Source organism: Nymphalis io, chromosome 13 (genome assembly GCF_905147045.1).
Source record: "Nymphalis io chromosome 13, ilAglIoxx1.1, whole genome shotgun sequence".
Classification (NCBI taxonomy): Eukaryota; Metazoa; Arthropoda; class Insecta; order Lepidoptera; family Nymphalidae; genus Nymphalis; species Nymphalis io.
Window position 1 is genome coordinate 12,977,601 of NC_065900.1, and position 112,230 is coordinate 13,089,830.

The window sequence follows — 112,230 nt, forward strand, 5'->3', positions numbered from 1 at the left end:
TGACAAGGAACGAGATAGACTTTATCATTTCGAATAAAAGGCACATATTTAGAGATGTTTCAGTGATCAACAGGTTTAATACCGGAAGTGATCACCGCTTGGTTCGAGGCACTCTAAATATCAACTTAAAAGCCGAAAGATCGAGAATGATGAGGTCTACTCTCCGACCTACCATGCTCCAAGCCGTTCAAGGCTCCGAAAAGTTCCAAATGGAACTTCAAAATCAATTCACCGCGTTGGAAACCATAAGCAGCATTGATGAGAGAACCGACACGCTGGTCAAAATACTGCAAAACACATCCCGCAAGTGTTTTCCGCCACAGAGAAGAGACAACGCACCAAAACTCTCTGCTGAGACACTCGAGCTCATGAGAAAACGACGAGAACTACCATCGTTTTTGTCAGATAAGGCCTTAAACCGAACAATAAAAACGCTGACGCGACGCGATCTCCGACGCTCCAATACCCGTGCCATCAAGGCTGCGATTGAGCAAAATCGGGGATCGAAAGTGTTCGCTCGCAAGTTTGGGAGGCCGCGTCTGACAAAACTTAAAACTGAAAATGGTGGGGTCGTTACCTCTAGGCCTGAGATTATCGGAGAAGTAGAGAGGTTTTATGGGCAGTTGTTCTCTTCAAGATCGGATAAACCCGTGGGAATCAGTATTGATGACCAGCGCGCCCCTCTTATGCGCCATTACTCCGAGGAACTCCCGGTCGTTGACCAAGGAGAGATTAGGGCGGCTCTAGAACAGCTTAAAAACAACAAAGCTCCGGGAGATGACGGAATCACAACAGAGTTGCTTAAGGCAGGCGGGACCCCGGTCCTGAAAGAGCTAGCAAGCCTCTTTAATTCCGTCATCCAACATGGCAAGACCCCGGAAACGTGGAGCGGGAGTGAGGTGGTACTGTTTTTCAAGAAAGGTGATAAAACCCTCTTGAAAAACTACAGACCAATCTCCCTCCTGAGTCACGTGTATAAGCTGTTCTCAAGAGTCGTCACGAACCGTCTCGCCAGACGACTTGACGAGTTCCAGCCCCCAGAGCAAGCCGGCTTTCGATCAGGCTACAGCACCGTGGACCACATCCATACTGTTCGGCAGATTGTGCAGAAGACCGAAGAGTACAATCAGCCGCTGTGTATGGCATTTGTGGACTACGAGAAAGCCTTCGACTCCATCGAAACCTGGGCAGTGCTCGACTCATTGCAGAGATGTCATATCGATTGGAGATATATCGAGGTACTGAGATGTCTGTACAACGCCGCTACAATGACTGTCCACATCCAGGACTGTAAGACGAAGGCGATCCAACTGCGCAGAGGGGTGAGACAGGGGGATGTAATATCCCCGAAACTGTTCACCAACGCGTTGGAAGACGTTTTCAAAACGCTGGATTGGACTAGGTATGGAGTCAATGTAAACGGCGAGTACATCTCACACCTTCGATTTGCCGACGATATCGTCATCATAGCAGAGTCGCTGGAACAACTCACCGAAATGCTGCGTAGCCTAGGCGAGTCTTCCCGGTGTGTCGGTCTCGGTATGAACTTGGACAAGACCAAGGTCATGTTCAATAGGCATGTCGTGCCGGGACCGATATACGTCGAGGGCAAACCTCTCGAAGTTGTTAGTGAATATACCTACCTAGGACAGATAATACAAGTCGGTAGGAACAACTTCGAGAAGGAAGCCGATCGAAGAATTCGCTTGGGATGGGCAGCATTTGGCAACCTTCGTCAAGTCCTCAAGTCGTCTGTACCGCAATGTTTGAAGACGAAAGTCTTCAACCAATGCGTCTTACCTGCCATGACATACGGTGCCGAAACGTGGACACTAACTGCGGGACTAGTCCACAAATTCAAAGTCGCTCAGCGTGCTATGGAGCGAGCTATGCTCGGAGTATCTTTGAAGGATAAGATCAGAAATGAGATTATCCGGAAAAGAACCGGAGTCACCGACATAGCTTGCAAAATTAGCAGGCTGAAGTGGCAGTGGGCTGGTCACGTATGTCGTAGGACCGATGGCCGTTGGAGCAGACGAGTCCTAGAGTGGAGACCGCAAATCGGCAAGCGCAGCGTAGGGCGCCCTCCAGCCAGGTGGACCGACGACCTTAAGAAGGTGGCGGGCACCAACTGGATGCGGAAGGCGGAGGACAGGGAGCTTTGGCGCACCTTGGGAGAGGCCTATGTTCAGCAGTGGACAACGATTGGCTGTTGATTGATACATACCTATACTGTGTCTCGTCTCTTTAGAGCAATTTCGGTGTTATGATCAAACTTATAATCACAGTTTTAAAAAAATTGGAAAAACTAACAACAACCTTAGTTTAAACAAAGTTGAAGCTAATTTCGCCGTTAGAGTTTCGCAGATAAATACATTTTAGTATTCCTACAGAGAATATTTCTCCTATATAGATTATGTTAGAAGAAAAAAATAATTGAAAAAAGCCAATATGTCGTCTTCCAGGCTTAAATTCTAGATCTATTTTTTCTACTTCTACTAAATGCTTTAATAATAAGATGTGGATGTGCAGATTTATTTTCTGATAGGGCATTGTATCAGCCCGATTGGGTAGTTACCAAACCAGTAATATACCATAAAAACCAGCGTTACATCTTAGTTTCTATGATTGACGATTGACATTTCTTTTCTTAATCATATGGATATTCCTAATATTATTTTAGAAAAAATCTAGTTTCAGGTATCTTCAATGACAGTTGGTACACACAAATAATAATATGAAGTGCAGAAGTAAGAAAACCACAAACGATAACACGAGTAAGTGCACTAAGGACATTTGCAGAATGACAGCAATTTTAACTAAATAACAACAAAACCTATTATTCAAAGCACAAGCTTCCGTGCTATTCTGTAAGAACAAACTCGAAACTCACCGCAGAAAACGGTCTTGAAATTTCAGTGAGATGCTATGAGGACCATCATAATTATAACATTTCAAGAATACACGCATCAAAATAGTGTATAACCATAAGTCGGTTATCAACATTTCACGGACGGGTATTGAAGTGTGTTCTTACAGAATAGCACTGCTGGATTAAAGACACATTAAACATATTGGCTATGTTCAACATCTAACATTGTAGCTTTAACTAAAAAAATAAGTTGGTAGGGTTAATGGAATTTATTTTGTTAGAGTATTCGACCATTAAGGGGTTGCATGTATAACATAGTAAATACTTGTTCTTGCTTTTGTAAGCGATTAATGAATCATCCTAGTCTACATCCAAGCAAACACTTATAAATTACAAGTTTCCGCCCACGGCTTTGTCCTACGAATATGCTACTACTAAGACGTACAGTGAGAGTTACGCTGCTTACAGTGAGAGATTATTAGTGCCTGTACAATATAACTCCATCGTTTTCAGGGACGCTCTCTGTGCTAATAGCAATTGGGTTCATATTACTCGTCATACCAGCAGTCTCGGTGTTTTTGGACCCTCAATACCTAATCATTGTTTTCGTGAGCATTTTCATTTTATTTATTTTCAAAATATATTTATATAATATGTTTAAATAGAGGCATATGGCATATATCAGCCACGTACACATCAGATTTTATTACTTCAGGTTACGAGAATAGCAGTGGGATCTAATTTCTATGAAATCTTAGCACGCGAAAATGCGGGTACCTTCGTAAAAGTCTACGTGTTCAATGTCACCAACGCCGAAGCGTTCCACTCCGGCGAGGACCACAAGCTACGGCTCGAGGAAGTTGGACCTTTTACTTACCAGTGGGTTAATGCTTAAACACATAATAAACACTGAATTTTATATTCTGCTCTTGGTCAAATATTGACCGCAGCTATTCTCAACGATTATTATTCAACTGTGAAAAATATGGTACACGAAGTTCGCGAACATGTTTTACTACGTCTGAGATGAAACTGAATATTTCATCCCATCATCTAATCGAACACGTTCAGAATACTTATAGTAACAGTTGCTATCTTAAAGAATACTTTCAGCATCTGACAGTCGTTATTACTGGTGGTAGAGCTTTGTTCACTGGTGGTAGAGCTTTCGTCTGGGTAGGTACCACCTATTCATCAGATATTCTACCGCAAAACAGCAATACTTGGTATTATTGTGGTCCGGTTTGAAGGGTCAGTGAACCAGTAATTACAGGCAAAAGGGGACATAACATCTCAGTTCCCAAGGTTGGTGGCGCATTGGTGATGTAAGCGATGGTTAACATTTCTTACAATGCCAATGTCTATGGGCGTTGGTGACCACTTACCATCAGGTGGCCCACATGCTCGTCCGCCTTCCTATTCTATAAAAAAACCTGTATAGTTGAAACAAATGAATACAAAGTCCTAATCTGTAGAATATTGGCTATAGCACAGACACGGCGAATCATTACATTCATTTATTTCCACAAACTTTTGCCCATCTATCCTTTAGTTTCGATCATTTATTACAGAGAATACCGAAAGAATGATAAATTAGAGGTCGACGAAGAAACTGAAGTGATGAGGTACATACCGCGCATCAGGACAGAGTTCCGACGTGAACAATCTATTGATGACCCAGAACGAGTTAATATCACAGTTCCGAACGCTGCAATGTTGGTAAGGAGTTATTTTTCTTTTTTCAATTATTAGATCTCTCTTTCCTATTTAAGATAATTCGTAACGAGATCGACTGTACTTACTTACTTGAAAAGATATACTATCGTATTCCAAGGCGCAATGTTCGTAGTTTTCTGGGCACTTTTGATGTCAGAATATCAAAAACGAAATTAGGATGTAATGCACCAATGCCTAGATCATCACGGTTGTACAATGGTTTTTGTCAAGATCTAGATATTTTCAATGACTCTGCCATGATTTATCGTAAACGGGCGCTAGAATTGTTGAGAGATGCAAATAAATAATAAATAAATAATAAATAATGTTATCTTAATTTTATTTTGTATTAATTAGTATATTTTTAGTAATTTTTTTTGTAACGTAAACTTTGCATGAATTTAATGAATTATTTAATTTTAATTTGTACCTATATCAATTTCAAACTATTTGTGTTATTAATTTTAATTTTATTAAGTGCATGTTTATTTTTTTATGATCTTTAATTTGTACCAATTTGGACTTTTTTTTTTTTTTTTTTTAATCTTTCTACTCATGTTGCTATAATTATGTGTTAATGTATTTTTAAAACAAATATTGTAATTGTTGTGGCTACTTTAAAAAGCTTCACATGTTAGCTATTTTCACTAAATTGTTTTACATTTGTCATTAAAACATGTAGTAGCTACTAGTGGTCCTTAACATAAATAAATAAATAAATAAATAAAGGAGATTCTTATTGAACAATGAAAAAATGACTACGTTCCACCATGGTAACCCTTAATACCATTTCATGCTAAGACAGGTTAATTTGACAATATGTTTCTTATTTCAGGCAGTATCATCGATGTTCAGCTCATACCCCTTCTGGACCAAGGCCGGGTTCACTATGCTGGCGGACCGTCTGCACTCAAAACCCATTATAAACATCAATGTCCACGACCTCCTCTGGGGCTACGATGAGCCTTTGATAGCCCTATCTAATACTCTGATGCCCGGCTGGATTACTTTTAGCAAAATGGGCATTTTGGATCGCGTAAGATATCGTTTGCTTTTATACCTTTAGTGTTTTAGTTGTGAGTAGGTCGGTTAGATTAGAAAAACTATCTCAATTATTCTATTTTATAATGGTACTTTTGAATATTTGTTATTGTTATTTATACACCTATATATACTATTAACGTATTACTTGTCACTGAGTTGACTAACATATTCCTAACAGAATCTTATAATTTTTCATCTTTTTAATTACAGAGTCAATCAAATACTATTTAACTAATACATATCCTGCTTGTAATCCATAGATACTAACTCCACGCACTAACTACTTTTTATTATTGACCATTTCTGCTATTGTAAGTACAAGGGACACGACATATTCTGTGATTTGTTTCGTAGCACACTGACAAATATAGAGGGTTTGTTATTCGTAACAACGCCTCTGACGAAATTGACTACTTATCATTAAATTGCGCAATGTTTTCTCTATATTGCTACCGCGTAATAAAATAATTTTTATATAAAAATAGTACATTTTTTTTCTAGTTGTATGATCAATCGTCTTTACCTGTGTTAGAGGTGAGCACAGCTGGTTATGACAAATTTAAAGTAAAAAAAATAGACGGTTATCCTGGGTTAAAGGTGTGGGAACACGGCGACGTAAGAAAGCGGTAAATATAAGAATGTATTTAGAATTTACTTTACTTGCCACTAAGCAACTAGCAACTTAAATAACGGAAAACCAACATATTTCATAGATTCGTATAGATCTGACACGTGTAAATATTACCAGGATACGGTGCAACACGTTCGTTGATACGTACGAAGGGTACGCGTTTACACCAGGACTTACCCGCGACGCCTCGCTCAGACTGTATCGGAACACTTTCTGCAGGATGTTAGACCTTAGCTACGTCGGCACCACGGCCACGGATGTCACATCCGAGGCCTTCGTCTATCAGATCAGCAATAAAAGTTATTCTATCGATCCTAGTACTGAGTGTCTTTGTGGAGAAATAAATGAATGCATTGATGGAATTTCCGACATATCTCCGTGTCTGTTCGGTAAGATTCTAACAGATTGACAAAAATAAAATTATGGTGTTTCGATATTACATCGTATTTCTATTTTTTATTTACAGGTCTCAATATTGCTTTATCTAATGGCCACTTTTTGTATGCTAATCCCAAAGTGTATGAGCGTATTGAGGGCATGCGTCCTGATGAGAAGGAACATGGAAGTGAATTTGTAATAGAATCGGTGAGTTGAACCCCTTAATCAATACCATTGACAATAATAATAATAATATTATTTATACTCACCTCATACGCTGACCTTCCCATCTTCAATAATCGCCCAATACATTTATAACATTTACATTTATATAATTATTGTGCTTTTTAATTGTGCGGTACAATGCGGCGAAATGTATACTACTATAAGAAATAAATATTATAAATCAAACAATAAGTAGATCACTTTAGGATAATTATTATTAGTTATTGATGAAAGAGTTAGATCTTTATGATTGATTATAACATGATTGTGTTAAAACCGGTTAGTAATGACTTTTAATCTAGGATAATCATATTTACGTCCATTGCTCTCATTGGTCTGACATCTGGGGACCAAAATCACCAAATTTCGCTTTATCGCAATCGAATCGAAACGTAATTGCTGCCGGTTAACCGTTTTCCTATTCCACAAACGACACTGGCCAGTTGTAGTTCGATTGAAGTTGGATCGGAATAGAATCGGGGACGTATCGTAACAGGTATAAATTGGTAAAATTGGTCCCTAGTTATATTATAAACCATCACATATACTCGTATAACCGGTTCGTTGGTTAAGTAACTAGCTTACAAGGCTGTAGATTCCACGAGTGCAAATCCCCGGTGCGACTAACATTAAGTTATAGGGTTTTTCTGTCCAAAAATTATCTTTGTGAAAAATGATTTAAAAAATTTCTACTATTACAATAGTAAATAACAATAGAAGTAAATGATAATTTGAGATTAATTAATGTCTTATTCATGTATAATATTTTGGTCTTAATACATATTTTTAAATATAATTCTGTTGTTTACAGAAATCGGGAGCAGTTCTTGGTGCAAGGTTGACTTTGCAAGCAAACGTAAACGTTAAGGATGTCAATTTCTACTCTCGAGTCAGACCATTTTCTAAGATGGTCGTACCTCTCGCTTACTTTAAAATTGTAAGATTAACTGCTTAAGCTGTGTTCGAAAAGTAATAATAGTTACATCGTATCATTTTAATTTGTTATTAGTGCATAATTATATCGCCTGATGGTATTTAAGGGTGTCAATAATGGGGTCTGATGTCAAAAATAATTATAAATAATGACAATCTTTCAGTTTTTTATCCTATATTGTACTGTTAATTGCCTTGATAAAAATATCGGTTTCAGGTACAACCTGAGTTAGCAGAGGAAGATAAGAGATATATAAGACAGTCCACGTATTTGTTACCATATATCGTTCATGGTGTAGAAGTGGTGGTATTCATAACAGGCTTGACAATTTTGGCATACGCTCTCCATCAGATGTATCTGCAGTGTCTTTGTTCTGGTAGTCACAAAAATAATGAGGAACGTAGTGGTAATCTTCAGGTGACAACGCCGCTGATTCATGAGAAACTTCCAACTTTCGACACAAAGTCAGCTGGAAATATTTAGTTAAGTAACAATTCCTTTAAAGAGGGTAACTTTCCAATGTGGTTCTGGCCAGAACCTTCATTATATTACAATGGTTACGAACCCAATTAAAATAGATCATATTAAGTTTTGGATTTGTAAGAATATATTTGTTTTCCAAGTTATTTATTAGAGTAGTAAACGCCAAGTCATGGTGAAAATCCGATTTATTAGTAAATTGAAAACTGAGTAAACCCTGAACGCTCATTGGTCGCCTATTACGTCATCAGCTGTGTTAGACCAATGACCGTTCAGATAAATTTTTAATTAGTTATTGTAAGTTTACCAGCGTTTTAGAAACTAGATATTAGTGTTTTAGTAATTACTATAGTTTAATAATGCAATATATTTAACTTTCATTAAATTGTTAAAAAAAATATTAAATTGAAGAGCTTTAAGGCGTTTAAATTAGTTTTATACGAGGTGGTAACTAAAGTAACTTTAGATGTAGAAAGCCCGCCTATTGTACTTCATGTTCAAACAAGAAGAATAGTAATATAATTTTGAAATGTAAATGCAACTTATCTAAGGTATCTAATCTCAAAGTCTATATTTTATAAGTGGTTAAGATAATATTATTAATATGTATATACATATAATATATTGATTGAACATTAAAATAACAACGCATTTTAAAAATAAACTATAAATTTGTATTGACAGTTTATTGATCTTTATATCAGGTGTTTCAAATGTAACTTTAATTGCGTCACTTAATACGTGTATAAAAATACGTCCTGGTCCCTCCCATATTTACCTTCATCCTTAGAATATGAAAACCACTTGTGGGTTAATCATTTCATCTTCATCTATCTAGCAATCAACAGTTGGACTGTTTAAAATCTTTCTTTTTATGGTTACAGTAAGGCCGAGTTACAAGTAGGTACATATGGGCGCTCGACCGTGCTGCCATCTGGTTTCAATGTAACAAATCAAATCAATTTATCTGCAAAGCGCTATCTATCAGCTAATTCGGAACTTAAATAATACTTTTGCCACAGCATCGATTCCTGCTACTTTGGAACCGAATGGTTTATGCAGAGATGATGGCAAAAGACCCGATGGAGCGACATTAGTGCCATGGTCGATGGGACGTGTTCTTGTGTGGGATACAACTTGCGTAGATACGCTGGCAGTATCTCATATCAAGAATACGTCTCGTAAGGCCAGTGTAGCCGCTGAAGCTGCTCAAATACTCAAGCGCCGCAAATATTCACTTTTATACAACGAATATGAATTTACGGGGCTGGGTTTTGAAACATTGGGTCCATGGTCGTCCGATACAAAAATAATCATAAAAGATATTTCTAAGAAACTGGTCCACACTTCTGGTGATCCAAGAGCCGGCGCTTATTTAGCCCAAAGGCCAAGTCTAGCTGTGCAGAGAGGCAACAGTGCCAGTGTCTTGGGTACAATGCCACAGGACAATCTTTTAGACGGCGTGTTTCTGCTTTAAATTTGTAATGTGTATTTTGTTCTTTTTGTTGTAATTTTGTATTTTATAAAAATGTCTGTATATAACAAAACCAAATCTATAAATATTTATAATTAAACATTAATTTATTATAAAAAAAAATTTAAAATATAAATACGATTTATTTTTGCCACAAAAACTTGATATTCCCGGTGCGTTTTTTTATGGTTAGTAATAAAATTATATCATAAATTATACTAATTAAGACATATTTCGACTTAATTAGGATTAAAAATTATTTTATATTGTTTTTTTATAATTAGAAACCGGTTATATTAATTATGTTTGTAAAAAAGTACTAAATATAATATTTTTATTGATAAAAACATATGTCGTCTTTTAGTTAGTTGCAAAGTAAGGCATTCCTTTCGATGATTGTTGTACAGTGAAGTTGTTTAAAAATATAAATAATTCGTTTCTGTTGAGTGTCTTATTTTTTACCATGGATCCAGGGTAGAACTCTGGTGAGTCGCCAACATACACTTACCTGATTGTAAGTGGTCATCACCGCCCATAGATTTTGGCATTGCATCAAATACTAATAATCCTTTATATCGGTAATACGCTACCTACCTTGGGAACTAAGGTATGTATCTAATCCCAAGGTATGTTATGTCCCTTGTGTCTGTAGTTAAACTGGCTCACTCACCCATCAAACCGGAACACGACAATACTAGGTATTGCTGTTCGACAGTTGAGTAAGTGTAAGGTCTTCTTAACGAACTACTTCAAAAAGATCTTCATTGCTGATCTTCTTTTGATTTCTGAACTGCGAAGACTTATGAATATAAATTCTTAACTAATAAGAATCGGAACTACTTGAATCCGTGTATTCTTCAAAGGATTCGGATGAATATTCGCCTGGGATCAGAATGGCGACTGGCGGTGAACCAATAACTGGAGGTAATGGTACTGGCATGGCATAAATCAAATTTGAACCACTTGGCATAGGATCGGGTGTATCTTTAGCACTTTTACATCTGCATTTCAAATGGCACAGAGAGCAGTATGAGAAAAATGCTGGAGTACATGACGGCAAACACACACAAGGTGGGCAGGGTGGACTCCTGAGTGTGGTCGAGGTTAATTTTTTCTGAGATGGTACCATTACGGGTATTGGAGCTGGTACCAGGAAATAAGGCATTGGAAACATCGCATATTGTAAACTGACTTGTTTACACATTTCAGTAACGAACATGGTCAGCAACCAAATATTTTTTACGTTCTGAAACAATATCGAAAGAATGAATTAACTGAATAATTCGATAGTTTGACAGTTAACACATAAGAAAATGCTTTATTATTATAAAATTAAGAGATACTTGATCTAACAATCAGAAAAAGAAGACATAATTAACTCACGCGTGACATTGCCGCTCGGACGTATATTATCGTAATGTGTATCGATATTCCCTTATTTACATTATAATTATTTATTACAAAATTTCAGTAAAGTCACAGATGGAAATAACAAGTTACCCGTTTCATGGCTAATGCAATATTTTATCAATTTATTCACATGTTTATGGATCGCCTCGACGCTTGTGTATAAAATACCAATTTCAATATAAAAATACCATAAAATGTTACTCACCATACATAAAATACACCATATACCATAACATAAAGTATTACTACGGTATTGACTAATATTTATTGACCGAAATAGTTACTTACCTATGATTAGTTTTAAATAATAAAAAATATACCTTCGTGTACAAATTTAAATAAAATTATTGGAAGATACATTATTAAATGTGTACAGTGTGGACAAATCAATAAATATAATAACTTTAAAATTGTTTCAAAAATTGTTTCTCAATACATAATGTTTTGTTTCGAATCTTTTTTTTAGTTTTTTTTTTTATTTTATATTTTTATTATTCGTTATTTTAATTTTCATTACTATTTATTTACAGTTTACATTTTGTTTTGTAATATATACCTAAATCATATTTGCAAAGCTTAGTCTTAATTCAACCATTGTTTACCTTTTAAAGTTTTTATTAAGTGTTTATTTATTGAGTACCACTAAGTTACGTTTCTTTTTATAATTTCATAATTTCTGTTTAGTCATTATTTATGTGCTTGCTGTGGTCTCCTTTAACTGAAGGAGCACACATATTTTAAAACATTATTCCACGTTGTAATGCACTCGTAAGTGTGTATCCTTTGTTGGAGATCCTTAATAAATAAATAATTAAATAAACTTTATTGGTAAAGTTAGTGCCTTATGAAAAATAAAGGCAATATAACATACTAACATATAATCACTTTTGCTAATATTTTAATTTGTTCAAAAAAAATTAACACCCTGTTAAAAAGACATAGCGGAGCGGTCTCCTCGCGTTTTATTGAGAGGGTTTGGAGCTACTTCCCCCACGCTGCTCCAATGTGGATAGCCAGTTTTTCGAAACATGCAAGTTTCGTCACGATGTTTTCCTTCACTGCCGAGCACGAAATGAATTAAAAATAACCTAAAAAATTAAGCACATACCATAGATCTATGTCCGACCCGAAACTACTAAAATAATATAAAGATTCGTATCAGTCGGATGACGTGGCCACTTACCATGAGGCAGTTCATGCCCGCCTGCAAATTATTAAACTATTACATATAAAAATAAACAATTACAACGTGCAGTGGAAAAACTTACCATAGAAATGTTTTTTGATAAACTGATTTCATTCAACTATATTTTTGGTGTGTAAACATCTTAGTGCTCGGTACTTTGAGGCTAACTGTGAGTTCGAGCATCGGTCACGTCGCAATGACATCAGCGTGAGATTTATTATTGTAAGTACATTAATATGTGCGTGAGATAGGCTCGGTATCAGATACATCAGCTCACATGTTTTTGGAACTCAGCCCTATTATTTTACCTATATTTGCATCTAATTTCAAAGCCAAATTATGAACTCATTATCATCACCAAATCTAAACACTGAACATACGATGCAATGTATATTGATAGGCTGATAATTTTTATACCTGGCTTTCGGTACTGAGTTATTATTTAGAACTTATTAACCTTGCGCTAATGCACAAGGCTTCAAAAATATATTTAGACTCATTTGAGTGTTCCCCTCCACGGAAATCTTTAGTAAAAGGCGAAAGATTTATACGTTTTGAAGGGAAACCAGAGTAACGACTGCTGAGAACGGCGGGGACGTCATTCGATTCTCGAACATCTAGCCATCGCGATGTAGAAACGCGTCGTTGTGAATCAGCGCCATCTAGTAACGTATTCTGTAATTGTTTTCCTGACTACGCATAGGATGGAGATAGGAGCCAATTAAAAACTTTATAATAACATAATCAATAATAATAAATAAATAAAAAATATATAAATTGGGGAAACTTTTTTCGTTTGTCCACGGCTCCAGGGTTAAATCTTATAAAAAAGCCAACGACACGCGGTGTTCCGGTCACCCATCCAAGTACTGAACGCGCCCGATATTGCTTAACTTCGGTGATCGGACTAGAACCAGTATATTCAACATGGTATGGACGTTGGCTAACCGAACTGAACATATAAAAGTAATTACACGATCCGCCCCACGATGAATGAACCGTGGAATGATTGGAATATCAGTTTCACATACGATATTGACACTTGTAATGCGATAGTTTTAAACATTGCAAGGCGAAGACCTTTTGATGATTTTAATTTTATTTTATGTATGTGATAAATATTATTTATTATAATTTCTTTTTACTATTAATTTAACGATAATGATAAAGCTTCGTATTAATAAATCAAATGACATCCATCCATTATATTCAATATATATATTATAGTCAAAATATATATCCAAATCCCTTCGCCACCGTGTGAGGGGGAGGTGTTACCCTATGTCCTCTTCTATATATATACTATGCAAAATTCATAATGATTAGTTGAATTGTTAGCACACACATTCGAAAGCTTAAGAAAGAAAATCACTTTCGCATAAGTCTATAATATTTACAAATATTCATTGATGTCTGTATTTATATTTTAAAATGATTAATCAATCAATCAATCAACAGTCAATCATTGTCCACTGCTAAACATAGGCCTCTCCCAAGGTGCGCCAAAGCTCCCTGTCCTCCGCCTTCCGCATCCAGTTGGTGCCCGCCACCTTTTTAAGGTCATCGGTCCACCTGGCTGGAGGGCGCCCTACGCTGCGCTTGCCGATTCGCGGTCTCCACTCTAGGACTCGTCTGTTCCAACGGCCATCGGTCCTACGACATACGTGACCAGCCCACTGCCTCTTCAGCCTGCTAATTTTGCAAGCTATGTCGGTGACTCCGGTTCTTTTTTTTTATAGAATAGGAAGGTGGACGAGCATATGGGCCACCTGATGGTAAGTGGTCACCAAACGCCCTTAGACATTGGCATTGTAAGAAATGTCAACCATCGCTTATAGCCAATGCGCCACCAACCTTGGGAACTAAGATTTTATGTCCCTTGTGCCTGTAATTACACTGGCTCAATCACCCTTCAAACCGGAACACAACAATATCAAGTATTGCTGTTTTGCGGTAGAATATCTGATGAGTGGGTGGTACCTACCCAGACGAGCTTGCACAAAGCCCTACCACCAGTAATTCTTTTCCGGATAATCTCATTTCTGATCTTATCCTTCAAAGATACTCTCGCTCCATAGCACGCTGAGCGACTTTGAATTTGTGGACTAGTCCCGCAATTAGTGTCCACGTTTCGGCACCGTATGTCATGGCAGGTAAGACGCATTGGTTGAAGACTTTTGTTTTCAAACATTGCGGTATATATGACTTGATGCCAAATGCTGCCCATCCCAAGCGAATTCTTCGATCGGCTTCCTTCTCGAAGTTGTTCCTACCAACTTGTATTATCTGTCCTAGGTAGGTATATTCACTAAAAACTTCGAGAGGTTTCCCCTCGACGTATATCGGTCCCGGCACGACATGCCTATTGAACATGACCTTGGTCTTGTCCAAGTTTATACCGAGACCGATACACCGGGAAGACTCGCCTAGGCTACGCAGCATTTCGGTGAGTTGTTCCAGCGACTCTGCAATGATAACGATATCGTCGGGAAATCGAAGGTGTGAGATGTACTCGCCGTTTACATTGACTACCATACCCAGTTCAATCCAGCGTCTTGAAAACGTCTTCCAACGCGTTGGTGAACAGTTAAAATGATTAAAACAATATTTAAAATTATAAAATCTTATTTAATTGAATTCGCATAATAATCTGTTTGGAAATCATAGCGTTAACATCATAAGTACAAAAAATGTTAGTGACTTGCTTGATTCAATCTGCATACCAAAATGATTTTAAATAAAAAAAATAACCTCAATATTATCTTAAATTGATTGATTATGAATTGCAATTTGTTATTCTACATTTGACTTACTTTATAGCAAAAAGTGTTCATAATATTTCCTGTATTATTTAAGTTCCGAATTAGCTGATAGATAGCGCTTTGCAGATAAATAGATTTGATTTGTTACATTGAAACCAGATGGCAGCACGGTCGAGCGCCCATATGTACCTACTTGTAACTCTGCCTTACTGTAGCCATAAAAAGAAAGATTTTAAACAGTCCAACTGTTGATTGCTAGATAGATGAAGATGAAATGATTAACCCACAAGTGGTTTTCATATTCTAAGGATGAAGGTAAATATGGGAGGGACCAGGACGTATTTTTATACACGTATTAAGTGACGCAATTAAAGTTACATTTGAAACACCTGATATAAAGATCAATAAACTGTCAATACAAATTTATAGTTTATTTTTTTTTTTATTTTTTTTTTATATTCGCCGGGAGGGCAAATGACTCTACTCCACCTGATGGTAAGTGGTAGTAGAGTCCAAACGCGACGACGGCCAGTACAGATGGGAAAAACGTTCTGCACTAGCCGCCTTCGCCTTGCCGGCCCGCAAGATGCCTCTTCACGTCTCGTTTGAAGGAACCCGGGTTGTAAGAGGAGGGGAACACGTGAGCTGGTAAGGAATTTCATTTTTTGGAAGTGCGACAAAGAAAGGAGTTGCCATATTTCTTTGTTCGCGATGGAATTGATGTCACAGTTAGGCGGTGACATCGAGAACCAGCTCGCGTGGACTTAAGAAGGAAGGGGGAAGCGGGAATTAGAGAGAATAATTCCTCAGAGCACTCGCCGTGATACAGTCGATAGAAAGCGCTCAGTGCTGCTATCTCACGACGCAATTGTAAAGGTTCAAGGGTGTTTGTGACCTTTACGTCGCCAATAATGCGTACGGCACGTCGCTGCAACCGGTCCAAGGCCTCAAGTAGGTACTTAGCGGAGCCATCCCAAAGGTGCGAGCAATATTCCACGCAAGACCGTACCTGTGTTTTGTACAGCAAGCACAGTTGTTGTGGCGTGAAAAATCGCCGCACCTTGTTCAGAACTCCGAGTTTCCGTGAAGCTGTTTTTATAACAGCCTCGATGTAATCCCTTGGACTAAGGTCGCAGCGAACGTCAATCCCCAGCATGGCGATTTTGCTTTGCATCACCAGCGGAGTACCACAGAGGGAGGGAAGAGGGGAAAATGTTGACTTTTTCGCCGTGAGAGCGCATACCTGTGTTTTCTTGGCATTAAACTCAACAAGATTGTCAGAGCCCCATTTGGCGATGAGCTCTAACGTCCTATCGAGTTCAATGACAAGATTCTCCCGCCTCTCCTCAGTTTCCGCCCGCCCAGCCACTGCGCGTCCGTGGTATCCACCATGCACTGTACTATCGTCTGCATAGCAATGTATGTTCCCAAGGGAGAGCATATCATTGATATGCAAAAGAAAGAGTGTGGGAGATAGCACAGATCCCTGGGGGACCCCAGCATTCACTACATAGAATTGTGAAGCGCAACCATCTACTAAAACACGAAGGCTACGCTTGTGTAGGAAGCTGGCAATCCAGGTGCATAGCTGAGCAGGCAGACCATATGCCGGTAGCTTGGAGAGAAGACTTCTGTGCCAGACCCTGTCGAAAGCCTTGGAGATATCGAGGCTGACAGCCAACGATTCTCCATGCTTGTCGATAGCTTCACCCCAGAGGTGTGTTACGTACGCTAGAAGATCACCTGTGGACCGTTTTGGTCGAAACCCGTACTGACGATCATTAATTAGACAGTGATCTTCTAGGTAATGGATCAGTTGGTTGTTTAAAATCCGTTCCATCACCTTACAAAGTACTGAGGTGATAGCTATTGGCCGATAATTTGCCGGGTCAGACCGATCCCCTTTTTTGGGAACCGCTTGCACATTAGCTCTTCTCCAAGCCTCCGGCACACTTCCCGAAGAGAGAGAAAGTTGGAACAGGCGCGTTAACACAGGAGACAGCTCCGCTGCACACTTCTTCAGCACTATGGCTGGTATTCCATCGGGACCGCTAGCTTTCCGTACATCAAGTGATTGCAGCTCCGCACGCACATCATGTTGCCTGATTTTGATGTCAGGCATCGTATGGCCACATGCAGGTATTGTAGGTGGCAGTGCACTACAATCATCGATGACGGAATTGTCGGCAAAGAGTTTAGCCAGGAGATCAGCTTGCTCTTGCGGACTGTGAGCTAGCGATCCGTCCGAATTTCTGAGCGGTGGCAGCAAAGGTTGGCAGAAATTGTTTTGCACAGACTTGGTCAGACGCCAGAAGCTACGGGAGCCCCTAGGATGCGACACAAGGTCATGACCAATCTGTACAATGCGCTGTGCATCCGCTCTCGTGTATGCCTTTCTACAGGACTTGGAATTTTTATTATAGTTTGCTTTCAGTGAGTCAATGTTAGATGCCCCGCTAATACAGCCGTTGATCCACTTGCGATATGCCGCCTGCTTAGATGATACAGCATCGGCACATTCACGAGTGAACCAACGGTTACGCGTACTCCTACTGACGAGATCTGAGCTAGGAATGTAGTATTCCATTCCCAGCATGATCTCGCCAGCAACAGCAGCGGCACTAGCTGACGGGTCATTCCCACTGAAGCAACTTGCCTTCAAGGGACCGACGCATAGTAATCGTGCATACCGTCCCAATCCGCCGACTTATAGTGCCAAACGCGACGTTTGCATACCGCTAGTGGCGGCAGCTTGGCCTGTGGCACTCTGGTAGAAATAAGGCTGTGATCCGAAGAGCCAAGAGGAGCCTGAACCACAACCTGATATTCCACCGGGTGAGAAGTCAGCAGAAGGTCCAGTAGAGAAGGTGCTTGCCCATCAATGTCTGGGATCCTGGTGGGCTGATCAACCAGTTGGGTCAAGTCATGTGTGAGAGCAAAAGCATGAGCAGTCCTTCCAGCATGGTCAGTTTTGAGGGATTTCAACCAGGATTCGTGGTGAGCATTAAAATCCCCCAAAAACACCAATTCCGCGTTAGGAAATTGCTCTTGCCCAGCATCTGCCACCCGACTAAGATGGTCAAATAATCGGCTTGTCTCCAAGTCACCATTGTGGGATCTGTAGAGGCACACGTAGACTCGGCTCTGACAAACCAGGTCTACACGTACCACCAACATGGAGAAGGAGGGGTCCTCCAAGCAGCGCAGTCGGTGACAGCAAACATCCGTCCTGACGAACAAGCATACTCCGGCTTTCGCTTTGAAGGATTCTTCAAGCGTGTAGCCGGGATAATTAAGGTAGCTGGTATCGGCAGGACGGAGTATTTGTGTCTCCGTGAGAAACAACATTGCTGGCCGTGCTGTCTCGAGATGGTGGTGGACAGCGTTGAGGTTAGCGTGGAGTCCTCGGATGTTAGAGAACTCGACCTCAAACAGCGTGGGTATGGTGGGGGTGTGCACCGCTGAACGACCGTTATTTCTTATTTGCGCTACCATTGGAAAAATTAGGAAAAGAGACGTGAGGCGAGCGACGTATTGCCACGATAGGGATGGGCAAAGTATGGAGGCGTGTTTTCCCAAATGTTTGCCAAAAAGGAAAATATACTGATCCGCCGGACGGCAGGGCCCCCGAACCCCCCCGGAAGTGGCCGCCGGGACCCCACCTTCCGGTCACCAACCGGCACGACGGTCCACCCCGAGATTAAGCGTGGCCTGGTGGGGCAGCTTCGAGAGCTGGTTAGGCACGCTCGGGCCCCTGTACTATGCCACGGGCGGCCAGCGGAACAGCCGTTTCTTCGGGTCTCCCTGTCCGGCAGGTCAATACAGTTTCCCCCGGCATTGGTTCAACAGCCGTCTCCACTGGAACAACACCCATCGCGGCAATACTCGCTCAGGCACTGGCTGTACGCTGGCTGACCTCGAAACGCGGCTGCAAGTCACTTCACGAGTTTTTCACCATGCGTACGGTGGTAACAAGCCAGGCGGATGTTAGCATCCTACCACCAGATGAGCAGATGGTCGCTCAGATATCCCTTAGTCGCCTCTTACGACACCCATGGGAAAGAGAGGGGCAGTGAAATGTATTCTTTCTCCGTCACTGCACGGATAGAATACATTTCACTGCCCCTCTCTTTTAATAAAGAGAATAGAATTTTTAAAATGCGTTGTTATTTTAATGTTCAATCAATATATTATATGTATATACATATTAATAATATTATCTTAACCACTTATAAAATATAGACTTTGAGATTAGATACCTTAGATAAGTTGCATTTACATTTCAAAATTATATTACTATTCTTCTTGTTTGAACATGAAGTACAATAGGCGGGCTTTCTACATCTAAAGTTACTTTAGTTACCACCTCGTATAAAACTAATTTAAACGCCTTAAAGCTCTTCAATTTAATATTTTTTTTAACAATTTAATGAAAGTTAAATATATTGCATTATTAAACTATAGTAATTACTAAAACACTAATATCTAGTTTCTAAAACGCTGGTAAACTTACAATAACTAATTAAAAATTTATCTGAACGGTCATTGGTCGAACACAGCTGATGACGTAATAGGCGACCAATGAGCGTTCAGGGTTTACTCAGTTTTCAATTTACTAATAAATCGGACTTTCACCATGACTTGGCGTTTACTACTCTAATAAATAACTTGGAAAACAAATATATTCTTACAAATCCAAAACTTAATATGATCTATTTTAATTGGGTTCGTAACCATTGTAATATAATGAAGGTTCTGGCCAGAACCACATTGGAAAGTTACCCTCTTTAAAGGAATTGTTACTTAACTAAATATTTCCAGCTGACTTTGTGTCGAAAGTTGGAAGTTTCTCATGAATCAGCGGCGTTGTCACCTGAAGATTACCACTACGTTCCTCATTATTTTTGTGACTACCAGAACAAAGACACTGCAGATACATCTGATGGAGAGCGTATGCCAAAATTGTCAAGCCTGTTATGAATACCACCACTTCTACACCATGAACGATATATGGTAACAAATACGTGGACTGTCTTATATATCTCTTATCTTCCTCTGCTAACTCAGGTTGTACCTGAAACCGATATTTTTATCAAGGCAATTAACAGTACAATATAGTATAAAAAACTGAAAGATTGTTATTATTTATAATTATTTTTGACATCAGACCCCATTATGGACACCCTTAAATACCATCAGGCGATATAATTATGCACTAATAACAAATTAAAATGATACGAGGTAACTATTATTACTTTTCGAACACAGCTTAAGCAGTTAATCTTACAATTTTAAAGTAAGCGAGAGGTACGACCATCTTAGAAAATGGTCTGACTCGAGAGTAGAAATTGACATCCTTAACGTTTACGTTTGCTTGCAAAGTCAACTTTGCACCAAGAACTGCTCCCGATTTCTGTAAACAACAGAATTATATTTAAAAATATGTATTAAGACCAAAACGTTATATATCAATAAGACATTAATTAATCTCAAATTATCATTTACTTCTATTGTTACGTACTATAGTAATAGTAGAAATTTTTTAAATCATTTTTCACAAAGATAATTTTTGGACAGAAAAACCCTATAACTTAATGTTAGTCGCACCGGGGATTTGCACTCGTGGAATCTACAGCCTTGTAAGCTAGTTACTTAACCAACGAACCGGTTATACGATTATATGTGATGGCTTATAATATAACTAGGGACCAATTTTACCAATTTATACCTGTTACGATACGTCCCCGATTCTATTCCGATCCAACTTCAATCGAACTACAACTGGCCAGTGTCGTTTGTGGAATAGGAAAACGGTTAACCGGCAGCAATTACGTTTCGATTCGATTGCGATAAAGCGAAATTTGGTGATTTTGGTCCCCAGATGTCAGACCAATGAGAGCAATGGACGTAAATATGATTATCCTAGATTAAAAGTCATTACTAACCGGTTCTAACACAATCATGTTATAATCAATCATAAAGATCTAACTCTTTCATCAATAACTAATAATAATTATCCTAAAGTGATCTACTTATTGTTTGATTTATAATATTTATTTCTTATAGTAGTATATATTTCGCCGCATTGAATGTCCATACTTAGATTACAGGTTTCTAACCGACGGCTTCTTTTAATAAATTTAAATAATTAAAAAGCACAATAATTATATAAATGTAAATGTTATAAATGTATTGGGCGATTATTGAAGATGGGAAGGTCAGCGTATGAGGTGAGTATAAATAATATTATTATTATTATTGTCAATGGTATTGATTAAGGGGTTCAACTCACCGATTCTATTACAAATTCACTTCCATGTTCCTTCTCATCAGGACGCATGCCCTCAATACGCTCATACACTTTGGGATTAGCATACAAAAAGTGGCCATTAGATAAAGCAATATTGAGACCTGTAAATAAAAAATAGAAATACGATGTAATATCGAAACACCATAATTTTATTTATGTCAATCTGTTAGAATCTTACCGAACAGACACGGAGATATGTCGGAAATTCCATCAATGCATTCATTTATTTCTCCACAAAGACACTCAGTACTAGGATCGATAGAATAACTTTTATTGCTGATCTGATAGACGAAGGCCTCGGATGTGACATCCGTGGCCGTGGTGCCGACGTAGCTAAGGTCTAACATCCTGCAGAAAGTGTTCCGATACAGTCTGAGCGAGGCGTCGCGGGTAAGTCCTGGTGTAAACGCGTACCCTTCGTACGTATCAACGAACGTGTTGCACCGTATCCTGGTAATATTTACACGTGTCAGAACTATACGAATCTATGAAATATATTGGTTTTCCGTTATTTAAGTTGCTAGTTGCTTAGTGGCAAGTAAATTCTAAATACATTCTTATATTTACCGCTTTCTTACGTCGCCGTGTTCCCACACCTTTAACCCAGGATAACCGTCTATTTTTTTTACTTTAAATTTGTCATAACCAGCTGTGCTCACCTCTAACACAGGTAAAGACGATTGATCATACAACTAGAAAAAAAATGCACTATTTTTATATAAAAATTATTTTATTACGCGGTAGCAATATAGAGAAAACATTGCGCAATTTAATGATAAGTAGTCAATTTCGTCAGAGGCGTTGTTACGAATAACAAACCCTCTATATTTGTCAGTGTGCTGCGAAACAAATCACAGAATATGTCGTGTCCCTTGTACTTACAATAGCAGTAATGGTCAAAAATAAAAAGTAGTTAGTGCGTGGAGTTAGTATCTATGGATTACAAGCAGGATATGTATTAGTTAAATAGTATTTGATCGACTCTGCAATTAAAAAGCTGAAAAATTATAAGATTCTGTTAGGAATATGTTAGTCAACTCAGTGACAAGTAATACGTTAATAGTATATATAGGTGTATAAATAACAATAACAAATATTCAAAAGTACCATTATAAAATAGAATAATTGAGATAGTTTTTCTAATCTAACCGACCTACTCACAACTAAAACACTAAAGGTATTAAAGCAAACGATATCTTACGCGATCCAAAATGCCCATTTTGCTAAAAGTAATCCAGCCGGGCATCAGAGTATTAGATAGGGCTATCAAAGGCTCATCGTAGCCCCAGAGGAGGTCGTGGACATTGATGTTTATAATGGGTTTTGAGTGCAGACGGTCCGCCAGCATAGTGAACCCGGCCTTGGTCCAGAAGGGGTATGAGCTGAACATCGATGATACTGCCTGAAATAAGAAACATATTGTCAAATTAACCTGTCTTAGCATGAAATGGTATTAAGGGTTACCATGGTGGAACGTAGTCATTTTTTCATTGTTCAATAAGAATCTCCTTACCAACATTGCAGCGTTCGGAACTGTGATATTAACTCGTTCTGGGTCATCAATAGATTGTTCACGTCGGAACTCTGTCCTGATGCGCGGTATGTACCTCATCACTTCAGTTTCTTCGTCGACCTCGAATTTATCATTCTTTCGGTATTCTCTGTAATAAATGATCGAAACTAAAGGATAGATGGGCAAAAGTTTGTGGAAATAAATGAATGTAATGATTCGCCGTGTCTGTGCTATAGCCAATATTCTACAGATTAGGACTTTGTATTCATTTGTTTCAACTATACAGGTTTTTTATAGAATAGGAAGGCGGACGAGCATGTGGGCCACCTGATGGTAAGTGGTCACCAACGCCCATAGACATTGGCATTGTAAGAAATGTTAACCATCGCTTACATCACCAATGCGCCACCAACCTTGGGAACTGAGATGTTATGTCCCCTTTTGCCTGTAATTACTGGTTCACTGACCCTTCAAACCGGACCACAACAATACCAAGTACTGCTGTTTTGCGGTAGAATATCTGATGAATAGGTGGTACCTACCCAGACGAGCTTGCACAAAGCTCTACCACCAGTGAACAAAGCTCTACCACCAGTAATAACGACTGTCAGATGCTGAAAGTATTCTTTAAGATAGCAACTGTTACTATAAGTATTCTTAACGTGTTCGATTAGATGATGGGATGAAATATTCAGTTTCATCTCAGACGTAGTAAAACATGTTCGCGAACTTCGTGTACCATATTTTTCACAGTTGAATAATAATCGTTGAGAATAGCTGCGGTCAATATTTGACCAAGAGCAGAATATAAAATTCAGTGTTTATTATGTGTTTAAGCATTAACCCACTGGTAAGTAAAAGGTCCAACTTCCTCGAGCCGTAGCTTGTGGTCCTCGCCGGAGTGGAACGCTTCGGCGTTGGTGACATTGAACACGTAGACTTTTACGAAGGTACCCGCATTTTCGCGTGCTAAGATTTCATAGAAATTAGATCCCACTGCTATTCTCGTAACCTGAAGTAATAAAATCTGATGTGTACGTGGCTGATATATGCCATATGCCTCTATTTAAACATATTATATAAATATATTTTGAAAATAAATAAAATGAAAATGCTCACGAAAACAATGATTAGGTATTGAGGGTCCAAAAACACCGAGACTGCTGGTATGACGAGTAATATGAACCCAATTGCTATTAGCACAGAGAGCGTCCCTGAAAACGATGGAGTTATATTGTACAGGCACTAATAATCTCTCACTGTAAGCATCGTAGCTCTCACTGTACGTCTTAGTAGTAGCATATTCGTAGGACAAAGCCGTGGGCGGAAACTTGTAATTTATAAGTGTTTGCTTGGATGTAGACTAGGATGATTCATTAATCGCTTACAAAAGCAAGAACAAGTATTTACTATGTTATACATGCACCCCTTTATGGTCGAATACTCTAACAAAATAAATTCCATTAACCCTACCAACTTATTTTTTTAGTTAAAGCTACAATGTTAGATGTTGAACATAGCCAATATGTTTAATGTGTTTTTAATTCAGCAGTGCTATTCTGTAAGAATACACTTCAATACCCGCCCGTGAAATGTTGATAACCGACTTATGGTTATACAATATTTTGATGCGTGTATTCTTGAAATGTTATAATTATGATGGTCCTCATAGCATCTCACTGAAATTTCAAGACCGTTTTCTGCGGTGAGTTTCGAGTTTGTTCTTACAGAATAGCACGGAAGCTTGTGCTTTGAATAATAGGTTTTGTTGTTATTTAGTTAAAATTGCTGTCATTCTGCAAATGTCCTTAGTGCACTTACTCGTGTTATCGTTTGTGGTTTTCTTACTTCTGCACTTCATATTATTATTTGTGTGTACCAACTGTCATTGAAGATACCTGAAACTAGATTTTTTCTAAAATAATATTAGGAATATCCATATGATTAAGAAAAGAAATGTCAATCGTCAATCATAGAAACTAAGATGTAACGCTGGTTTTTATGGTATATTACTGGTTTGGTAACTACCCAATCGGGCTGATACAATGCCCTATCAGAAAATAAATCTGCACATTCACATCTTATTATTAAAGCATTTAGTAGATGTAGAAAAAATAGATCTAGAATTTAAACATGGAAGACCACATATTGGCTTTTTTCAATTATTTTTTTCTTCTAACATAATCTATTTAAGAGAAATATTCTCTGTAGGAATACTAAAATGTATCTATCTGCGAAACTCTAGCGGCGAAATTAGCTTCAACTTTATTTAAACTAAAGTTGTTGTTAGTTTTTCCAATTTTTATAAAACTGTGACTACAAGTTTGATCATAACACCGAAATTGCTCTAAAGAGACGAGACACAGTATACGTATGTATACTGAAACAGTACTAGAGAGTACAGAGAAACTAACTGGATAGGCGGGAATCTTCGGAGGATACACGGCTGTCATATGAAGACGCAATGTAAATAAAAAATATATATATATATATATAAGTATGTATATGTATATTACAGTGTATTCGAAATTTCGCAATAAACAAAGCGAAAGAAAACTACAAAGCCCGAAAATGGAACTATGCAAGTCCTTGGAGATTAATACAACAGTTTATAAATAAAAGGTTAATCTTAGAGCATTGTTTAGAGAATTAGTTGGACCATTAGATCCCATTTTGTTACCAAGAAATATCGTTTTGGTACATTATTACTAAAAGTCAATTTCAAAGTCAAATTTTTTGTACACTTATTCACAATAAGTGACGTTTACGAGAAAATAAATAACTTAAAAATTAGTTATATAATTTAAAGTTTACTGCTTCGATGGTATATAGGCTAACTTATAAGGCCGCATACCCCGAGGTCCTGGGTTCGAACCCTGAGTTGGGCATATATAAGCTTATTGGATTTTTCAGCTACCCGTCGTCAGAAAGTTAGCAGTGCTTACAGTGCACCGTGCATCGGAAAGCACGTTAAACAATTGGTAATTTCGGTCGTCTCAGATTTGCCATCCCTTTACAATAAAGGGTGCGCCTGTGTTATATATCCTCACTTATGCCTGCGATTTCACTGGCTCACTCATATATATAATATTGTTGTTCATTAGAAGAATAATAATTAGCGAGTTGGAAAAGATAGATTTTCAGAACGGTTTTTCGTTAAGCTTATTATTTATTATATTATTAAAAAATAATTAAAGAGTATGTAAGCATTATCTTTGAAATTGAGTTGTTTTTTTTAGAAATACCAAAACAAATAAATAAATATTAATAAATAAAAATAAAAACTTCTTACCAATTTCTTTGTCGATAAACAATAACAATTTAATTGTATACTGATTATTTCTAAGTTTAATAAAATAAATACTTTAACAAACGTACGCGCGCTTGATTTGACTGTTCACAAATGAAAAGTAACTTATTAAAGAATCAGGCGCACGCGCTTAAATATAAAACTGAGTTATATATAGTAAATATAATGTGTATGAGTCCTATGTAGCCCACTCCGTGTAAGAAATAATTTGTACTTGTCAATAGGTGCTTGAATTAGTGAGACTAAAAAAAAACAAATTATTATGTCGTGAGGTACTTTTATACGCAAATGCATAAGATATGATTGCTACCAACTAAACGATGCCTGTAAGGCATTTTGAAGACAAATCAAGGACGTCATTAATTTTAGATTATACTAATTACTTTAGCAAGCAATAAGGTAGTTTATAGACGTTTGGAGAAACGCATTTACCCATTTCCACCACATTACGCGGGGTATGTGAGACTCACCGCTGAGTGCGCCGAAATACCCCCTAAAAACTGTTCGGGCCCGACAGTCGGCTCGCCGTAAGGTTCAGTGAGGTCTTGTGGTACACAAAATTAAATAAGTGTTGTTTTAACTGTCTTTTACACTTTACTAACCTATAACTACCATATTAAGAATTTGATCGTTACTTACGTCAACGCCGGTGTTTTTTGAAAGTGTGTTCTACAATCCTCGAATTAATTCCTCGGTTTCAATTTTTTTTGTGAAGATTCTTAATTTTTTTTTATCTTATTTAGCTATAAAAAACTATATTTTGCTAAATGTTTCCAGTCTTTATGTGCATATGTGTATAGAAACTGTTAAATAAGTAATACTTACATACTATATCGTTTATTTTAAAATCTAGGTTATATATAAGTACATATGAATTCTAAGCGAAAAAAGTTTTGTCGAGACAAACAAAGTATTTTATTTTTTGTTAGCGATTGATTAAAGCTTGATTAATTGATCGGGCAAGCATCACTGAATTTTCATGTGTTTCATTTGTATTATAATTCACTCGTGCTTGACGGTGAAGGATCGTGAGAAAACCTGCATGTGTCTTAATTCACTGCAATTCTGTCACATATTTATTCTACCAACCCGCATTGGAGCAGCGTGGTGGAATAAAATCTAAAAACCTTCTCCAAAAAAAAAGGAGATGCCTTAGCCCAGGCGTGGGACATTCACAGGCTGTTACTGATTGATTAAATATATTTGTTTGATGCAACTTAAAATAGTTTACTAGTGTTAAAGAAAAACTATTACAATCTAATACCAGACTAAAAGACGTTAATGTATACAAAATATATATTTATTGTTGGTTATACAACAAACAGACAACAAATCCATATTAATTAATATTTCCTCAAACGGTAATACGTACGATACAAAAACACCCGACTTAGCGATACCTAACTAGTTTACAGTTTAACAAGTTTCAAATTTTGTGATTTTGTCCTTGTGGAAACGGAAGATAGTAAAGATAATTTTAAGAGTTTATCCGATTTTAATTAATCGAAACAGTTGGTACTGTTTGATTTTAAAAGATACCTCTAATGATTATTAAAAAAACTGTAGTATATTTCTGTGCAATAATTTATGACCATATTATTTATTAAAAAATATCACCAACTTCTTATTTACAGAGCCGGGTAGTAACGTTATGTTCTACTTAGTACTATATATTAGATAACGACTACATAGCAACGTGATTCTGCATGATATTTCATCTAAAAATGTATTCTATGTTAAATTTAAGAATTACCTTCATAAACTATTCGTGTCATATTAACAAAACGGGTGGACGAATCTACTAAAAAATGAACACAATCTAAAATATGAATATTTTGAACACATAAAACAAAAAGCGTCCAAGCAAACAAGCAAGCACGAAAAGCACAACGTAAACAGTAATCACGTAAAAAAAGTTAAATACAATATAAGTTAGAAAAAAATATTTATATATATATATATATATATATATATATATATTTATATGTACTTTTTCTAAAATTTCCATCACAAGTTATACGCATACTACTTATAGATAACTTTTAAACCTTTAATATTTGATAAGATAGTATAGTCATAAATTAAAAGAAATAAATGAGTAAGTTAATTGTATTCTGTTATAGTAAGTAGTACATAAATACATTAACCTATAAATAGCGGCCGTGATATTGATGTCTTCCTGACCGATCGGTCACGGCGCCCAATCTCAAGAGATATCAGCCAACTGCACAGGACATATTATATTGCACAAATGTTGCACTTTCTATTCTCGCACTCTCATAATCCGATGTGACGGCGATCCGACACGAGAGAGAGTTCACGAGGCGAGCTGCTACTGAGAATTTTCGAAAGAAAAACCTAATAATCATAATGAAATATTTACTATAACACAAATAGTTTTACATAGATAACAATGAAGATTTAAATGATTTAATATAAATGTATAGTTATTGAATTTGTATAGCAATTATTTCCAAAACTTAGATGCCGTATTGTTCAAGCTTATAAGACTTTCATGCACTATGATCAGAGGATTTAGACAAATCAGAACAAAACCGTCTAGGTAGGTACCAACCATTCGTCAATAGTTCTACCAATACTTAGTACTATTGTGTTCCGGTATAAATGGTGAGTGAGCCAGTGTAACAACAGGTTTAAGTGGCATATCAACTTATGTTCCCAAGGTTGGTGTCGTAAGTAATGTTTAATATTGCTCACAGAGCCAATGACGATGAAACAGTTGTATAATTACGTGGTTTTTAATTTTTTTTGTTAACCGTCTTATACTTGTATGGATATTAAATAAGCAAAGAATGACCAGTAACCAGACAGCAAAAGTGATATTATATGATATTTCTTTCGACAAGTTTTACAGCTTAAATATCCGCAATGCATTATATAATAAACGTGTGTTCCAAATTTCAGCTCTCTAAACATAATAATTTTGACTGGGCATTTATTAGTTGAGAGATTAAGCCGAGATGGCCTAGAGATTAGAACACGTGAATCTTAACCGATGATCGTGGGTTCAAACCCAGGCAAGCACCACTGAATTTACATGTGCTTAATTTGTGATTATAACTCACCTCGTGCTTGAGGGTGAACCAAACACATCGTGAAGAAACCTGCATGTGTCTAATTTCATTGAAATTATGCCACATGTGTATTCTACCAACCTGCATTGGAGCAGCGTGGTGGAATAAGCTTTAAACCTTCTCCTCAAAAAGGGAGAGGAGGCCTTAGCCCAGCAGTGAAACATTAGCAGGCTGTTACTGTAGTTTAGAGAAACGATAGTATGTGCCTATATATAGATGAATGATACAATAAATAACATGTGTCGTACATCCTATGTAGCATTAGTTTCCTTTTATATTAAAACTTAATTAGATTTGATACTTACTAGTTTTCAGACGTATATTTATCTGAAGTATAACCTTAACCGGAGAACTAGAGATAGGATTAGTATAACTGTCTTAGATAACATACGTACATAAATATAATTAATAAAACAAAGTATATTAATAAGGCTAGTAATCGTGGGGTTGGCATTGTTAACGATTTATTGCCTTGTTTTTTTAAACTGATATTGAGCCAATGTTCTAGCGTTAACATCCCAGACGGCTGAGACAAGCTTATGTACTTTAAAAGTATACAATCACATTATTTATAAATACTTACGTGGTTGGCCGACTTCAATAAATAATATATCATTTTTAAACAGTTTAATCAAGCGAGCGTACGTGATGCAGTATTTTTTTTTTTGTTTAATTTATGTTTAGAAGCTCAAATAATAATACATGTGTAATTATAGCAGTTATACCTAGTGTAATTGTTTTTTGAAGATTAAATTTGGTAAGTCTTATATTCTTTTTAATAATAATAATTTTAATTATATTTATCACAACTTATTTTTTTATATATTAGGAAGGCGGATGAGTATATTGGCCACCTGGGGGTAAGTGGTCACCAACGCCCATAGACATTGGCATTGTAAGAAATATTAACCATCGCTTACATCACCAATGCGCCACCAACCTTGGGAACTGAGATGTTATGTCTCTTTTGCCTGTAATTACACTGGCTCACTCACCCTTCAAACCGGAACACAACAATACCAAGTACTGCTGTTTTGCGGTAGAATATCTGATGAGTGGGTGGTACCTACCCAGACGAGCTTGCACAAAACTCTACCACCAGTAGTTAATATATTTTATAATATTCACATGGTAATAATCATATTTATCATTCATATATAAATCATATTACATTAAATTAACTAAATATAATATTTTAAGCTTGCACTTGGCGCTTTATTTATTTTTTTATTAGTAGCGGCGCCCAGTTCACTATTCTTGTATACCCCTCCATTGGTCCATCCTCTCGATTCTATAAACCGCGATGATGCCAGACGTTTTCTTAACGGCAGAGCCACCTGCCCTTAGGTGCCCTAGTCCCTATGTCCTTTTCTGTATTCCTGAGAACGTGTATGTAAAATTTAATGTTAATCTGTTGAGTATTTAAGGCGTGAAATCGTAAGATAATAAGTAAATAAAGAAACTCATTATCGCATTTATAATACCAGTAAGGTTATTATAGTCCTGAATTATGATTTATTATTATTTACTCGCGAGATACCTACGACTGTTTTATTGAGCGTCTTTTTAAGGATGTTCCACACATATAACTTTTAACATAATACACCCGTATCCTATTATACTCCAGGTGTTTTTCTTTATCTAACTCATTCATTCATATATACTAATCTATCAATTTTCTCGTTTCAAGTAACTTCAAGGGTAGTGTTGTGTTACCAACGTACTAAAGATGAAGTGCAAGAGCAAGGACACCACAATACGTAACACGAGTAAGTGATTGTATGGTTGATATCGGCCTTCATATTCATAGTAACAGAATTCATTAAAATATATAAACTCAACGTCTCGTCTCGAGAGCGAGCGTTAGAACATATGTATAAGTTTAAATATATGTTTTTAGTTAAGCTAACATTAATTTTTTTTTTAATATTTAATAAGCAGGTAGTAAGTATTACAAGTAATTTGTGTCAAGTTAGACAGTGAGTTGTCCTGTCAGTGTAGTGCATATCTGTGATTGGTACATATATCAGATAAATATTAGTTAATTGTTTTGAATTCACAAGTATTGAATACATGTGCCTTTTTAAATAAATAAATGAAATCGTCCACGCAACTTTGAGTGCGTTCGCCGAGGTGCGGATAAATGCGCAGTGTCGAACAACTGTGGTCTTTCTCGAACTTCTGCGCGCCTAATGTTGCCGAGTGTGCATCGCGTGCATTCCCTATTCCCAAAATATTGGTGACCAAATTTTTCTTCAATCAAAATCAAAAATCTTGATTCAAATTCATAAGTCATAGTTCCACAAATTCTACCAACTTTATTTATTTATTTATTTTTTTATAGAATAGGAAGGCGGACGAGCATATGGGCCACCTGATGGTAAGTGGTCACCAAACGCCCTTAGACATTGGCATTGTAAGAAATGTTAACCATCGCTTACATCACCAATGCGCCACCAACCTTGGGAACTAAGATGTTATGTCCCTTGTGCCTGTAATTACACTGGCTCACTCACCCTTCAAACCGGAACACAACAATACCAAGTATTGCTGTTTTGCGGTAGAATATCTGATGAGTGGGTGGTACCTACCCAGACGAGTTTGCACAAAGCCCTACCACTAGTAAGTTTATGTATGTGTGGTATGCGATATAAAAAATAAATATAACATTATTTATCGTTTTCAGAAACGCTGGTTCTGTTGTTAGCAGTTGGGGTCATATTACTCGTCATACCGATAGTATCGATGTTTTTGGATCCCCAATACCAAATCATGATATATGTAAGCATTCCAATTTAATTATCTGATGGTGATGATTTCCTGGCCTATTTTAGGACAAATTATAATGCACAAGTGTGAGCAATCAAAACGAAGTATATTAGTAATCGTGATGTTAGCATTGTTAACGATTCATCACCTGAGGTCTTGGTAAAGGTAGGAACCAAGACAGTATCAGCAGCATAGCAATTGGGACAACGGAGTCGCGTCCGTGCCTCGGAAAGCACGTAAAACCGTTGGTCCTGCTTTCTAGTCGTGCTGGATAAGCCGTCATAAAAAATGAGAGTGAGGTACTAGAGAGTGGTTTTATGTCCTACGGAGTTGGCTAATCGACTCTTGAGAACAGCCGCCATGGTCGAAATATAGCATACCATAGCCGATTTTATTGTAATCATATTAATAATATTTTCAATGTACAAAGTAGCCAAAATTACTATTCTCTTATATGAATAATTTAGTAATATTTTTTAATTACGTATTTTTAATTACTAACCCGTAACGGGTAATTTTAAATGTTTTCTTATATATGTATGATATGTCTATGATATATAATTAAGAATGATTTATATACAAATATTATAACAGGGTTCGATACAAGCGATCTAACCGTGTGTATTGTAATTATCATCGCATCTCTGTGTTTGGCGTTTCATTTAAATATATTTATAATCGTTAGTTGTTTGAATTGCAAAGTTTAAGGCCATTTTTTATTTACAGAAAATTCCGATAAGCTTAAGTGTGACATATACATCGATAAACAGTTAACCTTCATTTTATTCCATGTTCCCTTTATAATATTAAAATAATTTCTTTTAACAATAATTAATTATTGTTAAAAGAAAATTGTCGTTTATTTTGAAGTAGTAGCTATATTCTAAATTTGCTATTCTTTTAATATTATATCTATTAATGCGTTATATATAAAACGTTTTCTATTTCTAATACGTTCTAAAAATATACAGTTTTTTAAATTTTTATAAACAGATGTAATACAGAAAGTCGAATAAAATAAAGTATATTCATTACCATAATATCTTGACACATACATATACTATATATTTGATTGATTGTAATTATAATTCATCTCGTGTTTTACGGTGAAGGAAAACATCGTGAGAGAACCTGCATGTATCTAATTTCACTGAAATTCTGCCACATGTGTATTCCACCAACCCGCATAGGAGCGCGTGGTGGAAAAAGCTCCTTGCCTTCTCCTCAAAAAGGGAGAGAGAGCCTTAGCCCAGCAATGGGACATTCACAGGCTGTTACGGAAACATATACTCTGTATCATTACTCTAATAAGTGACGACGAAAAGATTCGTCACGAACTCAATACACATATGTAAACGTATGAGTACATTTCGTGAAAGTACAGCCAAGTTTTATCATAATATCGAGGCAAAGAAACATTAAATAGTTTCTGGTTCTAAGATGCTTATGAAAAACAATCTATTTGGTAGTTGTGTGAGGTGATTTTGATCACCGACAGCTCAGCCGATGAAGCTGGAGTGTTTAGAATGCATCCGATGACACGGTATTCTAACATGACCAGAAAAAATTACATTCAGGACCAACGATACTAACAACTTATAAACATTAGGGTTACTATTAATTTAATAACTGAAAAGATCAATAACTTTGCCATAGCCCGACCCAATGCGGAAATCGTCTTTCACTGTTTATTTACAACCCTAAATAGCAAAGGATTATTATTATAATTTAATTATCACTTCAGATGACGAGAATAGCAGTGGGATCTAAGTTCTACAAAATCTTCGCACGTGAAAATGTGGCTACCTTGGTACAAGTCTACGTGTTTAACGTCACCAACGCCGAAGCGTTCCTGTCCGGGGAGGACCACAAGCTACGGATTGAGGAAGTTGGCCCTTTTACTTACCAGTGAGTTTTACAATTTTTATAATTGATAAGTCATCTGAATCGAATTTTATCCAAGCGGCCATTTCAATGGCGAGTTCAATACCTATTGGATTGTATACTTAATAATGCACAAGTGCGTGTGCAAATACAGTTTATTTCTATCTCCTCACTTTTATAGACCCATGGAATTTTAAAGATGAACAAACGATGGACTGACTTTCTGAGTTACAATAGTAGAATGTCGCGAAATTTAACTCTAGCTCCGAACTGATATTGAAAAACATATAACATATTTTAAAGACCAACATATTGATCTATAGTAACAAAAACTAGCAAACCACACAGTTGATTAAACAGATACCGAATTGTGCTAATTAAAATCGTAAATTTTATGTTGTACGCATCGGCTTCACATTTATACTATATGTAGTAAAGACATACCAATCTATACTATTGAATTCCAAAAAAATTCTCATCAATCTCGCGTCAGTTTAACCTTATGAAATTTATTACAGAGAATACCAAAAGAATGATAATTTCGAGGTCGACGAAGAAGCTGGTGTGATGAGGTATAAACCACTCGTTAGGACAGAGTTTCGACGAGATCTATCCATTGATGACCCAGAACTCGTTAATATCACCGTCCCTAACGCTGCAATGTTGGTAGGAAGGTTCTTCTAATTAAAACGCTTAATTTATATAAGTTAGTGGCGTTTTGACCATGTAAGGAATGGTTAATATCTCTTGCAGGGCCAATTTCTATGGGCGATGGTAACCGCTTACGATCAGGTTGCCCATTTATCAGTCGACCTACCAATTTAAAGTATCTTGTAATGTCTCTGAAACTACGTGACCAATTTATAAATCATAAATGAATGTACAAAACATATTATTTCAGGCCATATCCTCAATGCTCAGCTCTTACTCTTACTGGACGAAAGCTGGATTTACACTTCTGGCGGATCGTCTACAATCAAAGCCAATTATCGATGCTGATGTCCACAGCTACCTCTGGGGCTACGATGAGCCGTTGATAGCCTTATCAAATACTTTGATGCCGGGCTGGATTACTTTCAGCAAAATGGGAATTTTGGATCGAGTAAAATACCATTTATATTCTTACATATATTGTTTTACCCAACAATAGTATATTATTCATAAAGATTACGGACACATAAATTGCTCGCAACAATTAAGTAAAGCAAATTTTGTTTCTTAATCCGAAGATTGCGGTTTTGCAGGTTTGAAAGTTCACGTCTTTAATTTGTATTTATAATTCATCTTGAGTTCGTTGATGAAGGAAAACATCGAGAGGAAACTTGCATATATCGGATAAAAATCTACCACATATTTGTATCTGTTTGGTGTGGCGTGGTAGAATAAGTTTCAGAAACTCGTCAAGAGAAAAACAGACCTTAGCCTTACAATTAGACATTACTACTGAGACCTGAAAAATACACATTAGATCGCTTTGTAGGGAGTTGGAAGTGGCGAAAAGTTTATACGACACCGTCGTTTAACAACAATCGTTTTACAAATTTTTCTACTTAATATTTTTATTATGTAATAAGAAAAATATTTTATTACAGCTATATGATCAATCATTTATACCCGTGTTGGAGGTGAGCACCGCTTCTCTGGATAAGTTCCAGGTAAAGAAAATCGATGGCAGCTCTGGTTTAAAAATTTGGGGCTACGATAATCCAAGCAAGCGGTATAGTACTCAAACATAATTAATTTCAATCGCCGTCAAATAATGTGCATGTCTTTAAACCCAACAGTTCTATTTTTATATTTACTATTTTAATATTTTCAGGACGCGTTGCAACACATTAGTAGATACGTATGAAGGGTACGCATATGCGCCAAGATTAACCCGCAAGGATTCCATCAGACTGTATCGGAGTTCTTTCTGCAGGATGTTAGACCTTAGCTACGTCGGCACCACGACCACGGATGTCACATCCGAGGCCTTCGTCTATCAGATCAGTAATAAAAGTTATTCTATCGATCCTAGTACTGAGTGTCTTTGTGGAGAAATAAATGAATGCATTGATGGAATTTCCGACATATCTCCGTGTCTGTTCGGTAAGATTCTAACAGATTGACATAAATAAAATTATAGTGTTTCGATATTACATCGTATTTCTATTTTTTATTTACAGGTCTCAATATTGCTTTATCTAATGGCCACTTTTTGTATGCTAATCCCAAAGTGTATGAGCGTATTGAGGGCATGCGTCCTGATGAGAAGGAACATGGAAGTGAATTTGTAATAGAACCGGTGAGTTGAACCCCTTAATCAATACCATTGACAATAATAATAATAATATTATTTATACTCACCTCATACGCTGACCTCCTCATCTTCAATAATCGCCCAATACATTTATAACATTTACATTTATATAATATTTGTGCTTTTTAATTATTTAAATTTATTAAAAGAAGCCGTTGGTTAGAAAACTGTAATCTAAGTATGGACATTCAATGCGGAGAAATGTATACTACTATAAGAAATAAATATTATAAATCAAACAATAAGTAGATCACTTTAGGATAATTATTATTAGTTATTGATGAAAGAGTTAGATCTTTATGATTGATTATAACATGATTGTGTTTGTTTTCAGAAAGTGGGAGCAGTACTTGGTGGACGATTTACTTTACAAGTAAATGTAATTATTAAGGACGTCAAATTCTACTCTCGAGTTCGACCATTCTCAGGAATGGTCGTACCTCTCGTCTACTTTAAAATTGTAAGAATATACTTATGAGTAACTGTTAGTTAAATAATAATTATTTAACTTTTGGGATTAACTCTATTCTCATACCGAAACAAAGCGAAATAAACATTGCTTTTTGACGCTAGTAAAATCAATCGGAATAACTCCTACCCAGATATCACTTTACATCACTTAATACCTTACGCTAAGTTTCGACATACTTTAAAAAATACATAGTTACCGTTTACCGTTTTAGAGTTTATTTATTAATAAATAAAGGACAACAGTAATTTAAACACCTAAAAAATTTACAGCGGCTGTATATGGACATTCTAAGCTGCTCTTCTATACATAGTGTTGAATATAATTGTTATATTACGTTTGCTCATTGTTATTCTACATTCGAAATAACTTTCATAATTAATCGGTTTCAGGTTCAGCCCCAGTTAGGAGAAGAAGATAAGAACGATATAAAAATGTCCAACTATGTTCTACCCTATATCGTTCATGGCGTGGAAGTGGTAGTACTCATAACAGGCTTGACAATTTTAGTATACGCTCTCCGTCAGATGTATTTAAAATGGCTTTGGTCTGATAGTCACAAAAATAATGATAAACATAACGGTAATCTTTAGGATTCAAGAGTCTCCAAGTCTGACAAGAAGTTCTGACAAGAGCCCCTTACATAACAGTTGCAATGTTCGTGTATAAGATTAAATTATATTCATGTGATAGAGAGTACCAAAGAGGTGAAGATTTTGTACAAAAGCACGTCCGTTAGTATTTTAAATAACATCATATTAAGTCTTTATAAGAATATATTTTCATTCAAGTACTTTATTTGTGATAAAACATGCAAAGATATTGGTATAAATCACAATACTGATTGCGTCGTTTTAGATCTTCGTTATGAGTTATTTTTGACATTTTACTTTTCTTTAATAAGGGGTCACAAAAATATAAAATCTCTTAGTTATATTATGGACTCATTTTAAGTCAACATCGACAAGAATTAGTCGTTCACACAATTTAAATACTTAACATTCCAATTGAATCAATTGAAGTTATTCTAATAGAAGAATCTCCCACCTATTATTTATATATTTTACGATGAAACAATTTGAGGAATTACACTTTTTTTAGTTACTGTATTTATAAATATTAGACATATATTAAATAAGCTTTAAAATGTTTGCTGAATATGTAAATATGTGTAAAATATCAAATTCTGTTTGAATACGTTCTGAAACTGATGAAGTGTATCCTGTAATTGACAACGTAATAATAATGAACATTTATTATCTAACGGCATTCACATATAATCGTTGTTGAACGGGTGATTAGTTAAACAATGCTGTCTTCTTCTTTCTAATACCAAATCAATTATGATAGAAAGAGCAAAGTGCTTAACTAAAAATCCGCTAAGCAACGTTTATAAGTGAGGCCGTTCCGTAATCCGTAACAGCCTGTGAATGTCCCACTGCTGGGCTAAAGGCCTCCTCTCCTCTTTTTGAGGAGAAGGTTTGGAGCTTATTCCACCACGCTGCTCCAATGCTTGGTAGAATTCACATGTGGCAGAATTTCAGTGAAATTAGACATATGCAGGTTTCCTCACGATGTTTTCCTTCACCGTCAAGCACGAGATGAATTATAATCACAAATTAAGCACATGAAAATTCAGTGGTGCTTGCCCGGGTTTGAACCCACTATCATCGGTTAAGATTCACGCGTTCTTACCACAGGGCCGTTAGAAGGCCATTAATGTGCTGTGTAATGTGTTTGTTTTAAATATATATATATTTTTTTATATATAAGCATTAAAATGTATAACAAATTTAATGTCTTATTTAAATAAATAAAACGTTTCGATATTATTACATAGATTGATTTTAATTATTTAACAAAAATATAAATAAAAGTTATCAGTGAGTTTGTATCAGTTATATAATATAATCGAAGCTGCTAATAATACGCTTCGTAGTCCGAGTCGGATGTGTCTGTGTTTGTGTTTGTGTCTGTGTCTGTATCAGTATCCGTATCAGTATCACTGGAAGAAAATTCTTCATAAGTTTCGTATTTATTCCACCTCTTAGTGTCGGTCTTTATCAATTTCTTTAATATATTTACTGGTGGGTGTTCGTGAGCAACGGGTTCAAAGAACGTTAGAGCTGGAACTGCTATTGGTGGCTGCATATACAGTGGAGGATACAAATTTGTAACGTTGGAACCTGAAACAAGATATTTTGAGGACATTTAAATAATAACGAGGACAATAAATTATTTAATTTTAAAGGATCATAACTAACCTTTTAAAATGTCCCACATAGGAAATCCCTCATTTGCTTGATAGCTGTCCATTTTCATAATAAAAAGTGACAACCATAAGACCCGAAACATTTCTTAAAAGTAATAAAACCCGACTTTTATTTCGTTTATATGATTCTAGGAAGTCATTGTGTTCTGATAAATGAAAATGTTGCATAAGAATTTACAGGCAATTAATCTCACATCGATTGGAATACTTCAGGTGTTGTTTATGTAACGCGTGTATAATAAAAAAATATAAAAGGCATTAATGTCTCATGGGCTGTTATAATGTCTTCTGGGCAAAAAGTAATTCTTATTTTTGACACGCTGCTCAAGAGCGGTTTCATCTCACATCTGATACACATACTTATTCAGATTCAACAACACAAAAATACAATTAAAATATCATTTAGAAACAACGTAAATTAATTAAACATAGCCATTAGATATAACATTAATAAGTTACTGAAAATACTGCCTCAGTGGAATGCGTGTTTGAAATTTATGGTGTAGTTATCAGGCAAGTACCTATGTGACATCACAAGCCGACTGCGAAAGTGTGCTTATTAAAAAAGAAATTATAAGATTATTCTCACCAAACTTTTTATATTAGGAAGGGGAATATAAACAGATTAGATTGCTATTTATCATCATAAATAAGGCCCAGAAATCCAATTCAATTACGTTCAGTTTCCTTGTACTACATACATACATAAACATGTATCGACTTCTCATTCACAAGTACAACCAATTTTACTTTCTTACATACAAATTTTAGTTTTTATTATTTAAACACTGTACTATTTACATTTAACCGGTTATTAGTACATTAGTTTTGTGTAAATAATCTAATACTGTATCTGTTTTCTTTAAATATAAAATAACAAATGAGGTATAATTAGCAGACAATATTATATGATGATATTAATGTGTATGAGAAAAAGAAAAGGCTCAAGTATTGATCCTTGAGGGAACCCCATACCATTTGAGACCCAATGAGATATTTTTTTTTTACGTTGACCCACTGAATTCTATTTTTATACTAAGAAACCAAAAGGTCGAGCGTAATTTATCTAATTTCATAGTGATCATAATTTTCTTTTTTTTACTATTAATAGGCCAGCGTTTGACCGTTGACTTGCCTGATGTTAAGCATCGACACGGTGTAAGATGTAGCACGCTTGCTTATAAGAAACCTGTTTACTCTGGATTTGAAGACACCAACATTGTACCTATCGGGAAATACGGACTCAGGCAAAGCATTCCAAAGTTTCGCAGTGCGAATGATGAATGTAGACTCAAAGCGCTTCGAATTTCCACTGTGTACCTATGGCGCCTTGGTCGCGTTTGCCTGGCCGTTCTATAGTAAAAAGTAAAGTTTTCTGACCATATTGAGTAAATACATAGGCCTTGATTAAGTCACTAATAGTCCTAAAGGATCCTGTGTCCAGGACCACCAAAATTTCATAGATATTTTAAGAATCATATGTGTCTGTTAACGTAACATTATTAATATACATGTATGTATTCTATGTAGCTTAGCAATGCTTTGTTGGTCTAATAGTATTTTTTTCTCAGGATAATGTAAGTTTCAAAAATAAAACCCTTTAATATTATGAAATTATTATTAATACTTATCAAAAATATTATATATAAAAAAAATTATGTTGTACGGTGTTATTTCGAAGCCCCTTATGAAATCCACCGGAACAAGTTATTACATACAAATTATTGTTACATATTCAATGCATTTTTTTTGTAAAAAAATATCTATTTATTAGCTACGAACAGTTTTGACGACAGAAAGTGACATGCCGACACATTTCTTTATAGTTATTTATGAATGGGTGAACATGATATCTAGAAAATTCATCGATTTTTTTTTATAATGTCACACATATACATATGTAAGCGATACATAAATCACGTTTCTTAGCTTATTTGAAACGACACTGACAGATTGCTGATCTTCTTATTATCAGGTGGTCTAAATATTAATTCTTTCTTTCCATCACTTAACACGTGGTTTGATACACCACCCTTCAGAAACACCTTTTTATGGCGATCTGATCCACTCCTACGCGCTTCTTTTTCATTTGATAATACGACCACTTGTGGCTTATTCGTTTCATCGGTATTAGTCAACACTTGCACTGTTTCATGTCTTCTCTTTGATTTATCTTTTCCACGAAGTAATTCGGCAACGTCATCATTGCTAATCTTAGTTTCGAATTTAACATCACCGTTTTCTGCTACGTAACTCAGCATTGGTTTTAATAACTCGTTATCACTTTCTGAACTTCGAAGACTTCTCCTATAAATATTTTGTCGTTTACGTTTTCTGAGCTTCCTTCTTGGACGGTTATACTCACAACTACTGGAATCCGTTGATTGCTGTGAGGAAGATGAACAAATAGTTACTAATTTCTTTTTCGGTCTGCGTCGTGGAGGATTCACGTACACAGGTCGAGGTTGTGGATATGGTACTATCACGACTGATTGTGGAGCTATAATTGGAAGTAGTGATTGCGAAGGACGTGGTGTTGTTTTTTTGGTCCTAGATGATGGTCCTCGACATATAATCGGTGGAACAGCTGGAAACGCCATTGGTTGAGGCATTGGTAAAGGAAACGCCACGTGTACTTTTCTTTTTGTTTTCTTCGTTGTTGATGATGTTGTTGTTTCTGCTGTTGTTGTACTACTACTTTCTTCTGACGAGGATGAAGAACCTGAAGGTGATACCCGCATGGGCATTGGAGCTGGTACTGGGTACATAGGCATTGGAAACATCGGTGGCCCGAACATTGACATCGCATATTGTAGATTGACTTGTTTAAGTATTTCAGTAAAGAACATTGACAGAATCCAAATGTTTTTAACGTTCTGTAAAAACAACAAACAAAATGTGAATTGTTTTAAAGTCTCTCAGTTTATATACTATTATAGTCAAAAGATTTATTTAAATGAAGCTAGAGATTTAAATAACTCACGCATGACATTCTCGCTAGACTGTTTATTATCGCAATGTTTCTGCGATCGAAATTTGCTTTTATGCATTCTACATTCTTACACAATCTCAGCTTATTGTAGCTGCCACAGATGGGAAAAGAGAAAAACATGGAAAAAGATTACGCAAGGAATTTTCAATTTATACCACATTTATGTGTCTAGATTAGAAAATGAAATGCGAGTAGTTGATTTATATTGTTTTTAAACTACACATACCGACGACATTGTTCGCCTGTATTTTTGATTTCGATTAAGTAATAATTGTTAAATATTATTAAGTATAATAATTAAATATATATGTATATATAGCTAGTTTGAATGAAGAATATAAAGAAGAAACGGTGCGACATGTCTAAGTAACGTTAATTTTAATGAAAAATTAATAAATTAATCGTATAACAAAAATTGGCTGCCCGTGGCAATAATGCTTTAAGAATGTCATTAACAAACATACGAGTACACATAAAACTGTGAACTGTATTTTAATATATGAATATAATAACCTGCAGTTTGAACATAGTTTAAAAGATATCCTTCATACGGCTAGTTACCACGGCTGCAATGCTCAACAAAGATACTCGATGCGCCTGCGTTCAAAGAGGGATAGGGTTCTACTGTCCTATGGGTACGGAAATATAATACTGCCAACTTATTAACTCTGGGTTGCTATATGGGAGGTATTGAGACCCAATTTATGACTATCAGCTGTAAGCTATTTTGTACATAATAAAATATATGCTATGTATATATGTTTACACGGAATATAAGAGATCCATGTAGTGTTTGTCATGGAAAACTAAACTAGATGTCCTTTTAAATAAATATATGATATCATATCATCTATATTGATTCTTAGTGGTGTGTTCGTGATGAAAGTTAAAGTGAAACTTTACGTGATAAGATTTAGCTTTTTAGTGTTGTCATTGGTATTAAGTTCACGTGTTTCAATATTAATTAATATGAAATTTATAATGTATAATATTTAATTTTAAAAGAAACAACAACAGCCTAATATGAAGGTCTCAACTCTTATAATATATAAGAAGTAAAACATATTAAAACATTACCATAACTTTCGTGTATTGGTGGATTGGATTGATACTATAAAAAAATATAAAATTGGGAAAAAGTTATGAATTTTGATGATTTATACAAATGATTTTATTCAGAAAAATATAATTATGAAATTATTGCGCCTTGATGGCGTTTTCTGGTATATTGTTCTTGACGTACATTTAAATGTATATAGATTACAAACGCTATATATTTCACTCTGCTTTCTATAATATCAATTGACAAATACTTAGTTATACGGGCATTGTATCGTTCACCGACACACAATATTCTGTATAAACCTATTTAAGTATATTTAAATGTACTTTAGGTGATTGTTTGTACTTAAAACCATTATCCGTAAATAATAAAATTGTAAAATAAAATGATATACTATTATTATTTAACATTTCTGTTTATTAAAACTATAAATAAATTTAGATTATAAAAATATAAAATCTTTAAAAATGGCTTGATTTATTCTGCTTCATGTTTCTTTGGAGGCTTACGTTTTGGAACTTTCTTCTGATGAAATTGAGGATTACCTTGAATTTTTACTTCAATATTATCTTCCTCTCTTTTTAATATTTTTGTACCGCCATTATCATCTCTGGATTCTCTAGAATCTTGGTTGTCATCATTTTTGGGCTGTCTGCTTTGCTTATTACTATCTACCTTTTTATTCCCTAACCAATTCTTAGCTTCGTCTTTAGATATCTGTTTTTCAAATATGACGTATCCATCTTTTGTCACATATTGCAGTACAGGCGTAAGTAGGTCTTTATTCTGGTGTTTCTTTTTTTTAGACCTCCGGCGGTTTGACCGTCTACCATTTCTTGATATTTTCCTGCGACCAAATTCTGTGGATGTATCTGAGGAATCGTCTGAAGACGTATCATCGTCCGTGCTATCTTCATCAGAATGATAATAATGCTTAGGTCTTCTTTTAAAACCAAGTCTGTGTTTTTTATGCCGTAGTCTAAACGAGTGTATACCTTGTGAGTTTTTACTTTCTGGAGAATACATTGGCATAACAACAACTGGAAGCTTATGTGCTGGTGGTTGTGGCATCATTGGCATTGGTCCTGGCATCATGCCTTGCATTGGCCCGGGTAGGGCACCAGGAAAACCTGGCATACGAAAATATTCCATCGATTTACCTGATATTGGAGGAGAAGTAACTGGCATTCGACAATGCATAGGAAGATTTTGAGGAAAAAATTGTATGTTGGTAGGACATAATGGCAGCTCAGGTTCCTTAGCTTCTAATGTTACTAAACATAACAAGAGCAATATAACCGCTTGAAGTCTATACCGCATATTGTCTGAAAACATTTTTGTACAATTACAAAATTTGTAATTATTATTTAATTATTGTAAGTGATGTAAAGTATTTAAGAACTTACCTTCTTTAACGTCCTCAGACGAACCTTTTTCAGTCACTTTCTATTATCGAAATGACTAAATAGTGCCGTAGCTCCCCCTTTTGTTACGTTTGACGAACTGATGGGGTAAAAATAATACAATAAGAAGCACATGGATCGCTAACCAAGGCTACATAACCCTTAAACAATGTATGCGATTGTTTATCGGAACTAGGCTGTTATATAAAGTGGTGATAAGTGTAGACGTAACAATTCTCAATATGTTCTTGTTTTCTTTTCTTCCTGGATATTTTCGATTCATTGACATTTCTAGTACTTTGATATAAAATTAGGATTGTTGTCATTGTTTATAAATGTATTCATTTCGTTTTAGACTTATTGCTTCAAATAGCTTTATAGTTTTTATCGTCCACGATATTTTCAGTTTCAATTAAGGTCAATTCGTGTTGTCAAAATCAAACACTTACATAAAATTGAAAAGCTATTGTTGCGGAACTGTATTTAAAGCGAATTTAATGATAAAAACCCCAGAGTTCTCTTCAACAATGAGTGGCGCAGGGTTTGCGTAAGGTGTGTTAAATAAAAAAACCTATTTTTACTATGAAACATATATTTCATATTTTTATTAAACGTATATTATTTGCAGATGAATTCACCAGGTTCATTTAAAGCAATATTAATTTTACACATGTCGTTGGGGATTGTTTCGCAATACCCACCTTCACCATTTATGCAACCGATGCCGGGAGCCATGCAAGGTCCCATGGGTCCAGTAGGAGCCCCCATGATGATGCCTCCAATGCAAATACCGCAAGCCTTTTCTCAGCGACGCTTACCGGTTATGATGATGCCATACCATTCAAGGGCATCCGATAAAAAATACATGAAGCGCAGGAAACGAAGACCAAAGAAGTATTATGAAGAATCAGAATCAATCGATAGTGACAGTCGTTCCAGCAGTGAGTATTTAAGAAGTCGAAAACATGGAGATAGGAAGAAGAAACGCCAAGTTCTGACGCCAGTTATTTCCTACGTAACCAGAAATGGTAGAGTAGTTTACCAGAAAAAAATTAAAAAAGAGAATGCCGGTGATTGGTTAGAGATGGGAGGGAAAAAAATTACATCGAAATTGTTTGATGACATGGATGGTGATAATGCGTTTAAATAATAAACCTTATTTTTTTACAACAGTAACGAAAAAAAATCCTTAATAAATATGATATTTTTTTTATGTAAGTTTTTCAATTTATTTCTTACATACGATAATATTTATGTTTCATTTCTTGAATCGATCAATTCATTTCTAACACTTCCTGAACTAACTACGTTTTATAAGGCGTGAGATATTAGATAGATAGAGATATAGATATAGACAGACACTGTTTATGACACAAGGTTTAGGTTGTGTTTGTGAAACATACTATAACGAAATGTATCTGGCAATATTTTAAACACACAAAATCTTTATCCTTTTACTGGCATGGTATGTCGTAAGTCAATTTTTTTTATTTATATAGGTATTATATTATTTTGGAATGAATAATATTGATTTTACAAACACAACTCTCTGTAATCTATCATAGAGAGAGAGAGAGAAAGGGTACGAAATTAAATGTTATTGTGTAAAGATCTATTATACATATATAGTCGTTTATCATCTCCAAAACCTGAAAAAGTTGAAAAAAAATATACGAAAAATATTACTCATGTTCAGTTGAAATAACACATAAGCTTGAGGTGAAATTCGATACAGAGTGCTTATTCGTGTTTTTATAAAATATAAGATATAAAGACGAATTACATTTTAGTAGGTACTTATATATTGCAATCAATTTTAAATTTGCATTTATAAGTTCTCTTTTCTGCTGAAATTTGCAATATTTAAACAATCATTCCCTAAACAATGAAATTAAAAAAAAACAATAAAAGTTATTTAAATATTATATTTTTCAGATGTGGCAACTGTACAAGATGTTAATTCTGGTGCTGCTATCAAATGTTACCACAACCCAATATTTATATTTACAACAACAGCAAATACCTTTTACCGTATATAAAAATCATGATTATATTAATTCCATTGCAATGAACCTACAATTTAAACCAAAATATTACTGGCCATGGTTACCAGCCTATCATTTTGATTATAAGAGTCGAGTTCATCCACTTGGACACGTATATGGAAAAAAGTAATTAGCTAATATTATTGACAATATAGAGTAATGTAACTACTCGTACTATGCATGCATGAACTCGTACTAGTACCGTATATCATTCTAACTAAACATAAAATATTTAAAGGGATTAAATAATAAAACAGCCTTCTATTAAATCAGTTATTACGTCTTATCCTTAAAAGAATAATAAATATACATTCTGACACGAAATTTTCTGCATACAATAAAATTTACTTAAAAATACCATAAACAACGTTTTGTCTGAAATGCCACATGTTAAAACTATACAATTAATACGTTTTACGTACTTATGTATAAGTTAATGTTATTTAGTTTGCTACTATACAAATTACATCCTTCCTAGATTATTGTATGATTCCATAATATTAATTTACATTCTATAAATTTAAAACGCATGTTAAAAAGGCCTTATTATACTGTAAAGCCAAATCAACTTTTTGCGTTTGTTGATCAGTAAGCAGTTATCAGATAAATAAAAATCAAACACACACTTATAATTTATATTTTTAAATATGATACATATGACACGTTTTTTTATAACGAATTTTTTTAACTTCAGACATATCGTGGTGACCCTTATCCTCACTTTCATATAAGTAATTTATGTTACTGATAATATTTGTTCTGATAGTGTATCTAAAGCCTTATTTTAACACCACTAGCATCATACTACGCTAGCTCATAAGGAGGCAGATTTCGAACGGATAACTCTTCATCGGCTGGAACTGCCAAAAAATTTTTAGTAGCCGTCAATACTCCCGCCATTGGCATGATCTTGGTAGCCTGATCTCATTTTTCTTGTGTCTGAGGTTTCATTGATTCACTCTTTTCCAACTGGAACATAACAATACTAAGTATTGCTACTCAGCGGTAGAATATGTGATGAGTGTATGGTACCTACATCGTCGTTTTCCTTCCCATCGCACCATCTCACGCGCACTATAACTATCGTGGCTATCGTTTTAAGAAACCACGGTTTTATATCAAACAAGACAAGAGGTCACGGATCTAATTAAAAAATAATAATAATAAAATTGTACTGATCGAAATACATTGATTGAATAACAATATTTATATCAAAACATATGAAGGAAAACACCATATCGTTAAATTTATAAAATTAATTTTAATCATTTTCATACATATTTAAAGTGTGAGCGAGCAGAAAAAAAAATCAACAAAGTGTAAACAACAACTTGTAAATTTTTAAACATTTGCTTATTAGGTCGTAAAAAACTTGTATCCAGAGCTGTTAAATTAATGAAATATATTTATACATATAGGTAGGTATATCATAATTTTTATCTATTATCCAGTTTGACGTTTATCATTCATTGATGAGGTGGTGTTTATTTTAAAAAGTCCTGATTTGCCGGTTAATAATTGAAAGTGTGAGCAATTAATTATGTTACAGTGTTTTGAATAATGCTTCGGTATTAAGGTACTAAAAAAAGCCAGGTGTAATGATCCAAGCTTAAATGTAAAGTTCGTGTAATATAAAACATGTAAAGTGACGCGGGAACTTTGTACCCATTTAGTTTCGTATATAAGTGAAATGGATTTGGAAGAGAAAGACTGGAAAAAGAAATTGGGATTCCCAATTAATTATGATTCAGGGCAGAGCTCAGAGGAGGATACGTGAGTTTCTTCACATTTGTATTTGTTTATATAATCGCAGAGGTTAACTCTTGGACCTCTTTTCAATGAAGGTCAAGGATTTTGTTTGTTTTGTAAAATTTTATAACTGTTAAAGTCTTATTGGAATGGACATATACTACTGATTAAAGTATTACGTTTAAGTTTTTAATTACTGTGAAAAAGAAATATAGGTAATATAAGATATTATTTTACAAAACAATTTAGACTGCATTAAAAAAGGAAGATCACACAAGACAAGATCCTTGACAATCCTTGCTTGATCATTTGTTTAATTATTTAATGCAATCCATCATATCTTATATATCCTGACCGCTGTGCTATTATCTTATTAATGAACAAATAAAGACAATGTTCAATCTGAGAATGGCAAATTTATGTTTGCAACTTTTAGACATTTACCTAAGTCCAAATAAACTCTTAAGCTTAATATGTAAAGTAATAAATAATTTATCATCATAAGTAAAAATAGGTTTTATTATTAAATGAATATGTTTCTTAATCAAAAAAACTGATGATCATGTACCATTTATGGTAAAATAATTTAAACAACCATAAATGATTAAAGATTTCATAGTTAGACCGAACTCTTGAGAAGTTTTAGAAGTTATTTCACCGCTTTGCTCTTATGGAGTTACACAAGTGTCCCTCCTTTTCAGAAGAAGGTTAGATTTTAACATGCTGCGCTCCAATGAGAGTGAATACACATGTGATAGATATTCACCTAACTCATGCAGTCTTCCTCACATTCATTATCTTCAACCGAGCATGAGATTAATTATAAACTTAACCATATAAAAACTCAGTGGTTCTCATTGGGATTTAAATCCTAAAGCTTATTTATAATCCAAATATCTTTTGTACATGTACACTTATAATGCTTGTTACCAGCTTAAGAGATTATAACTAATAGCAAATTATTAATAGCAGATGACTATTAATCTATAAGGAAAGTTTTGGTGCATCTATAAAGTCCAAATGGTGTTATTGATTCAAAAGCTTAAAATACAACAATAACATACAAACAAATGTCAGACCTTCTGGTTGGATAAGCTATACGTCTTGCCATTTCTTGTTCACTATATCTTTTATAAATAATTCTTCTGTGTGTGTCTATGTCATTTATCTCCTAAACGGTTGAAAGATTTTGATAAATTGCTTTTTTCGTGAGTTTGAGTTAATTGTAATGGCTTAGATTGAACCTAATAGGTGATGCAGTGATCGAGAAGTAAATAAAATTATTATTTGAGCCGTACAAAGATGGGATAACATAGGGCAGTTAGTATAATATAAATTACATTGTATATAATGTATGAAGGCCTAAATTTGATCAGTGTCTGAATGTTTCAGTTATGAAGTACAAATCAAAATACTATAATCAAGTTTTTTTTACATTATCATTTAAATATCATTACATTGTTATAAGTATTGCCTCCCACATGTTTAATTGTGTAGTAATCAGACATTATAGTAATGGCAGGATCATGCGATAAAGATATAGGGCACACCAGTTGAGTGTTTGTATTACATTAGGCGGCCATATAATGTTAGTCAGGCTATCTGCGCAATCTATCTTATCTCTTGCAAACAAATAATGTATCAAACTAAATGCATGATTGTAATTGGTGATTGCCACTAACAATAAATGCAGTTTTTTAAGCATCAATAAATATTAATTGTATTTTGTTTTTAATAATATTGATGAGTTACAATTGTAAAAATTGTTTGTATAAAAAAAAAATAATGATGTGTTCCTAAAACAAAACTAGCCTATTTAATGGTGACTCAAGGGAAAAACAATAGCGTAAGTTGAATATTCATCTAATTTTGTTAATTGTATTTCCAGACAATTTATAATCAGAATTTAGTACTTACATTATTCAATACAACAAGGTAAAGGCCCTACAAACGTAGTAAAATAAATTTACAGACGCAATTTAATAGGCTAATTGACACTTCACCGAATAAGTTAATTATTTACTTAATAAACAAATTGAGTAAATCAAACTTACAAATTTTTTAAAGTTTTAGGCATACTATATACTACACTCGGTAAATCATAATTTTGTTTTATAAATACTAGGGTCGCACATTGGTTGAAATTCGACTGGTATAGCTAATGAAAATGAGATTTAACATCATAAAAGTATAAATTGTTTTCAATAAGTCAATTTAAATGTAATTGATTTTTGGTAAAATATAAAATTCGAAAACAGTTTAAAGATTACCTGTTACGAAGCTTATATGGCCTTATAATTATTTTTGTTTGTGATATTTTCCAGTTATTTGAAAAATAAGAAATGACTGCCTCGTTGGTCTAGTAGTTAGATATAAGGCAGCGGACCCGAAGTTTCGGGGTTCAATTACCAGGTCGGGCCAATAAAAAGTTATTGGATTTTTCGGTCAAAAAATTCTCAGTAGCAGGCCAGGGTCTGGAAGTTGGTAGTGTGTACACTTCCGTGCCTCGGAAAGCACGTAAAGTCTTTAATCCTGCGCCTGAACTCTTTCCGGTCAGTTCGGATTGCCGTCCCGTCGGATTATGAAAACTAGAGAATAGAGAGTGCAGTGCACCTGTTTTTTCGCACACACTTGTGCACTATAATATGTCCTGCGCAGTTGGCTAATCTCTCTTGAGATTAGACGCCGTGGCGGAAATCGGTCTGGAGGACCTTTAATGTTATACAATAAAAAATCCATTATTAAGTTTGATATGAGAATTTACGAATGATTTGAATTTAAATACAAATTTTACTTTTTACACTACTTCTTCATATAAGCTTTAATTATGACAAATCTCGAAAAAAAGCGTCCGTTCTCTCCAACTACATACTTTTCCAAAACATTTTTAATATTTGAAAACCTTACAAATATTAAAATTACTTATAAAAATCATTTTTAAATAAGTTATTTAAGTTGCATATAAATAATCGATTTTAAAACAATCACTTTGACTACATAGGATGGTATATGGATTTATCAATTAACAACATTGTGACGAATGTTTGTCAGTTGTTATATATAATAATAGGTTTTACACATAAGTATTTTTTAACGTCATGTCCAATTTAATAAATAGTGTAAACATGCTCGCTCAATATACCTGCCGTATAGCACCAAGGTTGAATTAATAACCAGTAAGTGTTTAACAAAAGATACATTGTTCGACTACACTCTGGCTTCGATGTACCAACACTAAATATGTACGCTTATATTTAAAAATAATATCTTATTGTTGGTAATATTGGATATACCATAATTAATGATACGTTTGTGTTGTTTATTTATTGTCATGAATACGTTTGATTTTGTAGCTTTTTTTTTTAAATAAGTAGGCAGAATGGAATATGGCAATCCTTTAGGTGGTGGTCACCACCGCCCATAGACTCTGTAAGTGATATTAATCATCTCTTACATCGCTAATGCGCCACCAACTTTGAAACAAAAAACTTGTCACTTGTGCCAGTAGTCACTGACCCTTCAAACGGAAACAACAATCTAAAGTATTGCTGCTTGGTGGTAGAATATGTAATGAGTGGGAAGTAACTCTTCCTTACCCAGACGAACTTGTACAAATCCCTACCACCATGTAAAGCTAGCTTGTAAGGCCAAATCTTTGACTTATAAGTCGAATCCCGGTTTGTTCCAGTAAATTGTGAAGGAATTCTCAGTTAGGAGCTGACAGTTATTTGTTCAATTTGAGCTAAATATCGATATAATTAATGCCGATTAAATTTAATGCAATATACTTAGTTTCATGATACTGTGGCTTTGATGTTTTCGACATTGTTTGTCAGCTGATATATCCTTTCATTGCTAATGTTATACTCCCGTGTCTAAAATAAAGTCGTTGGTCTTGCGCCCTCTCTCAGGTTGTGTCGGATTCCCCATCGAATTATTTTAGCGAACGAATAGAAAATACACCTATGTTTGTATTTATCACACGCATAGATGCCTAGTATTTGTGACTGGCTGCGGTAGCCGAAATTCGGTCATGAGGCTAAATTACATACAGACCGACTAATGTAACACTTTCTACAATCATCTTTCCGTATCTGATGAATCGTAAGGACATGACAACGTTTATAGCGGAACTTATTAAAATATAAAGTAGAAAGAAAGGTCGAGACAGTCAGGAACATGTGAATCCCACTCAAAAATTATATATGTACATAATAATTCATTTCGCGCTCGTCGGCGAAGAGAAAACATCGTGAAGAACCTTGTGAGACCAGGTGTTGATAACGTGTAATCAAAATCTCATGATTTGATCTAAGTAGGACGTGAAAGCGTAACAAACCAACAAACTCAATTTTGCATTTATAGTCTTAAGGATAACAGGATTGTAAATCTATCGTGATATTAATTTCCAATCCACAATCGTCTTCTGGTTTCTTTCCAGCAGGGTAAACTATGTTAAAATCACATAATAATTGAACGATATATTAACTGTATACGGAATGACTCACCCGCTGAGTCATATTATCGTGCCTAGATACAATGTTTTCGCTCGTTTTTTAAATGAATTTGATACATATTACACTTCAGCCTATACCAACCACAGGAGTAAAGACAAGTAAACAGCTTTGACATCACATTGATGCGATAACACTGGAGATCTTGAATGATCTATGATATTAATAATGGGATTCGCGAAAAAATTGCTTACAGATTGTGTGCTACAAAAGTTATGAATATTATAACTTTCACTTTCTATTATTATCGTTCGAATTCTTTGACAAATACGAAGATAGAAACGAGGTTTCGCTTATCTGTTAACTATGGCAATAAAAAAAACCCAAGGAAATGCGTTTATTTCGACCACAGACCATTATGTGCTTATGCTTAATAAAGTGTTCTCTTCACGTATTAATATATAGATGAGCACTACCCTTCTCTGTAAGTAATAATATTACTATATACTATATATCAAATATCACTACAACCTTGGTTGCCTGTAAGATATATTTTTTATTGTTTGAGCCGGTTGGCGTGGTTGGTAGAACACTTGCCTTTCACGCCGAAGGTTGTTGGTTCGATTCCCACCCAGGACAGACATTTGTGTCCATGAACATGAATGTTTGTCCTGAGTCTGGGTGTAATTATCTATATAAGTATGTATTTACAAAAAAAAAAAGTAGTATATGTAGTATATCAGTTGTCTGGTTTCCATAGCACAAGCTTTGTACAAGCTTAATTTGGGATCAGATGTTCGTGTGTGAAAAATGTCCCAGGATATTATTATTATTATTGTTATTAGGTAGGCAATTTGAGAAGTGGGTCATCTGATTGTAAGTTGTCACCACCGCGCATAGACTAGCATTGTAAGAAATATTAACCATCACTTACATCGCCAATGCGTACCACCACCTACCTTTGGAACTGAGATGTATTAGTCCTTGTACCTGCAGTTACACTGGCTCACTCACCCTTCACAACAATACGTATAGCTGTTTGAGCTACCCAGACGAGCTTACACAAAGCCTTACCATCAAGTAAAATGGCATTCTATTTACAAAATTGAGCTTAATTAGAGAAGTTATAGGATCTCATATTGCTTGTATACATAATATCAAATTGGATGTAAAACCGAAACACCTTTTTTTAAATTAAGAATGATAACCATCTCACTCGTGTTAAGATTAAAGAAGGTATTGTTGTGTTCCGGTTTGAAGGGTGAGTGAGCCAGTGTAATTACAGGCACAAGGGACATAACATCTTAGTTCCCAAGGTTAGTGGCGCATTGGTGATGTAAGCGATGGTTAGCATTTCTTACAATGCCAATGTCTATGGGCGTTGGTGACCACTTACCATCAGGTGGCCCATATGCTCGTCCGCCTTCCTATTCTATATAAAAAAACCACCGGTTCGGAATGTAGACAACCGCAAAGAGCCGTTAAGAAACTTAATAGCGTTTTTTTTTAAAATGAATTACATAGTCTATTGTATTTTTACAAATGCTTATTGTTTTAATATGTAAATTGTTAAGATGACTCATATTTGGCTCCTTAACTTTAATTAATGATCAGACTAATATGGTCACGGTTGACCCAAAGGTTATAGAGGTCGATGATAATTATTGCTTATATAATTACCTTTATTTATATAAACAATCTTTAGTAAAAATAATCACGTGCAGAAATTTCTCATTTTAAAACTTTGAATATAGAAGGGTTCTTCTAAAATTCGTCTTAGTAATTGTTTTATTATCGCATAGAGAAGTTTTGTTTCAATAGTTTATCGAGCTTGCTTAAATTTTTACGAGATATGTGTTTTCGTTACGATATTGTGAATCGGTGTAGAAGTATTTAAAACGGGTCTAGCTAGTATTACTTTTTGTGAGTAAACGAAGGTGCTTTTTACAGGTTATCTTACATATATATAAACGGACAAATGGGAATCGCTGTGTGAATATCATATATACATTCAACTTAAAATTAAGCAATCAAGTCTGTCCAGGATGCTGTATGTACTCATCGCTTCTCTTATAGTAGAGTTAAAACATACTATGTCTGAGGTTGCGACTCGGACATCCTTGACGCGCAGCATCCTCAACGTTACTTTACGCGCTACAGGACTATACACTATACTGGACAGGACTATAAAAGGATTTTTAATAAAGATGAAACGAACAGTTGTTTAGCTGGATACTCGGATGTCCGGCGGCTTAATATTCGGCCTGCTGTCAAGTTCGATAACGACTTTTGCTGTTGCTGAAAAGTGTTACGTGAAAATATGTTTTACATATTCATACTATGTATGTCCTCAGGCACTTATCAGTGATTCCCAAATGTGTCGTTTTATCTTCACTTCAAGGTTCTCTTATCTCTCCGTATAAACATAAAATTCGTTCGTGAAAAATTGATACGGCGAATAAGAGTTTAATGTATTCGAATTCCTCGTATCGATTATCTGGTTTAAGATCTCCATTGCTTTCATAAGAATTAAATTCACTTCATACTATATTTAAAATTAACACTTACGTTATAAGCGAGAGTAGAGAGAGAGAGAGCGAGAGTCTGGGTGTAATTATCTATATAAGTATGTATTTACAAAAGAAAAATAGTATATGTAGTATATCAGTTGTCTGGTTTCCATAATACAAGCTCTGTACAAGCTTAATTTGGGTACAGATGACCGTGTGTGAAAAATGTCCCAGGATATTATTTATTTATTTTTAATTTTACGTGATGTTACCGTTCTAATGTAGGTACTCGAACCGTTTCGATAAAACTAGTATGCTGGAGAAATCGTGAGATGAATACGTTGAGAACTAGATAACAGATACAGATTCATACGACCCGGTACAGTTTTTGCACACCTCTGACTTAAATTTGTACTATGTTATTAACGGAAAAAACGCTCAGCTTGTATTATTTCAATATTACAGAAACATTATGCTTATTTACTTGACCGGCCCGTCTTCGTACTTGTGGAAAAGTTTTTTTTATTCATGGGTCCAGATCGCGTCCAACTCGTCTACTCAAAAAAACATAAAAGAAATTCAATAAGACTAGGCCAGTCGTTTAGGAGGAGTTCCGTGGCATACGCGTATTAATTTATTATATATTAAGAAACTTTTGCCTGATGCTGTTAAGAATGACTGAATAAAACATTTATATCCTAATAAAATACCAGCTTTATACAGTACAGTAACAGCCTGTGAATGTCCCACTGCAGGGCTAAGGCCTCCTCTTCCTTTTTGAGGAGAAGGTTTGGAGCTTATTCCACCACGCTGCTCCAATGCGGGTTGTTGAAATACACATGTGGCAGAATTTCAGTGAAATTCGACACATGCAGGTTTCCTCACGATGTTTTCCTTCACCGTCAAGCACGAGATGAATTATAATAACAAATTAAGCACATGAAAATTCAGTGGTGCTTGCCCGGGTTTGAACCCACGATCATCGGTTAAGATTCACGCGTTCTTACCCCTGGGCCATCTCGGCTTTTTACACATACATATATTATCAGCTTTATACACATACATATATTTATATATGTGTTAAGTAAATGTATGTTATGTTTATGTTACATACATAAGTGTGTTGGTATTATTACAATTTTATTTGAATTCTGTAATTTTGTAATCTTCTACAAGTTTCAATATAATGAAGCAATAGCCAAGAAGTGATTATTATAATGGAAAAAATGTGTATCATTAGACACACAAATGCTAATGTCATATTAATGAATTATTCTGATAATTATTCGTTCTTTTATTTGATTTCTACCTTCTAAACGGTTTATGCTTCATAAAATACCAAATATCTATGTGATCGTTTACCTAAAAAAAAAAACTAGTATTATTTTTATATTTTATAATTGCATCCAACGATTATTGTGTTCCGTGGACGGATGTTTAGTTCTATAGTTCGAATAACAATTGCGATAACCAATAATGACATAAAAGACGAAAATAAATACGATAACAAAAACCGTTTTTTACAATTATATGGTTATATTTTCCGTGAGCCGAAATGGCCCAGTGAACAGAACAAGTGAATGGCAAATAACGCTAAGTCCATCTGCTTTAATCTCGTGCTCGGTGGTGAAGAAAAATATCGTGTGCGAACCTACAAGTGCAGACTTGTATTTCCTAGAGTAACCAGCACGTGTTGTTGCGGAGCGGTGGAGTAAGCAAAGTAGACCATCGTCCGGCTGTGGTGCATAAGCGAACCCCTTGGTTTACTATTTACTTTTATATATTATCATAATTAAATTATATTTATGATGTCACAATATTTGTGGATAAAAATTAGACTAAGAGTATGGAATTTTCAATGCACCTATGGCACAAACCTATGTAATGTGCAATGTATTTAGTATATATTTCTTCTCATAGCTATAAGATATTGCATTGTGTGTAACATTACAAATGAACGTATAGAGTGGGTAACGATACAAATGACCACATTTTACTCCACTTGCAGTGACTCGAAGGACGTCGTGATGAGACACCCGAGGCAATCCTCAAGGTACCTGCTGGAGGAGAATGGGGACGGGACGGAAGCGGACCTGCTCGGTACGACACCGCCTCGAGCTCGCATCAGGGATAAGGAGAAGCGAAGGTACTAAGAGAATGATGAATTTATAAGGAACTAGTTTCTAGAGTTAGGTATCCTATATCCTTTTATGTATCTCTGAAAACGTATTGACAACTTATATTAGTGTTTCTATGTGTTGGAAGATTTATGCAACTCGAACTAATTGATCTCATTCATGAGAATTTTGAATTATTAGTGATGAGATGGCCTAGTGGTAAGAACGCGTGAATCTTAACCGATGATCGTGGGTTCAAACCCGGGCAAGCACCACTGAATTTTCATGTGCTTAATTTGTGTTTATAATTCATCTCGTGCTTAACGGTGAAGGAAAACATCGTGAGGAAACCTGCATGTGTCTAATTTCATTGAAATTCTGCCACATGTGTATTCTACCAACCCGCATTGGAGCAGCGTGGTGGAATAAGCTCCAAACCTTCTCCTCAAAAGGGAGAGGAGGCCTTAGCCCAGCAGTGGGACATTAACAGGCTGTTACTGTTATGAGAATTATTATAATTCATCTCGATGTCAGCGGTAAACAAAAACTACGAAGAAGGTGATAAAGATCTCCATAATTGCAATTAACAGTAAAAAACTGGTAAATTTACCAATTCATAAGTGCTATTGTATGCGTTTGCGTTTATATTAAATACCGGTTTCTTCAAAAATGCAGTTCGTGCTCGTAAAAAGACTACGGGGAATAATGTTAGTAATTTCTATCTGAAACAAATCAGTGTTGAGTACATACGTCGGAATGCGTCAAGTGATATTCCACCTGTTTTATTCAAATACGTGTAATAAGTTTTGTGCTAAAGTTATTGCCGGAAAGTTTAGTATATTTCAAATTTTTGTAAACAAGTCTCAAAATCCCAAAGATATACAATTACGATACCACTCAAATAAATGTAGACTAAACATATCAAACCTCTCGATTAAAAATACATTCTACGATACGGGTTTCAATGGAACCAACATTCCGAAGCTGTGATAGCTTTACAATGAAAATTTCTAAATAACAGCCGTGAGATTTCAAACAAACCTCAGATACATTTTCAAGCTCATTAGAAGAATTTTTCTTATGATTTGTAAGGGTTTTCGCATTTTTATACATGTCAACTATATCACCATAGTAATAAAAATTAACTTAAAATATGTAATGGAAATGATCTAAATAAATTATAAGCATCTTTGGAATCTAGTTTTTGTTGTGGCACTTGCTAGTATGCCTATATCAAAATTTATAAAAAAAAGAAACATTAATAAAACTTAACCCATAATATTGACCGATATTACAGTTATATTTCAAAATTTAAATATTATAAATATTGTTACAGTATTTATCCAAAACATTTCATTGTATCGAATGTGACGGGACCAGCGTTCGCCGTGCTAGTGTTTGTATGACAACTGATAACTTATCACACGCCACGAGTGCCGCGAGACTAATTGTCCCTAATCACATGCAATAAATATGCCGTGATGGCCTAGTGGTAAGAACGCGTGAATCTTAACCGATGATCGTGGGTTCAAGCCCGGGCAAGCACCACTGACTTTTCATGTGCTTAATTTGTAATTATAATTCATCTCGTGCTTTACGGTGAAGGAAAACATCGTGAGGAAACCTGCATGTGCCTAATTTCACTGAAATTCTGCCACATGTGTATTCCACCAACCCGCACTGGAGCAGCGTGGTGGAATAAGCTCCAAACCTTCTCCTCAAAAAAAAAAAAAAAAAAGGGAGAGCAGGCCTTAGCCCAGCAGTGGGACATTCACAGGCTGTTACGGTACGGTACGGTACTGTACTGTATTTGCCTATTTATATAGGGTTACAGGGTAATATGTCACGATCCTTTTAAAGGGTTATAGTTCAGGACAATAGCTATCAAATGACCCCCAAAATGCTTATGCAAAAGTGTATCGTTTTCGAGTTATTAATTTTTTAATATTTTTTTTATTTAAAGGATGTTTAAGATTCTAAAATTCAATAAAAAAAAAATCAACGTATTTTCCCTATTTTTTTTTGTATTTCTTGCTAGGGTACATCCTAGTTAATAATAACCAGTTATAAAACAAAAACAATCTTCAAGCATTTTTAAATTACAGATCCAAAACTGTACAACTTTTCGATTTTTAATTTTGATTCTTTAAGTTACTCGCAATTTTTTTGTAAAAATCACTATGGCTCTTATCGTGCGGATCATTTTAAAAACATCTGCGTTTCCTTAGCTATCCATCGGTACATAAAAAGTACAGTAACAATCATAAACTCAGGAGAAAATAAGATAACAAAGAGACCAGGTAGGAAATTCTAAGAAATGCTATTGTTAAGAAATTAAATCTGGATCAAAAACAAAAGGACCTCAATGCAAAGTAATTGCAAAAATGCAAAGTAATTTAGACCAATATCGAATATTGTGGTAGTTAGTAATACCATCTTTGTCAAACTTTGACTCGTCTGTCCATAAATTTTTTCTCAAAAAATTGGGATTTTCTGCATCACAGTGTAGCATAAATCGGCAAAAATCTAAACGTCTTGCAGGATCTCCTTCTTCAATCACGTGTACGGGTGTGTAATGATAGGGATACAATCCAGCCGCGTGGACAGTAAACCAGACTCTCCATTGAGATACGCCCAGTCGGTTTGCCACAATATTGGTGGAAACTGTAGGGTCCTCTCGAAAATGACGAATAATTACATCTTCTTCATCTGGAGAACGGACACGAGGGCGTCCGGAATCAGATTGTCTCCTTTGCACGCGACCAGTTTCTCTAATTCGACGATACACACCAATAAAGACACTATTGTCAGGTGTCCGGCGATCCGGAAATCGACGATTATACTCACGACGAGCAGCTGCGGCGTCACCGTTACAATATCCATAGCAAAATAAGATGTCAGCGTATTCCTCATTAGAGTACGGACGACGAGAAGAATTTTGTTCTGCAGCCATAATAGTCCTTTTTACGCGCCAAGTTATCATAAACACAAATCACAAATTCTTTTTAGCTAGCCGAGTCACGAAGTTGTAAGAAACAGAGTCCAGTAAACGAAGCGGTTTTTTTCAAAAATTTAAGAGATCAATATTCACTAAAGCGCGTCCACACTATACGAGCAGTGCAAGTACAGTGAGTATTATGTACCCCGACAAGGTTTTATTACTCTTATTCCTAAAAGAAATGAGATAAAAGGAAATTAGAAAAAGTGATGGTAAATTCAAAGGAATTGATAATAGTATTCCACAAACAGCTCTGGTTTATCTCTCCTTTTTTACCTATTACCCCTATTAAAAATAATCTTTAACTACTTTGCATTGAGGTCCTTTTGTCTTTGATCCAGATTTAATTTCTTAACAATAGCATTTCTTAGAATTTCCTACCTGGTCTCTTTGTTATCTAATTTTCTCCTGAGTTTATGATTGTTACTGTACTTTTTATGTACCGATGGATAGCTAAGGAAATGCAGATGTTTTTAAAATGATCCGCACGATAAGAGCCATAGTGATTTTTACAAAAAAATTGCGAGTAACTTAAAGAATCAAAATTAAAAATCGAAAAGTTGTACAGTTTTGGATCTGTAATTTAAAAATGCTTGAAGATTGTTTTTGTTTTATAACTGGTTATTATTAACTAGGATGTACCCTAGCAAGAAATACAAAAAAAAAATAGGGAAAATACGTTGATTTTTTTTTTATTGAATTTTAGAATCTTAAACATCCTTTAAATAAAAAAAATATTAAAAAATTAATAACTCGAAAACGATCCACTTTTGCATAAGCATTTTGGGGGTCATTTGATAGCTATTGTCCTGAACTATAACCCTTTAAAAGGATCGTGACATATTACCCTGTAACCCTGTATAGATATACGGTATACTGCGATATTACGTACTTAAACCAACAAAACCAAAAGCTAAACCAATGTTACAAATATTTTAAAAATACTTTGAAGTATTCGTTTTTTTTTAATTATTAACTGCATTTTGTTCAATAGCTCATTACGAATTATATTATAATTAATTTGTAATCATACAACTCATTAATAATCGTTCTATTTAATACATCTCTTTTACACTGAACACATGTTCATCATACGAAAAAACAAAAAAAATGTGTTTTATTAACTGCCAGTTACATTTACAATTTGCGATTTTTAAATTTGTAATTATGTACAGCATATATAAAAAATAATACTATAAATACGCAGTAGGTATGCTACTTATAAATTAAAACGGAATTTAAAGTTTTAATAAATATAGCGTTAACTCGTTGCATTTATTTTGTCAACTTTGTATTGCACCCGTTGTCTGTCTGTTGATAGGTATGTGTGTCTACATAACATGTAGTGTATAAATATTGAAATTTAAATAACCCGTATAGAAATTAACGCTTACTAATTCCCACAACCATTACATTATATTTGAGTAGAGTACTTTCCCCGATTTATTACTAGGATTTCGAAAGCTTATTGTAAATATAATCTAATAATCTATTCCAGGAACGTATTCGAAGCTGGTTTAAGTGTACAGAAAACGCTGGTGGAAGGCAGGAACTTCAACGACATGTCTTCACCTTCCCCACCAGGTTTGATTCAATGTTTCAATTAGCAATTATGTTATTTAATTTAAAATTGTAGATTTCAAGTATTTTTAACAAAAAATAGTTTGAGAATTAAATGAATGTTTTGCTCGAATGAGCATTTGATGTAAAATTATATGTAGGTAACAATATCACTATAAGAAATATCACAGTCAATGCATCGCCAACTAGGGGGGTAAAGTATTGCCATTTGGTGGTAGAATATTTGAAGAGTGGGTCGTACCCACTTCGGCGGGCTTGCACAAACCCCTGCCCTTTCAGCGCAAAAAAACTAAAAATATATTTATGTTCTTAATACATGTTTTCTTTGGGACAGTTTAATTAGAAATAACTTTAAGCAAAATTAAAATCAAGCCTGAATACTCGCATATAATAATGTTGTTCATTAGAAATTATTAACCAATATCAGTTTTGTCCAATAGAACGTCTTAAGAAACGCTCTAGTCTGAAGCTCATCAGAACCAAGGAACGGGACTGGAAGGATGGCCAACGGGAATCCAGGGCAGATTCGCTCCCATCACCCAATCCTCAGGCTGCTGTGCCAACTTTGGTAAGAATTATTTAATTGATGCTCTAATTTATATGTGAAATTTAGTTTATTTGAAATGGTAACATTATAAATAAGAGTTATAATATTATCTGTATCGTTAAAAGTATCAATGTATATTTGTATATTTAAGTGTCGGTTACAGAAACAAAATGCATTCGTTTATTATTAGCTTAGTTTGTGAACTAATTTTTACTGTAAATAAATGATATAGCAAAAAACGAGAGTTTGGCAATATAAACACTTATATAAACACTTTACGTTACAATCATAAATTGTGTACTACGGTTTTTAACTAAACTACGTAATTGACAAAATTATTCGCTAAGTACCTTTCGCCGGTTCATCTCAGGTCTGAGGTGTTTCTTTCCAATCCGGTAGTAAATATTTTCGGCAATCATTTATTTAATATTTTCTTAAAACAGGGCGAGTTTTTATATTTCTATTAATTTTGGTATTACAGTGTTTGTCATGAAATAAAGTAAAAAACCGTGGAGAAGAATATCAGAAACATTTAAATGCATATTTCTCTGTAATAAAATTATGTGTTATAATATAATAAATTATTCTTTCATTCCAGGTGGAGTCCTGTAGCCGCTTCATGTCGCTGACCTCTCGTCTCAAGTGTCGAGCTGCTTACGAGAACGAGATCCAAGAGAGGTGCTCGGATGAAGAGCTGCCAGCTAGCAGGGTCAACTTCCACAATACGTTCAGCATGCTCATTAACATGGGGAATATTGAGAAGGGTTGTCGACGTACAGTGAGTTTGCAATTTGTGTCTAGATAAAGTATTAGATCTATAACTACTCCTGAAGACATTGATTGAAATAGTTCTAGACGTCCTATCTAAATGATAAATTAAATCCGTTACTTTAAAACTATATGGTATGTTAACCTATGTAAAGGAGTAGGTCGAAAAGAGCAGTTTCCGAGTTTTTTTATCGTTTCATATCGGTAGAATGTTTATACACAGTGTTTGTAAGAGTGTACTTTAATAATGTATATATATATTGCAGATAAGTCGTGAGGAGCAGGTCTGGCAGAACGAGCTGAAGGATCTCATCTGGTTAGAATTAAAAGCGAAGCTTGCCGGCCGGACGCTCAGCCAGCAAGACGCATATCTTTGCGCGCAGAGAAACATTATTCCCTCCGTCGTGCAGAGAATTCTGGAGTACAAGTATGTGTATAACTAAGTTGGGAACATATTTTGTGTTCAATTCGAGCTGTATTTAGTTGTGTGGACATAGTCATTATTATTTATTTTATATAACACAATGATTACAGATTCGTAAATCCAGACCCGTGTAGGAATACTTCGCAGAAGTTCGCCGTAGACGACTCCGACGAGGAACAGCCCGAGCGAGCGGAAGACACGGCCGGCGACGATGACGGCGAAGGTATTATATTGTCATTTAATATTAACAGAAGTGGGGGAAAATGAACATTATACCGGAGGATATAATAATGATATTTGCATGATGTCACCTTACAAGTACACCTATCAACTCACGTTCGGTTATTTGTGATGAGTCCATATATACATCTATACAAATAAATAAAATTGAAGCGTCTGACTGTGATTTCAAAATAACTGCCTCTCAATGTTATTTATTATTTATTTATTATTATTTATTATTATTTGGATAACCAACAAAAGAAAACATTATTACATTCATTTCATTATCAAACTATTAACAATAACTTAAATGTCCTTTTAATTATAGGCTATCACATCATGCAAAATATAATAATTGTAGTATATCAAGATTTAAATTAAAAAACAATAATAATAAATTCAATAAAACATTACATAATAATCAATAGCATTGACATAACTAATAACATTATTACAGAAAATACAATTTAACATTTCAATATAACACAAAAAAAAAATGCATTGTGTAATACTAAAATTAATCAAGAAGAAAATATATATTATATGTACATATATGAATATTCATAAATGTCTATAAAAAATATCATTAATTAATTCATGACAAACAGATCCAAGTTTAATTTAAATTATAATTTCAGTAGTGCATGCATTATTAATGTATTATTTTAAAAAGGCCAAAATTTTTTGCCTAAATTGTACCAACTTGTCGTGGCATATGTCTAAATCATTTATTTCTTTAGAAGTGTTATTATATAACGTCGCCATTCTGGGTATTGGTGAGTTTTTACCTAAATGAGTCCTATACGTTGCAACTTGAAATAGTTTAGAAGGATAACGAGGAACTCTTGATGGGATTCGAAATAAAAATCTATTCAAGAGATCTGGACAATCAATTTTGTTGTTTAAAAGTTTGTAAAGAAACATTAATGATAAGATTTTTCTTCTGTTTTCAAGACTGCAAACGCTAAAGTAGTTTAACCTCTCATTATAATCTTTAAGGTTTAGTTTAAATCTAAATGATATTTGCCGCAAGAAACGCTTTTGAATATTTTCAATCCTTGTGATATGAATTTTTTTATAAGGTGACCAGATGTTATTACAGTATTCTAGTTTACTACGCACAAGACTGTTAAAGACCATAAAAACGGTTTCAGTTTTTTTGAAGTGTTTAGTGCAGCGCATAACAAAACCAAGAGATCTGTTTGCTAATTCTAAACTTCGATCGATGTGGGGGATAAAACTCAGACGACTATCCATGATGACACCGAGGTCTCTAATACGATTAGTTTCAAACAATTCACTTCCATCTATATAATATTTGGATGGAAAAATATTATTTTTACGCGTAAATTTTATATGGACACATTTCTCAATGTTAACATACATTTTGTTCCTACTACACCATTCAGTCAATCTGTTAAGGTCCTCCTGCAGAAGATTCTGATCCCTCACGTCCTTAATAACACGCATCAATTTTAAGTCATCTGCGAATAAACTCATGTTACTATTATAGAATATATTCACTATGTCGTTTATGAAAATATTGAAAAACAAGGGACCCAAGATCCCTGAGGGACACCAGAATGATTAGCAAAAGTGTCAGATTGATATCCATCTAGTACCACAATAGAAGATCGACCCAAGAGATATGATTTGCACCAGTTTATTAACGGATTCGTTATTCCATATGCTGACAGCTTTTCTAAAAGTAGAGCGTGGTTAACCTTATCAAACGCTTTAGAAAAGTCTGTATAGATAGCATCTACTTGATGGCCATGATCAACATTCTCGACAATATCTGTTACATATGTTAGTAAGTTCGTACTCGTTGACCTTTTTACTATAAATCCATGTTGTTTTTCGCTTAATGAGTATTTAACATGGTTGTAAATATAAGGATAAACCATAGACTCAAAAACTTTTGCTATCGTAGATATTATTGAGATGGGACGATAGTTGCTTATCAGTTGTCTCTTACCGGATTTATAGATTGGGACAATTCTACACAATTTCCACATATCAGGAAAACACCCGTCTCTTAACGATTTGTTGTAAATTATTGTTAATGGTAGGGAAATCGGTTCAGCACATTTGATTAAGAATATAGGAGGAATGTTATCAGGTCCTGCACCCTTGTTTAGGTCAAGTCTTTTTAATTTTTTAACGACCTCATCACGAGTAAATTCAAAGTGATTGATTTCATTAAGACTGCTGCAGATGTCTATAGAATGAGTAGTATCAGAGTTATCTTTTTCATATACGGAGGAAAAATGTTTTGCAAACAGATTACATATGGTTTCAGCTTGGTTGGCCACGTTATCTCCGAGAGTCAAGACAGGAGGATGCGTACTATTAGATTTATGGATATTTTTTAAATGTGTCCAGAAGTATTTTGGATGCTTGCCTATTTCAAATTCAATTTTGTTAATATAATTTTGATAACAGATAGAGATTAGTTTGTCACAATCTTTACGTAGATATTGAAATTCCAGAATATCTAATGGATTAGAATATACTTTAACTTTTATATGATATTTATGTTTTAATTTCAATAATTTAATTAGTTGAGGAGAAAACCAGACAGGGTATGATCTGTTTTTTAGTGTCTTCATAGGTACGTGTTTCGTTATAACCTCTCTGATTATCGTATAAAATTTTTGGATCATTTCATTGACATTTTGACAATTACTAAATTCATCAATCCAGGAAATATCACTAAGTTCATCAACAATCCTATTATAGTCAGCTTTATAAAATTTATACTTGTTCCTGGAAATCATATTTGATTTAAACGTTACTGGTATTGAAATAGTAATGTTTAGTGGGGGGTGAAACTTGTCTACATTTCTAATCGGGTTATGATTCTCGGTGACAGTTATTATTTCATTATTACATAAAACTAAATCTAAAATTTTGTTGTTGCAATTCTGTATAGTATTAAATTGTTTTAGGTTATTTAAGGATAGAAAGTCAATAAAAGCACTTTTCAATGGACAATTGCTGTAGTTACTAGGGTCTAAACAAAAACTATCACTTGCATTTGACCAACATATACCACTCATGTTAAAGTCACCTAGGATGAAAGTCAAATCATTATTTTTTTCTAGCATTCTGTTCGTATTTTCAATGAAATTTTCAAGAAGAACTGTATTAATAGGAGGGAATAAATAAACGGCGCATATATGTAATCGCATTACACCTATCTTAGTTTTCATTTCAATTGTCACCCACAAGTCCTCGCAATCACTTTCCCAATCAGATTAGCGATGAGAATTAAGTTAAGTGGAAATGGCGATGATGACACCGCCACCCGTTTTTTTATGATTTGCTAACGCGGACGTATCACGGTCACGTCTATATACAATATACCTATCATCAAAAATTTCTGAATTAATAACATCACAATTAAGCCAAGTCTCGGTTAAAACTATTATGTGAAAATTGTTAGTTGATATTTGTTGTCTAACCTCATTAGTGAAAGATTTTAAGCCTCGTACATTTTGTTAGTAACAATTTATAGCAGTGAATCTTAAAAAAAAAAAAAAAACGAAATCATCATGCACTATTAAAAAAAAAAACAAACAAATATTTTACACTAAGGTACTTAATGAGTCCATAGTTTTGATTAATTTGTATTCAGATGATTCACTTTTACGCATAAATATCTGCCCTCCTTTGACCCACACAAATCTGTATTTTAGCTCTTTTGCTTTTATTCTGCATGCTGCGTGAAGAGATTTCTGTGTTGGCGAAAGATGTTCAGCAATATATATTGGCTTCTTATCGCAACCCAGTCCTACATGGCTAGTGTTCAGCTTATCATATATATTAGTATTTTTCTTATTGAATGTTATAGTGGCTGCAAGGAACTCGTCTTGTATTCTGGGGCAGCTAAATTTTACTATAATTGACCGTGGTCGGGAACTATTTTTTTGTATTTTAGCAACTCTGGTGCAAAGGTGGATATCAGTGTCTTTAAGATTATAATTAATTGTAATTGCAATTTGTTTGACTACAGTTAAAAGGTTTTCATTTTTGTGCTCAGAGGAAGACACTGTATCTCAATATTATTCGCACGCGATTGTTGTTCTATTTGTGTAAGTCTCGAATTTAGTTCTTGCATATTTGTACGCATTATATGATTTTCTGATTCAAGAAATTTAATTGTTTCTATTTTTTGTTGCATTTCTTTTTTTACATTTTCATATTCTTGTTCCATAAATGTTATTGATTCAGTGACTTGCGAAAGTTGATTGCTTATTTCTGTTACTTTAGAATTCATGTGAGACATTATATTATCCTTGAATGTATCCAACATTCATCATTAGTTCCTCTCTAATAACTAAGCGAACGTCAGCTAAGGTTATGAAGTTAGAGCTGCCATCTGGTGGCGTGGCTGGCGATAATTTTTGTTTATTTCTTAACGTCACATTAGATGACGATGCTCGTATGTCGTTGCTGTGATTAGATGTCGCACGAACAGGTGTATTTGAATTGTCTATGCCCGCTTTTGGACGATTACAAGCCGGACAATGCCAAGAGGTCTTAAAGTCAAACGTTAATTCCTTATATTGAACGTTAGTTGTTGAGACACATTACAAACTGCACATTTTAAGCATTCATTTGAGTTAGGTAGGCGATTACAACATTCAAAGCGGATTTTGTTATTTTGTGTCTGCAGTCACACATTTTAAATTATTAATCCTTCCTTCACAGTTGTTATTATAATTCTATTCGTACCTTATTGTTAGAAATTTATCTATTTTGTTCTAAAGAAAAAATATAAACAATTATTCGTATGCGCCGAGGCCGGGATCGAACTCTGTTTCGCCGCCGTTGTTTACTTAGTTGTATCCTCGAGACCAAGCGATCGCTAAGTTGATGTGCGAATATTTCAACTATATGGTACTTGTTACTAGCCGTTAGAAAGTCAATGACCTAAGACAAAGAACGTCAACGTTAACTGCTCATGAATTGTGTTCACTATTCACCATCTATTACACTGTTCACTTAACTTTTATATTAGTCTTCTTATCTCCTCATTTGTAGTTATTCGAATTATAATTACCTATTTACTGTTCTATAACTTGTCACATAATACACTTACGTTGAACAATATTAACAAGACATCTGACGGGCCGCTGTAGATGTTGATGCTGGCTCTTATCACAATATCACTATATGTTATAAATATAAAACAAAGTCGCCACGCCGCGTGACTGGACGGCGACTTTTAAAAGCTCTTAAATGTTAATATGGCTATTTACGATTAACTAAAACGATAACGCTCATCATTTATTTTTGTCTGTCTGTCTGTTTGTTTGTCCGGGCTAATCTTTGAAACGCTTGAATATAACAAACTGAAATAACTCAATAATTACAGAGAGTATTTCAAGGTTTCGTTTAGTTTTTATTTCATCTAAATCGGTTGAGTCTATCCAAAGTTATAAAAATGTACGTATTTTTGTTGGTATAATACGTGTTGCGGTCACTAGTCCATAGATGGCGGCAAAATATGTCAATTTTTAAATCTGTCTGTTCTGTCGCTACCATTCGAGTTTTGTTCAAATTTGCGTTGTCGCCGTTCCGCCGTCTTTTAGTCAGATCGCTTTGATTTTTTTCACTAACTTAATGATTACAATTGACTTCAATAATATCAAATACTGGATAAGGTGCAATAATTAGCAATGAACCGGCGCAGGCGCGGGCGCGGGTCGCGCGTGGGCGGGCTGCGCGGCGGTGGCGTGCGGGCGCTGCGCGCGCGCGGTGGGCGCGGCCATGCGCGACGTGGCGGCGCTGCTGGACGCGCACGCGGCGGCGCTGGCGCTGTACCCGTCGGGCGCCGCCGCCGCCGCCGACCACCCCGCGCTGGGCGGCGCCGCGCTGGCGCACCGCCTGCGCGCGCTGTGCCTGTGGTACAGCACGGCGCTGCACATGCGCCTCAAGGTGCTGTCCGTGCGCCGCATGCTGCGCACCGCGCAGGGGAAGGCGCGCGCGCTCGCGGCCGGCAGGTGGGCGCACTCGACCCGCTAGTGACCCCGTCCGCGGGACCCGCGAGGGTGTGCGCGCACCCGGGTGCACTCTCCACTCCCTCCCTCTCACAGTCCGATGGGGCGACGATCGGACCCGACCGAAAAGAGTTCAGGCGCAGGACCAGCGGTTTGAGTGCTTACCGAGGCACGGGAGCACACTTCCGACTCTCAGACTCCGGGCTGCTACTGAGAATTTTCGGCGGAAAAACACCCTTTTTAAATTAATAAATTTTCATTTGCTCATAGAAAATCGTCGGTGACCAGGTCGCCCGGTCAAGTTCGTTTTAATGTCAGCAACAACACGAGCGACTCCAACAACAGCGACACGAGCGGCCACTCGGAAGGCAAGGAACCGGGAACGGAGGAGAGGAGAGATGGTGACGTCCAAACGTTGGACTCGAATAATTTAGAAAATGTGAGTTCAGACAAAGGGGAGGAAGAGAAAGTGGAATCGAAGACGGACCTAGACGTCGAACCCAAGGGTCTCGATGTTCCTGACGGTGGTGAGTACCGAAGAACTCGTGCTCCTTTTATAAGTATTAAATAATTTTCTTCTTTTTTACAAATAAGGGTCCCGTCCGCAGGCGCGCCGGCGGCCGGCCCGTACAGCAGCGCGGAGAGCGGCTACACGTCGGAGGCCGAGCGCGCCGCGCCGCCCGACGTGTTCGAGCTGGGCCCGCTGGGGGACGTCGCCCGCCTGCGACTGCTCGGCCGCTCCGCCGTGTCCGCCTACCGGTACGTACCGGTTCGTGGCCTAGACGAGAAAACAAAAAATACGGTCAAAAATATTTTTATTTATCAACGAGTTACCTTAGCTACAGTCGGAAGGCCGAATGAATAAAACTCATGTGTTTCGTACAACGGTTTATTGCAGACAAAAAAAAATCAAAAAATACATCGTCACTACGATACGGTGACCCGCGTAAAACCCAATCTACCCACAACTTTTTATATTAACGGGCGTCAACATGCCGCCTCCCAAGAACGCAGTTCTTAAGGAGCATATATATTAAACAAAATTTACGCATTTTATTTTTACAATATTAACAATTTTTCCCTTTTACAACATTATTGTTTACATTTGATCATAATTATGCAATTTAAAACTTAACAAAAAAATAATTGTTTTAATTGACAAAATGGACTGTATCGTGAAATATATGTAAAGAAGTTTTAGTGAAATTAGTCTGCAATCGGTAAAATTAATAACTTAGAAATTGCTCGTTTAATCAAATTACTTTTACACCGAATCGTTACCACTCTAGTTATGTTATCAGGGCCGGGATGCTTTGCTTCTATTCTACCATATAACCATTTTGCTGGAGGAAGATTGTCTTCTTTAACAAGTACAATGTCACCAATATTTGGTTCTGGTGATACTTTTGCCCATTTGTATCGCTGATTAAGTTGCGTAAGGTATTCTGATGACCATCGTCTCCAGAAATCCTGCACCATGCGTTGAGTCAATTGCCAACGTTTAAATGTACTAATAGTTGACATTTCAAAGTTGTAATCTGGAGGTATAACCAATGGACCACCCACTAAAAAATGTCCTGGTGTTAGTGGCATTTCCGATTCTGGGTCATCTACACTTTGACGTGCAATAGGTCTTGAGTTAAGGCATGCTTCAATTTGACATAGAACCGTAGTCAACTCTTCAAAGGTGAGCGTGGAATTACCGACGACTCTTTTTAAGTGGTATTTGGTTGACTTGATGCCCGCCTCCCATAATCCACCGAAATGAGGTGCATGTGGAGGAATAAATTGCCAAGATGTTCCATTGTTAGATAAACTCTCTGATATATCGGGCATCAAATTGGAATTTTCTTTGGAGAATAAAGTTTTCAATTCCTTAGAAGCACCTACAAAATTGGTTCCATTATCACTCCAAACTTGACCACAGTGACCTCTTCTATCTACGAATCGTTTAAATGCTGCTAAAAAACCTTGAGATGTAAAATCACTAACGACCTCAAGATGCACTGCACGCGTAGCCATACATACAAACACACAAACATATCCTTTGTGGGAATGGTGGCCACGGCCCTTGGTTGTTATTATTTGTATGGGTCCTGCATAATCCACTCCACTAACAAAAAATGGACGATTAACAGAGATGCGTGCTGTAGGTAATTGACCCATAAATTGTTCATGAGTAGAAGCTCTAAAACGTGCGCAAATGACACATTTCCTGTACTGTTCCTTGACTAAATTTTTTATACCAATAATCCAATATTTTCCTCTGAGGAAGCTGGTCATCATTTGTGGTCCTCCGTGTAATGTTTTTTCATGTGCATCTGCAACCATTAACTTCGTAAAATGGTATGAAATGCTTCTTGGTATGATAATTGGATGTTTGACCTCATCACTGACATTCGAATTGTCTATTCGACCCCGGACTCTCAATAATCCATCTTCATCTACAAATGGGGTAAGTGAATATAGTTTACTCTTTTTAGGCATTACTTTCATTTTATTAAAATATAAAATATCTTCGGCAAATTCCTGTCGTTGACATTGTTTTATACATGTTATTTAATTCTTCACACGTTAGCAAATAAGTAAACTGAGGTCGAGGTTCCTTAGATTTCTTGAAATGTAAGAAGCGCCTACAATACGCAATTACTCGAATCATTCTTTTTAATCGCGAAAATCTTTCACAAAGTGATTGAAACGGTTCATTTATATTAATACAATAAGCTTTAATTTTCCTTTCTTCTAAATTAGTACCGACATCTGGTTTGTCATAATGTACAATATCATTACAAAGCCAACTGGGTCCGTTCATCCATAAAATATTGTTTTGTAAGTCACTAGGAGTCATCCCACGTGACGCGATGTCTGCTGGGTTTTCACCAGACTTAACATGTGACCATTGATTACTTTCAAGTGTTGTCAATATATCTGATACTCTATTCGCTACATAAGTTTTCCATCGACTAGGGTGGCCACGCAGCCATGCCAGCACTATTGTCGAATCGGTCCACGCATGTATATTGGATGGTTCTACGTGTAGCATTGTTGCGACTTCTTTTAATAATTTTGTAAGTAACGTTGCACCACACAGCTCTAATCGAGGTATTGATATTTGCTTTATTGGTGCTACTTTTGTTTTGGACGTGAACAAGTTTACATGAATTCGTCCGTCTTTATCGAGCACTCTTGCATAAACAACAGCAGCATAGGCTGCATTTGATGCGTCACTAAATCCATGCAATTCTAATTTTGAATTAGTTGATTGGAGTCCAATCCAACGCTTTATTTCGACTTCAGACATTTTTTTTAAACTCTTCCGATACTCTTCCCATTCCTTTTTCAACGAAGATGGTAACTCCTCGTCCCACGAGATACCTGACATCCACAATTTTTGGATTAAAATTTTTGCTGGTATAATACACGGCGAAATCCATCCAAGTGGATCATAAAGCTTAGATATATCAAAATCACACGTCGTTTAGTAACTGGAATAATTTGTTCTTCTAGATGTACTGAATATACGAATTTATGTGTTGATCTATTTCAAGTCAGCCCTAAAACCTTTGTTATATGGTCGGTTATCATTTCCATAGATTTTTTACTTTTTTCATTTTTGCTCAAAATTTTCATAACTAATTTGCTATTACTTGACCATTTTTGTAGCTTAAAGCCGCCTCTCATCATCAAATTATTTAATTCCTTGTACAGAAATATTGCTTCATTAGACGTGTCACAAGTGGTCATAAGGTCATCGACGTAAAAATCCTCCAAAACTCTTTTAGCAGCAAAAGGAAATTGAGTACCTTCATCCAAAGCCAATTGCTGTAATGTTTTGACTGCTAGATAGGGAGCTGCGGATGTGCCAAAGGTAACGCGAAGAAGTCTGTAATCTTTTAAGTCATCCTCTGGATTTCTGCGCCAAACGAGTCTTTGATAGTCTACATCCTGTTTAGCTACTTTAACCATTCTGTACATCTTCAAAATATCCGCGACAAGGCAAATTGGACCTAGGCGAAATTTCATAATTAAATGTCGTAGATCTGGTTGTAGACGTGGTCCTATCATGAGATCGTCATTAAGAGAAATGCCATTCTCACCCTTACATGATGCATCAAAGACTACTCTCACTTTTGTTGTAGCCTTATCTTCACGAATCACTGCATGATGTGGCAAGTAAACAGCTTCTGTATTTTTATTAAATTTGATTTGTTCCATATGACCTAATTGCAAGTATTCTTCAATAGTGTCATCATATTGTTTTTTCAAATCTCTATTTCTGATTAATCCTTTTTCTTGTCCATAAAACCTGCGCACAGCTATTTCTCTTAAATTTCCATATTTTGATGCTGGGGTTTCTTTTGTAAAAGGCATTCTTACTATATATCGTCCTTTACAGTCTCTTTGTTGTGGTCGCAAACAAATCTTCACATTTTTGTTCCTCTGGTGTTAAGCGTTGATTTATTTTATCGGTAGGTTCTGCTTCTAGTTCCCAAAACTTCTTGAGAAGTTCATCATCGCTCATTTGTGTATGTAAATTCACAAATATACTGTGAGTGGTAGGTGAAATAACTTGACCTGACAGTACCCAACCCAAATTAGTCTTCTGTGCTATGGTGGTGCCATAAGGGCTACGAAGGAGACCTTCCTCTATTATTTTTCCATAGACATCACTTCCCAATAAAATATCGATTTTACCAGGAGTGTGGTAATTTGGATCTGCTAACTTCAAATTTTTAAGTTCAGGCCAGTTATTCATGACTATTGGTTTGATTGGTAAAAACGATGTTAATCTGCTCAAAACATGAGCACCCAATTCAATTACAGTTTCAGTGTCATGGATTGATGATATAGCTATATTGACTACAGCCTTTGAGGTCAACACACTAACATTACCACCCAATCCACACACCGAACTCTTTACAAAAGTTTTCTTGACTCCAAGTAACTGTACTGCTGATTCTGTTATAAATGAGGCCTGTGACCCCTGGTCGAGCAAAGCTCTCAGCAGTTGGTAGCTTCCATTTTTAGTTTGGAACCTGACTAATGCAGTAGCTAATAATACCTGAGTATATTTATCCTTGCTAGAATAACAATTAGTAACCATATTCAATGGTTGGTCAGTCTGCGGTTGATCATCACTAAAATGCATTGACTCAACAGCATGGTTAACAGGTACCGCAGACGCGATCGATCGATTTGGTTTTTGAGGATGAAGTAGTGTATGGTGTTTACGGTTACAGATCCGACATGAGGTACGTAAGAAACAAGATTTTACACTATGGTTAGACCCAAAACAATTAAAACAAAGCTTTTGCTTTTGCACAAAATCTATACGAGTCTTATAATCAGCATGATGAAATTTTTTACATTGAAACATTTTATGATTTTCCGAGCAAAACGGACATACGGTAGATGAAGCAGAAGAGACGTGATGTGCCTTAGGTTGATTATAATTATTTGATTTAAATCTACTTGTAGTAGGTTCCAAGAATTCCAATGCTCTAAAACGACTTATTAAAAATTCTTCGAATTGAGAAAAGGTAGGTAAATCATCGGTTAACTCATTTGATTTTATTTCCCATTGTTTGCGGGTATCACAATCTAACTTTTGACAAACTAAATAAATAAGTAACACATCCCATGAATCGGTACAGATACCAAAATTAGACAATGCATTTAAACTATCTTTCGTTGTGTCTAAAAGGTTCTTTATACCATTGGCCGATTGCATGGTTAAATTATTTTGCGAAAATAAACGTTTAAAAATACAATTAGCTAAGAATCTTTTATTATTATATCGCTCTTGTAATTGTGACCAACACGTAATATAATTAGCATCAGTAATAGAAATATGTCGTAACAGCTGTTCGGCTTCTCCCGATAAATTAGTTTTTAAATAATGCAATTTTTGAACATTATCTGATTGCTTATTATTATGAATAACTGATACAAATAAATCCCTAAACGTCGGCCATTCCGTGTACTTACCAGAAAAAACGGGTAGTTTAATATCCGGTAATTTTATAGGAATAGGATAACTGCCATTTTTAGCTATAGTCGATGATTCCGATTTTTCTGATAAGTTAACACTTTTAACTTTTAATAAATAATCTTTAAGTTCACATTTATATGCAGTATACTCTTCTTCAATTAACTCTTACATATTCATACTAAAATAATCACAATTAAACTTAGATTCCTGGGTAGCTATGTCAATTATTTGCTTATGAGTGACCTTAACCTCACTCCAAATATCATTTAATATTTCAAGTCTAGTTTCTGTATAGGATTGCGTAATTCTAGACTTTGGTGACTTTTTAAAGTTTGCCAAATTTCTTTGTATTTGACCCCGATGATCTTCTTGGTACTTAATAAATTTTTCCATATTTATTGTTATAATAAAGTTCGTTTGTATAATTAATTAAATTTTCCAATTAATTATTAAATTGTACTATTCAAATAAATTAGTATACTAAATAATTGTTGATTAACTTATAACTTAGTTCACTAAATGTTTTTATAAAACCGTTACGATTTTTTATAAAGTTCAAATTATCATTTATTTTTCACGTTACTTCACGTTCACTTTTATATAAATAAACTCAGTACCTCGGTTTATAAACTTTCCTCATCTGGAAATGCTCGCAGCCAGCAGTAACTTCTTGAACTAGCAAAGTTTGGTTTTCAATGACGACTAACGGCACCCGGCACCCGACACCCGGCACCCAGCTTCGGACACCCAGCACCTGGCATACAGCAAGCAGCACCAGCGACCCGGCCTCAGCAGTCTTGACTTTGTTTCTATTTCAACTTTGTCAGGTCTTGGCTCCTGAACAACTTTTGGTTGGTCACACAGGAACTACTCACGTATTAATAGCCGTTTTGCTTATATCTGTATGTTATCTCCTTTATATTCTCTTCATTTTTTCATTATTTGATTAATTTATTTTCAACTAATTTGTTATTTATCCGACTCGAAGGACCATGAATAAAACTCATATCGTGTTTCGTACAACGGTTTATTGCAGACAAAAAAAGTCAAAAAATACATCGTCACTACGATACGGTGACCCGCGTAAAACCCAATCTACCCACAACTTTTTATATTAACGGGCGTCAACACCGAAAAAAAAATCAAAAACTATTTTAAAACTAATTTAATTAAATAAAATTAATTTATAATAAATAATAAGTTAAATATTGCCGTGGAGTACCGGCTTAGAATAGTACTCCCCCAATCTTATCCCGTGGGTGTCGTAAGAGGCGACTGAGGGACGGGGAAAAGGGGGGATGGGCAGCAGCGTCCCCCCTCCCATAAACATCTTACCCCCCTACTGCGCTCGCCAACACGCCTGCCCAGCGCGGCGAGTATGGGCAAACCCCTCCCTTAATGGCAGATGCGCCCAAAAAAAGGCCCCTAGTTACCGGCAAGCCCGCTAGGCCCGACCAAGGTAGCGGTCGCGGTATCGGCAGGGCAGGGGGTGCTAAGAATCACCGGTTCACGGCAGGCTACCGTATAAAACGACTGAACATGGCAACGTATAATGGACGCTCGATGAGGCTGGACCATCACCTCGCCGAATTAGAAGTAGAGTTAAGTCATATAAACTGGCATATACTGGCATATAACTGGCATATATGACATCGCAAAGGCCCTCAACGACACCTCGAAGGCCCACTACAATGTTGTTATGGGAGACTTCAATGCTAAAGTGGGAGTACAAGATACCGGTGAATCGAAGGTCGGACCTTACGGCTTGGGCTGCAGAAATCACAGGGGGCAAATGCTGGTAAACTTTCTCGAAGCGCAGGGGCTTTTTTTGATGAATTCTTTCTTTCAAAAGAAGCCTCAGAGGAGGTGGACCTGGCGAAGCCCCGATAACGTGACAAGGAACGAGATAGACTTTATCATTTCGAATAAAAGGCACATATTTAGAGATGTTTCAGTGATCAACAGGTTTAATACCGGAAGTGATCACCGCTTGGTTCGAGGCACTCTAAATATCAACTTAAAAGCCGAAAGATCGAGAATGATGAGGTCTACTCTCCGACCTACCATGCTCCAAGCTGCTCAAGGCTCCGAAAAGTTCCAAATGGAACTTCAAAATCAATTCACCGCGTTGGAAACCATAAGCAACATTGATGAGAGAACCGACACGCTGGTCAAAATACTGCAAAACACATCCCGCAAGTGTTTTCCGCCACAGAGAAGAGACAACGCACCAAAACTCTCTGCTGAGACGCTCGAGCTCATGAGAAAACGACGAGAACTACCATCGTTTTTGTCAGATAAGGCCTTAAACCGAACAATAAAAACGCTGACGCGACGCGATCTCCGACGCTCCAATACCCGTGCCATCAAGGCTGCGATTGAGCAAAATCGGGGATCGAAAGTGTTCGCTCGCAAGTTTGGGAGGCCGCGTCTGACAAAATTTAAAACTGAAAATGGTGGGGTCGTTACCTCTAGGCCTGAGATTGTCGGAGAAGTAGAGAGGTTTTATGGGCAGTTGTTCTCTTCAAGATCGGATAAACCCGTGGGAATCAGTATTGATGACCAGCGCGCCCCTCTTATGCGCCATTACTCCGAGGAGCTCCCGGTCGTTGACCAAGGCGAGATTAGGGCGGCTCTAGAACAGCTTAAAAACAACAAAGCTCCGGGAGATGACGGAATCACAACAGAGTTGCTTAAGGCAGGCGGGACTCCGGTCCTGAAAGAGCTAGCAAGCCTCTTTAATTCCGTCATCCAACATGGCAAGACCCCGGAAACGTGGAGCGGGAGTGAGGTGGTACTGTTTTTTCAAGAAAGGTGATAAAACCCTCTTGAAAAACTACAGACCAATCTCCCTCCTGAGTCACGTGTATAAGCTGTTCTCAAGAGTCGTCACGAACCGTCTCGCCAGACGACTTGACGAGTTCCAGCCCCCAGAGCAAGCCGGCTTTCGATCAGGCTACAGCACCGTGGACCACATCCATACTGTTCGGCAGATTGTGCAGAAGACCGAAGAGTACAATCAGCCGCTGTGTATGGCATTTGTGGACTACGAGAAAGCCTTCGACTCCATCGAAACCTGGGCAGTGCTCGACTCATTGCAGAGATGTCATATCGATTGGAGATATATCGAGGTACTGAGATGTCTGTACAACGCCGCTACAATGACTGTCCACATCCAGGACTGTAAGACGAAGGCGATCCAACTGCGCAGAGGGGTGAGACAGGGGGATGTAATATCCCCGAAACTGTTCACCAACGCGTTGGAAGACGTTTTCAAAACGCTGGATTGGACTATGTATGGAGTCAATGTAAACGGCGAGTACATCTCACACCTTCGATTTGCCGACGATATCGTCATCATAGCAGAGTCGCTGGAACAACTCACCGAAATGCTGCGTAGCCTAGGCGAGTCTTCCCGGTGTGTCGGTCTCGGTATGAACTTGGACAAGACCAAGGTCATGTTCAATAGGCATGTCGTGCCGGGACCGATATACGTCGAGGGGAAACCTCTCGAAGTTGTTAGTGAATATACCTACCTAGGACAGATAATACAAGTCGGTAGGAACAACTTCGAGAAGGAAGCCGATCGAAGAATTCGCTTGGGATGGGCAGCATTTGGCAACCTTCGTCAAGTCCTCAAGTCGTCTATACCGCAATGTTTGAAGACGAAAGTCTTCAACCAATGCGTCTTACCTGCCATGACATACGGTGCCGAAACGTGGACACTAACTGCGGGACTAGTCCACAAATTCAAAGTCGCTCAGCGTGCTATGGAGCGAGCTATGCTCGGAGTATCTTTGAAGGATAAGATCAGAAATGAGATTATCCGGAAAAGAACCGGAGTCACCGACATAGCTTGCAAAATTAGCAGGCTGAAGTGGCAGTGGGCTGGCCACGTATGTCGTAGGACCGATGGCCGTTGGAGCAGACGAGTCCTAGAGTGGAGACCGCGAATCGGCAAGCGCAGCGTAGGGCGCCCTCCAGCCAGGTGGACCGACGACCTTAAGAAGGTGGCGGGCACCAACTGGATGCGGAAGGCGGAGGACAGGGAGCTTTGGCGCACCTTGGGAGAGGCCTATGTTCAGCAGTGGACAACGATTGGCTGTTGATTGATTGATTTGATTGAAATAATAAAAATAATAAATTAAATAAAATTAATTTTACAATTTAACTTAATGTACAGCCTACTCGATGTAAGGTTTACGATATATTGAACGTGAGAAAGTTATAATAAAGAAACTTATTTCTAAATGGCAATTTAGCATTCCCGATAAATGTATATTATTGTTTGGTTCGAGGGAAATCTACGTCAGCTATCTTCCTGGAGCAGGTTTGCGTAACTAACGTACCCTCCATCTAGCTCTATGTATTCCTTCCACCTGCTTTCTAAAGCTTGTGTGCCCGTTTAAAAAAAAAAAGATTCTTCAAGGGTCAATTTACTCGTTAAGGCCTTGTACGAGCCGGACCATCCTCAAACATCGCCATCCAGTCGCTGGTAGTATCAATTGTTGGAGATTTATCTTTCAATATAAACTTGAAAGTTACATTAGAATAAAACTAAATTTTCTGACGTATTTGGTTGTATTTTTCATCGCCTTTTACTCTTAAGCTTGAAGCTGCATGCTTGAGTCTAAGTCAATGATTTATATTATAATGGTTCAAATCTTACTAGAAATAAGTAAGTCCTCAAAATTTGATTTAAGTAAAATTATTTGTAAGCCTGCCCCAATCTCATTTGGTGTAAAGGATAACATTTCACTTTTATTTTAAGCTTTCAATTATTGAATAACGACGCTGATAAACGTAAATATAAAATCAACAGCGATTACCACCACGAGATGTTGAAGACGCAAGGAGTGCGTCGCTGCCTGATGTTTATGAATAAGATGTGCAGCAAGCTACTCAACAAAGTGTACCTCACGCTGCTGGAGCCGCAGGTCAGTTTTGTAATAATAATAAACATTTATATTAATAAACATTTATATTTTAAACTAATGGCCCAGTTGGGCGCGTAGATCACATTAAAAGCAACAATTGTATTTAATGCGCTCGATTTGTGTTAATAGTTCATATCGTGCTCGAAATGAAATGACGACGTGAGACTCGGTTGATATTCTGCCGCACGTGTCCATAATCATAATTATAAAAATACAATGGATACATACGCTGCATTTTCTTCTTTGACGTGAAACATTTTTTTCATTCTGTTTTTGGAAGGCAGACAAAGAAAAGTTGCGTAGTACCTACTCACGCAGACGGAGAACCCTTCTCTTCTTGCATCCATAATCTCAAAAAATATTGGTCATTGTTTTGCAGGCAGATTCTGGTGAAGAAGATATGTCAGAAGTTTTTGAAGATACCAAAGAAACAGAACAAAAGGCTGATGTGAATCAGGACGCTATCAACGAGTATGAACTTCGCAGGTATGCGTACATTTTTCATTTTCATGCGTACGTTTTATAAGACGAGGCCAGTTTGAAATATTGAAACATTAAAAATATTGACTATGATCGTTAGTTTAAGAATAAATAGTTTAGACGTTAGATGTTCTTGGCAGAGACTTGTATCCAGCAGTAAATTGCGATTGGATGATGATGATAATTAAAAAATATTCTATAAACTAAATTCGTTTTTTTTTTAATTGTTTTGTTTACATATTGAATCAAGTGTGAGCAGATTTTGTTTTTTATGATAATTTGTTACAATTAATGTTCAATTTAATTTTAATAATACGCCTCTAACTAAATAGAATTATTTAAAAATAATGGTTAAAATGTTGAAATATTGATACATATATTTTTCAAATTGAAGGAGCAAAGATAACTAGCCTCATACTTACATATATCATGCGATTTGTTAATAGCTTCTCCATTTTATTCACTACAAACAGTTCTTGATTATCTTTATTTGTAACTATTCTACTCAACTATTTATAATCACTAATTTTTCCTCTTCCATAGATAATTCTAGATTTCGACTAAAGCTATTGCGTATATTATATCGGGCTGTTATTAAACTTAAATAACAAATACGTTTACTTATTCATTAGATACGGTTGCTGGAGTAAGGAGACTCTGGCCATGCGTCTGCCCTCCTACCGCAATCATTTCCTACTGTTGACGAGCATCAGCATGGAAGCAGTACACGACTACCTCTCGCTGAGGATGGAGAGCAGACCTGAAAACCCCTCCTGTCTCACCATCAAACAGGTGATTTTAAAATACGTACTGTGTCTTAATTGCTGGATCTTGTTAGCATAGTCTACGGTTCGCAGCCTTCGTCGCCTGGATGAGACGAAAGCGACGAGTCACCTTCCGACTTACGCAGGTAATGACCGGTCACGGTTGTTTTGGGGAATACCTGTGTCAGATCGGACGCCAATCGACGGCGATGTGTCACCACTGTGGCGCGTCCGGGACACCGCTCAGCATACGTTGGAGGTGTGCCCCGCGTGGAATGCGCAGAGGGAGATCCTGGTCCGTGAAGTCGGACAAGACCTGTCCCTGCGAGCAGTCGTCTCGGCGATGCTCCGCAGTGAATCGGCGTGGAAGGCCGTAGCCTCCTTCTGTGAGACCGCCATGGTCCAGAAGGAGATGGCAGAGCGGGTACGGGAAAGGGCCGATCCTGCTCGACGGAGACGACGTCGGCGTCGTGTCGACCCTCCCACAGCCGCAACGCCCGGGGCTTAAAAGATAGGGCGTAACCCTGGGGCCGTGGATGCGTGAAATGGGAGCCTCGCGTGTCTTATTTCAGACGGCCCTGAGAAGGACGGCAGCCGGGATGGCCTCGCGCTGCCGTACGCACTAGCGAAGAGTGTGGCGGGGCGATTACCTTCGCCCCCTCAGGAGAGCTCCGCCGAGTCACGAGCGGAGCACAGCACGGGAGAAGCCGCGGATCTGTTATATCAACACGATCCCGCAGCATCTCCGATCCGTGCCAAGGACGATTATCGCAGTGGTTTTAGGGGGAAAGAATCCCACATAACCCAGTTCTCGCGCCATGGGAGCTGGGTACCTTTCTGAAGCTTCCCGATGCGTGGAAAAAAAAAGTCTACGTTTCGAGCCGGATTCTACATTATAAAGACGTTCCAAAAGGGTATGTTATTACTCGAATAAAGTATATTTTTAATGATCTGCAGTTGATCCACGAGCTGAAAGAGGGGCTGGACATATCCGCGGAGGTGCGCGCGTCGTTCGCCCGCAACGTGCAGGCGGCGCTGGGGGGCGACATGCCGGGCGCGCTGCGGCAGCTGCTGCACACGTACGACGGCACCGTAGCCACCGCGCTGCAGCAGTACCTGTCGTACCTGCGCATCATGTCGGAGAAGGAGTCGCTGAGCCGCGCGCAGCTGGCGGGCGAGTGGGCCTTCACGCAGCGCCTGGCCGCGCGCGCGCCGCCGGCCGCCGCGCTCGCGCCCGCCGCTTTCGCGTGAGTACCGGGGGGGAGGGGGCCTTCGCGTGAGTACCGGGAGGGGAGGGGGCCTTCGCATTAGTACCGTGGGGGGAGGGGGCCTTCGTGTGAGTACCGGGGGGGGGAGGGGGCCTTCGCGTGAGTACCGGGGGGGGGAGGCCTTCGTGTAAGTACCGGGGGGAGCGAGGGGGCCTTCACGCAGTGCCTTGCCGCGCGCGCACCATCCACCGCCGCGCTCGCTGTTTGCTATTCGGGCTATTAAGTTTGCGTGTTTTATTTTAGAACGGGGTTAATTTCATAAATCTGATACTGGTGGTAGGGCTTTGTGCAAGCTCGTCTGGGTAGGTACCACCCACTCATCAGATATTCTACCGCAAAACAGCAATACTTGATATTGTTGTGTTCCGGTTTGAAGGGTGAGTGAGCCAGTGTAATTACAGGCACAAGGGACATAAAATCTTAGTTCCCAAGGTTGGTGGCGCATTGGATATGTAAGCGATGATTGACATTTCTTACAATGCTAATGTCTAAGAGCGTTGGTGACCACTTACCATCAGGTGGCCCATATGCTCGTCCGCCTTCCTATTCTATAAAAAAAAAAAAATATGAGACTCTGTTATAAATTTCTTAGCATTACTTTCGTCCGCAGAGATATGGCGTGTAATCAACTCAACAGGGTGCTCAACCGATTCGAGGAGCAGTTTGCAGAAGTAATGGAACTCGAGAAGAGCGACCCGTCCGACCTGGACGACCAAAGGTAACCACTACGAATGATTCGTCGTCGAATAGATACTTTGCTATATGCCGCTATCGGTCCATGCATGGAGTGCGACTCGTGTCGGCAGGTACCTGGTGTACACGCTGTGCCGCCAGACGCAGTGCATCTACGCGGGCTCGCGCGACGCGGCGCTGCAGGCCGCGCACTGGGCGCGCGCGCTGGCCGCCCGCCTGGCGCCGCCGCTGCGCGCCGACATCTTCGTACGTAGCGGCTCCGTTGAAACATATTCAGTTGTTCCGTCGAAAACCTCCCAGCTTCCCAGTTCGAACCCTTGCCGCTCCTGTGCCCCGGCGGGAACGTAAAGCCGCCGGGCCCGCCCCCGATCTCCTATTCCGGGTGTGCAGTATCGTTATCCTATCGGACGATGAGGAGTAGGCGAAATGTTATCCCTGTTTGCTAAGACGCATGCGTACACTCTTGCGCAGTAGTCTCGCTCCCTATGAAACTCGATCGGTCCGCCACCGCACAGTCGAGCAACCCAGCCCTGTGTTCACAGAACAGCCTGATGGCGATCCGCGACTGCCTGGTGCGGCACACGGCGGTGATCCTGAAGAGCAGTCGCTCGGCGCTGCTGTCGACCGAGCTGCCGCGCGACCTGCGCGACAGCCTGGGCGCGCGCGTGCGGGAGCTGCTGCTGCAGGTCTACAAGCTGGGCTTCGAGGTGACTACAGCCGCGCTCGCCGAGGCTAGCTTTATACGTATCGGATCCGAGCCTAGGCCGCAATCATAATCTAACTGCTGAGCCAGCATGTGACGAAGACGTGTTGCAACTTCGTAGAAATATATAAAAACATCTCCCCACAGTTGGTTACTATGTATACCCACAAAATATAGGTTTACACATAGACATAAACATTGTTTGCATAATTTCTTCCTAAAAAGGGAACAGATCAATTTTATTATTGGCAACATAAGATGTCCAATTTCAAAATAATTACGTCAGTATTATATTAAGTTCATTTCAAAATAATTAAGTATAATCTTTGCTGTGTTCATACTAACAATAATGGGTACGGTATTTTTATTCAAATCTTTTGGTTTTCAACAAGTCAGTCTACGCTACAACATAGAAGATCCCTAGTACTATCAACTATAATAGTAATACGAGAAAATTATACATACATTCTGGACATTATTTATTTATTGTTTAAATACACATATGTGTGCAAAACTACTTACTGGTAAATAATTTAAGTAAAATATTACAATGCTACTCTTACACCTTTAAACTGCATGCACGCACGCACGCACACACAAGCACGCCCTCAAAGCGCCACTAACCGCACGCAATGTTGCAGCTGCACACCGAGTTGCACAAATTCGCGCAGGCCCCCTTCAAGGACCAGCTCGAGCGGCGCGTGCGTCGTCAGCGCCCCTCCTCCCTCCAGCCCTCCCGCCCCCAAACCCCTCGCCTGCGGAGGAAACGGCCGGAGACTATGCTCATCCACGAGTCCATCAACCCGGTAATGGCCGAACGTCGGGTCGAACGTTCGCGTTGGATCGGTCCGCTTCGCTTTGGTGTCGGCCGTTGACGTGTTCGTGTTTCATGTTGTTGTCGTTTCGTTTCGTTTTGTTTTAAGTCTTCTTTTTTTTCAGTGTGGAATTTCTTTATTCATTGGACTCCATATTTAGGCAGATTGAGGAGTTGCCTCCGCTTCTTTAAAAATATTTTACTAATATAAGTCTGGTTTGGAGCTTTTCTGTGTGTAGCAATGGTTTCTATAGATTACCGTAACACATCAGCTTGTATAATTGTTTTAAAATTTCGTATTTTACTGAATCATAAGGCTTGATATGTCTAAAAATGGTGAAAACTGTGTGTCTCGTTTTAATTCTTACACGGGTTTAAGTTTTCAAGTAACGGAGCTAATTCGATTTATAATATTTTAATTACTACTTTCAGATTCACAAGGAACTACACCGGTTCGTGAACAGCTCGTCTCCGCGGCCGGCATTTCCGCGCCCCAGCGCGACGGGGTCGCCGCGGAGGATGAAGTTTCTGCGGTCCGAGAGCATAGGCGAGGAGGTGGAACCGAGCGCGCTCGACGAGAGCGGCTTCGACGTGACCGGGGTGAGGCCGGAAACGGCGGAGGAACGGCCGCTCGCTCGGAGAAAGTTAATTCAGCTACAAGGGAAACGTTTGTCACCCGTGTCAGGCGGCGGCGGAGGCGGAGGCGGAGGCGGCGGCGAGCGCGGAGGCGTGCGCGGGGCGGGCGGCGCGCGCCGTGGTGCAGTTCGCGCGCTGCTGGATGTCGTTCGTGGTGGAGCGCTGCGAGCGCGGCCGGGGGCTGCGGCCGCGGTACGGGCCGCGCCCTTAGCTATTTAGATATTTATAATTATGTGCGTCTAGCTGCTGGTAAGGTTAAGATGTGGTCTATTGTACACCAGCCATTATGTACATTTCAAAATGCACGTGAACCGCTGATTTTTTTATACTATGAGGGAGAAGTAAAGATCAACAGGAAATTATCAACCCAGGTTTCTTATGAGATTTCTCCGCCATCGTAAAAATACGGTAAAATTGTCCTGCTTCGATAATTCTGCTCTAAGCTACAATACAAAAATTGCGTTTATGTACTACTACTCGATTCACATGCATAAATACATTTTTTCCAACGTATTGCGGAACTGATAAGAAATACTACAAATAGGTAATACAGAAGTAGACACTTAACTTTTATAATATTTAAAAATAAAAATCATAATATGATTGTGATTATATTCATTACGATGAATTTTCATTTTAGATGGGCGAGCCAAGGATTGGAATTTTTAATGTTGGCCTGCGATCCGTACAATACGAAACATTTAAGCGACGAGGAGTTCGAGGTAAGCGATAGCTTGGGATATACCGATACTAACACTTACTCATAATAATTCGAAAGTTTTTTAAAATTGTTTACGTTGTTTTATCGATTAACCCGATTGGACCGAACGTATACAATACCCAATACGTAAGTGGTATCGCTTGCCGGTGCAGGAGCTGAAGCAGCAGATGGACGGCTGCATCTCGCACGTGGTGGGGTCGCGCGCCGCCGCCGCCAGCCAGCCCGCCGCGCCGCTGCGCCAGCGGCACCGCGTACACGTGAGCCCGCGAGCAGCACATTCACTATTATATATTTTTCTTTGAGCATCACAATATGGCGCGTAAATTAATAATTGCAGAGTCCTCTATCGAGCACGAGCAGTACGAACAGCAAGGAGGGCGCGACCCCACCGACACCCCCCAGCGAGATCGACGCCCCACTCATATTGCACAGTCTTGACGATGCCGGTAATATACACTACTATTCTGCAATACTGTAACGGATAACGCAGTAACGATTAAAGTATAAACAACAGCTCACAGAAAACGCATCGTGGAAGCCTTACGTCAGCTGGACGAGTGTCGCGACGCGAAACTGCAGTCATCGAGAGCGGTCGGCAGGGTGTTGGAGTCGACCGTCAAGAGCTACGAGCCGAAGCTGAGGCAGTTGACCTTCAAGTGGCAGAGGGGGCTGAAGATCGGCGCCGGCACCTTCGGCAAGGTGTGTTCGAATTTCAAACATGTAGCGATCAGTAGCATTTCTTACAATACTAATGCATATATATGGGCGTTGATGATCCCATACTATCAGGTTGCTCGTCATGCTCGTCCGCCTACTTATTAAATAAAAAAAAAAACAACTGGCTAGCAACAAGCATTCCCAAAGGCAGTTTTTGTTTTCTTGCAGTGTTCGTTCAATAATTGCGCTGATCTGGAATTCTTAGGATAAGATTAACGAATGGTGATAATTTTTATCAACGTGTCCTACGTTCAATATTTAAAGCGTAAATGTTATCTCGTGCGCAGGTGTACACGGTGGTGAACACGCAGAGCGGCCAGCTGCTGGCCATGAAGGAGCTGAGCGTGGCGGCGGGCGACCGTCGCGCGCTGCAGCGAGCCGCCAACGAGCTGCGCGTGCTGGAGGGCGTGCTGCACCCGCACCTCGTGCGCTACTACGGCTGCGAGCTGCACCGGGTACGGCCCGCCGGCCGCCGGCGCTCGCTGCGTGCGCACCACGTGACCCGCCGCTTGCCCGCAGGAGGAGATGCTGCTGTTCATGGAGCTGTGCGTGGAGGGCTCGCTGGAGACGCTGGTGGCGGCGTCGGGCGCGCTGGCCGAGCCCACCGCGCGGCGCTACAGCAAGCAGCTGCTGAGCGCCGTCGCCGAGCTGCACGCGCGCTCCATCGCGCACCGCGACATCAAGAGTGAGTCCCCCCGGCGGCCGGCGCCTGTTAAGACAGACTGTTTATTGTATTCGTTAATGTTTTTATCTCTTTTTTGCAAAGTGCTCTCCTTTGTGCGAGTTAACTGAACTTATTTTTAATATGTTACAAGATATATATTTTGTAAGACTCGAGTAACCGTACCGATGCGCACGCTGCAGGCGGCAACATCTTCCTCACCAACGACGGGCACTGCCTGAAGCTGGGCGACTTCGGCTGCGCCGTGAAGATCCGCGCCAACACCACCGCGCCCGGCGAGCTGCAGGGGTTCGTGGGCACGCAGGGTGAGCTCGCACACTCGCACGTTGCATATTGTGTTTATAATTCTTTCCGTATTCAGCGGTGAGGGAAAACGTGCCGACGAAACTTACATGTGTCAGTTGAAATTCTGCCACATGTGTATCAAACAACATTACTGTATATTTCCACGCCGGACGTAATACGATTGATTGCCTAAACTAATGCGACTGGTCTACTTACCTTTTCCCAACGTAAAGATACTAAATTGGTTAAATGTATTTCAGCGTACATGGCGCCCGAAGTGTTCATGAAGTCGTCCGGACACGGTCGCGCCGCTGACATCTGGTCGTTGGGTTGTGTCGTCACGGAAATGGCGTCTGGAAAGGTACTTTATTCAAATAATATTAATGTAACCTATAGTATATCTCAAATTAAAAAAGGTATATATAATTTGGATAGTGTTGTATATGTATTGCACTTCTTGTAAAAAAATGAGATATAAAAAAAAACCCCCGCTGAGTTTCTTTGGCCGGTTCTTCTCAGGACTGAGGTGTTTATTTCCGAACCGGTGGTAGATTTATGACAATCAATAAATAAGTGCAACGCTACTATATTGAAAAAAGATTTTTGACTTTGAGTTGTATCTTACAGATAAATCAGCTTCGTGATTAACTGAATTATATGCGGGCGAATCCGCGGGTTTAGTGAGGGTTATATAAAAATAAATTACAATTTTCAATGATTATTATTTGACGTTATATCAATTTACTTATTCTCTCCCACATAAATTTACTTGATTACTTGAATGATGGCAATTGATGTTTCCAGCGACCATTCTCCGAATACGATAGCAACTATCAGATAATGTTCGTGGTGGGGATGGGAGGCCGTCCGCATATACCGGAGACCCTGTCGGAGGAGGGCCAGCAGTTCTGCCTCAGCTGCCTCACTCACGACCCCGACCTGCGTCCGCGAGCTGAAGCCTTGAGTCTTCACCACTTCTTGATGGTATGAGATTTATTTATACTTCATTTATGTTTTTACAACGAACAAGATAAATTTTTGTCACCGTATCTTGAAATGTCAGAAAGCGATACGCGACAATTACTATAATAACTATAATTTCAAGAGTGAGAACACAAGAGTGAGTACCCAATTACCTTGCTATATATCTATGATGTACCAAGTGAAAAAGATGAGAGATAATCGTTAATAATAATAATATCTTTATTCCTCAGGCAACAAGGCCCATACTTTTAGTACATAATAATTAAACATAACATTACATAATATACATTAATAATTAGAATCACACTCACAATCACAATCACACAAATAATAATAATTATAATATATAGGAATCAATGATGAGCCAATTATATGACATAAAAAAGAGCAAATAATAAATATATTGAGATAAAATAAAATAGGAAATCAAATTGATCGCGTATGAGGCACATGAACCAGAGCATCAGATAGACCTCTGGATCATCCGCCTCATCACGTAGCCGCCCATATCACCCGCAATTATCCTTAGGATACTGTTGGAACTAAATAAGTAATCTTATATTATTTGTTTCAGGTGAAGTCCGATGACGACTGTAAATGTGAAAATGCATTCCTTATCACGTAATGCATTTAATATCTCCTTTATTTAATCAAGAAATAAACATTGCGTCATATTTTCATGAGCAAGATTTATCTATTTTAAAAATGTTTAAATTCAATTTCTGTATTTCCAACTTTGGTAACAGATAGGTAGGTAATAGCTATATAACAAAATGTACAATCAAATTCTGCCTTTAAGCGTGTAATATTTTTAATACAATGAAGTTGAAAATTGCTTTATATTGTAGAGTTATAAATGTGTGGAAAATTTGAATTTAGAAGATAAAATTTGAATAAAATTGTATAAAAAGATAAATTTTATATTAAAAATTATATTTTTATATTGAACAATAAATATTTATTAAATTCATTCGTGTGCTCAAAGATGCGTTGTCAAGTTTATAAATATAATCAGATATGTCTATATTTTTATGCAAAGATGTTAGTGATCTCATTTTGAGACATACAATTAAAAATTTTTAATAAAAAATGCATTTACTATTGCAGCTACGAATGGCAGTTTTATAAACAATATATATCAATTGTAGAATAATATAAATCAAGTCTTGTGCCATTGTCAATTAAATTAAATTGTACATTGTTTTGCAATTAAATTATAAAAATAAAATTATAATAGATATGTTAAAGATTAATGTTTGTCCCGAATGCATTCCTATATCATTAATTCCGATTGAGATAAAATTTTGTGCAGCGGCTGCTGACCCTTAGATAATGTTTTAAAATAATAAAGTGGTGTTATGCCTCACACCGAACATTAGCTTATTAATATTATATTAAATTGTGTATAATCAAAATATATGTGTATCGATTGTTATAAATTGTTAAAAACGTGTTCTTACCACTTTTATATATTAGATTAAAAATATGAATTAAATTATTTAATGATAATGAAATTTTAATGAATGTTTGTTATATTGGCGGTTCTATCTGAGCCGGTTGGCGTGGTTGGTAGATACTTGCCTTTCACGCCGAAGGTTGTGGGTTCGATTCCCACCCAGGACAGACATTTGTGTGCATGAACATGTCTGTTTGTCTTGAGTCTGGGTGTAATTATCTATATAAGTATGTATTAAAAAAAAAGTAGTATATGTAGTATATCAGTTGTCTGGTTTCCATAGCACAAGCTTTGTACAAGCTTAATTTGGGATCAGATGGCCGTGTGTGAAAAATGTCCCAGGATATTATTATTATCTTGTGTGAATATACGCATTATTAGTATTAATTTTATTTAAATTACAGTCAGACGAACAAATTTTTAAATAGTCTTAAGTATTATAAAATAAATAAATTATCTACTTTTAAAGAGAAATGTAAGCAAAAGCTGAACTTTTAGTTGATTATTGCCATCGGCAATGATTGGGACAATTGTTTAATTATATATTTAAAAAAAATGAATGTATTTCGATTTCATACGCAAATTATCTATATATATGTATAGAATGTATTTGGATGACGCTCACAGTGGGAGCACGTAATAAAACGCATAAGCTGTGCATAACTTGTACATTAATATACAAACAGGTCTTTATAATCTGCGACAAATATACAAGATGGCGGGGAATTTATTAATCTTAATGATTTGTGTTACATTTACATAGAACACGCGAGCACTAGTGTGTCAGAATTAGGACTTTTTGTACAAAGAAAATATGTATAGCTAATGAAGTAAAAATGTAAGTTTGTCTATCCGACTTTTATAGCTTTTTTAATATTTGTACATTTACAGATAAAAAGGAGCCGAACAAGGCAAATCTTTGTATAGATAGATGTTATGCAAATTTTTTCGGCTTCATTTCAAATATGGATGGTGTGTTTTTTAATATTTTCGACTAAATCAAATGTTTAGTCAAAGCGATGTCGCCACGTGTAGTGCCGCCTCTACACAGTCGTGTGGAATTTAAACGAGACATCGAACAGTAGTTTTTGTATACATGAAGTTTTGTAATTGTCGTATCAAAACAGACGTGTTTCATTGTAATATCTAGTTATATATTGTCACTGTTTCGTTGGTCTAGTAGTAAGCTTGTCGGGGGGGAGATTACCTTCGCCCCTTGAGAAGAGCTCCGCCGAGTCATGAGCGGAGCACAGCACGGGAGAGAATCAAAATCCTCAAAACGATCCCGGAGCCTCCGACCCGTGCCGAAGACGGCCAGGCTTTCGCAGGGGTTTTAGTGGGTAAAAATCCCACGTAAGTCCCAGTTCCCCCCCACGAGAGCCGGGTACCTTTCTGAAGGTTTCCACTGCGTGAAAAAAAAAGTAGTAAGCTTGCACGGCAGATTAAATATAAAGACGCTACCTAGGGTTCGAGTCAGCCAATAATCAAAACTTTTGTGTTTTTCTCATCAAATTTTTAGATGCTTACTCCGGCCAAGTTAGGATCAGTCCCAGCCTCGGAGAGCACGTGTCATGTGACTTTTTCGAATTGTGACGGATTTTACATTAATTTCGTTTTGCACAGTTTTAATTGCGAATCTGGTAATTATATATTTTTATAATAATTCTGGTAATTATATATTTCACATACTGCAATTTAATATAAACGTATTTGGACGTGTTTGTTATATTTTAGTATTTAAAATATTGTATGAACTGTATGAATATATAATCTGATGTTTAATGTCGCTCTTTATTTTGTCATCCTGAGAGTTCAGACAAGACCGTCAGAAATATCGAGAGGCAGTATTAGAACACTGATACTAGCGGTTACCTATTCGCCTATTATTATATTACATATTTATTTTAACAATCATACTAATATTAAAAAGAGATCAGTTTTGCAATGTTGTTTATGTCCATACTATGTGACTCTTAACCGAAGTTTGCAGGTTCGAACCCGTAGACAGGCAGGTACAAGCTCCGTGGAGTTTGCACGTGCTTAATTTATGTGTGTAATTTATCTTGTGCTCGGCGGTGCAGGAAACCGATTTTCACTGTCAAGTGTGTCCACCACCCCGCTTTAGAGTAGCGAGATAGAATATTTTTTTTTTATATAGAATAGGCGAATAGGCGATAGACGAGCATATCGGCCACCTGATGGTAAGTGGTCACCAACGCCAATAGACATTGGCATTATAAGAAATGTTAACCATCGCTTACATTACCAATGCGCCACCAACCTTGGAAACTAAGATGTTATGTCCCTTGTGCTCGTAATTACACTGGCTCACTTATCCTTCAAACTGGAACACAACAATACCAAGTACTGCTGTTTTGCGGTAGAATATCTGATGAGTGGGTGGTACCTACCCAGACGAGCTTGCACAAAGCTCTGCCACCAGTACACAAACTGACAAAAGACGCCCAGCTTGCGTTTAAGGCTGTTCATCAATCAATAGCAATGTTTCAAGTCTGCCAGTACAGTTTCAACTCAAAGTTTCGACCATTTCAAATAAAACACCGCGCTCCACAGATAAAGTTTATTAAGACATTAAATTGACACAGATACCTTACACTAGTGATATGTTTCATTTAACTCCTGTTCTAACATTTAATAGATATAATAATAACAGTGTCGAAACTATCACTCAGTATGTTTTGTGCCGCGATTATTCAACTACAGCTAATACGATATAGTTTGGATAAAATATCCAATAGTAAAGACAAGGAACTGGTCGCGGCTTGAATAGTCTAATTTATAACATTTGTTATATTTAATTATTTTATTCCAAGCCATTCATTACGCACTTCCATATTTTCACATTTATTTATTAACATGAACACATATAAATTGAAATAGAATAATACTACGAAAATCTACAAGTCATACATTTTCTAACACCAAAGTAGAATCATGTACTAATGAACGACTAGGATTGCTCTGTAACTATAACGAAACTAATAATACTAATCGATACCTCGATTAATGTTTCTTAGTGTCGATACTATTATGTCGATATACAATATCTACTATATATATATATATATATATATATCTCTAACAAACAGGATGTAGTCCAAATATTTAAACAATTAAAAAAAAATCCACTGATACCTGGAAATTAAAACATGTCGGCACAAAACTACCAAACTATAAACCGGTAGAAGATACAGCAAAGACACGAACAACGTCTGGGAAGACTACAAGACAACATCATAAATATATATATACAATCGGTAGTATTTAGCTTACCGACAGCACTTTTGTTGTATTTAATAACAAATACAATAATAATCACTGATTCTGTGTGATATGTCAACGAGTACGACTGTAATTATAGCTAATTAGCAACCGCAGTTGTCAGTACAATATATTTAGTAATATAGAATAAATAGCACTATAAATTCTATAACATCTAATATTATTTCTAGAATTTAGTTTTATAACATGAGCATAAATATGGGATGACGTTTTTAAAACAAGTTGTCTAGATAGTTCGACCTACTTCTAATAAATAACACAATGATGTGTTATTTATTACTAAAATTTTAAATTTCAACATTATAACACAAAGAAAGTAGAAAATATTAATAATAATATTTCTCTGATAGATATACTTTTTTTAATTAAAACAATCACCGATTAAATGCTACATTACTTTTCATAAATTTTTTTCTTCGCTCAATACACTTACAACTCTTTGAAATTACCATAACATAAAAATATACATACTCTATGAAATAATTAATAATATTTTTTTGGATTTTCTTTCTAATTATACAACATTTATTTATATATTATTAAGTAAAGTAGGAATATATCGTAAATCGTAATATATACCTCAATAATATAAGCTTAAAATTTATTCTTACTTAACACCTATTCTTTTATTTAACATTGATATGTTTTTGATATTCCTGGTCATGTCACGCATGATTGACGTTTTGATATGTATAAGTTACCATAAGTCTAACCTTAAAGCCAGAATGATTAGAAAATATAAAAACTTAACATCGGACACATAACTATACAAAGTACTGTAATAATTAATTAAGAGTAATAAATTTTAAACTATACTTTTTAATTGATGTATATTAGTATTTTCTATCTTTATTTATATATTATATAAAATATATTAGAAAAAAATATCGCATCAATGCATAAATGAATATGGCGAACTCATGAGTACAATAATTACGAATTAATATAAATCATCTGGAAATAATTGCATTTGCGACTACAAACGTAATCTGAACCAGAATGGGTATGAATTAAAAATTTCGTAATTAAACGAAATCGATAACTGCTAGTTTCACAATACGCGCTGCATTCTAGACAATGAAAAAATATTAAAATTTAATAACCGCGAATCAAGTTTCAAATACACTAACTCATACAGCTAATAAAATACAATGTAACAAAATAAATTGTAATTCTAGTACTACAAGACGCAATCATAATTTGACAAGACGAAAGAATCGAATTTGAAACCTACACTTACACTAAAAAGTTTTTATTTTACAATTCTAATTTCTTTGTTATCACCACCGCATTGACAATTATTCGAATAACAATAATATGTAATATTTAAAATGAATCTATTTATAACAATTAAATATAATTAGATCAAAATACCTTATAAGATCAAAAAGAAATGGACTATTTCTTGTTAATGATATAAATTACGCTACTGACATTAAAGATAGCGCTCGTAGCAACAGCAGAACTATATCAAAACAAGTCTTGTACAAACGTAGCTATAGTTTGTAATTGAACTACAGCATTTATAGATAGGAATCTTTTAATACCTTAAAATTATTTAGACATTACACTATATATATAAAAAATATATATATATATATTATATTTTCTATATATGTATTTGTTATAAATTTATTTTATCAATTATATGCTAAAATAACGACGCTAAATTATGCTTCTTCCACACGACCAATGATTGGCAATTCACTCTAATTGTCAATCAAATTGCTCATATAGAGATGTTCGAGCGGGCCATATTCAAAATCGCATTAATTAAAATTTAAAGTGGACAACGATAGCTGGAGCAGTTTGTTTTGTAAAGAAACTTTTCCTGTTAGCGGGATATTTCCAACGAGAGTTATAGTAGAAAAGATGCGAGACAAGAAGCCCAAAACTTCGCTGAGCGACGTTTGTTTGTTTGATTAGAGCGCGGGTTTATTTGCATAGCTCTTCAACATCGTCAAAGTTAAAATGAGTTTATTTTAGAATTAGAAATGTCACCGTGTTGACATTCATTCAATTGCCAGTTTAATAAACATGTCAGTTTTATTGTTTAATAAATTAAAATGGCAATTGAATTTCCGTCTTGCCAGCCAGACTGATATCAAATGATTTACATCATCGCATATAAAACGTTAATTGTCAATAAAATCGGGTCGTGTGGTATTGGCTTCATTGTGGGTTCATAATATATTTATTAATTAAAAATAAATGTTGTAAACGTAACATTGACTAGAGATATCATACGAGATTATATCATTTTTTTCTAAATCATCTATTAAATTATAAATCGCGATAAATGCACTTCGTAAGTACAGAACATGAGAACAATTTAACATATAACGACTTAGTCGGTTTTCAAAGATTCGCATAAGACTTGACTCACGGCAATAATAGTATCGATAAAATTAGCTACGCAACTATCTTGTCATAACTATAATAAATAAATAAAAATATAACTCGTTTATATATCTTCTGTTATATAAATTTAAAAGAAAAAAATAATTTAAAAGAACCTTAGCAATACGAGCAATGATAAAAAGTCAATTCGTATTGAATGCAGTAAAATAAATTGAAAACCATAACAAGAAATTATTAAAAACGTGAACGAAATATACATTCAAAAATAGTTTTTCGTTATAATTTTTGTTATTATATATATAAATTAAAATTTAATGTTTTATTATGATTATAAAAATAGTTGTATATATGTATATAATATTTAAATATATTAAAATACCATAAATATACGAACATTCGAGTACCTAATAATAAATATTAAACGTAATAAGAAATGTGTCCTTCATTTTGTTTGTAACAAATTTACAATAAATCCATTTTGAAAGATGCTTGAAGACAGCTAAAACTAAACGCTAATATCTTAAAAAACATTTATATAGAAGTAAATAAATCTATTCCATTTAAATATAATATATTATCTATGCCTAGTAAATAATTTAGTTTTTAAATAACATTTAAATATTTTCATCAATAATTCAAGAAGTCAGCTCAAGTGATATGTATAAGTTATAGTTAATATATGTTTAACGCCTAATTAATGTGCGTATTTTATACGAGATAATATATTTTTTTTAATATTAAGCAAAGTTAAATGTCATCTTTCATTGTAACGAGTATAAATAGATGTAACATTTAACACATAATAGCGATTATTTCCACCCGTAAAATATTCTATAGGAAATTCTTTCAAGACATGCCGTTTCACAAGTTATTAGAAAATGTTGATCATCAATATAATTTCACTAGTTACAATAACTTACCTTCGGTTTAAACCCGACCATTTATTTATTCTTAAAATTTTCCATAATTTAAAACGTTTTTAAAAACTTCCCCGGAGCAAGAACAATAACTTTAAAATTGAATTGTATAATTTTCATATGTTAGATTTTTATAGAAATAATGTCTAAGACGTACAATATTACTGCTCAAGATAGATACAATTTATCGTTTCAATATTTTATATAAATCTGTTAATTCTTTAAAAGGACGTGAAATACTTAATTTTCCACTTTTCGATTTTGAAACATCAATTTCATCGAGTCGAGAGCTTCCTCCAGAGACTGCCTGAAGGCTTCCGTGTTGGTGACACTGGACGATGTGAAAGAAGAAATACAGAATATGACTGAATCCTTCTTGAGGTTGTAGCTGCAACCGTATCCATCAGGAACAACGGCTCCGTACCCCACGAATGTGTTGTCAGTTGTTGTGGTAACCTACCATACGTTAATTTAATTTATTTAGGAGGCTGTTTAATGTACAGAGTATTATTTAGCAGATTAATTAATAATAAATTTAATATCCCACCTGGCTGGTGCTAAGTTTGTACTCAATCATTCGACCATAAGTGGGATCCTTGAACATTTCTGGTAGTTCTCCGAGGGTCTCCCGCGCCGCTTCGCGCAGTCCCAGCAAGTGGTTGTCGATGCCTCGACCTAGTATGTTAGCCTCCATTATAGCCGTCTGCTTGCGAGCAGCTTCTTCGAACAATTCAAGCTTCTTTTGTTCCTATTTCGTTGAAAATGAAAAGATTAGAAATATTCAATATTTTTAACAATAAGATGGCTTTCGACATGTCACGAGTAAGGCACGAAGTGAGTTTTTACAGAATAGCTCTGTTTTTAATAAAAATCCTCTTTTGAACAAAAACTTTTCGTTGAAGACATTTCGAGTCCAGAGAGATCCAAGCGATAAATAGTAAAGTTTGCAGGGAAACTCAGTGTTTGTACTAACCCCGTACAAATTGAAAGAAACCTTCTTGGGTCCGTCGTCGTCGGGTTGTGGTGGCGTGTCCGCGGTGCACATGGCAGCCGCCCATGCGTGCGCCGCGCTATGAGCGCTGCGGATGTTGTCCACGCGACCGTGGTGGAAGCGACGCAGGGAAGCGGACTCGTATGTGGAGACCAGGTAGCCATATAACCTGGACACGGAGTACATGCTCAGTAGCTCGCTAAGTTGCACATACGAGATGAAATAGGTTTCAACTTCATCTAGAAAATATTTCCATAACGAAATTAAAAAAATTGTAAATATTTTGTTTATATAGAAATCGATGTGTAGTTTGATTTCATTTCATATTTCCACAAATGATACAATATAAGGTAATGTATTTTGTTTGATCTCTTGAATTTATAAAACAAACATTCTCACTTGTAGTAGGTGTATTGCAAGGCGAGCTGGATGTACACGTCGGGGCTCGTGCGACAGGACTTCATGAACTCGCGTCCATAGCCGCGGTACGTATATACCTTGAGGTCTAGATCCGCAATTTGTCTGTAACAATTGTCACTTATTATGTAATTTACTTTAAAGTCATTTAACATTATTAAATAGTTTTTTTATGAAAATTCGTAGTCGGTACATCTGAATCGTCAAAAATACTCCAAAAGAATGCTGAACGTTTAACATTAGTTTCACCAGAAGCGTTTGACCTTCAATAAAAGATACTTTTCGGTTCATCATCTGATATGACACTACATATCCTAACCTGTCAAAATCTCTGGCAGCGTTCTCGATATCCCTGTGCAGTTCACTGGTCAGGTTCCACTTCATAAACTGCGGCGCAGGCAGCAGCACGGGCGGTGGCGCCGGCTTGTCCGCAACCTCGGCCCGCGCCAGCGCGCGCTCCGCCAGACGGATCACTGCCACGCCTTCTGCCGGGGTGTGCTCGTTGCACATGCCTATTGTGCCGTCCGACGATATGATTAACTGTAGAAGACAATGAGAGAATTATACTCAAACTTTTAATTGGTTTTTTAATAACTAAAATAGACACACCTCGAAACTGTTCCTTTTCTGGACAAAGGCTCACTTTTCTACTTATTTTGTGTTTTTAAAAACCCCTTTGTACAAATGAATGATGATGACATACGAATGATATGATGATCATAACAAAAGTTACATTCTGCATAAATATTGGGTGATAGACGCGCTTTCAACCAAATATCAAACAACCCTCAAAAAAATTAACGATTTACAAGGATACACTTAAAATATTTCAACACCCCAACTCGAATATTTGAATGTAACCAACCTGAACAGTTTTATCGAACCATCTGTTGGCAGAATTGTAGCGTGTACCACCGCCGTGCATGGCTCGCAGCAAACCGTTGGTGTCGCCGTCCAGCTCCGGACGGTCGCCACCCGCCTCGTCGATACACATTATACATAGCGCCCGCGATATCAGTTCTAAGTTAGTTCTGTTGTTCTCGTCTGTAAAAACAGTCAACAAATTTCTTACCCGATTTATTTATACATCGGTATATTTGTATACTAAGCATTTGTTAGTGCATTTTGTTGTTATTTTAAACGAAATAAAACAATATTTAGAAAAATAAAATGACATATGACCTTTAATAAGTTGCTCCCTAGCCTTTGCCCATTGATCTCTGTTCATGGTTGTGAGAAGGCCGACCCTGGGTGCTGGCGGTGCTCCGGCCGCATCCACCATCACGTGGAGCAACTGAGCCTGGATCTCGCCTGGGGTTAGACGGCCGCGATCTGCTGCTTTCACCGGGATCGGGTAAAACTAGACAGAAATTGCGAAGTTCTTGTAAAATGCCAAATTATTTTGAATTTGGAGTTCAGGACTAACAATTTATGTATCTTGTACCATGAAATATATATATATAAACATACTTAACTTTTATAAATATAACACACTTCCGAGGGAAAATGTCTCAACAGAATAACCCAATAACTAACATCGAGGCGGTCATTTAATGATAATCCAGATACAAAATATAAACTATTCTAAATATATCAATATTCTGTAAAATACATCTCCTGTTATTTAAGTTATAAAAATATCGTAAAATTCAATAATTTTTTTTGATCGTTGGATGGAAATAAGTTTTAAACATGACATACGCCGGTATAGTTGACAAGAAGTTATAGCAAGTATATTAAATTACGAGGCATCTCGGAATTGGATCTATGAATATTTTATTACATATAAATTCCGGTAGGTATTACAAGTTAGTAGATATTTACAAGGAGTATACTGTATACCAAGGATGAAGATATCTTATTGAAATCACGAATGTGCGGCAAAATATGTATGTGTGTGTACGTGATGTTACATTATAAATTCTAATTACGGTTCAAACGGCAAGTTTAGTAGTTAAAACTTTGGTAGTTATAATTAATATGACGTCGTCTCCAGGATGTAGCTGTGTTAAACTACAATTAACAAAACCATTTATCTTTGACATAGATTTTATAGATGTATGACAGCGGCCCAGGTTCTAAACAGTTATAATTTATTATATCTGTGTGCAGAGAAGACGATCGTTCGCGACTGTTTCCTCTATTCATTTTTGATCTATTAACATTTCACTCACTTACAGTCCAACAATACTGAACTATTCAAGTAATCGTTAAATAAAAACAAATAAGTTATATTACAATGTCAAAACTTTTAAACGAAACTTACATAATTTCGACAAGCGACGATCACTAGCTCCTCGCACTCCGACGGATCGTTGGGCCTGGTAGGCAGTTCCAGACGATCTTTGCCCACTTCCGGTATGCGACAGACACCGAGCAATCTATAGAACTGCTCCATGCATAGTGGTTGACCCTTCTCGCGACTCGTAGCCCGTTCTTGAGGCAGCTCTCCCCTAATCGTAAAAATGCGATATAAGTGTGTTTTATTTATTTGTTAAAAAAATTGTTACATATTATTACATATAAACATAATATGATAACTCAGCGATTGATGTAGTGATTTGAACAACATATATAAAAGATACATTTATCAATATTTTGGATTGAAACTATTTCACTTTAGCTGTTTGCTTATTAAATAAGTCTTAGATGTGTTGAACCAAAATGTAAGAGAAATCATTTGGTGACAGGATATTTTTATAAATAAATAAAATAATGACATCCGCCAGGTCGTTTGACACAATATTATTTAAAATTTTCTAACGATATTATTCACTTGATATCAATAAATATTTTATAGAGTATACATTTGAGCATGTTTAATACATATATTTTACCTATCAAGCATTTCCTTGTAGTCCAGCATATCATCAATATAGAGAGCGGCGAGGTCAGCCACCTCGTCGATTTTGGCAAATTGTCTGCGGGGAAACACCATGCCAGGATTGGAGTTGATGGGAATCGGAAGCCGCACCTTCAGGTACATATCATCCAACCACCAGTCCGTTACCTTGATAATATTATCAAATACATTACTGTTGGAATGTACAGTACAGTAACAGCCTGTAAATGTCCCACTGCTGGGCTAAGGCCTCCTCTCCCTTTTTTTTTTGAGGAGAAGGTTTGGAGCTTATTCCACCACGCTGCTCCAGTGCGGGTTGGTAGAATACACATGTGGCAGAATTTCGATGAAATTAGACACATGCAGGTTTCCTCACGATGTTTTCCTTCACCGAAAAGCACGAGATGAATTATAAACTGAAATTAAGCACATGTAAATTCAGAGGTGCTTGCCCGGGTTTGAACCCACGTTCATCGGTTAAGATTCACGCGTTCTTACCACTGGGCCATCTCGACTTACTTTTTGTTGGAATGTGAATTACTGTAAATGTTTTTTTAGGCCTCCTCCCCTCCTGAGGAGACGGTTTGGTTAATATACATATGACAGAATTTCATCCAACACATGTTGTTTTGCTTCGACACCAAGAAGGAGATGAATTATAACGTCAAATTGAGAACATGAAAGTTACTTGCTCGGGTTTGAATTCGCAATCGTCGGTTTTGCTTAACGCGTTTAGCCACTGTGCCACCTCGGCTCAAAACAAATTAGAAGTAAACATGTATAGTGCCATTTGTATGATATAAGTTTCATTAACTACGTGTAAAGAAATGGGAAACATGTGTTTGACTTTTACCTCAAATGTTACTTTTCAAATATTCAATATTATTTTTTGATTATTAAAAAGCGATTTATTATTTATTCATACAATCTATTAATAATTCACAATCAAAAATAACGATAATATGGTACAGTTGGACTTAAAAAATATATAGTTCTTCTTTTTCTTCTCGTCGGTCTGACGGTGGTCGGGTCTTGAGTAGAAGTCCTCACCTCGTACCAGCCACTTCTCCGGAAATAGTACAAGGGATCTATGTAGGGACTGTATGTGGTCGAGGTCTCTTCCAAATAATGCTTAATAGGAAATTGTGTCGACCTTACAAAGTCATTATTATGAAGATAGTTCCTGATGGAGTATATCCTGTCTCGTAAAAATTTTGGTTTAGAGTTTTTAGAAAGATACGTGGGTCGTTCTATTACGGCCTGCTCTTGAACGTCCGACGAAGGTTTACGTAAAGAATCTCTGATATGATTAACTTTCTCCCGCAAGGAAAGCGCTTTGCTATGGTGATGAGTTTGATAGTCATCCCTATAAAAATCTTTGTCATACGCCAGAAATAGTGGCTTAGGCCTCATATATTCCTGTCTTAGTTTAATTGCTGCGTCAATTTTACTAAATTTCGGATGTATTATATATTGTTTTGGTATTGCTGTGGCGGGATTTGATATAAGGTCCTTGTAAAGAGACTGAGGTGATTTTTGTAACAAATGTGCATTTTTCCTGAGTGAGAAAATATCATTTGTGTTTATAGTCGGAATATCTTTTTCCTTATTCGATAGACGTAATCTTTTCATTACCTTTCTGCGTTTAATTGAAGGCTTTTTCACTGCAGGATAAAGGTTTGGTTTTCGAAATCGGTCTAATAGACTTTCATCGAGCGAATTCATCCTTTTCGCATTTTTTGTTTCTACTTCGTGGCGAATTATACTATGTGGACTTTTTGTCGTTTTTGATTTAAATAAATCAATTTTTTTAGAAACATTTGTTTTCATGGATATTTTTTTTGTCTTCATATTATCTCCCATTGATTTTGTAGATAGTAAATAATGTAGTTGCAATTGTTTTTGGGATATTTTATTAGAGGGCACTGTCAAAGGTTTTATTTTGAACTCGGTATCTTCTTCAGTAGGTTTATATGTATTGTATTTAATTGTTTTAGCTTTCTTTAGAACTTTCAATGTAGATCTTGTATAAATTTGTGTATGTAGTGTCTCATAGGTATGAGATACTTTTAATTCTTTTGTAACACTATTAATTAGATTATCTTTATAATACAAATTGTTAATATAATTGAATTTGCTGGTTTTTTGTTCGACTTTTGTAATCATTTGACTGTAATTTTTATTTGTTATATTTATTTTATCCATAAGTGGTTTAACAGGCAGAGACTTAGTTAATGTAACATTTTTATATGGGGTATTTATTTTACTATTATCAATTTGCGTCAATATATTACTGTGTTTTAAAATTGTTGTTTGATGAGGGATTTCTTCAAAATATATTGTATTTTTATTGTTAAAATTATACGTAAAGTTCTTGTTATCAATATTATTTGATATGTTAGCGTTAAACGAAGTGCTTGTATACGTTGATGGGATTGTTAATGTATTATCTTTGGTATTAGCGATTTCTTTTAAATGTTTAGTATATTTCAATGTTGGAGTTGGAAGAGAGCGTACTCCTTCTGAATATACAATGCTTTTATTGTCAAACTTATACATATGCGATAAGGGTATGTTTGATATGGTCGTATTATCTTCTTGATATAATTTACCCTTTTGTATGGTTAAGTTAGATATTTTGTCTTTTTTAGTATCATAAAATTCAATATTGTTCTTATTGTGTACAATGTCATGATATTTTTTTTGTAGTTTTTTTGCAGTACTTATATTTGTGTTATTTTCATCTTCTAATGATATATTTTTTAAAGATTTTTTAATCTTAATTTTACTTTCTTTATTTTGGTTTTTATTTTTAATAATATTTAAAATCGTCGTATGTGTTACATGTTTTTTATCTCCATTTTTTATGCTTTTAGTATTTTGTTGCCATTGGTTAGTATAGTTGAAGCTTGGAGTTAGAGGAGGTCCTTTTTCTGAGTATACTGCGCTTTCATTGCTTAATTTAAACATTAAGTTTTTGATATCATTATAGTTTGTCATGTATCCCTTGAATGCTTCAAACGTAGTGCTCCTCTTCGTGTATTGTAATGGGATTTTGGGTGCATATTCTTTGTCGTAGACATTTTCTTTCAATAATGTAGTATTTTTTAAATATGAAATTGGAAGAAGGGATAACTGTGCTTCTGAATATACCATATCTTTCGTGTTGAATTTATACATAAGGTTCTTAATTTCCGAATCGTTTGGCATGTTAGCCTCGAATGTTTTAGACGTAGTGGTCATTTTTGTATATGTTAGTGGGATTTTAGTAGTATATCTTTTATTATTGGCACTTAATTTCAATTGTGTAGTATCTTTTAAAAATAAAGTTGGAAGAGGTGTTTCTTCTAAATTCACAGTGCTTTTATTATTGAATGTATCTATAACATTATTATCAGTATTATTTGACATATTAACCTTGGAGGGTATGAATGTAGTTCTGTTAGTCGTATATGATGATGGCATTGTTATTTCGGTTTTACTATCGTATGTTTTATTCGTATTGTAAAAAATATTGTCATTTGTTTGTTGATGACTTGCGGTATTTAAATTTATTTTAATGTTTTTTACAGTCACTTGCTTTTTTTGAAATATCGTAACCTTTTGTGTAACATTGTTTATTTTCTTTCTGTCATTCTCATAAAAGTCAATGCTGATCTTATTTTTTTCAATATCAAATTTTATTGGTTTTCTTGCATAATTATTATTTATGTTTGCTTCATTTTTCGTTGTAAAATTTGTGAATATTGAAGATTTTTGAAGTATAATTTTGTCTTCCTTTTTGTTTTTTATATTTAAAGGCATCGTCGTATATGTCACTGAGATGTTAGTTGTAATTCCTTTTTTATTGATAATTCGTTTCAATTGCTTAGTATTTTTAAATGACGAAATTCTAAGAGGTTGTGAGTCTTCTAAATATAAATCGCTTTTTGTGCTATGTTTATATATAACGTTATTGAAATCAGTATCGTTCAACATGTCAGACGTAAATATTTTATTCGTATATATCGAAGGGACTTTTGTTGTATTTCCATTGACATTGTCACAATGTTTCAACCGAGTAGTATTTTTTACAGATGAGGTTGAAAGAGGATTTGTTTGTTCAGAATATACAGTACTTTTGCTGATTTTATTTATAAATTTCTTTGTATCAGCGTTGTTTGACATATTACCTTTAAAAGCTTTTAACGTAGTTTTTTTAGCCTTATATGATAATAATATTTTTGTTTCGGTTGTGTCATTGTTTATTTTGTTTGTAATATAAGAAATATTGTTATTTGTTTCATGAATTTTTGAATTTTGAAAAATTGTTTTATTTAAAGTTGTTTTAAGGTTTTCTATAGTTTTTCTTTCATTGTTATAAAGAAGAGTAACACTGGTTATATTGCTCTTATTTTTTATAATGTCATATTGGATTGTTGCTGGTTTAGTTGTATTATTTTCATCTTTCATTGTAATATTTGTAAATGTTAACGATTCTTTAATTTCGTCAGCGTTGTCTTGGTCTTTGTCTTTATTTATATAAAGAAGATATGCATCCGTGTATGTCGAAGATACATTATTCAACTTATCTTTATTCTTTAAATTCATATTTTCTAGAAGCTCTTTTCGTCCTTGAATATTATATATCCCGAATTCCGATTTCTTAGATTTATTTGTGTTGAAAAGAAATTTGTAGTCTACGTTATCTATTTGTATCGCACTTGATTTGGATTTTTTTCGGTCGCTATTTTTAATAATCTGGCTTAACAATAAAATATTTTTATTTATCTCTAGTTTTTTTGTAGTATTTCGATATAAAACTGTAGAAATTCGTTCGATTTTATCAATCTTATGATGAATTAATGACGTTGAATGCATTAAGAGACGTTTTGTTTGATTTGATTGAGGTTTTTTCATTTCAGAATGAACACTTATGTTATAAGAATTGTATTTATACGTATTCACATATTTATTTGCTTCAGTCTTTGGGACTGGAGAGTTTAACATCTGAGTTGTATTTAAGATTCTTACTGTTGTTCTATTCTCAATTGATAATGGTATTTCAATTATATAAGGGCTATAAGTTCTTGAAGAATCTACATCATTCTTTGCAACATTATTTATGTTAAAATATTTTCTTAATGTTCTATTGGAATGAAAACTTTGTGGAGTAGCTGAGTTATTGTTAATGTTTTTGTTGTTAATACTAGTAGACTTGAGACTTAGACGTTGAGTACTCAAATTCAAATGTTTGAAAGACGGAGTTGTTTCAGTAAATACAAATCGCGACAAATTGTCACTACTTTCCTCTATGTTATGTATAACTTGAAAAGTATTGTTGAACGTTGTTAAAGATTTATTTAGGTTCCGATCAGAATTTAAAAAGATTCTTGGTGTGGAAGAAACGTACAAACTTGTAGCATGTAAGTCTTTATTTTCATTTCTAGCATTGTTAAGTAATGTTGCGCTTGTTACATTTATATAAATCTTTGATAATGCAGAGGATGTTTTAATCGGTAATTTAACAATTTTACTCTTGTTTCTTAAAGCTTCTTCATTTAATTTATCTTTCTGTACATTTTGAATAATTTCTAAATAACTACAATTGAAATTTTCCTTTTTATTAAGATTGCTTTGAAGTGTTGGGATCAAAGTTGAGGTACTTTTATGTGGTATAAATGTTTTTTGTTCTATGTTTTTAGATTGGGTAAGATTTAAAATTGAGTTGCTTTTTATTAGCAAAGGTAATTTAACTGGCACGGCTCCTACACTTGATGTGCTTAAATACCTCTGAATAATATTTGAAGTCATTGATCTGTCAATTTGAGAATAAATTCCTCTAGTAGTATGTTTATATAAAGGGACGGTAGGAACGCCTGCGCTTTTATCTTTTTCGTTCAGCTTATTTTTTAACGTTATTGATTCTTCTCCATTCTGCGCCTTTTTTGTTCGCAGTGATTTGTTAATGTGAACACTTAAAGACGATAAACTATTTTGTGTAGGACTTTGGTTAAAATTATACCAAGAATTATTTTGTTCTCGTGTTATGGCGTAATTTATTAATGGCATGTGGTTTTCTTTAATTTTATATTGATTCTTATTTTTTTCCGTCGAGAAATATGTTGTATTATGATAATTTTTAATAGTTTGGTTGAAATTAGAACTACCAACATTATCGATCCTTGCATCAATCCTTGGATTATTAATTGTCGTCTCCAGTATTACAAATGATGATTCAGTTATAAGTGGTACTTGATTTACATTTGTCGTAAAGGTATTTTTCTCCTCATTTATAGTTTTATATTCTTTATGATTTTCTGGAGTTGTCTCAATATTTTTATCCGATACATTTTGATTCATCTTTGTTAAATCATTTTCTTTTTGAATTTGTAATGTAAGAATGTATTCAAAATTTCCAGGCTTACTAATAACGGTAGGTAATAATGTAACCGTTTCGTTGTTATTGCTACGGACTGAAGATAACTTTATAATATCATTGTTTAAAGTACTTTTAAATGTGATTATTGGTGTAGTGTAATCTTCATCCGGTAATAAATTATTTGAAACTTTATCAGATAACATAAAATTCATATCGATGTTATTAGTTACGGTTTCATAATTAATTCCTCTATATTTCTTAGAATCAACCATACTTTTATTTTTGCTATTGAAGGTCTTCAGTTTATTTTTTTTTCTTTGACCTAAAAGAGGTAAATGATATCTTAAGCTCGAATTATTTTTATGCTTTATAATGCTATTTGAAGTCATTGTAGTATCCATGTTATTTAGTTTAGTAACTTGCGTAAATAAAGGTACTTTTTTAGTTTCTAGAAATTTAGTATTAAATTTATTGGATTTGTTTTGGTTTATAAACTTAGTAGTAGTTTTGTTCTTCCATTTATTAAAAATTCTTAATTGTTTAATCTCATCGTTAACACTGATTACGTTTTCTATCACGTTCGGTTTTTCAAGGGTACTTTCATATGATCTGGATTTATACGTTTTCAAACCCACATGGCTGATTATGTTTGGTATCGCTTGTAACGCATCACTTGTAACTTGTTCATTATTATCCTTCGAATTAGACTCGTACCGAATGTTGTTGTTTTTATTAGAAATGGTATGTTTAAGCTTAGTCGTCATCAAATAAAAGGTGTTTTTAAAGGATTTACTGCGATTAACTGTCGATTCTGTGGTTAACGTCGTATCCGTGTGTAATGCATTTGATACTCCTTCTTTTTGTTTTAAATATTTTTCTATAACTTTTGGTGTCTCTAAATCATTGTAGGAAATAACCGTTTCATTATGTATTATACTGTTCTTATTTATGTTGCTAATATTATTAAATTTTCGTAAAATATGTTTTGGTGATGCATTAAATGACGTTGAATTTAGTAAATGAGTCTTATCATAAACTTTTTTTCTCATTATTAATGGTAAAACTATCGGAAAACTTTGTAAAGAATAATCAAATATTTTACTGGGTGTTGATAAATGTACAGAACTAGTGACAGTATTTTTTTCTGTTTCTATGGTATTTACTTTGTTTGTTGTAACTCCAATTGGTACAATTGTATTTGTTTCATCCCCAATCACTGTAGTGAAATTTTTCTCTCGTTCATTAGTTTCGAGTGTATAAATTAATTTTTGCGTAGGTTTTTGATGTTGTTTTGTTATTTTGTTTAAATATAAGTTCAATTTTAAACTCGGTCTTGTAGATTCTATTTTTTCTTGATAAACATTTTTATCATTCGACTGAATAGTTAATGTTGTTTTATACGGCGATTGAATGATCTTATTAAAAACATCCTGAGTTATTATATTGTATCTGTCGTTGTAAGGTTGTGTAAATTTTAAAGGTTCAAACAAATCTGTACTTATAATTGTTCTGTTTTTTGTAATTGGAAACAATGAAGAACTCTCTTTTCTATCTTGGATAGTTTCTTGATTATTAATTCTCTTATTTGTTAAGTGCGGCTTAATGTTTATAGAACTTAAATTTTCAAATAGAATAGTATTACTTTTGTATTTGTCAAATATTTCTTTATTATAACTGTTCATATTCATTATATTTGATTGGTTTGTTTTTTCTCCACATCCTGTTGTGTGTATACTATTATGACTATGCTTTGTACTTAAACGGCCATTAGACATGGAAAATATTGTTGGTCTTGTGGATATTTTTTGATAGACATATTCATTTTTCAAGTGAACTGGTGATTTTAATTTATATATTAATGGAGTTTGTTTCAAGGTGATCTGCGTCTTCGGATAATTTTGAGCCTGCGTGATTTTGGTTGGCGCAAAAAAAACATTTTTATTGGAATTATTATTATTTATACTAAAATATGTGGTCTGGTCAGTAGTGAGCTCAGTAGTGAGTGCTTGAGGAAAAACATCTTCGTTTGAATTTGATTTAAGCAACGTTGAAAACATGTTTGCAGTAAAATACTTGCTTTTGATGTTTTTTGAATTATTATTTGTTATGTAATAAATATTATCCCCTATAAACTTACGGAGCGTTGTTACAACTGGATTGATTGTTATTATTTCATTGTTGAATGAACGTTTCGTGTAGTTATTTTTGTTAGTTGTTGTTGTAAACATATTTTTATTTTCCTTTATATTAGTATTAGGAATATGATCTTTATATGCCCGAGTCGATTTAAAGAGATCAATAACGTTAGTTGAATTTTTAAATAATGTAATTATTGCAGGCGAAGAACTTCTGAACGTTGCATGATTTTTGTCATCTTTTACAGTATTCATAATTGTCGACTCTAAGTTTGGATATTTTTTTGTTGCGTATGTCACACGCTCTAAGTGCGGTGTTGTTATGGATGTATTTACAACTGCTGCATATCCTTTTTCAGATTCCATTACACTATGATTTGTTTGTTTTGTATAATTGTTATTTATTGCCAATACATTGTCAGAAATAGATGATACAGATATTGTTGTTTTATTAAGTATTGAATAAATTTGTGAAAAAGTGTTTTTGATTGGAATTTGATATTTTAATTGGTAACGTCTATTGCTGGTATTGATTACATTAGTTGAATTTTTCAATGAGTTTTCAACTTGTCCGAGCGAAGAATTTGTAGAATAACTGTTATCATCTTTTGCAATCATTATTGTTGCAGGCAATAAACCTGTATCATTTCTTGTAACGCCTGTCACATCAAGTTCTATATGAAATGATGTTGTTGTAGATTTACTTAAAGCTTTTGTATATCCTTTCTCAGCTTCTATTGTGATATTACTTGGTTGTATTGAATTGATAGCGTTTATTGCCAAATCAATATCCGTAATTGTTAATGTAGATTGAGTTGTTATAGCAACAATTCGATTAGCATATCTAATAGGCTCTTTGATTGGATTTTGGTATATTGATTGGAAAAGTTTGCTGGTGTTAATATTAGAAGTTACGTCAATCTTTTCTGTTGTATAAATGCGTTCTATATTACAGTCATTTGTATAGTTCAAATCATCAATATGATCTTTGACGAATAAATCATTGGTATTAACTTTTTTATTAAATTGTTTGACTAACAATTTAATATTAGTAATAATGGTTCTATAATTTTCCATTTCTTCTTGTTCACTTCTATTCGTAACAAAATCCTCATCAAGTTTTCTACTTAAAATGTGGTTTTTACATGATATTAGTGATGACTCGTTATGACAGCATTTAGAAAAGAAATTAGTATGCTTTTGATCAGGTAAAACATCTATATACATTTTTATTGTCCCTTTTACAGATAATAGCTTATAAAGATGAATTAAATTTTCTTTCTTGCTTTCTATTAGGAATGTATATATGGAATATAAATGACATTTTTCCACATTATCTAGTTTAAGTATTTCATCATTCTTATGAAGATTACTCTTGTTAATTATATCTATGTCTATTGCAGTATGAGAGTAAAGTGTTTGGTTTAGTAAATATTCATTTATTGTATTTGTGTTTTTAAGCTCAAATTTTGCGTTGTTAGGATGTAAAGTTATAATAATTATAACACTGCCGTCTTGATTAGTTTCCAATGCAATTTTATTTCTATACAAATTATGCCTGTGGATATTGTAAGTGTGATAATCTTGAGTACTTATAAGAGACTGGAATAAAAGTGCAAAATATTGTTTTTCATTTTCATTTATTATCGTTGTGCGTCTTTTTGGAATATCGCTATCTAATTCTCTCTGTCGTATGATATCACCGTCGCTTATATTTAGTTGTCTTTTAATATTTTCTTCTAATTCTTGTCTTAAATGTATACAAGTTTTATTGTATATTTTTTTATAAAGATTTATTTTACTACCTCCACCGTCTTCATCTTCCGCGTGTAGTGAATTATTTTCAATTAAAAA

The 112,230-nt window shown here is 35.9% G+C and overlaps 8 protein-coding genes, 1 long non-coding RNA gene, 1 other non-coding gene and 1 pseudogene across 12 annotated transcripts; 3 read left to right on the forward strand and 8 right to left on the reverse strand.

The window, feature by feature from the left end:
• The first annotated feature begins 3,543 nt into the window (after positions 1–3,543).
• LOC126772982 (scavenger receptor class B member 1-like) lies at positions 3,544–8,666 on the forward strand. The gene is made up of 9 exons (XM_050493583.1): positions 3,544–3,556; positions 3,601–3,751; positions 4,444–4,591; positions 5,424–5,624; positions 6,134–6,258; positions 6,381–6,652; positions 6,730–6,848; positions 7,678–7,803; positions 8,017–8,666. The coding sequence occupies exons 1-9, from the start codon at positions 3,544–3,546 to the stop codon at positions 8,281–8,283; spliced, it is 1,422 nt and encodes a 473-aa protein (XP_050349540.1). The 3' UTR covers positions 8,284–8,666.
• Positions 8,667–10,074: 1,408 nt separating this feature from the next.
• Positions 10,075–11,314, reverse strand: LOC126773043 (uncharacterized). The gene is made up of 2 exons (XR_007669707.1): positions 11,138–11,314; positions 10,075–11,000 (listed from the first exon to the last, which is right to left on the reverse strand). It is a non-coding gene; the product is annotated as an uncharacterized LOC126773043 (long non-coding RNA).
• Positions 11,315–12,805: 1,491 nt separating this feature from the next.
• LOC126773099 (U5 spliceosomal RNA) lies at positions 12,806–12,924 on the reverse strand. Its single transcript, XR_007669717.1, has one exon. It is a non-coding gene; the product is annotated as a U5 spliceosomal RNA (small nuclear RNA).
• A 256-nt stretch (positions 12,925–13,180) lies between these two features.
• LOC126773093 (5S ribosomal RNA) lies at positions 13,181–13,294 on the reverse strand (annotated as a pseudogene).
• A 6,305-nt stretch (positions 13,295–19,599) lies between these two features.
• Positions 19,600–24,829, reverse strand: LOC126773019 (scavenger receptor class B member 1-like). Its single transcript, XM_050493637.1, has 10 exons — positions 24,757–24,829; positions 24,055–24,149; positions 23,784–23,947; positions 22,936–23,083; positions 22,624–22,824; positions 21,990–22,114; positions 21,601–21,872; positions 21,405–21,523; positions 20,400–20,525; positions 19,600–20,186 (listed from the first exon to the last, which is right to left on the reverse strand). Exons 1-10 carry the CDS (start codon positions 24,794–24,796, stop codon positions 19,920–19,922), a joined length of 1,557 nt encoding a protein of 518 aa, XP_050349594.1. The 5' UTR covers positions 24,797–24,829; the 3' UTR covers positions 19,600–19,919.
• A 5,225-nt stretch (positions 24,830–30,054) lies between these two features.
• On the forward strand, positions 30,055–37,357 carry LOC126772983 (scavenger receptor class B member 1-like). Its single transcript, XM_050493584.1, has 11 exons — positions 30,055–30,097; positions 31,031–31,109; positions 32,027–32,121; positions 33,854–34,017; positions 34,512–34,659; positions 34,895–35,095; positions 35,586–35,710; positions 35,813–36,084; positions 36,162–36,280; positions 36,630–36,755; positions 37,157–37,357. The coding sequence occupies exons 2-11, from the start codon at positions 31,070–31,072 to the stop codon at positions 37,355–37,357; spliced, it is 1,491 nt and encodes a 496-aa protein (XP_050349541.1). The 5' UTR covers positions 30,055–30,097; positions 31,031–31,069.
• Positions 37,358–40,642: 3,285 nt separating this feature from the next.
• On the reverse strand, positions 40,643–42,191 carry LOC126773026 (myb-like protein U). The gene is made up of 2 exons (XM_050493646.1): positions 42,020–42,191; positions 40,643–41,912 (listed from the first exon to the last, which is right to left on the reverse strand). The coding sequence occupies exons 1-2, from the start codon at positions 42,146–42,148 to the stop codon at positions 40,962–40,964; spliced, it is 1,080 nt and encodes a 359-aa protein (XP_050349603.1). The 5' UTR covers positions 42,149–42,191; the 3' UTR covers positions 40,643–40,961.
• A 1,375-nt stretch (positions 42,192–43,566) lies between these two features.
• Positions 43,567–44,411, reverse strand: LOC126772985 (uncharacterized). The gene has a single exon (XM_050493585.1). The coding sequence runs from the start codon at positions 44,409–44,411 to the stop codon at positions 43,569–43,571; it is 843 nt and encodes a 280-aa protein (XP_050349542.1). The 3' UTR covers positions 43,567–43,568.
• Positions 44,412–47,979: 3,568 nt separating this feature from the next.
• LOC126772993 (mitogen-activated protein kinase kinase kinase 4) lies at positions 47,980–90,785 on the forward strand. Of its 3 annotated transcripts, none has more exons than XM_050493596.1 (30): positions 47,980–48,312; positions 57,261–57,398; positions 61,866–61,951; positions 62,389–62,516; positions 63,094–63,273; positions 63,530–63,690; positions 63,798–63,910; positions 69,611–69,920; positions 70,188–70,444; positions 70,526–70,676; positions 80,732–80,846; positions 81,226–81,332; positions 81,959–82,118; positions 83,048–83,337; positions 83,969–84,076; positions 84,165–84,297; positions 84,594–84,758; positions 85,396–85,560; positions 86,001–86,168; positions 86,254–86,396; positions 86,845–86,926; positions 87,078–87,182; positions 87,263–87,371; positions 87,440–87,624; positions 87,930–88,097; positions 88,162–88,327; positions 88,507–88,629; positions 88,870–88,970; positions 89,414–89,593; positions 90,168–90,785. In XM_050493596.1, the coding sequence occupies exons 1-30, from the start codon at positions 48,230–48,232 to the stop codon at positions 90,216–90,218; spliced, it is 4,431 nt and encodes a 1,476-aa protein (XP_050349553.1). In that variant the 5' UTR covers positions 47,980–48,229; the 3' UTR covers positions 90,219–90,785. The 3 variants fall into 3 exon arrangements, with proteins under 3 accessions (XP_050349553.1, XP_050349554.1, XP_050349555.1); XM_050493597.1 differs by having other exon boundaries at positions 70,188–70,441; XM_050493598.1 differs by lacking the exon at positions 85,396–85,560 and having other exon boundaries at positions 47,981–48,312.
• Positions 90,786–97,870: 7,085 nt separating this feature from the next.
• Positions 97,871–102,024, reverse strand: LOC126772986 (choline O-acetyltransferase). Its single transcript, XM_050493586.1, has 9 exons — positions 101,876–102,024; positions 101,305–101,491; positions 100,221–100,398; positions 99,904–100,082; positions 99,358–99,578; positions 99,021–99,143; positions 98,604–98,790; positions 98,178–98,378; positions 97,871–98,086 (listed from the first exon to the last, which is right to left on the reverse strand). The coding sequence occupies exons 1-9, from the start codon at positions 102,022–102,024 to the stop codon at positions 97,871–97,873; spliced, it is 1,641 nt and encodes a 546-aa protein (XP_050349543.1).
• An 801-nt stretch (positions 102,025–102,825) lies between these two features.
• Positions 102,826–106,520, reverse strand: LOC126772987 (metacaspase-2-like). Its single transcript, XM_050493587.1, has one exon. The coding sequence runs from the start codon at positions 106,468–106,470 to the stop codon at positions 102,826–102,828; it is 3,645 nt and encodes a 1,214-aa protein (XP_050349544.1). The 5' UTR covers positions 106,471–106,520.
• Positions 106,521–112,230: the final 5,710 nt, after the last annotated feature.

What these genes read in the sequence shown, in the direction of transcription:
- LOC126772983 (XM_050493584.1), top strand. Translation starts at nt 31,070, where the DNA reads ATGAAGTGCAAGAGCAAGGACACCACAATACGTAACACGA. An exon ending in GTTGGCCCTTTTACTTACCA is followed by an intron (nt 34,018 to 34,511) that starts GTGAGTTTTACA and finishes AATTTATTACAG; the next exon opens with AGAATACCAAAAGAATGATA. An exon ending in TACGATAATCCAAGCAAGCG is followed by an intron (nt 35,711 to 35,812) that starts GTATAGTACTCA and finishes TAATATTTTCAG; the next exon opens with GACGCGTTGCAACACATTAG.
- LOC126772985 (XM_050493585.1), bottom strand. Translation starts at nt 44,411, where the DNA reads ATGCGGTATAGACTTCAAGCGGTTATATTGCTCTTGTTATGTTTAGTA.
- LOC126772993 (XM_050493596.1), top strand. Translation starts at nt 48,230, where the DNA reads ATGGATTTGGAAGAGAAAGACTGGAAAAAGAAATTGGGATTCCCAATT. An exon ending in AGGCTGCTGTGCCAACTTTG is followed by an intron (nt 62,517 to 63,093) that starts GTAAGAATTATT and finishes CTTTCATTCCAG; the next exon opens with GTGGAGTCCTGTAGCCGCTT. An exon ending in AACGAGTATGAACTTCGCAG is followed by an intron (nt 81,333 to 81,958) that starts GTATGCGTACAT and finishes CTTATTCATTAG; the next exon opens with ATACGGTTGCTGGAGTAAGG.
- LOC126772986 (XM_050493586.1), bottom strand. Translation starts at nt 102,024, where the DNA reads ATGTACCTGAAGGTGCGGCTTCCGATTCCCATCAACTCCAATCCTGGC. An exon ending in TAGGGAGCAACTTATTAAAG is followed by an intron (nt 100,083 to 100,220) that starts GTCATATGTCAT and finishes CTGTTTTTACAG; the next exon opens with ACGAGAACAACAGAACTAAC. An exon ending in ACAAACTTAGCACCAGCCAG is followed by an intron (nt 98,087 to 98,177) that starts GTGGGATATTAA and finishes AACGTATGGTAG; the next exon opens with GTTACCACAACAACTGACAA.
- LOC126773026 (XM_050493646.1), bottom strand. Translation starts at nt 42,148, where the DNA reads ATGTTTTTCTCTTTTCCCATCTGTGGCAGCTACAATAAGCTGAGATTG. An exon ending in GTCTAGCGAGAATGTCATGC is followed by an intron (nt 41,913 to 42,019) that starts GTGAGTTATTTA and finishes TTGTTTTTACAG; the next exon opens with AACGTTAAAAACATTTGGAT.
- LOC126772982 (XM_050493583.1), top strand. An exon ending in CACGGCGACGTAAGAAAGCG is followed by an intron (nt 6,259 to 6,380) that starts GTAAATATAAGA and finishes AAATATTACCAG; the next exon opens with GATACGGTGCAACACGTTCG. An exon ending in CTCTCGCTTACTTTAAAATT is followed by an intron (nt 7,804 to 8,016) that starts GTAAGATTAACT and finishes TATCGGTTTCAG; the next exon opens with GTACAACCTGAGTTAGCAGA.
- LOC126772987 (XM_050493587.1), bottom strand. Translation starts at nt 106,470, where the DNA reads ATGAATTTAAAGAATAAAGATAAGTTGAATAATGTATCTTCGACATAC.
- LOC126773019 (XM_050493637.1), bottom strand. Translation starts at nt 24,796, where the DNA reads ATGAAGTGCAGAAGTAAGAAAACCACAAACGATAACACGA. An exon ending in AACCACAAACGATAACACGA is followed by an intron (nt 24,150 to 24,756) that starts GTAAGTGCACTA and finishes CATCGTTTTCAG; the next exon opens with GGACGCTCTCTGTGCTAATA. An exon ending in CTCTCGCTTACTTTAAAATT is followed by an intron (nt 20,187 to 20,399) that starts GTAAGATTAACT and finishes TATCGGTTTCAG; the next exon opens with GTACAACCTGAGTTAGCAGA.